General features: G+C 53.1%; 25 protein-coding genes across 25 annotated transcripts; 12 read left to right on the top strand and 13 right to left on the bottom strand.

Moving 5' to 3' along the window:
• Positions 1-448: 448 nt before the first annotated feature.
• On the top strand, positions 449-12640 carry PG985_016379 (polyketide synthase; the record flags this gene model as incomplete). The annotated part of the gene is made up of 5 exons (XM_066836145.1): positions 449-757; positions 868-2678; positions 2768-7907; positions 8239-9867; positions 9926-12640. The coding sequence occupies 5 exons, from the start codon at positions 449-451 to the stop codon at positions 12638-12640; spliced, it is 11604 nt and encodes a 3867-aa protein (XP_066675896.1).
• Positions 12641-13717: 1077 nt separating this feature from the next.
• On the top strand, positions 13718-14722 carry PG985_016378 (uncharacterized protein; the record flags this gene model as incomplete). Its single annotated transcript, XM_066836144.1, has 1 exon — positions 13718-14722. The coding sequence occupies one exon, from the start codon at positions 13718-13720 to the stop codon at positions 14720-14722; it is 1005 nt and encodes a 334-aa protein (XP_066675895.1).
• Positions 14723-15058: 336 nt separating this feature from the next.
• PG985_016377 (uncharacterized protein) lies at positions 15059-17171 on the bottom strand (the record flags this gene model as incomplete). Its single annotated transcript, XM_066836143.1, has 5 exons — positions 15059-15098; positions 15159-15308; positions 15395-16206; positions 16398-16672; positions 16757-17171. The coding sequence occupies 5 exons, from the start codon at positions 17169-17171 to the stop codon at positions 15059-15061; spliced, it is 1692 nt and encodes a 563-aa protein (XP_066675894.1).
• Positions 17172-18591: 1420 nt separating this feature from the next.
• PG985_016376 (uncharacterized protein) lies at positions 18592-20115 on the bottom strand (the record flags this gene model as incomplete). Its single annotated transcript, XM_066836142.1, has 1 exon — positions 18592-20115. One exon carries the CDS (start codon positions 20113-20115, stop codon positions 18592-18594), a length of 1524 nt encoding a protein of 507 aa, XP_066675893.1.
• Positions 20116-21481: 1366 nt separating this feature from the next.
• On the top strand, positions 21482-21985 carry PG985_016375 (uncharacterized protein; the record flags this gene model as incomplete). The annotated part of the gene is made up of 1 exon (XM_066836141.1): positions 21482-21985. The coding sequence occupies one exon, from the start codon at positions 21482-21484 to the stop codon at positions 21983-21985; it is 504 nt and encodes a 167-aa protein (XP_066675892.1).
• Positions 21986-29093: 7108 nt separating this feature from the next.
• Positions 29094-33040, bottom strand: PG985_016374 (uncharacterized protein; the record flags this gene model as incomplete). Its single annotated transcript, XM_066836140.1, has 3 exons — positions 29094-29150; positions 29633-32532; positions 32671-33040. The coding sequence occupies 3 exons, from the start codon at positions 33038-33040 to the stop codon at positions 29094-29096; spliced, it is 3327 nt and encodes a 1108-aa protein (XP_066675891.1).
• A 1090-nt stretch (positions 33041-34130) lies between these two features.
• PG985_016373 (uncharacterized protein) lies at positions 34131-35544 on the bottom strand (the record flags this gene model as incomplete). The annotated part of the gene is made up of 3 exons (XM_066836139.1): positions 34131-35062; positions 35108-35268; positions 35315-35544. The coding sequence occupies 3 exons, from the start codon at positions 35542-35544 to the stop codon at positions 34131-34133; spliced, it is 1323 nt and encodes a 440-aa protein (XP_066675890.1).
• A 477-nt stretch (positions 35545-36021) lies between these two features.
• Positions 36022-36681, bottom strand: PG985_016372 (SesA protein; the record flags this gene model as incomplete). The annotated part of the gene is made up of 1 exon (XM_066836138.1): positions 36022-36681. One exon carries the CDS (start codon positions 36679-36681, stop codon positions 36022-36024), a length of 660 nt encoding a protein of 219 aa, XP_066675889.1.
• A 506-nt stretch (positions 36682-37187) lies between these two features.
• PG985_016371 (uncharacterized protein) lies at positions 37188-38463 on the top strand (the record flags this gene model as incomplete). The annotated part of the gene is made up of 2 exons (XM_066836137.1): positions 37188-37308; positions 37370-38463. 2 exons carry the CDS (start codon positions 37188-37190, stop codon positions 38461-38463), a joined length of 1215 nt encoding a protein of 404 aa, XP_066675888.1.
• Positions 38464-39302: 839 nt separating this feature from the next.
• Positions 39303-42175, top strand: PG985_016370 (uncharacterized protein; the record flags this gene model as incomplete). The annotated part of the gene is made up of 3 exons (XM_066836136.1): positions 39303-39676; positions 39749-41651; positions 42152-42175. 3 exons carry the CDS (start codon positions 39303-39305, stop codon positions 42173-42175), a joined length of 2301 nt encoding a protein of 766 aa, XP_066675887.1.
• A 3284-nt stretch (positions 42176-45459) lies between these two features.
• PG985_016369 (acetyltransferase- CysE/LacA/LpxA/NodL family) lies at positions 45460-46247 on the top strand (the record flags this gene model as incomplete). The annotated part of the gene is made up of 3 exons (XM_066836135.1): positions 45460-45620; positions 45681-46037; positions 46091-46247. 3 exons carry the CDS (start codon positions 45460-45462, stop codon positions 46245-46247), a joined length of 675 nt encoding a protein of 224 aa, XP_066675886.1.
• Positions 46248-49365: 3118 nt separating this feature from the next.
• PG985_016368 (uncharacterized protein) lies at positions 49366-50047 on the top strand (the record flags this gene model as incomplete). The annotated part of the gene is made up of 3 exons (XM_066836134.1): positions 49366-49563; positions 49617-49685; positions 49724-50047. The coding sequence occupies 3 exons, from the start codon at positions 49366-49368 to the stop codon at positions 50045-50047; spliced, it is 591 nt and encodes a 196-aa protein (XP_066675885.1).
• A 334-nt stretch (positions 50048-50381) lies between these two features.
• PG985_016367 (uncharacterized protein) lies at positions 50382-52085 on the bottom strand (the record flags this gene model as incomplete). The annotated part of the gene is made up of 4 exons (XM_066836133.1): positions 50382-50849; positions 50919-51062; positions 51112-51471; positions 51519-52085. 4 exons carry the CDS (start codon positions 52083-52085, stop codon positions 50382-50384), a joined length of 1539 nt encoding a protein of 512 aa, XP_066675884.1.
• Positions 52086-52639: 554 nt separating this feature from the next.
• PG985_016366 (uncharacterized protein) lies at positions 52640-53211 on the top strand (the record flags this gene model as incomplete). The annotated part of the gene is made up of 2 exons (XM_066836132.1): positions 52640-52874; positions 52925-53211. 2 exons carry the CDS (start codon positions 52640-52642, stop codon positions 53209-53211), a joined length of 522 nt encoding a protein of 173 aa, XP_066675883.1.
• A 724-nt stretch (positions 53212-53935) lies between these two features.
• PG985_016365 (ribonuclease III domain-containing protein) lies at positions 53936-54852 on the bottom strand (the record flags this gene model as incomplete). Its single annotated transcript, XM_066836131.1, has 2 exons — positions 53936-54511; positions 54589-54852. 2 exons carry the CDS (start codon positions 54850-54852, stop codon positions 53936-53938), a joined length of 840 nt encoding a protein of 279 aa, XP_066675882.1.
• A 910-nt stretch (positions 54853-55762) lies between these two features.
• Positions 55763-56158, bottom strand: PG985_016364 (uncharacterized protein; the record flags this gene model as incomplete). Its single annotated transcript, XM_066836130.1, has 2 exons — positions 55763-55885; positions 55949-56158. The coding sequence occupies 2 exons, from the start codon at positions 56156-56158 to the stop codon at positions 55763-55765; spliced, it is 333 nt and encodes a 110-aa protein (XP_066675881.1).
• Positions 56159-57362: 1204 nt separating this feature from the next.
• On the bottom strand, positions 57363-58551 carry PG985_016363 (uncharacterized protein; the record flags this gene model as incomplete). Its single annotated transcript, XM_066836129.1, has 3 exons — positions 57363-57445; positions 57504-57761; positions 57825-58551. 3 exons carry the CDS (start codon positions 58549-58551, stop codon positions 57363-57365), a joined length of 1068 nt encoding a protein of 355 aa, XP_066675880.1.
• A 5143-nt stretch (positions 58552-63694) lies between these two features.
• Positions 63695-66616, bottom strand: PG985_016362 (uncharacterized protein; the record flags this gene model as incomplete). Its single annotated transcript, XM_066836128.1, has 9 exons — positions 63695-63964; positions 64035-64208; positions 64258-64311; positions 64369-65001; positions 65496-65544; positions 65597-65729; positions 65786-65856; positions 65910-66522; positions 66571-66616. 9 exons carry the CDS (start codon positions 66614-66616, stop codon positions 63695-63697), a joined length of 2043 nt encoding a protein of 680 aa, XP_066675879.1.
• A 3249-nt stretch (positions 66617-69865) lies between these two features.
• On the top strand, positions 69866-73012 carry PG985_016361 (uncharacterized protein; the record flags this gene model as incomplete). Its single annotated transcript, XM_066836127.1, has 3 exons — positions 69866-71154; positions 71220-72872; positions 72916-73012. 3 exons carry the CDS (start codon positions 69866-69868, stop codon positions 73010-73012), a joined length of 3039 nt encoding a protein of 1012 aa, XP_066675878.1.
• An 8086-nt stretch (positions 73013-81098) lies between these two features.
• Positions 81099-82888, top strand: PG985_016360 (uncharacterized protein; the record flags this gene model as incomplete). The annotated part of the gene is made up of 4 exons (XM_066836126.1): positions 81099-81376; positions 81426-82021; positions 82065-82224; positions 82273-82888. 4 exons carry the CDS (start codon positions 81099-81101, stop codon positions 82886-82888), a joined length of 1650 nt encoding a protein of 549 aa, XP_066675877.1.
• A 649-nt stretch (positions 82889-83537) lies between these two features.
• On the bottom strand, positions 83538-83829 carry PG985_016359 (uncharacterized protein; the record flags this gene model as incomplete). The annotated part of the gene is made up of 2 exons (XM_066836125.1): positions 83538-83621; positions 83674-83829. The coding sequence occupies 2 exons, from the start codon at positions 83827-83829 to the stop codon at positions 83538-83540; spliced, it is 240 nt and encodes a 79-aa protein (XP_066675876.1).
• A 1838-nt stretch (positions 83830-85667) lies between these two features.
• On the top strand, positions 85668-88732 carry PG985_016358 (cysteine proteinase; the record flags this gene model as incomplete). Its single annotated transcript, XM_066836124.1, has 4 exons — positions 85668-87870; positions 87935-88207; positions 88265-88638; positions 88715-88732. The coding sequence occupies 4 exons, from the start codon at positions 85668-85670 to the stop codon at positions 88730-88732; spliced, it is 2868 nt and encodes a 955-aa protein (XP_066675875.1).
• Positions 88733-88763: 31 nt separating this feature from the next.
• PG985_016357 (uncharacterized protein) lies at positions 88764-89482 on the bottom strand (the record flags this gene model as incomplete). The annotated part of the gene is made up of 2 exons (XM_066836123.1): positions 88764-89406; positions 89454-89482. The coding sequence occupies 2 exons, from the start codon at positions 89480-89482 to the stop codon at positions 88764-88766; spliced, it is 672 nt and encodes a 223-aa protein (XP_066675874.1).
• Positions 89483-93148: 3666 nt separating this feature from the next.
• On the bottom strand, positions 93149-94714 carry PG985_016356 (uncharacterized protein; the record flags this gene model as incomplete). The annotated part of the gene is made up of 2 exons (XM_066836122.1): positions 93149-94294; positions 94343-94714. 2 exons carry the CDS (start codon positions 94712-94714, stop codon positions 93149-93151), a joined length of 1518 nt encoding a protein of 505 aa, XP_066675873.1.
• A 20117-nt stretch (positions 94715-114831) lies between these two features.
• PG985_016355 (uncharacterized protein) lies at positions 114832-115310 on the top strand. Its single transcript, XM_066836121.1, has 2 exons — positions 114832-115041; positions 115098-115310. The coding sequence occupies exons 1-2, from the start codon at positions 114855-114857 to the stop codon at positions 115166-115168; spliced, it is 258 nt and encodes an 85-aa protein (XP_066675872.1). The 5' UTR covers positions 114832-114854; the 3' UTR covers positions 115169-115310.
• The last annotated feature ends 6586 nt before the right edge of the window (positions 115311-121896 follow it).

Genomic DNA, 121896 nt, shown 5'->3' with positions numbered 1-121896 from the left:
GGTTGTAGGATGGTTGTACACTTCTGGGGATCAGGATGACAGAAGCGTACCTGTATGGCCTCATGTACAGTCATATCTGCAATCTTGGGTGAAGATGGCGTCCAGGAAGAAGTATTATGTCTAGCAAACAGTGTTGCAAATACACCAGCCAGGGAGTAAACCAATAGTACTATTAACCAAACCACGATACTGGTGGTGAATTGGTTGCTTGGTTTGCCACACTGCCATCCATCCGACAGCTTCTCGATCGTATATATAGTATAGCATCGTCTGCACATGGCCTTGTACTCGAGAATCTGTTTGACAGGATAACCCTCTTCTCGACTCTTCAACCACGGACTTCATCTTTAAGAACCTCAGTGTCTTATCACCCGTTGTACTAACCGACAACGATTCAAAAGAAAACACTAGATTCTAATATCTTCCGAGCCAAAAAACATAAACAAAAATGGCCGCTACATTTGCCCGTGGCTTCCCCTTCCACCTCACCTCGGTGGGCACCACCCCGGCTGAAACGCCCGGTGAGACCCCCTTTGGCCAGACGCCGGGTGAAAGCCCCTTTGCCGGCTCCCCTCCCTCGTCGGCGACTTCTGTCTCGGCCGCCGACTCTGAGGAAGGGGCGCCCGCCGTCGCTGATCCCAGTGCCATCGTTGGTCTGGCGTTCCGCCTGCCGGGCGCCAAGACGATACCCGAGCTCTGGGACAACGTGGTGGCCAAGAAGGACCTGCAACGCAAGATGCCCGAGGACCGCTTCAACGTCGATGCGTTCTACCATCCCCAGGGCACCAACAAGGGCACCGCAAGTCTCTTCTCTTGTTTTTGTCACCTACCTCTGTCCTATAACCACACGTCTAACCTGAATTGCAGACCAATGCCCGCTACGGCTACTTCCTGGAAGACCAGACATTGAAGGAGTTCGACAACGAGTTCTTCCACATCTCCCGCAAGGAGGCCGAGGCCATGGACCCCCAGCAGCGGCTGCTGCTCGAGGTGGTCTACGAGGCGCTCGAGGACGCCGGGATCCCCCTGGAGAGCATCCGGGGCTCGCGGACGTCGGTGCACGTCGGCTCCTTCACCAACGACTACGGCGCCATGACGACCAAGGACCTCGAGATGTACCCCAAGTACAACGTGACGGGCGTCGGCAACGCCGTGCTCTCGAACCGCATCTCGTACTTCTTCGACCTGCACGGCCAGAGCGTGACGCTCGACACGGCCTGCTCCTCGTCCCTCGTCTGCTTCCACCTCGGCAGCCAGGGCCTGCAGCACGGCGAGGCCGACATCGCCATCGTCGCCGGTTCGGCCCTGCACTTCGACCCCAACGTCTACATCACCATGACCGACTTCAGCATGCTGTCGACCGACGGCCGCTGCCGCACCTTCGACGCCGCGGGGTCCGGCTACGTCCGCGGCGAGGGCGTCTGCGCCATGGTGCTCAAGCGCCGGAGCAGCGCCGAGGCCGCCGGCGACCGCATCCGGGCCCTGGTGCGCGGCACGGGCTCCAACCACGACGGTGCCAAGTCCGGGCTCACGCTGCCCAACGGCGCGGCCCAGGCCCAGCTGATCCGCCAGACCTACAAGGACGCCGGCCTGGCGCTGTCCCAGACCGACTACTTTGAGTGTCACGGCACCGGTACCAAGGCCGGCGACCCCATCGAGGCCAACGCCATCGGCAGCGTCTTTGCGCCCAGCCGCGACCGCCCTCTCTACGTCGGCTCTATCAAGTCTAACTTGGGCCACTTGGAAGGCGCGTCTGGCTTGGCGGGCATCACCAAGGCGCTCCTCTCGGTCGAGTCAGGCAAGATCCTGCCCAACATGCACTTTAACACGCCCAACCCGGCCATCGACTTCGAGGGCCTCAAGATCAAGGTGGCTACGGAGCTCATCGACTGGCCCGCCACGACCCAGGACGTCCGGAGAGCGTCGGTCAACTCGTTTGGTTACGGAGGCTCCAACGCCCACGTCATCCTCGAGAACTACAAGCCTACTGCTACGTCGATCCCCAAACAAATCACTTCGTCCAAGCTGGCGGTGGCGCCGCAGCCGCGTCCTTACCTGGTGCCCCTGACGGCCCACAACGACAAGGCGGCCAAGAAGCGCGTGGCCGACATCCTGCAGTACATCCAGTCAGGCCGCGAGAGTGACATCACCGCAGCCGACGTGGCCCACAGCTACAGCGTCCGGCGCACGATGCACCAGTCGCGCTCCTTCGCCATCGGCCGCGACCTCGAGAGCCTGGCCGAGTACCTCGAGAACCCCAAGCCCGTGTCCAAGTGGACGAGCCCGGTCGGCGAGGCCCCCCGCATCGGCTTCGTCTTCACGGGCCAGGGCGCGCAGTGGCACGCCATGGGCCGCCAGCTGCTGGAGGAGTCGGCCCTCTTCCGCCAGACCGTCGAGCGCTGCGACCGCGTCCTGGCCAAACTTCCCGACCGCCCCGAGTGGACCTGCAAGGGCGAGCTGCTCAAGTCGGCCGAGGACAGCCGGCTGGGCGAGAGTCTGCTGTCGCAGCCCCTGTGCGCGGCGCTGCAGCTCGCCCTCGTCGAGCTGCTCAGGGCCTGGGGCATCACCCCCGCCGCCGTGGTCGGCCACTCGTCGGGCGAGATCGCCGCGGCCTACGCGGCGGGCATCCTCAGCTTCGAGAACGCCATCATTTGCGCCTACTACCGCGGCCTCTACATGTCGCAGGGCTCCGGCTCCCCCTCCGCGGCGCCATGCTGGCCATCGGCATGAGCGAGGCCGAGGGCCAAGCCGTCATTGCCCCTTACAGCGGTCGCATCGCCCTGGCCGCCGTCAACAGCCCGACCAGCCTGACGCTGTCGGGCGACGAGGACGCCATCGTCGAGCTCCAGGCGAAGCTGGACGCGGACAAGGTCTTCAACCGCCGCCTCCGCGTCGAGCAGGCCTTCCACTCGCACCACATGGACCCCCTGGCCCCGGGCTTCAAGGACGCCCTGTCCAGGACGCCCGGCTTCCAGGCCGAGGCGGCCAAGGTTCAGATGGTCTCGAGCGTCACCGCGCGCGACTCGGGCGCCCGCGCCATGGACGCGGCTTACTGGGCCGCCAACATGTCCGGTCGCGTCCGCTTCTCCGATGCGCTGGCTGGGATCCTCCTCAACGAGGACGACGAGCAGAACATCGACATCCTCGTCGAGATCGGGGCCCACCCCGCCCTGAAGGGTCCCGCCCGCGACGTGGCCAAGAGCGTGGGCCTCGAGCTCCCCTACCTCGCCTCGCTGGACCGCAACGTCCCGGCCTTTGAGAGCCTGCTGTCGACGGCCGGACAACTGTTCACGCTGGGCTACAACGTGGATCTGGTCGCTGCCAACAGCGATCACTCGATCGACGCGTCGGGCCACTGCAGTATGACCACGGCCGGCACCCAGCTCCAAAACCTGCCCGCTTACCCCTGGGACCACGAGCGCCACTGGGCCGACACCCGGCCCATCCGCGACCACCGCCTGCGCAAGACCCGGCACACGCTGCTGGGCGTGCAGGTGCCCGGGTCGGCCAAGGCCCAGCCGCTCTGGCGAAGCTACCTGCGGCTCAGCGAGATCCCCTGGCTGGCGGACCACGTCGTCGACGACAAGGTGCTGTTCCCCGCCGCCGGGTTCGTGTCCATGGCGCTCGAGGCCGTGGCCGACATGGTGCCCGCCGACCAGACCGTCGGCGAGTTCCTGCTGCGCGACGTCGTCTTCAAGAACGCCCTCGTCCTGAACAGCGACGAGGCCGGCACCGAGGTCCTCTTGCAGCTGCAGCCCCTCGTCACCTCGGCCAAGAGCACGTCGGCCGAGTGGTACCGCTTCGCCGTCATGTCCTTTGGCGACCACGACCTCATGGTCGAGCACTGCCACGGCCAGATCCAGGCCAAGACGGCCCCCGCTCCCCGTGTGGCCGGCCCCACGACCGAGTCCTTCGCGCAGCTGCAGACCCGGACCAGCAAGCGCAAGAACGTCGACCTGTACTACTCGCACCTACGCCAGGTCGGCCTGAACTACGGCGAGCGCTTCCGGCTGCTGTCGGCGCCCGTCGAGAGCGGCGACGGCTTCGCCCTCGGGAAGTTGGAATTCGACCCGAGCCAGGTGGTGGCGTACCCGGGCGACGCGTGCATCCTGCACCCGACCCTGCTGGACGCAGCCTTCCACACCATCTTCGCCGCCATCGCCTCCATGTCGAGCCAGGGCCTGCGCGAGAGCTTCGTGCCCACCTTCATCCGCCACGCCGCCGTCTCGGGCCACCTGCTCCAACAAAAGGGCCAGAAGACGACCGAGGTGCGCCGCCTGTGGGCCGACTGCCGCACCGAGATGCCCGGTCTGCGCGTCGCCCACAACGACCTCCGCCTCTTCTCCGAGTCTGCTTCTACTTCGTCTTCTTCAAGCGGCGGCGAAGACCAGCTGATGGTCGACCTCAAGGGCCTCGAGATCACCGCCCTCGGCAACGACACCGCGACCCCCGAGTCCCAGCGGGCCGTCTTCTTCAACATCCGCTGGCAGCCCCTCTTCTCGCAGCTCGCCAGCCGGCTCCGCGACCCCGCGACGACCGCCGGCGGCGTGGCCGACGTCGTCGACATGTTCGCGCACGAGGTGCCCGACTCGGCCATTTTGTACGCGACCCCCGACGCGGGCTCCGTCCGGCCCGTTCTTGCGTCATTGGGCGGCGCCGCGGGGGCGCAGAGAAGGTTCAGGAGCTTTACGCCGTGGATGGCCGTCGACGATGCGGAGAAGAAGTACCTCGAGGCGACGTGGCCTGGCTTGATTGACTTTGCCGAGCCGCAAGAAGCTTCGTACGACCTCGTCGTGGTCAAGGACACTGCCCCTGTCAGCGATGTCACCAGCTTCCTCAAGCCCGACGGTTACCTCGTGGCCGAGAACGTCGAGATCGCGCAGCCCAACCTGAAGAAGGTCTTCAGCCTCCGCCACTTGGACTGCTACCAGCTGGCCGACGCTGCCACTAACACCATTGCCGCAGACGAGCCGTTGACTGTCATTGTTGCCCAGAACGCCTCCGAGAACACCCGTGCCATCGTTTCTAACATCACCAGCACCTACAATGGCCCCGTCGAGACCATTGAGTTCGGCCAAAGCCACGCCTGCCACACCGCCCAGGTCGTCGCGCTCGTCAACCTCGACCAGGACACCTTCTTCCACCAGGGCGCCGTGCAGGAGAAGCTCGCGCTCCAGGAGATGCAGAGTCTGGTCCAAGGCCCCGCCGAGAACGTGGTCTGGGTCACCAAGGACTCCACCGGCGACGCCGTCGCCCGTCCCGAGCAGGCCATCATCACCGGCCTCATGCGTACCATCCGCAGCGAGAACATGGACCTCCGCATCGCCACTTTTGACATTGACTCGCTGTCCGGGGCTACCGCAGATCACACCGCGTCCCGCGTCCTGCAGGTCCTCACCGACTGCCCCGGCGAGGACGAGCTGGCCGAGCGCGACGGCCTGCTGGTCGTCCCCCGCCTCCAGACCGACACGGAGCGCAACCTGAAGCTGCCCAACGCGGCCAACCGCGAGAACCGCCTCGAGCCCTTCCGGGGCCAGGGGCGCAACTTGGCCCTCAAGATCGGCAAGGTGGGCCTGCTCGACACCCTCGCCTTCGACGACGACGAGGATGTCGCCGACCCGGCCCTGGGCGACGACGAGGTCGAGATCGAGGTACGGGCCTCGGCGCTCAACTTCCGCGACATCGCCGCCTCCATCGGCATCATCGACGACTACCGCCTGGGCGACGAGGCCGCCGGCGTGGTCGTGAGCGTCGGTCCCAACGTCAATCCCGCCGAGTTTCAGCCGGGCGATCGCGTGATGCACACCCGGCCCGGCCAGGGCGCCCACCGCTCGCTCGTGCGGGCGCACAAGGCCTACTGCCAGAAGGTCGGGGACTCGATGGACTTTGTGACGGCCGCCTCCTTCTCCTGCGTGCTCATGACGGCCTACTACGGCCTCCTCGACACCGCGCGCCTGCAGCCGGGCGAGTACTGCCTCGTCCACGCCGCCGCCGGCGGGGTCGGGCAGATGGCCATCCAGCTGGCCCAGATGGTGGGCGCCAAGGTCATCGCCACCGTCGGCTCCCCCGAGAAGCGGCGATTCCTCACCGAGACCTTCGGCATCCCAGACTCCATGATCTTCTCTTCGCGCGACGACTCCTTCGTCGAGGGCGTCATGCGGGTCACCGGGGGGCGCGGCTGCGACGTCGCCCTCAACAGCCTGGCGGGCCCCCTGCTGCACGCGACCTGGCGGTGCATCGCCCCGCTGGGCCGGTTCCTCGAGATCGGCAAGCGCGACATCCACGAGAACACCAAGCTGGACATGGACCCCTTCCGCCGCAACGTCAGCTACGCCAGCGTCGACCTCATCACCCTCTACCGGCTGAGCCGCCCCGTCTTCAGCCGCGTCATGCGCGCCTCGTACGAGCTCGTGCGCGACGGCCGGGTCCAGCCGCCGGGTCCCATCCAGACCATGACGTACGGCCAGGCGCAGCGGGCTTTCCGCACCCTGCAGATCGGCAAGTTCTTCGGCAAGATCGTCCTCGTGCCCGTCGACGACGAGCTGGTCCCCGTCGCCCCCGCCATGTTCCGCGACGTGCCCCTTTTCCACGCCGAGAAGTCCTACCTCTCGGTCGGCGGTCTAGGAGGTATTGGGCGCTCGCTCTCCGAGTGGATGTTCCGCAAGGGCGCCCGGGAGATCGCCTTCCTGTCCCGCTCCGGCGACAAGTCGACCGACGCCAAGGAGACGATCCAGTGGCTGCGCGAGCGCGGCGTCAAGACGCACGTCTTCCAGGGCGACGTCTCCAACCGCGCCCACGTCGACGCCTGCATCGCGGCCCTGCGCCCCAACCTCGGCGGCGTCTTCCAGGCCGCCATGGTCCTCCGCGACCGGCCTTTTGGCCAGATGACGGCCCAGGACTGGACCCAGTGCGTGCACCCCAAGACCGTCGGCACCGCCAACCTGCACGCGGCCACCGAGAAGCTCGACTTGGACTTCTTCACTTGCTTCTCCTCGTCCTCCTCCGTCGTCGGCGCCGCGGGCCAGGCCAACTACGCGGCCGCCAACGCCTACCTCGACGCCCTCATGCGACACCGCCGCAACCGCGGGTTGGCTGGTACCACCATGAACGTCGGTGCCGTCGGCGATGTCGGTGCCGTCGCCGAAGACGGCGGTCTCGGCACCATCCTGCGCCGCATGGGCTACGACTTCATCAGCGAAGACGAGCTGCTGTTCCAGATCGAGGAGGCCGTCACCCACTCGAAGCGTCGTGCCTCTGTCGTCGGCAGGAGCGGCGTCGACGAGCACCAGGTCATCACGGGCATCAACACCCTCCGCAAGGACGTCTACTGGGCCTCCAAGCCGCTATTCCGCAACCTGTACGCCAACCTGGACCTGGCCTCCGACGCCAGCCATGGCAAGGGGACCAAGTCGCTGTCCGCGCTGCTCGCCGCCGCCGGCGACGTCGAAGAGAGGATCAACGTCCTGACGACGGCCTTCATCGACAAGGTCGCCGCCGTTCTCGGAACCCCGGCCGAGTCCATCCAGCCCTCGCAGCCCCTGACGGCCTACGGCCTCGACTCCATCGTCGCCGTCGAGTTCCGCAAGTGGTTCTCCACCTCGGCCTCGGTCGACGTCCCGCTCTTCGACATCCTGGGCGCCAAGTCCATCCGCGCCTTGACGACCAAGGTCAACGAGAAGCTGAGAACGGAGGCTTCGGCCGAGACCACCGACAAGGCTTCCTCGGGCAGCGGCGCCGCAGCCAAGACCGAGGGCCCCGCGTCCAACAAGACGGACAAGAAGAGCCGCGCGCCTGAGTACGCCATCGTACCTCGCAGCGGCGAAGAACCCGTGCCCCTGTCGAGCTACCAGACGCGCATGTGGTTCCTGCACAACATGCTCGAGGACAAGAGCGCCCTCAACTTCCGCGTCTCGTGCCACCTGACGGGCCAGCCCGACCTGCCGCTCCTGCAGGCCGCCCTCGACGAGTTCGTGGCCCGCAACCCCGTCCTGCGCACCCGGTAAGCGACTTTCGGTGTTTATTCGTTCTTAATCCAGTGTTTATTCCACGTTATCCCATTGTTTTATAAGGGAAAGAGTAACCGTTTACTCGAGCAATTCCCATTATTCCCTTTCAAGACATCTTGTTCACTCCAAAAAAGAGTAAATGCTAACGCCGAGAGTCGATAGGTACTACGAGGGCGACGAGTGCACCGAGCAGGCCCTCGTCCCGGCCTCCAAGACGCGCATCGCTTTCGAGGACCTCACCCGCGAGGCCGACCCCACCGCTGCTTTTGATTTATCCATCGAGCGCCTGCGCCAGGTCGAGATCGACATCGAGGAGGGCGAGTCGATGAACTTCTGCCTCTACCGGCTGGCCGACGCGGACTACCGCCTCGCCCTCAGCGCCCACCACATCGCCTTCGACAACGGCAGCACCAAGACCTTCATCGACCAGTACATGTCCCTCTACGACGCCCTCAAGAAGGGCCAGGACCTGTCCTCGGTCCCCGCCCCGCGCTTCTCCTACGCCGACTTCACGGTCTGGCACAACGCCCGCCTCCAGGACCCCGAGGTCCTCAAGGACATCGCCTGGTGGCAGGACAACCTGGCCGGCGCGCCCGAGGCCTCGGCCCTGCTGCCCTTCGCCCAGTCGCAGCGCGTCGAGGGCCGGTCCGCCGAGCGCCCCAGCGTGCACGCCTCGGTCGAGCCCAAGATCCTCAAGCGCCTCAAGCGGGTCTCCGCGATGGCGGGCGCGACCCCGTTCCACTTCCTCATCGCCGCCTTCCGGTCCTTCCTCTTCCGCTACACCGAGGAGGAGGACCTGACCTTCCTCATGATCGACGGCAACCGCCCGCACCCCGAAGTCACCGATACGATGGGCTTCTTCGTCAACATGATCCCGCTGCGCCTCCAGATCGCGGGGGGCCGCGGGGACGCTGCCTTCGAGACCGTCCTCGCCCAGTCGGCGCAGGCCGTCGTCGCGGCGCTCGAGCACAACACGGCCCCCTTCGACAGCATCGTCGGCGCCCTCAACCTGAAGCGCAGCAGCGCCCACTTCCCGCTCGGCCAGATCGCCGTCAACTACCAGATGTACGGCAAGCCGCCCGCCCGCTCGACCGCCGATTTCGTCATGTCCGACTTCGCCGTCCAGGACATCCCGACCCCGTGCGACCTGGCCCTCGAAGCCACCGAAGACCCCGAGCGCGGCCTCGAACTGAAGCTGCAGTACGACGCCGGCCTCTACGCCGCCGACGCCATGGCCCGCTTCCTTGAGAACTTCGCCGTCTTCCTGGGCGGCGCCGCCCGCGACCACCGCCAGCCCATGGATGAGATTGCTATGTGTGGGCCCCAGGAGCTGGCGTATCAGGAAGCCCACTGCTGGAACACCGAGGTGACTCCCGAACCCGAAGCCTGGGCCGGGAAATCAATTGTAAGCAAGATCCTGGATATCACCCACTCCCGGCCGCAAGCCACAGCCATTGAGACTAGCGACAGGGAGACCATCAGCTACGCCGACCTAACGCGACGCGCGGAGCGGGTCGCCATTGAGGTAGAACGGGCAGGAGGGAGGCCGGGCGGACTGGTCGGGGTCATGTTCCCGCCCGGCATCGACATGGTGGTGGCCATGTTGGGGGTGGCGTTTGCGGGTCGCGGGTATGTGCCGCTGGATCCGGACTTCGCCAGGGAGAGGTTGAGGCATATGGCGGCGGAGGCGGGGCTGCGGCTGATTCTGGTGCAGCCGGAGCTGGCCGAGCAGGCGAGGGGCCTGGCGGCGGCAGGGTGTAAAATTGTGGAGGTATCGGAGGAGAAGGACAAGCCGTCGCACGGGGTGTGGCTGCATCGGGAGACGGCGACCGACAACCCCTTTTATGTCATCTACACCTCAGTAAGTGTTCCCAGGCATCACCCCAATCGGTCGATGAACTACTAACAACATGATTCAGGGAAGCACTGGCAAGCCCAAGGGCATCGTCCTGAGCGAGTCCAACACCCGCGCCATGCTGATTTCGCACAACGAACACCATCGCTTCAGCCCTGATGATCGCATCCTCTTCCACAGCTCCATGGCCTTCGATCTTTCCGTCGCCCAGCTGTGGGGCGCCCTGACCTCGGGCGCCACGATGCTCCTCGCCAAGCGCAACGTCCGCAAGGAGCCTTCCGCCCTGGCCAGGTTCATGCGCGAGGCGCGGGTGACGGTGACCTACTTCCCGCCGACCCAGTTCGCGACGGTGCTCAGCGTCGGCCAGGACGACCTGAAGCAGTGCTCGACCTACAGAGACGCCATCTTCGCCGGCGAGTTCCTGCCGCCACGCGTGGTCCGGGCCATCTACGATCTCGGCATCCAGGGGCTGGTCATCAGCAACCAGTGGGGCCCCAGCGAGGCGACGGTGCAGACGTCCTGCCATAACCCAGCCTATCCCGCCGAGGACGCCACCAACGTGCCCATCGGCTACGGTCTGCCCAACTGTTCTCATTACATTGTTGACGCGCTGCTTCAGCCCGTTCCGGCCGGTGTGATTGGCGAGATCTGCCAGGGAGGACCTCAGGTAAGCAGAGGCTACATGGGAAGACCAGCCGAGACGGCTCGCGGCTTCGTGCAAGATGTCTTCGCGGGCCCCGATTATGTGGCCCAGGGCTGGACGACCATGTACAGAACGGGTGACCGCGGCCGATTCCTGCGCGACGGGCAGATGGAGTGCCACGGCCGCATCGCCGGCGACACCCAAGTCAAGCTCCGCGGGTTCCGCATGGACCTGGCCGAGGTCGAGAACGAATTCTACGCTGCCGCCAAGCGCCTTGGGTCCTCCGTTATCGTCGACGTGGTCGTCGTGCCCCGCGCCCTGAGCCCTGAGCTTTCGCCCGACAGCAAGATTGCGGCCACCGACTCCATGGACGAGCGCCAGCTGGTGGCCTTCCTCGTCACCAGCCGCGAGGTCGTCGACAACAAGGCCCGACAGGACCTGGTCAAGCAGCTGCACGTCGCGGCCTCGGAGCACCTCAACCCCTACATGCTGCCCAACGCGTACCACCTGGCGACGCAGCTGCCTTCTCTCAGCAGCGGCAAGCACGACCGCCTCGAGCTGCGCACGATGAAGCTGGACCCCGTGTTCCCCTTGCTGACCGGGCCCACCGAGCTGCCCGAGGAGGACCGAGTGGACCCCCAGGACGAACGCTTGCAGATCCTGGCCTCCGTCACGCAGGTCTTCCGCGACGTCCTGAAGCTCGACCCGAAAATGCACATTGAGCCCTCGCAGAGCTTCTTCGAGCTCGGCGGCCACAGCGTGCTGGCGTTGCGGGTCTTGGCCAAAGTCCGAACCACCTCGGGCCTGCGCATCCAGCCCAAGGACTTCTTCGCCGCGCCCACGCCCGCCGGGGTGGCCGCCATCGTGATCAAAGAGCGGGGCTTCGAGCCGTTGCAGTGGGAGAATGCCGGCGCGCAGGTCGACTGGCAAGCCGAGGCCAAGCTGCCCGAGACTTCCGAGTTCTACCCCTCGAAGCTGAAGACCAACAACAACGGCGCCAAGATTCTCTTGACGGGTGCCGATAGCACCGTCGGGCTCCACATGCTGGTCGAGATCCTCAACAAGGAACCCAGCGCCACCGTCATCGCCATGGGCACCGAGGAGCCATTGACCAAGGAGGCGCTGATTGCCGATATCGAGCAACACGGTCTAGGGGATGAAAAGACTCTTGCCGAGCGAGTTGAGTTCCTATCGGGCGCCCTTTCGATGCCCCAGTTGGGACTTTCGGCCGACGAGTTCACGGGTCTTCGCGATTCAGTCAAGTCTATCTTCCACTTCGGCAGCCGCGTCTCGCTGCTCAAGCCGCACAGCGAGCTGGAGCAAGTCAACCTGCGAGCCACCAAGGACATCATCCGACTCGCCGCCGGCGCCGGGCCCGACACGGCAATCCACTACCTCAGCACCTGGAGCGTGTCCCACCTGCAGGACTGGCGCACCACGCACCGCCTCGACCACCACAGCCAGCAAAAGGACGGTGCTGATACCATCAAGACGGAGAGGGCGCCTGACTTCTTCTACCCCGTCGGCTCGGACCTGGCCTACTTCAAGACGCGCTGGGCGGCCGAGATGATGATGGCGCAAGCCGCCAAGCGCGGGATCCAAACCCGGATCTACCGCGCCTCGGCCCTGTCCGCCGGCGACGCCGACGCGACCGAGGAGTCCAACTTCTTCGCGGGGCTGATGCGGGACATTGTCCAGACGGGCTCCGTGCCCGACCTCGGCGGCGACGACGGGCTGGACATGGACCTGGTGCCGCCGACGTACATTGCCCGCACCATCCACCAGATCGTCCGCAAGACCGAGACCAAGACCAATCAGAGCGGCGGCGTGTTCCACATCCGGAACCGCAGCCCGCTGTCGGTCCGCGGTCTGGTGGGGGCGCTGCACAAGATGGGCAAGGAGGCCCGGATCGTGCCGGCGAGGGAGTGGCACCGGCGGATCGAGAAGCAGGGGGCTTTGTACGCCGCGGTGGCGGCTGAGTATGTGGACATGGGACACAGGATCTTCTCGCTGGATGACAGCGAGACGAGGAGGTTGTTGGATGATGGGGATGATGAAGGCGCGGCACGTGAGGAGCTGTGCGAGCCGGTGGATGACCGTTTCATACAGAAGGTCATGAGCAGCCTGGGGATGTAGAGTTGTTTCATTTGTCACATGCATTTCATGGTTGGAGTTACTGGCGCTTCGGGGAAACCCAAAACCAAATACGAGAAAAGGAAAAAGGAAATAAGCAGGCGGAATACACGCGGAGGACATTTTTGGATATAAAGATTTATGAGGAAAGGGATATAGATTTCATTACAATAGATGCTTCGTTTCTCACGAAATTGAGACTCAAGACCTGGACCTCCAAACGCGTTGCTGTGTCTTGATGACAATGATCACGGAGCGCTGAAGACAAGAAGAGCATCAACCCGTTTCTCAGTGTCCATTGAGAGGACGCCTGGCCATTAGCGCTTAAGCGTCTGACAAGGTCGGTGGCTTCTGACTTTTGTGGCTGAAACCCCACTGTTGCTGCCTTAGGGGCTTGCTTACTCGCTAAAGCCGACAGACAGGACACCTTCAGCGACAGGAATCTGACCTCATCCAACAAGCAAAAACAAGAAACAACATCAAGAATCTTGACATCCCTCTTTGCACCATGATCTAAGAGCTGTTGCGACAAAACATCCCCCAGCTGGGGACACCAGTATTTGCACTGCTCCTTTCTGCAATGCCCTGGCTGCTACCCGATTCCCAACTTCTTTCTGCCTCGCTCATTGTCCATCCAACGGCCGCTTTGTCCGTGCCCGCCGTTCACCACTCTTTGAAACAATGGTTTTGTTTCTCTAGGCCACCAGACAGCATTCGCTATTCAATACCTTGCCAGCTGTGTTTGTCGGACTGTTTCTCTCGATTGTGCACTTTGGAGACAATAAAAGCCGCCGCATAATCACGCCCATTGAGTTTATTAGTGGTTTGGCCGACGTTGCAAAGAAACTGTCGTGTCAAAGATATCGGCCAACGAATTGCATAGGCATACACAGATCAGCTTGCATTGCAGCCAAAGCTCAATTCCCCACAGCAGCACAACTCGCTGCACTACCACGACCCTTGGATTCATATTCGACGACAAAAGAATCCAAACCCCGAAGTATAACGAGGCTGGTCTGAAAACCAATCGTTCGAGACGTTGGCGTTGAGTTATCACATCACATCACACTCCCTGCCACTATGCCCTCTCAACCCCCCGGCCATGAGCCCGTCGTCAAGGTCTCATCCCCCCTGCTCAAGGGCTACGTCTTCGTCCCCAAGGGCAACGTCTACATCACCGCCAACTGCCGCCGCCTGACCCAAGCGGCCAAGAGGACCGTGTATGCCGTCATCAACCACCGGCGGCAAAGCATCGGAATCCGCGTCCCCGCCGCCATCCACGCCCAAGTCGTGCAAGACGAGCGGGCCTCGCGCGCCGACCGGGCCAGCGCCGTAGAGAAGCGAGACGCGGCGCTCGAAAAACAGTTCCGCGAGGCTATTTTGAAACAGTTCCCCAAGACGCCCGCGGCCAGCGTCCCTCTCGTGGTCCAGCGCGCCATGCTCAAGGGCAGCCGCCGCGTAGGCCGCACCGGCAAGCTCGACATCGAGACCAAGGCCAGGCTGGCGGTGCGCGCCCACATCCGCCACACCCACACGGACTACGACGGCATGCTGAGGGCCAAGACGCACACCAAGAACCAGGCGCGCGACGTGGTGCTCGCCAAGATCGACGAGGTGGCCAAGAGCTGGGGCGGCAAGGTGGACGAGCATCGCCGCGGAGGACGTTATTCCAAGAAGCAGAGGAAGCAAGGGAGGGATGACAGGAAAAGAGGAAATGGTAATGACAAGGGGAAGGCGAAGAGCGACACCAAAAGCAGCGCCGCCGCCACCAAGCCGCGGGGGCAAAACATCGAGCAAGGAGAAAGCTCTTCTGGCCGGCGAAGATCCAGCCTGGTCAGGAACAGGTCGCCAATGCAAGTGAAGAAGCTACAAGTGCGACTAGCGAGGCGGGACAGCGGCGGAAGCAGCAATCCAGCCAAGACCCCGGCTCAGACGGGCACATCCTTGCGACCTTACACCATCGATTCTGACTCTGAAGAAGAGCTGGAGGACGACTACGAGAGCGATGAAAGCGATGGGTTCGAGTGGTGCGAGTCCGATGACGATGACGTGCACAGCGACTCGGAATGGACACCCGACGACTAAAGTACCGCAACAGGCAGGAGTGAAGGAAATATTACGAAATACTTGGGCGAAGGCTCTGTGTCAAACCATATGGTGGATTTGAAGTGCCGCAAGCGATGGACGGAATTTTGTTGATGCCAACAAAGTGGTGACGAGTACAACGTTGGACGGGAACAGAGATGGGAATAGACAAGCCCTATGAGGCTATGGATTGTAACGAGACGAGCAATTACTTGCTTGATGTACTGATATATGATACCCCGACCAGAATAGAGACTGAAGTACTGTGACCGCTTGCATTGTTCCCGTTGTGTGACGCCCCGCTGAACAACAACTCCCGATACGCCCACAAGTGTGTCAGCCGAACAGCACATCTAGTACCCGCTCGAAACGACTCCTGGGAAGAGATCAGCTGAATGGCACATTATGAGAGTGAATAAGGAACGGTGTTACTCACTTAGCCGGAACAACCACGAAGTTTCTTGTGTACTCTTCAATGCCCGCGAGGTCCTGCACGAGGTCCGCCTCGTGGGGCTTGACGAACTTGGTCCTGTGGACAATCTTCCACCCCACGTATAGGACGGGGCAAATGAACAGCATCATGTACCTAGAACAGTTCAAACAATCGTACGTCAGCAATTGAACACTCCTATCTAGATGGATAATGAATAAGAGAAAAAAGCAAAAACTCACGAGAACAAGAAGCTAGGCACATCCCACTTCCCCGGCAAAAACACCGTGTACCCGCCCATCCACGCCATGACGAACGTCGCCACGAGCGCATACCACGCCGCGTACGGCTGCCCGAACCCGCGGTACGGCAGCGACGCCCGCGGAATGCCTTGGGCGCGGAGGGCGCGGTGGAAGCAGAGGTACGTGACGCACATGACGCTGAAGTTGATGAGCTGCGACGCCGTCACCAGCGAGACGAACCAGCTGAGCACCGTCGCGGAGCCCTCCGACACCTGCAGGAACGAGAGCAGCGAGATGAGCAGGACGACGGCGACGCTGTAGATGGGCACGCCGTTGCCGAGGCAGACGGTCAGGAAGCGCGGGGCCTTGCCCTCGAGGGCCAGGCCGAAGAGCGACCGCGAGGCGCAGTAGACGTAGCTGTTGCCCGCCGAGAAGGCGGCCGTGAGGACCATGGCGTTGACGATGTGGGGCAGCACGGGGATCCCCAGCCGGCTCATGGCAATGACATAGGGCGAGGCAGCGGCGCCGGGCTTGTCCTTCTCGAAGGCGTCGGCCATGGTGGCGTCATTGTAGGGGACCAAGATGCCGACGCACAGGGAGCCGAGCATGAAGAAGGTCGTCAGTCGGTAAAAGACGGCATTGTAGGCGCGCGGCATGACGAAGCGCGGGTTCTCGGCCTCGCCCGCCGCCATGGAGACGTAGTCGGGTCCCGCGATGGTGAAGGAGGCCTGGATGAGGCACTGCAGGAACCCCATGAAGCGGCCGAGGTCGCCCGAGTGGTAGAATGTGTTGAACGAGCCCGGGTTTTTCCACTGCACGTCGATCAAGAGTCATTAGCAAGTGTGATTATGCAGGGAGAAGACATGACTCAATTGAGCCGCAGCACATAGGCGCAACTGAGGGTGTTGACCAACACCCAAACCCAGCATTCAACAAACGAACCACAAAGAAGGGGGCAAAAGCCAAAAATCGCGATCAAGTTCAAGTCACGATGTATACGTACATAACGGAACCCAAACCGGTCATGTTGGGGATTACCACCAAGCATCACAATGAAGGTGAAAATGATGAGGCCGATAATGAGCAAGACCTTGCCGAGCGCAGCCCAGAACTCACTCTCGCCGTACCATTTCACGGCCAGCAAATTGATCAGAGCGTACAGTGAGATCACAATCGAAATGATGGCGGCGGTCGGGACTGCTTCACTCCAAAAGTGGATGATGACATTGCATGCAGTGATCTCAAAGGGAACCAAGGCAGCTTCAAAGATGAAGAAATCTGTGTCAAGTAAAAGTCTCATATCAGTAACAATCGCTCACATACACATCACAATTCAGCACTAGGATCAATCATAAAACCTACTCCATCCAGCAGCGAAGCCGAAAGCCTCGTCGACCCAGCGGCCCGCAAAGCGAATAAACGGCGACGAGATGGGCAGGTACGTGACCATCTCCGCCATGCACAGGGTGACGGACAGGATTACGGAGCACCAGAGCGTGAAGGCCAGGAACAGGCTGGCCGGGCCGCCCTGGAGCAGGCCCTTGCCGATCTGGACGTAGAGCGCGGTGCCGATGGTGCCGCCAATTCCGATGAGCTGGATGTGGCGGGATTTTAGCTTGCGATGCGTCTGGTCTAACGCGCTGCCCACAGACACCGACGGGATCCGACCCGCCGGCGCCCCGAACTCGACGTTCTTTTCTGCGTCCGAGCCATTCGAGGCCGTCGCATACTGGGTCGACGGCGAGCTCTTGGCGTAGTCAACGCCGGACGAACTCATGGTGCAAGAAGAGGTGAGGCGCGCGGCCACCGGCTTTTGCTAGACCAGGCTGCGGCTAATTGGCTTTGGCGGTGGGAAGTATTAGCGGAAGGGCTTGGGCAAGCGCATGCAGTTGCGAAGTTCGTCTTTGGGAAGATCGGACAAAGGGAGATTTACTAGAGAGACAAGACGCCGCCGAGAACGAGAGCGAGAGAAAATTGGCTCGGTAACGGATAGGGTGGGTGAGAACATGTTTCCACTGCTGACGAAGACGCGGCCAAGGTTTTAAATAACTGCACAGTACAGTAGGGCTGCGTAACTGGGTCGGTCTGCAATCGGTGCATCCATGCTGTGCAAGGCGAGATCAGATAGAAAGTGCATCGGTCAGAGGTCCTTCCAATTGGCAGATAGCGCCTAGCATATGTCAATCCCGTAAGTGGTGCATCGCCAAGCTGATTCCTAACGAATAATAAGTATGGGGGCCGGGGGACCCTGGCTCGCCCGGCTGCGCGGGGCTCGGACGGACTGGACTGAACACTTGGGCCCAAGTCGTGAGACATGCATGGGTAAGCATCCTTCGACTTTCCCAATCGCCTACCGAGTCGAGGCAGCTGGGCGAGGCGAGGGTCCGGGCTGATAGCCTTTCTTCAGTCGCCTGGAACTGCGGCCAGCCGCGCATGGGTACTGGACGATAACTGGATGGCATCTTGTACAGCCGAGGTGGGTGCATTTCCAAAAGTGGGAAAATCGACAGAGTTGTCCATAGTGGCTTCTTGTCTTCTTAGTCCCCGAGGATCTGTGGCGTGACCATGGGGTTTCACAGCGCTAGGCGTTTACTGTCCTTATCAGCTAACCGGTCGGTGGTGGCGCACGGCAGCGGTTGAGGCTTTTTTCAGCGCTGCCGCTCTTTGGGTGCGAGTCTGCCTCGGGTGTGCTGGAAGCTGAGCCTGACCGAAGCATGACGTATGCGGTATTGATGTGCAGCCTGAATGAACTGGGAGGCAACTGAGGAGGGATAAAAATTATTCGCTTCAAGTATAGCGTGGAACATAACGTATATCATCGCTGCTCAAATTGCCATAAATGATCCGAGGCAAAAACACGCCAGATTGCCGGGCGTCGATTTGTCCAAGAAACGGGGAAAAGTTGCGTGGTCTAGAACCACCGGCAGGCAGCGTGATAAAAACGCCGGGCGCCAGTCCAATTGCGTGGGGGGAGGGCGAGAGAGAGCTTGTTTGAAAACACACTTGGCCGCATGCAGGAAGAAATGGCAACAAACAGCTGCTGCGCATTTCTCGGCATGCTTGGCTCGGAAGGTCCGATCATGATCATTGGATCGCCTCGACATTTTGACTACCCTTGAGCCGTCGCGCAGTCCTTTTACTGGTCCTTTGGTAAAGCCAAGAGCAATCAAGCTGCTGATGGTGCTGTGCGCAGGAGCTCAATCATCGCGAGCCCGACCAGATTCGTAGATTGTGTCTGTCCTTGTTTTGAGTACGTCATTGACGTTGCTGCTGACAACGTTCGCAAATTGGACAGAGCGGAAAAGAATGCCCAACTCTTGACTCGTGAACCAGCTGGCGCGGTCCATGTTGCCAGATCCCAGTACGACGTACTCATCATCAACAACGGTCAACTTCAGATGAGATTGCACAGGCTCTTCAGCAATCCCTTTCGCCTGAACGTCAGGGCGAAAGTATGCGATCCGGAGACGGCCCAGTCTGGGTCTGCCAGCCTCCAAGTCAATGTCGGGGTTCGTTGCCAGTGCATCATCGACCTGAGGTTGCGTCAGAGATGAGGTAGAACCTTTGAGGTTATGGTAGCGCCGAATGAGAGACTTGAGGCAGCGGCTTGTGGTGGTGCCGGCAGTGACGATTTGTTCCACCAACATCATGTTTTTGCCAGTGACAATGGTGACATGGACGCCTCGGCCCAACGCCTGCAAGATGCCATCCATTACGGAAGCCGAAGTCAAATTGGGCGTCTGGATATAGATGGAATGATGGGCCATGTCGAGCAGGCAGCTGACTGCGACATTCAATGGCGTCAATGGAGGCTTTGGATCGTCCATCCATGGGAACGGCCGAAAACATGGGTTCTGGTGATGGGACGAGGGCAGCAAGGCGGTTGGGATGGCGTCCATGGATAGAGGTGCAAAGCGACTGGCGGGGCTTTGTATCACATTCAGCCAGGACGGGACGATTTCAGGCGACAGCGGGCTGGTGTCGTTATCGGCCGGTAGGACGGGCAGATCGCTTTCCCAGACGCTCTGGTAGAATCGCATCAAGCCCGAGACGGCGCTCCCAGAGATGTCGACGCAGCCTTCGAGCCATGGTTCCCAGCTCACGTTACAGCTGGGGAGCCAAGCGCGCTGGCGGTCGACCACCACAAACTTGGGGTGCATGACGCTGAAGGGAAGGAAAAACAATGTCTTCACTTGGAGGTCGATAGCCCCGGCCTTGAGTGCCTCGGCCGCGGGCAGACCCAATTGAGAGGGCCAGGTATGCGGCGGGTAGACGTAGCCATCCTTGGAGTTTGGGTGGAAGAGCTTCTGGAACAAGGACCGCGAAGAGAAGCAAATGCGGATCCGGAGAGGCTCAATGGGAGCACCTGACTGGCTGATGAATCGTTCCCTCTCTTGTGCGAGTTGGGCAATGGTGTTGCACAAAGCCGTCAATGTGTCGGACTTTGCCCAGAAGCAGGTCACCAGAATGATTTCTCGACGGGCTTGGAGAATCGCAGGCAAGATGGACTGGGTGTAGATTGATGCACCGGTCCCGAGCTGAAAGGAATGTATGTGAGATGTGGTGACTAATGTGCCAGCTTCTGCGCCTTGGTCTGCTGCATCGTGTCGATGGTAGTAGTCGGGAAATTGTGTTTTCCTGGTGTCCCGAAACTTGGAGTCGCCATTGTGGTCGAGGTGGTATCTCCAAGGCGCGACAAAGGCTTCCAACGCAGCACTCATTTGGTGGCAGGTGCAGAAGGTAATGGCGGGGGCACAGCACAATAACAACTGAGTCTTGATGTCTTGAATATGCAATCCTAAAAGTAAAAGCAATTGTCGCAACAGATTTTGTATTCGCTCATGTCAGTTGGCAAGATATCTGGGGTGACTGGATGTCGGCATTGATGTTTCGATATGACGACGCGTGTTCCCATTTTGGCACTGCCCTGATGCTTGAATTGGCAAAGCGCTACTGTTGGCGGCGGCCCACTGTGCTACGGCGCCTAGCGATTGGAACCAACTAGAGCGAAAACGGGCCGTGTTGGGACGGCGCCCAGCATGTCGGGACTCACAGGCGGCCACCACCAATCATGACATAAAATTTGCTTTTTCTTTCAGGCAGGTATGTATGTACTTAGATATCCTGCTGTCGTATGCCGAGCACCAACTGACTGTTGCGATACTTCCTGTATATGGACGGATACTTGGGTCACTCGAGTAGGCTCGTACAAAGCACCATTCAAACTTGCACCCACCGAGGGGGCCAATTGGCAAGTGCTGAACCGATGGATGGAGTGAATCCCTGGGTTTACCTGATCGATCGCTACCGAGGCCAGGGCACTCCCGGAATCTGGGGTATATGGGTTAACTGAAGAAACAACAGATGCCGACCTGCGACAACTATATTGGTAAGCGACTTTCGGTGTTTATCCCTTCCTGTTTATAATGTTTATTCCACGTTAATCCAGTGTCTCACGAGGGATGGAATAACCACTTATTCCAAAAATCCCACTATAGTAAATGCTGACACCGAGAGTCGGTAGGAATTGTTGCACTGTGTTCTCGCACGTACATTGACAACTTCCAAATTCTCAATTGGTATTCCTCGGATTCATGCCAAGCCTCCCTGACAAAAGCAGAAGACTCAGAAACAGCAGATGACCCTCAGAAGACATAAACTCAAAAACTGTTCACCAGATTCTTCCATTTTAATGAGTTTGACGGAAACTTGTCTTCATATACCAATGCCGATTCCACCAGTGCCACGTTTTCAACGAACCTCCCAACAAGTTGACACATCACGTTTTCATCAAACAATAACAGCAGAGCACCAGCCACTGTTACTCTGCTTTCCATCGGGGAACCTCAAAGTGACCACTTTCACCGTAATCACTGTCGCTCAGCGCCCAGACGACTTCTCATCCGGCGTCACACCCAGCTTTACCCTAATCACAATTGGTCAATCAACACGCGAAACTCCAGTCAGGTCCATTACGAGCAACATATTGTTGTTGGAGCTTCCGCCCTTGCTTGGTGTCAAGTTCAGGTTTCCCTCGTTTAAACTCCCAAATCCCATTTGACTTGCATCGAAATAATATCCATCAACATGGACTGCCCTCCACCCTCCAAGGACGAATGGTCATTTGGCACTTGGTCTGGACCCTCTAATCCCAACAGCACGACACCTCCGACGACTGAGCCCGCGTCCTCGCCCGCCGATACAAACACAAAATCATCATCGAGTCCCTGCACCCCGAAGGTGGCAACAACCAACTCCCGCATCATGTGCAGCACAGCATGCTCAAATCAAAGAGCATCTGCAAGTACCATTGTCTACTCAACCTCGCGGTCTCCTGTCCTTCCTATTTGCAGGCGTTGTGGAATAATATCCACCCGTGTCAAGTTCGGGGAATGCAGCCCCTTCATTCCCCGTCCTGGTTCCTCTCTTGATCGTGCAAGGATGCTATCCTACAGGGTAACCGGTTGCGGCTCCAAAGGTGTCGACTTCTCCGAGCTTGCCCGGATTTACCTCGAGCCAGACCCTGATTGGGACGACGGTACCGGTGATGGAGACGAAAGTGACGATCACTTGTCCCCAACAGACATCTAAGCAGACCCGTCATCTTCATCAGCACAGGGGCAATCAAACCAATCGCAATGATCTTCTCGACTTCGTTTGTGACACCGACTGAACGTAGAACCTCCTTAAATTGGATACCTGTTCTCCAATGAGATTCACGCGTCTGTAATACGATATGTTTGGCGTGAACAAGCCTAGCAACGCATACCGAACATTCCTATGGTACCCAGTTCAGTACATATCCTTAAAACAATGACTTTCACTACAACATACAACATTCATGGGCATGTGGTGTAGTGGATGCACACTCGACTTGTACAATCGTGATTTGGTCAGGAGCGACAGTCGTGAGGCGTTGGTTCGATTCCCTCCGTGCCCCGTCATTTTGCTTTTCCCCTTGTTTTGCTCCCATCCAATGCCATATTTTTGCTCTTGTAAGCCAGTGCCACCTTCCCACAATATTTGATACCTGTGCACCCCACTTTCCACACAACAGAACCAAAGGGCACGTGGTGTAGTGGTTGCACACTTGACTGGGCAATCGTGATTTGGTCAGGAGCGTCAGTCGAGAGGCGTCGGTTCGATCCCCTCCGTGTCCAGTTCCTTTTTGCCAGTCCCCACTTTCTGCTACTGGATATTCGACATACTCAGGAGATAGCCCAGATCCCTAGGAAACTAATTACCTAAACAACACCACCCTTTTATATCAAGCGGGCAAAGGGCACGTGGTGTAGTGGTTTCATAACCAGTCGTGAATGGCAATACTGCTGCCGGCAGCGACTGGTAGGCGTCGGTTCGATTCCAACCGTCCCCATTCTTTTTAGGTTTTGCTCCCCCCTATTTATTTTGCCAAACAGTGGATGCATGTATGTGATAAGGTTTTGGTACCACATGGAACAACTAAAAGTATCCAAATAACCTGCCCAGCGTTCAACAATATCAAAAAGGGCATGTAGTGTAGTGGTTGCACACCCAGCTACGTATGATGGACTCACCCTTTTGAGACCTGTGCCATTAACGAAGCTGGGAGGCATTGGTTCGATTCCTCTCATGTCCATCTTTTTCTTTTTCTTTTTAGCGTTGGCGTCCTCCCAATCTTATATCTTACCAGCTGCTAGATCACGTAGACAGTGCTTATCCCACGGGAGATGAAGTACCCAATCAACCTGCTCAGCATCCAACATAAGAAAAGGGCATGTAGTGTAGTGGTTGCACGCCCAGCTACGTGAATGGCGCCCCTATCGCCGGCAGCGAGTTGGGAAGCATTGGTTCGATTCCTCTCGTGTCCAATTTTTTGCCCAACTATCTCCTTTCCACTCGATATCTTGCGCACACCTGAGGCACAAAGCGTCCAATACTCCCATGCTTCTACAGCATTGGGGGCACGTGGTGTAGTGGTCGCATACTCAATTGCGTGAGACGTAATCCCGCTACGAGCAGCGCAGCCTGAGAGGCATTGGTTCGATTCCTCTCGTGTCCAGTACTTTTTTTTTTTTTTTTTTTTTTTTTTTTTTTTTGGCTCTCTGGCAGTCTTTCAACTGTTGCGCTTCTACTGACTGTTCCCACAAAACTCGCATCTCGTGTCCCTAGGAAACCCATCAGGCAAACAGGCGACCCACCATCAACAGATAAAAGGCAAGTGGTGCATTGCAGCACGCTGGAGGCAATCTGGTGCGTCACGACCTGGAGAGATGTCGATTTGATTGCCGTCTCATCCCCCAGAGGCGTCCACGTAGACTGCTGCCCAAGTCAATCTTTCTGCTCCCACTTGGCTGTTCGAACCTTCCCCCCTATCTTCCCCAGGCAGAACCACAATCTTGAACCCCTCGCCCCAAAGTAACAATGTCACAGAAAGTACCGGAGCATTTATCATTCCGTAGTTCGACGAGAACGGCGGAAGTGACGTGTAGTGTAGCAGTATCACGCCAAAACTGGGGATGTCGACACACTGCGTCGAGACATAGTTTGAAGAAACGCTGGTTCGAAACGTAGCTACCTTTTGGCAAATCACTGGCATAAGAGATCGACCCAGTACTTAAACCAGATTAACTCAAGTATTCCCTAGCGAAGTAGCTGATTAGTTCAATGGTAAAATAAATTAATCATGGCCTGTGGATGCGCGTTCCCACTGGCCCTTCGCTTTTGGAAGTCTCACGTTCGAATCCAGCCATACCCAGTTCTTTTTTTTTTCTTTTTGATTAGGTCCATTACAAGTTTTACAGCTACAAACGCTTGCTTGATGATACGGAGTTCCCTCATATTCTCCTGAAAAGGCAAACCGCAGGTGCTGAAGTTAGCTGCACACCTGGCTGTGGACGGGCTGAAGACCGCCTTGCGAGACATAAGTTGCGATGGTTTGGTTTGACCCCAGCCATCTGACCCCCTCTGTCCCTGGCCTTTCTCCATTGAAAACCAATGGCGGGCCATGCGATCCATATCAGCCCTAACAACGCTCTTGCCTGTCATCAACACTAACACCAGCAGCAGCAAGAGCCATGTGGTGTAATGGTAGCACACCCGCCTTAAGTCCCTTGATACTGTTAAGGGTGGCTGGGAGGGGTTGGTTCGATTCCGACCATGGCAAATATTTTTATTCCCTCTCTCCTTTTATTGTTCAACCTACCTCTCGTAGCATTTTTCATTTTGCTCTTTCCTCTCGCCAATGGCGCAATGCTTTTACGCGGCATTGCTTTCCTGTCCGTTATCGCGTTTGGGTCATTAAGAAGCCAACATTAATTACGTTCGTGGGCCACAAACTATGAAGGTGTTCTACTACTGCCAGGCTGATCTTGTATGTTTCGGTATTGAGGGAATCAAAAGAATATCCAATATCAATGCTCGACACTTATCGATTCATCATACATCATAGACACAACGTCATGTTCATGCCGTCCGTCTCTCAAACCTGCTGCGGCTGTCAACCAAGGAGAGGCCGCGTATGTACTTGACCTCGCCAAACTACTGATGAATGTCTCCCATACTTCTTCTACAACCGTTGCTCTTCCAGTAAATTATCATTATCAACATCCGGCGTTCAACCTGATGGGTATTGAAATGTAGTCGAGAACACGCTGTCGCACCTCCCGGGTTTAGCCCCCCTTCCCGATTGGGCATCGCGCGGTCATATACCCCTGTCTCCACCTAAATACATATATAAGACTGCCTTCCCGCAAAGTCCCCTCGATGTATTCTTGACTTCTTTCTTCTCTTTCTTTGCCACAAGATTGACCACGACACTCATTATGCCTGTCCCCATGGCTACGAGTCCGACCTAACATTTTCAATCCCATCTGCGTTCCGGCTCAATCGAACTCTACTGTCAGCACTGCCTACTTTCCACACTACACACCAATCTTCATATAAGTCACGCTGAAAATAACATTCACTTCATCACTACTCTGAGTCTTTTCTAGAGATCAGCTACCAGCAAACCCTTCGCAGCCATGGAGGTTTCTTTCGTCTCCCAAGGGCTGCTCCCATTCTGATAACGATCGCCTACTCGAAGCCATGTTGGCATCGCTGCCGCGCTGTTGCCTTCATTTCGGATGTACGACGTTCCGGGATTGTCTCTTCCAATCATTCACACATGATGACGAGACCACGTCAACACTTAAGCCACATTGTCAGCTTTCATTCCAGATGAGGAAGGTCCCATTCCTGCCTCATCTCCAGAGGACCACCAAGCTGCCTTAGCCTCGGATGCAGGACGTTCCGCGACTCGCCTCTTCTGCTCATCTCCCCTTTTTCGGCGAGGCCACGTCAGCACTGCCTCCAACTATGCGGCCTCGGATGAGAGGGCGCTTTATTATCGTCTTATTTCCAGAAAAAGATCACTGTTGCCGCGTCATCGCGGCCACGCGGCTGCCTTGGCTTCGGATGCAGGACGTTCCGGGACTCGTCTCTTCCAATCATTTACGCATGATGGCGAGACCACGTCAACACTGCAGCTACATTGTCAGCTTTCATTCCAGACCAGGAAGGTCACATTCTCGTATCATCTCCAGAGGACCAACCAACTGCCTTGGCTTCGGATGAAGGGCGCTCCGTCTTGAGCTCGACCAATCAGTCATCAGATGTCGGTGGGCTGTATGTGGTACCGCAGCTGGCCTGCGGTCAATTCGGTTATATTAATTTCCCCACGTGTATTCACTGGGAGGGATTGGCCGAAACTGAGAGTGGCACATATGACTGACGTCTCTAGTATGTGCTTTGCCAGCTCATTGGTCGCCATGCTGCACTCCCAGTCACCGAAGTCAACGCCCGGATGCGCCAGGTGTGGCACAAATTACACGAAGTCTTAGCAGGCCACAAGTTCAGGGTCGCAACGGAAGATGGTCAGTAAGAATTGGGGAAGACTCCTAAAAATGTGATGCGCCGATTGTTCTGTGTATAAATATCTACTGTTCGATCCAAATCCCCCGTTCCCCAGAATATCTCAAAAACATCAAACTTCGAGTCTGAGATCTCTTCTACACATCACTTGGAAAGCCACAATCACACCATACTCTTTCATAGGCGACCATGTCACATCTTCCAACCCCCAGCGTGCCACTCCCTAAGCCCAGTGAAACTCCCCACGGAGAAAAGCTGAGCGGCGATGGTGCGCACATTGCTAGCAGTCGCAGGGCGAATCTCGTGCCAACCTCCACCATGGGATTTCCAATGAAGGCGAAAGAATCGTCTAGCAGCGGAAAAGGAGCCCACTCCCAAGACCCGATCTCGCTTATTGAAGATGACGAATTTCGAAATCCTACGCCGATTCCGCCCTGGAGAAGCGGCAATAACTACCAGGCAGAAGTGTCTGCCAGTTCCAGACAAAACCCGACTCTAAGTCTTCCGCCTGCCCTTTTCGCTTCGGGTCAGCCTGTCGCCAGGCCCCAAGGTCCCGAGAGCGTTTCTTTCATTAGCACGCCCCCAGCCAAGCTAGGTCACCCGATTGTCTCCGAAGTACGGCCACCAGGGGCAGAATCGAGATCCCTTTCTGCTGTCAAGACCCCTACCGCCGTGAATTCCTCATTCTACGGGATTCGGAGGGAAGACTTTGGAGATTTACCTTGGATGAAGGCGGCTGCACAGCGCCGTAAGGCGCGGGAAGCGTCGGTACAGAGCATTCCTTGTCTATCTCAAAACAAGGACAGCCAGCCCCTGGAGGGTCTTAGCATTGCTACCAGTGGCGCTCAGTTGATAAACAGAGGGACGCCGAGCTCTTCTAAAGTCCCTGATGGAAGCACGATTGGTCCTGCCTCGAAGACCCAACCAGATTCTGACAGCAACACCGACTCGCGAGGCTCGGTGACTGTCGGCACGAGACGCAAAGCTCGGGAGGAGCTACCCGAATCGGACGGCAACCTCCCTGATCCTCTTTGCGGCGCAAGTGAAGATCACGCGAGTTCTCGAGACCAGACAGTGACGGCAGAAGAACAGCCTGCTCGCAAGCGTCAGAGGAGAACCGACCAGCCTCGACGAGCAAGTTCACCATTGAGCCAGCCCCCTCACCGCAACAACCCAGGTGGACGATCAGTCGAGAAGTTGCCGGTATCCAACCGCGAATCTTCGAATATCGTCTCTAATCTCAGAACTGCATCTTTTGAGGAAATACCACTCTTCGATGGTATCCTGAAACGCGTAATAGTGAACGGACAGCAAACATATCAGCTCCAGTTCGCTGCGGACAAGACCCAGGGCACAGCGTATTGTCCCCAACATATTTCCAATCCTGAGGCTCCAGTTAGGCAGCATGGCCGGACCAAAAAGCCGCAAAAGCCACACCACTCATCTGACAAGACCAATGAAGGTATGTATCAGTCCCATGAAATATTTCCTCAGCAATATCGACTGACTTCGAGAAGCTGAGTCCGTTGTTATTGGTGAGGTTGATCATCTTATAGCGCGTTGGGGCTTGGGCCGTCGCGCCATGTTCCTCCTCGAGTGGACAGACGGGACTCGTGATTGGATCCCCCGAAAGGACATCGACGAAAATATGGTTCGCGACTTTGAGGCAAGCTACAATGGCATCCATAAGGGCGTGAAGGTTCTGGACACCCGTGTGAAAGGGGCGACGAAGCAATATAAGCTGCACTGGGAGGGCCGTCCTGCCAAGGAAGACGGCTGGGTATGCGAGAAGTTGATCAGTGAGCAGCTACTACAGGAGGAGATGCAGCTTGGAATGGCGAAGGTTTTATAACCTGGATTTTGATTGTTGGGTACACGGTGTCTGGACTCTTTCCCTATATATATAAACACGTGTAGCTATATTTCTACTGCCTCATTCCTGGTGCAGCAATTCCCCCGCCTTTTTAACCTGTTACTCGCTTTGTATGCTCTCGACAAGGGGTAAGACTCAGTGTAGTGTGCTCGTCAGTGGCAGTTTCGTTCAAGCACCCCTAGCGCTTTTGCTATCCATCAAACATCGCCCGAACCAATAACATAGCTTGCATTCTTAGTTACTATTTGGCCTATTATTGCTTTCATGGTATGTTATGTCGATCCAGTGAACGTATGCAATCTATCCCCCTAACACACAACCAACTGCCTCCGTCTATAAATACAGGGGGTAGCAAGGGTCTCTGCTTGTTGGCTTCATGCCAAAGTACCTATTGTGGCTATGCACTGCTATCCGTGGAAGATAGCCGAGATTTGCGAACGAGTAGCTGCTACCCCATTCCCAGTCTCAAGAGTTGTGATCCAAGAACTGTAATCCAGGAACTGCAATCCAGGAATTGGGATCCAGGAACTGGAATCCATGAATCACGACCCAGATAAATCTTACCTAGTACTCCGGGAGGCTTCCTAATTATGAAAGTCTGGGTACTGTGGGGCGCCTGCAACATGCGTGAATAATGTTGCAGAAGTACCAATCATCGCCAAGCAGGACTTCTGTAGGGCCTTGCTAAGGATAGCGGGGTAGAGGTCGGGATACTGCAAGATTTGGCCGGTATGCACATTTATGCTGAATGCATATGCGCTTGACGTAGACAATAGACGCATGGCTATCTGGGATCGGGCGCGCGGCAAGTTCATGCTCGTCAAAAGGATCCGGAATCTGAAGAGAGCGAACCGGCTGTGCAGCAAAGTACTGAACGTTAATGACGACGATGGGTCGATTGACCGAAGGTCACACTCAACTGTGGAAATCGCCTTATGCTGCCACTGGCGTGGAATTGGCGGTATCACTGGGAATTCCATGTAGTGCACACTGTTGCAAGATAAGACTTTGAGTTAGCCAAAGACCATGATAGTGCAAACAAAGATGGGCCCGGGTTTGACAGGGACGGCCGTCGGCGTACATGTCAGCGGTTGAATAGCACACATAGGCTCAATACATTAGCGACAACTAAGCCGCACCTGAATATTAACAATAAGCGACTACTTTATAAGACACTATACGTCTGATCTGAGAAAGCGAAGCATAAACCAACTAGTCAACAGAAAAAACAAGCCCCACCAAAGCGATATTCGGTATAGAGAGGAAGTAGATGCCTCAGTAGCCTGAGGAACCACCCCTTGATTCGGATTGAGCACAACACTGGTTTCTTCACATTCATGTAAAACCGCCCCATGTTGACGAAGGAGCCTGACGATATTATCCCTGCCATTCGCTATCGCAGCCTGCAGCGCATTGCCGTACTCGCCGCCTTGCGCGTGGACGTCGGCGCCCTTCTCGAGCAGCAGCCGGACGACCTCTTGCCTTCCGTCCAATGAAGCGGCCTGCAGCGCATTGCCGTACTCGCCGCCTTGCGCGTGGACGTCGGCGCCCTTCTTGAGGAGCAGCCGAACGACCTCTTGGCTTCCTCTAAGTGAAGCGGCCTGCAGCGCATTGCCGTACTTGCCGCCTTGCGCGTGGACGTCGGCGCCCTTCTCGAGCAGCAGCCGAACGACCTCTTCCTCTCCTTCATATGAAGCGGCCTGCAGCGCATTGCCGTACTTGCCGCCTTGCGCGTGGACGTCGGCGCCCTTCTCGAGCAGCAGCCGGACGACCTCTTGGCTTCCGTCCAATGAAGCGGCCTGCAGCGCATTGCCGTACTCGCCGCCTTGCGCGTGGACGTCGGCGCCCTTCTTGAGGAGCAGCCGAACGACCTCTTGGCTTCCTCTAAGTGAAGCGGCCTGCAGCGCATTGCCGTACTCGCCGCCTTGCGCGTGGACGTCGGCGCCCTTCTCGAGCAGCAGCCGAACGACCTCTTCCTCTCCTTCATATGAAGCGGCCTGCAGCGCATTGCCGTACTTGCCGCCTTGCGCGTGGACGTCGGCGCCCTTCTCGAGCAGCAGCCGAACGACCTCTTGGCTTCCTTGATATGAAGCGGCCTGCAGCGCATTGCCGTACTTGCCGCCTTGCGCGTGGACGTCGGCGCCCTTCTCGAGCAGCAGCCGGACGACCTCTTGCCTTCCGTCCAATGAAGCGGCCTGCAGCGCATTGCCGTACTCGCCGCCTTGCGCGTGGACGTCGGCGCCCTTCTCGAGCAGCATCCGAACGACCTCTTGGCTTCCTCTCCATGAAGCGGCCTGCAGCGCATTGCCGAACTCGCCGCCTTGCGCGTTGACGTCGGCGCCCTTCTCGAGCAGCAGCCGGACGACCTCTTCCTCTCCTTCATATGAAGCGGCCTGCAGCGCATTGCCGAACTCGCCGCCTTGCGCGTGGACGTCGGCGCCCTTCTCGAGCAGCAGCCGAACGACCTCTTGGCTTCCTCTCCATGAAGCGGCCTGCAGCGCATTGCCGAACTCGCCGCCTTGCGCGTTGACGTCGGCGCCCTTCTTGAGGAGCAGCCGAACGACCTCTTGGCTTCCTTGATATGAAGCGGCCTGCAGCGCATTGCCGTACTTGCCGCCTTGCGCGTGGACGTCGGCGCCCTTCTTGAGGAGCAGCCGAACGACCTCTTGGCTTCCTCTAACTGAAGCGGCCTGCAGCGCATTGCCGTACTTGCCGCCTTGCGTGTTTACGTTGCACCTTTCTGCGATAGCCCCCAGGAGGTTCGGAAGCCCATTAGATGCTAAAGTGTAAACGAGCCCTACATCTACTCCCTTTTCTAGCTTGAACTCATTCGAATCAGTAGCGATAACAAACTGTTTCCACCTTTGGAACCAGCCATCTAACTCTCGTAGCCACTGCTGGATACCGGTTGCCGGCGAAATGTCTGAGGAATAGGGGGAACTTTCCCTGTCCTCTGGCTCCTTATTCTCTCCGGCCATTACGTCCTGAGACAGAGCCCTTTCTGCATGGTTAAGAATGTGGCTCGCCGCGTAGCCAAGAAATGGGTCTTCGCTTGTTAAGCTTTTTATATGCTGCGTATCCATCGATACTGTGGCCACATGCTGGATGCTAGACCAGCAGCGGGCCCAAAGTCGCCCGTGACTGGCCGTAAGCGGCTCGGGTCCTAGCGTCGGATCCAATGCCTGTAGTCTCTTCTGTCGAAACAGAAAGTCGTTAACCGACAGATGGATGAACTGGACGGACTCGGCCATGCCTTTCCGTACCTCAATCAGGCCCCTCGACGAGGTCGTGATCCGTCGCTGGATCACATCGATAGCGGGACGAGTCATCCCTACCGTCACCGCGGCAGCGAAAAGCTCTAGGGGCTTAAGCAGTCGTTGGCTGAGGAGTACCCATTGAAGCATGCGGACCGTCTCGCCCATATCGACAACGTCCTTGCCCAGAATCGTGTCGAATATCTCCTCCAGGCGGCTCGGCACGCCTTCGAGTGTCTTCCGCATCGCTTCGACACGTCCTTCGTCGTACGCCCTGTTGAGAAGGGACACGACAATAACGACCCATAAGAAAACCCCTTCGGCCCGCCTCTTGATCTCGGTCTCTATCTCGGCCTCTCGCACCTGCAGCTTCTCCCCGATATATTTGGCAATGTCGTTTTGGTGATCGAGGCTTTCCTCTACCGTCAATTCGAGTGCTCTCTTCATTCGGATGCTTGGGTAATGGCGGCTCGAGAGACAGATCTGTAGCGGACCGCTGTCCCGAGAGGCATCGACGCTCAGCGACTCTAGAAACTCGACCACATCGCGGACCTCGGACTCGTCACACTCGTCGAGCGCGTCGACGAGAAGAAGGAGGGGCTGCGACCGCGGCTGCTGGACGACCGAGCGTATGAACCCTTGGAGCTCGGATGGACGCCACTGCCAGTCCCTTTCCCGGCTTGTCCTCTGCTTCGCGCGGAACGAAGGGACGAAGCGTTCGTACAGCCCATCGTCGTCTTGGAGCAGCTGGTATACGATCGACCGTAGCATGCCGAGGGGCGTCTTCTCGAGCGTCTCGCCTCGGGCGTTAAAGAAGAAGGCCACGATAAGGTGGTCGCGGAAGAACTCTTTCTGGTAGCGGAGGTAGGCGTGCTTCATCAGCGTCGACTTGCCCGCGCCCGGCTTGCCCTTGATCCAGAGCACTCCATTGTGGGTTGGCAAAGAGGCAGGGTCTCTCCAATCGCGGAACTCGGTGGTGTCGAACAGCCAGTCACACGTGTCTCGATAGGCGGGCGCGATATCGTGTCGCCGGGCATCGATCTCACGAAATGCGAGGGAGCGGAGGCAGGCTGTGCTGTTAGCAATGTAGGAAGCCCGGCATCTCCATAGAAAGTAGCCTAACGCGAGCAGGCATGTGGACAAGGCCATTCTTACCCTCTTTTCCGTCCGGAAGCTTGTTCTGCGGGTCTGGAAATGGGTCTGCCCGTGTTAGTGATCGACAGCTAGGGCTGCGTGTGGGAATCTGAACGACCTACACCCATAGATGGTGCTGTGATTGAATTGCCAGCCGTTGCGGTCATTGTTGTTCTGCTCCCCACTGCCCGTTACCGTGTTTTGGGGCCCGGGACCATGGTTGTTGGTGGTGTTCGGAGACATGGGCAGAGGCTTTGGTGACGCGACGTGGGCGCGTCGCCGGATCGGTGTTAGGGCGATGGTTGGAGGCGATGGTTGGAGGCGATGGTTGGAAGCCAGATGGTGTCGCGATGCGGGTGGTATGGTCAATGCCAACAGCCAGAAGACGGGGACGGGGACACGAGAAGTGATCATGGAAAACATATGGATCAGCAGGCTGGCCATGGGGGTAAGCACAGCCTCTTCATCCCGCCCGTGGTGGCCAGCCTGCATGGCAGATAACTACATGCATGCATGCGCACTTCTCAATTGTGTTTTACTGTTTAGCCAGATTTAGGATCATTAAAACGGCCACTTCCCCCGTACTCCAGTACATACAGAGCCTGACATGCACCTATCCCGTCGCTAGCAGCACATGCGAATACATCCGCATTGAAGCCTTTGCTGCTGAAGTCCTTACTTGCACATACCGAGTTTACCGCATTGACCTCGACACGTTTGATGCAATACTTGATTAACATAATCAATCGGGTGGCGGCCAGTACGTTATAGGTCTTCATCTTTCAAAGTCGAAGATAGGTGTCAGTAAATTAGGTTTAAATCTCGATTCACTGTCCGCGATTGGCACGTCAGAAATTTGATTTTGGCCTATTGGACTTCTAACGCAGTGCACCTTAGTGCCTGTCCCATAACACTATTGGAACAATGCATTTCTGGCGCTAGTGTGTAGCTGTTAGTCTCCAGCTTGCGACAAGATCGCCTGCGCGAGCTACACCAGATCATATGACCTACCCCAACCTCTGCATCAATCGCCTACTTGGCATGGATTCTTCCACACTTTTCCCGTGGAGCTTTTCATTAGTCTGACTCAAGTGGACTTTTTAGGGTTCAATGAGTTTTCATATTTGGACATGATAGAAGCGCAAGTAACAAAATCACGAACATCTCCCGGCGTTCGGCGGTGACATGGCGCGTCTATGGCTCACAAAGAATCACCGCTAAGCTGGCCAAGCGAGGTTCAAGCAGAAACCGCCGTGTAGCCAGTATATAGATTCGGCTGCTCGTCCAGATCCAATGAAAGTCTATTTGTTCCGCAACGATAACCTTCCGGCCGAGTTAGCGTAGCGGCACGGGCCGTCCCACGACGACCGAGCTGCAAAGGATGATTTCGCTAGCCGGTCGAGCCTCAATTCTTTCATAGGCCAAGTCGTCCAGTTTCGGTGGGGCGAGGTGATGGTCTGGTACAAGGCGACAGTAGCGCTTCGCGATTGTTAGATGGTGACACGTCCTCAGAACTCAGCCCATTAGGCCAGTGAGAAGATATTTAATCAATGCGGTTTGGCCCAGCTCTGTGGCGCCCGAATTACCGTCGTCGAAATATTGCCAAACCCGGGGTGTGCCTTGCGTCAAGCAGTTGCCGCCTCTCGTACGGTGATGTCTGGTTGCCATGAACTCGCGTCTGACTGAACCTTCTTTGCCAATGGTACCATAGCCCAGTCGTCAGGAGGGTCATCGGTACTGCAAAGGCCCAGTACACCCAGAACCTGTTCGAAACCTTCCAGCCCGTTTCCGCATCGACGTTGAAGAACGACATGCTGAAAATTGTAGATATAAACGTCGGCGGAAGAAAGATAAGCGTCAGTGTAGCGATCGTCTTCATCGCAGCGCTGTCCTCCTGTGTAGCCTTGCCAATATCAACGGAAGTCCCCGAATCGTACTGAACAACCATGTGAAAAGCGAGTTGTATTTCGTTCAGAAGCCTCTTCTCGTTCGAATTGGATCGACAGCGCAGGCCTTCGAGCATTTGTCGGAAGAAGAGCAGGCGGTTGTGTACCTTTTGCCAAGTACGATCGTTATGTACCCTTGTCTTGAAAGCTTCATGATGCACCAAAATCGCATGCATTGTTCCGAGAGCTACATCGGTCGTCTCCGTGACATGGACGGCGTGCCGCGCAAGATCGTGAAGGCGCCGATAGTCTGGTTCTGGCTTCCCTTCTGGCTTCCCCTCCTTTTCTTTCAATCTAACATGGTCGCGCACGGCCCATACGGCTGTATCCTGGAAGCGCACGATCTCGCTCGCTAGCGTCACGTAAACCCAAAATGGGTCAGCCGTTTCGTCTGTTTGTAGGCTCGTGAACAGCTCGGTCATCTGCTTTTCATAAGGCGGCTGCACATCAAACACCAGGATCGCCATCTGTTTCGATGCTGCTTTCCAGTGAGCGAAAACGTTGGATTTCAGCCACTTATACTGTGTTTGTTCGTCTAGCAGCTTCGTTTCGAAATACGCCCACGTGGCTGCATCCCATTAGCTCCTTCTTGCCCCTCCGAATATCTGCTTACCGAGATCTGCAATACTTGTGGCATCCTGTATCGTTTCGCAGCCGAAATAACCATTCGAGTTCTTGCAACTGTCCGTCCACCATAGTTCAGGCATGCCAAAAGCTTCCTTGAATGTGTGCAGGCACCGTGGACAGCAGCGAATGCTGCTGGCACTTGCGAAGCTGCTCCGGTCAGCAGATAAAATTGCGTGTGAAAGTATAAACTGACATGATACAGACCGACGCCTCTGCGCAGAACCAGCGCCAGTTGTGGGAACCATCTGTGTGGAACTGTTCTGATGAAACGCGCCGGCGCTGCAAAACGTTAACACGACCGACGTGGTCAGCCGGCACCTCTGAAGGTTGCTTTCTACATTGTAGAATACAAATAACTGACTTCTTCAGACAACTTTGGGTGGCCATGCCTTTTGATGTTTTAGAATAGAAGGCGTCGCTCATGAGGAAGGCAGAAGAAGACAATACGCGCACTGCCAAACCTGAGGCGGGGTACAGAGGTAGGTTGCATGAAGCGAGCGGCCCGTCTTGTTGTGTGCCTTGCGCGGCATACGCGTTTCACAGCCTGGCTATTGGTGATACTTGCAATGGGGCTCAAGCAAACACAGCTGTTGTACCTTGGCCATGTCCCTACCAAGAACGAGACCCCGCTGCAGCTACGCTAAAAGCGATCCCGCGGCACCAGTCATAGCAATCCCAAGCGAGTACGCCACGGACGCAATTTCGACAATGGGTAGATGCTTTGCAAGTCGATTCTGTGTACCTATACAATGCGCGCTGCCGGCAGACGAACTTGACTAATCTCCACAAGTAGCAACCGTCCTTCGTACAATGGCTCTGGTAGCTTGTTCTCGCCTAAGTCCAGACTAGACTGGCCGCACCCACCATAACTACATACAGCCCTGAGTCTCGCGTCACCGTTCAGTGCCCTCGTCGATCGTGGCTAAAGGGATCAACGCCGTGGAACGTGCTGCCGTTAAACTGATTGCCTGTGTTGTTGTTGTTGTACTGTTGTCCGTCGCCTGTGACGACATTCTGGGGACCCGAGCCGTAGTTGTAGATACCTGAAGCTGAGCCGTCATCCTGCAGTGATGGTGGGATTGCCGACACCTGTGCCATAACTCCGGCCAACGTGCGGAGATGTCCTTCGGCTGCCACTTTCATCCCCTCATCCACCGTCAACAAGACCTTCACATCTCGAAGTATGCCTTCCATCAAAACTTCCACGCGTCCCCCTTTGCCTAGCCCACGCACGGCATCGCGGTAGTGTTCCATTCTCTGCGCGGCTGCAGACGGCACAACCTTCCCATAAATACTCTCCAAACTACCAGCTTTTGCCTTGCACTGCTCCATGCTATCCTTCACCTCCGCCCAGGTACTTTCATCCTTTCTCTGCTCTATTTGTGTTCTAGCACAAGCGAGTGCATCACAAACAGGCGGTAGGTGCTTGAGGACTTCGGCGAAAGCTGCGGGAAGTTCTTCAGGATCACCAGGATTACTGTAGTCATTCCCGAGGTTCTCGAGGGCCGATTTCACATCCCTGACCGAATTACGGACATGGGTAGCTTCTGGGCCCAGCATTTCGAGACGGCTAGCAAGTCAAGGCGAGTGGATGTGACAAGGGTGGCTGTTGGACTGTAGCAGTTAGCTTTGTTAGTTTGTCCACATAATTCGTTGGATTCACATATAGGGAACGATATCCACTCACGGAATCGTAAGGGAAACGGCGATTGTATGTGGGACTAGATAGGAAAGAAGTTATGAAAATTCCCACGTTCTACCTTCAATTGCCTTGCTACAAATAAAGCAGGCAAGGAGCACGCTGCGTCGAGTGTAAGCTGACACCGCTACACTGACTGATCATCTTGCCGCCATACGGGTAAGAGCCAATCACCACGAGACATGTGTTATTGACTTGCTAGGATGACTGGTTTCACCAGTCGCCGAACATAGCTTGTCAGCTATTGCCATTATGTCGAGTGTGCAGTCGTCAGGATATCCTCAAATCACGCCCGCTCCATAACCCAGGCCCTATAACGCCTGTGCATAAACTCAATCATCGCGAGAAAATAGGCTTATCAACGGTCATGTCTTCAAATCTCTCGATCACCAACTCTGGCTCTGGTGCTCAAAACGTCGCTGCGGGCACCGGTGCCCAGTACAACAACAACAGCCGCGGCACGCAATTCAATAACAGCAGCATCCATGGTAATAAGGATCTCAAAATCCTCAGACGAATTTTTGATTATGAGTGGCTTATCCAAAACAGACCTTCTCCAAGGACTACAGGCCGACAAGACCGAGACGCTTATGCCGAGCCACGGCCAACCATCCCGTCGCGAAGGCTTCGAAATAGCCATTGTCTGCGCCTTGCCACTCGAGTACGATGCCGTATCCCTACTGTTTGATCAATTCTGGGATGAGGAAGAGGAGCAATACGGCCGTGCGCCCGGGGATAGAAACACGTACACGACTGGTCGTATCAGGAAGTACGATGTAGTGCTAGCATTGCTCCCCAACATGGGTACAGCGGCGGCGGCTGGGGCCGCGGCCAGTATGCGTTCGAGCTTTCCTGGCCTGAAGCTCACCTTCCTGGTGGGGGTCTGTGGTGGTGTGCCGGGCGCGGGCACTAACGACGCGCTGCTCGGCGATGTGGTGATCAGCAAGACCCTTCAGCATGGCTTGGGTAAGCAATACCCGAATGCATTTGTCGCGAAGGACACCATCAACGACAGCCTTGGCCGGCCAAGCAAGGACATCCGCAGTCTGATTGCTAGCTTCGAGACGGAAATGGGAAGACGTCGTGTACAGAAGAAGGCTGGAGAATATCTAAAAGTGCTACAAGGTGCCGCAGTGCGTCAGCGCCGGCGATGCGATTACCAGTATCCTGGTGTGGCCGAAGACAAACTATTCGCGGCAGCCTACCGACATAACCATCGCGCACCGCAGACGTGCGGCCTCTGTAACGAGGGGTTGGACAACTTCTGCGAGCAAGCTGCTGTGGCTTCCTGCGGCGAACTTCATTGCGACGAGAACCAGTTGGTGCCTAGGGAGCGCCTTGAGGCGAAGCGGAACCTTGCACTGGACGATATGCAGTGTCCTGAAATCTTTGTCGGCCGCATGGCATCCAGTGATACGGTGATGAAATCTGGAGAACACCGCGATCGCATTGCTGCCCAGTATGATGTAATTGCCTTCGAGATGGAAGGTGCTGGCGCTTGGGATGAAGTGCCATGTATCATTATCAAAGGAATTTGTGACTACGCTGACAGCCACAAGAACAAGGCATGGCAGCCGTTTGCCGCGGCGACGGCAGCGGCAGTGATGAAGGCGGTTCTGGGGCGATATGCCCATACTGACTAGCCCTAGCGTCGACTGGCATTTCCACCCTTCCTGTCAAGCTTCTTTTGATGTCAGGGTGGAATAGTAGACGGGCGATTCGTATTTTCTTTATTCAATTGTGGCCTGTCACATTTCTTATCAAACAATTCGCGATACCCTTCCCTGTGTTGGTCGAGTGTGCAAGTGAAGCCTAAGCATTGCTGCAGAAGCATCGGTCCTGCATTCGCATGCTTACTGCGGAGGAATTATTTACCCCGCAACCTACAACCCCGTCGACTTATTGCAGTCTTCCGCACTCTAGACAGGCACAATAGCTATGTAATGTTTTCGGCTCGCCAGGCCAGCCAATAGATAGCACACATGTACACCGGCCGTAACTCGACAAACGCGTCAAATCTTTGATATCTTAAGTGCAAGTACCTCAGATCGAAGCACAGTTGGTTATGGTTGACCTGTGGAATCAACTAGCTGCAATGAAGACCAAGAGATGCTCCGCGTTCTTGGAAGTAAAACAGCAAAAGCGAACTGCCTTGCGACCATAGGCTACAGACCGATAATTCTTCACAGAGTCGCCGACGTGAAACAAAAGCTGGACGAACCGATTAAAGATATTTAATGACATCGCTTTAATAAGGTTGTAGCAGCACAATGAGAGGCGGGATAGGTCGTGTATTCAGCGAAGCGGTATTGGTATGAGATCGGTTCAGACTAGGACCCCCAATAACTTGTGAGAGAGGCCTTGTAAGCGAAGAAGTGGCCAATGTGAGAACAAGGCATTAACACTGCATACGTTGCGTACAGCCCGCTGAGGTATGTCAATGGCCGCCACCAATTCCATACCAGGCCAGTAAGCTTCTACCATGCAGGCTGGCCACCACGGGCGGGATGAAGAGGCTGTGCTTACCCCCATGGCCAGCCTGCTGATCCATATGTTTTCCATGATCACTTCTCGTGTCCCCGTCCCCGTCTTCTGGCTGTTGGCATTGACCATACCACCCGCATCGCGACACCATCTGGCTTCCAACCATCGCCTCCAACCATCGCCTCCAACCATCGCCCTAACACCGATCCGGCGACGCGCCCACGTCGCGTCACCAAAGCCTCTGCCCATGTCTCCGAACACCACCAACAACCATGGTCCCGGGCCCCAAAACACGGTAACGGGCAGTGGGGAGCAGAACAACAATGACCGCAACGGCTGGCAATTCAATCACAGCACCATCTATGGGTGTAGGTCGTTCAGATTCCCACACGCAGCCCTAGCTGTCGATCACTAACACGGGCAGACCCATTTCCAGACCCGCAGAACAAGCTTCCGGACGGAAAAGAGGGTAAGAATGGCCTTGTCCACATGCCTGCTCGCGTTAGGCTACTTTCTATGGAGATGCCGGGCTTCCTACATTGCTAACAGCACAGCCTGCCTCCGCTCCCTCGCATTTCGTGAGATCGATGCCCGGCGACACGATATCGCGCCCGCCTATCGAGACACGTGTGACTGGCTGTTCGACACCACCGAGTTCCGCGATTGGAGAGACCCTGCCTCTTTGCCAACCCACAATGGAGTGCTCTGGATCAAGGGCAAGCCGGGCGCGGGCAAGTCGACGCTGATGAAGCACGCCTACCTCCGCTACCAGAAAGAGTTCTTCCGCGACCACCTTATCGTGGCCTTCTTCTTTAACGCCCGAGGCGAGACGCTCGAGAAGACGCCCCTCGGCATGCTACGGTCGATCGTATACCAGCTGCTCCAAGACGACGATGGGCTGTACGAACGCTTCGTCCCTTCGTTCCGCGCGAAGCAGAGGACAAGCCGGGAAAGGGACTGGCAGTGGCGTCCATCCGAGCTCCAAGGGTTCATACGCTCGGTCGTCCAGCAGCCGCGGTCGCAGCCCCTCCTTCTTCTCGTCGACGCGCTCGACGAGTGTGACGAGTCCGAGGTCCGCGATGTGGTCGAGTTTCTAGAGTCGCTGAGCGTCGATGCCTCTCGGGACAGCGGTCCGCTACAGATCTGTCTCTCGAGCCGCCATTACCCAAGCATCCGAATGAAGAGAGCACTCGAATTGACGGTAGAGGAAAGCCTCGATCACCAAAACGACATTGCCAAATATATCGGGGAGAAGCTGCAGGTGCGAGAGGCCGAGATAGAGACCGAGATCAAGAGGCGGGCCGAAGGGGTTTTCTTATGGGTCGTTATTGTCGTGTCCCTTCTCAACAGGGCGTACGACGAAGGACGTGTCGAAGCGATGCGGAAGACACTCGAAGGCGTGCCGAGCCGCCTGGAGGAGATATTCGACACGATTCTGGGCAAGGACGTTGTCGATATGGGCGAGACGGTCCGCATGCTTCAATGGGTACTCCTCAGCCAACGACTGCTTAAGCCCCTAGAGCTTTTCGCTGCCGCGGTGACGGTAGGGATGACTCGTCCCGCTATCGATGTGATCCAGCGACGGATCACGACCTCGTCGAGGGGCCTGATTGAGGTACGGAAAGGCATGGCCGAGTCCGTCCAGTTCATCCATCTGTCGGTTAACGACTTTCTGTTTCGACAGAAGAGACTACAGGCATTGGATCCGACGCTAGGACCCGAGCCGCTTACGGCCAGTCACGGGCGACTTTGGGCCCGCTGCTGGTCTAGCATCCAGCATGTGGCCACAGTATCGATGGATACGCAGCATATAAAAAGCTTAACAAGCGAAGACCCATTTCTTGGCTACGCGGCGAGCCACATTCTTAACCATGCAGAAAGGGCTCTGTCTCAGGACGTAATGGCCGGAGAGAATAAGGAGCCAGAGGACAGGGAAAGTTCCCCCTATTCCTCAGACATTTCGCCGGCAACCGGTATCCAGCAGTGGCTACGAGAGTTAGATGGCTGGTTCCAAAGGTGGAAACAGTTTGTTATCGCTACTGATTCGAATGAGTTCAAGCTAGAAAAGGGAGTAGATGTAGGGCTCGTTTACACTTTAGCATCTAATGGGCTTCCGAACCTCCTGGGGGCTATCGCAGAAAGGTGCAACGTAAACACGCAAGGCGGCAAGTACGGCAATGCGCTGCAGGCCGCTTCAGTTAGAGGAAGCCAAGAGGTCGTTCGGCTGCTGCTCGAGAAGGGCGCCGACGTCCACGCGCAAGGCGGCAAGTACGGCAATGCGCTGCAGGCCGCTTCATTACGAGGAAGCCAAGAGGTCGTTCGGCTGCTGCTCGAGAAGGGCGCCGACGTCAACGTGGAAGGCGGCGAGTACGGCAACGCGCTACAGGCTGCGATAGCGGAGGGCAGGGATGATATCGTAAGGCTCCTTCGCCAGAATGGAGCGGTTCTACTCGTAGGTGAAGAAACGAGTCCGGGCCGAGGGACAGCGCCTCAGGCTACGGAGGCATCCACCTCTCTACGTCGAACATCTCGTTGGTGGGCTTGTTTTTTCTGTTAACTAGTTGGTTGGTGCTGCGCTTTCTCAGGTCAAACGAATAGCGTCTTCCTTGTTGACCGTCTATCCTTAGTCTATAACTATGGATTGGTTGCTGACTTTTATTTACATATCAATCGCCGGCACGTGCAGCTATGGATGTCCATGCTGAACTCGGGCCTATATTGATTTCAATGACCATGGTCTGACTGAAGGGCTGCCATTCGATGCTGTGTCTTATCAGAACTCTGATTCCTGCTTGATGACGTCCCCAGTATCGCGGTTTGTCTGCTTGACCAGGACAACGGATCTAGCAAGCTGTTCTGCCCATCGCGTGAGGCCAGCCCCATGGTGTGGGTCCCGAGGAAGATAAACCTGTGTGTGGAGCGAAGTATATTTCGGAGGTTTGTGTCCGGCCGCTGTTTCGCAGTCTCCAATGCGTGCCCAATAATGAGCACTATCCTGCTGTATTGAAGTAAACACGTACGTCTTCACAAACCAGACCGCCAAGGCTATGGCATACGAATACGATCGGCCGTTCGTCCTGTTCGCATAGCTACGTCTGTTCTACGTAGTGTTATATTGCGGCCTGCCTACTGTGTCATCATCGTCCCGGTACGCTGCGAGAGACGACAGCAGATTGCCTGCATGATTTGCGATCCGACTCTGCGAAACCATGCCTTTCCAGTCGGCCACGCTGGCATCGTATCCGAAGGTGAGGACTCGTGCGGTCGGGAGCCTGGACGGGAGGAGGGTCTGGGGCCATGGCTCGGATTCGTTGTGGGCGGTCCAGGTCTTCTCGCGGTCCCCCGTCAGGCCGTGGACGAAGACAACACTGGGATGAATAGTAATCAATCCACTGCCTGCGGGAATAGAAGGGCTTCTTACTCAACGGTACAATCCGACGGGCAGTGCAGTAGCTTGATGCCGGATGGGAACGCTCTGCTGGGCGTGGAGCTTCTCGCGCTTGCGCTCGCGACCGAGGGTCCAGGTGGGCCATCTGGGGCCCCGCCTTTGTCGCCTTTACGTCGTGAAAAGAGTTGCTGTATCTTGCCCTGGAAAGCATAGTGTGGTGGATCGAGGGATGTTCATGCTAATCACTCGCCGCAGTAGAGCAGTGGAGGGAGGACAATGGATCGGCAATCTCGTAACTTACCAAGTGTTAAGTCCCTCTGAATATTATATTGTCTGACAGACAGCCTGATGGCAGTTCCAGCGGCAGGCCTGCACGTGACCACTTGTCGCAACGAGCCTTGCACCACCCGGGCTACGATCTCTAGCCATCCACTGATGAGAATGCCACACCATAAGACAGCGCTACGGCTTTGATATGATGGTGTATTATGTGTGATTTTTTATATCCGAATTACTACCTGTCCAGTCCATTTGTGCATGCGTTAGCTGCATTTGCGAGTGAGTTTTGACACCCCGTGCAGCGGACACAGCGTGCTGCAACAAGGTAGCCTAGCGCCCCGAAACGAGATCGCGATGCAACAAAAAGTCACCTTAGCGCTGCGGCTGTCAGCTCCATCTACATTCGGACCCCCATGGGCCTCCACTAACGCGTCTACGGCGCGTTTCCTACAGTGCCTGTCATCTTTCGCACAACGGACAGTACAGCAGACGTTTAGCGCGTTGGTACCTCTCGGAGTGACACGATCGACCGCTACGGATCACCATGCCGGCTGCTAGATCACTGTCCTCCAATCGCGCCGTGATCCTACGACGCGTCAATAGAGCGAGTAGTGGAGCAGCCAGGGAAGCATACAGGGTTGTCTGGCTATAGACCGATCAACAAACCGCTTATAGAGGTAAGCTGCACTCGGCGGAGTCCATGCCGCCATTCTAAGTGCCTTAGCGATCGGTCGCATAAGCCTAGCTATTACGTACCTCGCCCCATTAGCTAGGAACCGGTCGGCGCGTGGACAAGCACGGGTCATATAACAGAACACTACCCGCCCTCCCGCTAGCAGTGGTCTTACCAGATTCACTCCCCCATCCGTCCTATTCGATAGCTGCGCCTTACCCATTAGGCACCCACTCTCCTGTCTCCAGGCCTAAAGTGAACTCCAAGCACCACCATGCGTCTTCTACAGCGCCAATCCGATGGCAGCTTTTACCTAACTAGGGATTTTATCGACACCATCCCGCCGTACACCACCCTCTCGCATACGTAGGGTAACGATATATGCCTCTTGTGCCCAGATTTAGACTCCTTTAACGTGGATTATACTAGCGCCTCGAGACTAATAGCTTCCTAACCCACGTCACGAGTCACCTTACTAAGCTGTAATACCCGTATACCAGATTTAAGAAGCTCCATGCCACAAGACTTGTGTCGGCAAGTCCTCGTGGTCCTCCTCGAGGGCGCATGGCGGCACGCATCAATTGCATTGCAGGAGATCGGGAAGCCTAGCAGACCATGCATCCAGATCACTGCCAATCAATAGGATCTTGCATGTCGGCCAAACCATCGTCGTGCTACAAGGTCAAGAGTGAAGTCAATGCGCGCTGAGATAGCTTCTCCTGCTCTCGTAGCGATAGGTTCTTGTACCGACCAGGCACGTTGCAGGGTTGGCGGTCATACGGCGGGGTCGCGAACTTTCTCCCGCTAATGATAATGCGTTCTAGGGGACTTAACCCCCTAATCCGCGCTAATATGCCGTAGCTATTCTTCAGTCTCTGTATCCATATAGTAGGGCCAGCAGGTTTACGGACAAGTACGGGAGCTAAGCTAGGAAACAGGACGCGAGAATCTTCAAGCCCTTAACGGTTAAGCGGCGGCATCCCCAGCAAATCCCACATCGCGAGGACTAGTTAATAGCGTCAGGTATCACTATGTATCGGTCACTTTTCAACGACTACACCTTGAGGTACGAAGGCAAGCGTATCGACATAGCTTAATTAACATGAGATCCGAAACTGAACGTAGAGCATGCGGTTAGGCTACAGGAACGGGTAGGTACATATCAGAAGGGCAGCATTGAAGATTCGGGTACAGTAAGCGCATGCTGTTCTCTAAGCACTTATCAATACTTGGGAGTACTACCAGGTGGCCAGGGCTAGAAGTTCTTAACGGACACTGCTACTCTTTCACACTCTCACAGCACCGCTTCTAACCATCGCGTGGACATCGGGAAGGTGCAATTACGGTATGAAAAAGCGGGTTGAAGCTTGGGTGTGGAAATATACAAGCAGTGGTATCGGTCATGCGAGTCACTGGGAGTTTAGGCCTGTTAAGATTGAGTACTGAGCTCCCGATCTCTAGGTATTGCTACGTCAAGTATTTTCCTAGTAGATCGCAGCCGGCCTCATACCCCTGAGATATGAGTAATCAATGGAAATCACCAATCTCTTGGTGTAGATCCTGTTAGTGCCGACCACCATTTGATCTTTCCAGCGGAAGTAATGAGTTCATTATGCATTCTTTGGCAGTCATGACATGTCTGTAACTATTTGTGGTTCACATCATTCTTCCTTGATAAGGGTGGGATTCCAAAGACGTGTAGCTTTAGCAAGAACATTTATATTTTGCTTGATATCAGGTCTAGTAGTTGCTAATGTGCCTGAAAAGCAACACATTTCAAACATAGCCACCAGCAACGACCCAAGAGATCCAGCTATGTTCAGCCAAGCGCCAAAGAGTCGCCGTGCAGAGATAGAGTTTGAGGCTGGGAACGACGCACACCGCGCGGCTAGACATCGATGTGCAAGCGCTTGCCATGACTTCAACAAGTTGGACGAGGATTCCATACCCTCGTTGAGAGTTCGAGCATGGCTCAGGTGGGGCGCAAGGCAAGTCAAACTCCGCCATTGAGTCGTGCTAATCTGTGAATGTTCTAGCATTGTTGACCTATCTGGCTTGATGCGGAACATGACGCCCGATGCGGCAGTGACCAGCGAAATAGCATTTCAGGATCCTTCCATCAAGCCTAGCGCACCGCTGGTCAAGCCGCCGATCTACATAGATTACGGCCTCCGCGTCTACATAGCCGCAACTGCATTCATCAACAGGAACTGCACAATTCTGGACACTCCCGTCGCTGATGTGCGCATTGGGGAGCATTGCAACATAGGGCCGAATGTCGGCATATATGGCGTCGGCCATCCTTTGACTGTTGAACAGAACCTCAAACGTAAAAGCTTGGGAAGCTCAGTAGTCATTGGAGACTGTGTATGGATTGGCGGCGGTTGTATCATGTAAGCAGAACGAAAACATTATTTAAAGTGGATTTGGTCTAATGAAGAAATAGGCCAGGGGTGACTGTCGGCAACCATGCGGTTATTGGCGCAGGCTCGGTGGTTACCCACGATGTCCCTGCTTACACCTTAGCGTATGGCAACCCAGCTGCTGTGGTTAGATCCTTGGGTAAATTCGAGGTGACAGATGAAGCCGAGGCTGTTATGTAACAAACGGCGTGAACTGGGAGGAGTGGAACCTTGAAATGCGAGTGCGTGTATTTCTACTTTAAAAGATATATGCAACACGAGGAAAGAATTGCGGCCGTCAATGCCCGTAATGTTCAGCCTCCGATGTCCACCAAGGTCAAGAGTGAATCTAGGCCTCCATCTCATATACACTAGCATATCTCAAATGCACTAGCCACAGACTCGACGCTAAGCCAAGGCCCACAAAGCCCCGAAACAACACCCGACTACCACAACGTGCTTCAAGTAATTAATTGCAGGCCACGCTTGAGCTCCGCGCCACCAACCTCGACGTCCTTCCCAGGGCTGTTAAGCTGGGCTGTGTTCTCATGATGGAGGGCCTTAACTCTATCGTGCTCGTTTGGTAGCCTCTTTTCGCTGATCATCATGGTCATGACAAATTTGGGAAGGGAGAAGGGTTGAGTTGGGAACCGGTCCTTCTCACGTGCACACAGACAACCACGCTAAAAATAACCAGAGCACCGGGGCAACACAAGGTACTCTGTTCCTTTTTAGTATCGAGAGAGAAGGAAATACGAGGAAGATTTCAGATTAAAAAGGCAGAAACCGTGTGATGCTTGATATGGTAGTCGTTTGGCTCACTTTACTCGATGATTCCCATTCGCGAGATTAAGGCCGAATAGAGCAGCCGTTACCGACCATAGCAAAGGAATAGACTCGGTGGGTGCTCCATAAGTCAATGAAATTTGCATCGCAGGACCCCACGCACAACACGGGGCATGGGTCTTCACTTTTCTCAAAAAGGACATGGCTAGGAGCCGTTGTGTGCGTGTTTGCCTATCAAAAAAGGTTTGCTTGCCGGCGCGATCCGCGGAGATAGCACCGCCTTGGTGAACCAGGCACTCAGCAGATGCTCGGCCGGGAGATCGTCATTGCGGAGCAGATGGACCACATCTGGTCTGGACGAGCGGCCACATGTCATCAAACCTCTCCCCATCTACCAATCGCGCACCCCTAGACCGCCACAATTCGCATCGAGAATCCAGCCATGTCACGGTACCGGACTTATCTATGACCAGTGCGGATATCTTAGAGCAGAGAACCATTCAAACCCTGGGTGAACAGCTGGTGCTTCTTGTGCTCGCGTTTGGACTCCTTTGACGAGTTCGCGGAAGTGCATTGCACTTGCGTCTCGAGACTTGTATTGCAAGACCATAACTTCCTAATCAACATCGAGAGCCACCTTGAACGACTTGACATATAATCGGTGTCAATAGCGTTGCTCTTCCCGATAATGGCAACATAGTCCAGGGTACCGGTGGCAACTAAGGCAGAAAGTGGGACACAATGCATTCTTGCATGGACTGTTAGCATGAGACTAGGTAGTTTGTCTTGTTTGCTTTAGGGGTTTCAGTCTTAGGTTGTTAGTTGTGGCACTAACCATCTGTGTAAATAGTGGCGGTGATCATAGGAATGTAGTTCGTTCTTGCTCAACTCTTTCAATTCCAATTTCATACCTAAAGTCAGTTCTCTCCATCCCGGTAGTAACAGACACTTGGTATCGTCACTGTACCACTTCAAGTACTCATCTAAGGTTACCTAGCTTCGACGTTACACCGAACTAATTCGTGTGGCTTATCGCTTATCTAGATCTTATCGGTTAGACCCGACTTATGGATTGCATTCTCGCTTGTTGGTCTTAGGCAGCAAGACGCTATGACCATGCCCAGCCCCCATCTAGCCAGCTCGAGAACCCCCTCAGATTCTCTTTCTCTTCCTCTTTCCAATTCTCTTTGACGCTCCACTCCTTCTTTCCGTTCCCCATTCAATCCTCCTTCCCCGGACTTGGTTTTTAGTTGATCCACATGAGACCCTTAGTCGACATCTATCATTATCATCGTCGCTAGCGCCTGCAGCCGCCCACGTTTTTGTCATTTGTCGACTGAACCACCCATTCCCGCCCCGCAACGTCGCATGCCTAACCCGTCGGTTGTTCTTGAGGCTCAATTTGGCCTGTTATTTCCGACTGAGGCCGCCGTCGACCCTGACTTCTACCCTTGGCGTACGCCCCAAGGAAGGACCAGGGCCTCAGTGTTTGGAGTACGCGTTGCATTCAGTTTTCAAGGACGCCGCACGACGGAACCGCTGGCTCTGTTCGAAGCTTAGTGTGGCCTGTTATTTCCGACTGAGGCCGCCGTCGACCCTGACTTCTACCCTTGGTGTACGCCCCAAGAAAGAATCAGGGCCTCAGTGTTTGGAGTACACGCTACACTTGGTTCTCGGAGTGGGCTCGGTGGCCAGACCGTGACGGCAACGGACTCCCGAGTCAAGGCTGCTCCGGTACAAAGCCTGGGCGGGTGGGATCTCTCTTGTCTAACCTTGAGGGGGGAAGAGTTTTTATCCATGCTATGCTCTTCCTTGTCCTTTCCGGCTCCTCTGCTAACGTTCTACCCCGTGCAGGTTTCTTTCGAAGGTTCGGCCGATTCCATGGCGTCACCACCGTCTTTGGAGCCATCGCCTCTTCTGAAGGCCGAGGCAAGCGGCAACCCGCCCACCCTAGCCGACTCTTTTGACGAAGCAATTCACAATCAAGAAACCTTCCTCGTGGAAAAAGCTGCCGTGAAAGTATCATGGGCTGTTTCTACATCCAGTCCGATTTCCACCTCTCCATTCATTTCCACATCCCCGTCTACGTCTACTTCTACCCACAATACCACGTCCTCGCAGGATGCTACTCTGCACCTTCGATATGAGCCAGTTACGTCCGAAGCCTACTTAGCTCTTCGCTTTCCCAGAATTGTTCTCGAGGAGAAAAACAAAAACCGATCACACGCCTTTTTCGTTTTCTTTGCGCCTGAGGATATAATTAGCCTCATGTTTTGTGACAGTGGCACCTCGTGCCACCTGGACGTCCGAATGCGCCAACCGCCTGGTCTTGTTGGCCCTGACTGCCCATGGACGGGCAGGGATGGGTCTGAAGTTGACTTGGAGCAAATCCGGACCCTGGGCCTCGAGGTCGCTGCATGCACTATCTCGGTGCTAGCCAAGGATGTCTAAAAAGCGCAGCTTGAACTTTTTTGCATAGCGGTTTCAAAAGGGTTAAGATCCGCCAAGCGTTACTACAACATACAAAGCCTATATGGCGGCAAGGGCGGCCGTCGGTGTGGACCTTCCCATGCATCATGCCCACCTGAGTACTCGCAAGTACTGGACGCAGGTGCAGATGGCAGCCAAGGGGGCAAGGCGTGGGCGACGGCTCTCGACGGTCCACCGGTATACCGCGCGCCAGCCGCGGCCGGCAGCAGCCAAAACACGGAAGAGGCAGCCGGCAAGCCATGTGAGTTCGCTATTCGCGTCTTATTATTGCTCTTGTACTCACTCCTGCTGCAGTCAGTCGTCCGCCCAAGCGGTTTCGGCTCAGCGACACCACAGCTGCAGTGGGGGCAGCAGCTTCTTGTCGTAAGTGCGGCGATGTAGCACAATTTGTGACTCAAAAGTTGGATGATATCATGTCGCAATTATCGCATCTGACCGAGACCGTGCAACGTCTGACCGAGCGCATGGACGCCGTAGAGTCGCGCATCGCAGCAGAGGCGCAGACGGCGGGTTGGAAGGGTGAATTCGTTGAGAAGGACGATCTCGTTGAAACCGTCGCGGCCCAAGTGGATTCGGAAATGGATGGCGTTAGTAACCACTTGGAGGAGAAGCTCAAGGAGCACCTCGTAGAATACCTCGATAATGAGCTCGAGGAGAAGGAGGCGGAAATCCTGGAAGCCGTGGTAGACAAGATATGTTCCGCTAGAGTACGTTTAGATATGTAGTACACAATACACTACACGCTCAGGTTGCTACTTCTTAAGAAGGCAGTGTTGTTGCTGGATATCTCCCAGGCAGCTGGATCGAAGGCAGGCTGATGTTCGTAATGACAGAACCGGACGAGGCTGGGAAATACGTTTCCTAGCTAGCCCGTGCGGCGCAGCACATGGCCCGCCCCACCATATGCTCTGGCACCATTTCTACGCTGCAATCCCACGTCGATCTTGCAAATATTGGCTTAAACCAAGTACCAAGCGCGTCATCTTTCTAATATAACAATGCTATCAAGGATATGAGAGACTTGCTCATCGCGGAGTACATTTTACAAAAGCCAAGTAGTCATCTCGCCACCACACTCTTTCCTCCGTCCTCCGACAACCTCGCCCTAATCCTCACCTTGAGACACGCCCGATCCAGTGTCGAACCCTGTTCACAATCGTCGCCTTTGCTGCCGATGCTCACTGCTGCGCTTGGGGCAAAGATAAACGCTTCGCCCGTCTTCAGACCGACAATCTCTCCGAACAACTCCTCACGGTTCGAAAGCGCCTGGTCAAGAGATGGTCTGTCGCGACAGCGAGTCGTTACTTGGTTTTGAACCGGAAGTGCCACATGCGCTTGAAGGGCGCGCAACCACGCTGGCGAAGTGAATCGATGAATGATAGTGACCGAGCACAGATCCAGCAGAGCCGACGAGACTGTCGGCTCTTGAGTCGCTACAACGATACGCGCCCCAACGTGCCTCTGCAGTCGTACTGTCGAGAGTAATGTGCTAGTCAGCGCTTGCGACTCGGCGGAAGAAGTCATATACTACATGATATTAGCGTTTGCTATCTTCCATAGTTCTTCACTGTTGGTCAAACGGCATCTCGAACTGACCTTGTGTGCCTCGTCTAGCGCAATAACACGGCCGCAAGGTGAGTCTTGTTCGAGGAAGATCGCCAAGCAGGTGTTGAAGAGCGAGCATGCTGCTTCTGGAGTAACACAGGGACAGGAGAGATCAACTATGGTCAATAGTCCGGGCTGTTCTTCGATCAGTCCTAAACGCGTGTTTGACGTGGCGGTAGCTTACCTCGTGCTTCCAGTCCGTCCCGCATGTTTGGTTGCTGCTCTTTTCTCTCTCTTTCTTCAATCTCTGCGAAGGCATGAAGCTCTCAAGCACTGTGAGTCTTTGTTGGAGAGGTCCCAGCTGGGCAGGTGTCAATTCGGATGATAAAAGCTTGGCTTTGAATAACTCGTAGTTGAATCGTTCGCCGGTCTGCTGCTGGAGCATGCGCATCTCTCTCAGTACCCTATAGGCTACGTGAATGTAAAGGGGAACTGTGCCGTCCTCCGGGTTGACTGCCATGAGATCAAGCATGCGCTTGGTGTTTAGATTGCGACTGTCTATCTGCAGCGCTTCTACGTGGACACCCAGATGCTGGTACGTTCTCTGCTCGAGTGTCAGTGGCCGTCTGTTCGATATTCTGGCTCACGAACCGTAATGGTGGCCCAGTTAGTAGGCGAGCATAACACACGGACTCGAATACCGGACATCGATGCTAAGTAAGCAGCCTCGCACGGACTGCCAGCATCATCGGACACGAACGTATCATAATGGAAGACAAGCGCCGTGAGCGGACGAGGCAGAGTGGCCGCATCCGATGCTACGAGACAGTTCTCCAGCAGACATGACAAGGTATGGCTCTTTCCCGAGCCCTGTGAACCGCAGATGAAAGTGCTGGAAGGAACGGTCGTGTTGTAAAACAATCGGAAGTCTGATGTTGCTTTGGAAGCTCGGGTAAGTCGTATCGAGTCCTCGGACTCTAGGATTTCCGCAAGTAAGCCGTACTGTGAAACCGTCAAGTGAGATGATAGGCCTTGAAGTTGTCGTAACGCTGCTAGCGTGAACAACGGGGAGTTAACAAAGTGGTCAAGCCCTGGTGTCTGTGTTCCGCTGATGGTCCGAAGGAGGTTGAAGTGATGTAACTTCACTTGAGGATCGTTGAGCAATGCAAGTGGCTCGCGGCTCAGCGAATCCCCATAGGCGTCTGCAGAAGGGGCCATCGTGTGCTTGGGCGTAATGTTGCTTGACCCGTACAATTATCACAGTGTAAGTATGGCAAATGTCGCTTCATGAGAAATAGGGCGCTTCTTATATCTGTTGTACAAATCGGATCTCCATATCCTTGTATGATGTTACCATGATCTCTTCACTTTGCGGCGTATCTCAGGTTTCCGACTCTTATCGCAAGATAACTTCAGATGCAATGATAACCATGATATAATAATCTTTGACTGAACACTGATTGATACGATCTGGCATGATAGAAGATAAGCTAAACCTTGCGGCGAGAAGTGACTTAGATACGATGTATGCTCTAACTCTAGATCAGATACGCACACCATATCGTGAACCTTATCATTTATCTTAGTAACAAGAGCTATCTCAAGACTATTCAAGAGACGGCCTGAAGGGAGCACAGAACGTGAAGCCCGACAAAGTTGGTCAAATTGAAATAATGGACATAAGAAGACGGGGCTCGCTTGGCTAGTTCCAAATAAAACCACCTGTAGCAATTCTCCACTCAACAAACGGTCTCAAGCACTACATAGCAAACATGGCAACCAATCCGCCTAGCACGCCTGAGCATATCACTGCCCTTCAGACTGCTCTTAGATATAACTTCAATGGCATGCGACATCTCGTGGAGGCTCTTCGAGCCCCAGGCTCTGGCTTCAATACACCCCAAAGTCAGAACGGCGTGGAAGGATATAGGAGACTGGCTCAACTCGGAGAGAGCCTGATCCAGACAATTATTATTGATGAGTGCTACCACCAGGGCATGAATCGGGGTACGAGGCTTTGATTTCCGCTTTGTTTCAGTCACCTAACGTGCATATAGGATCAATCAACGAACAGCTTCAAAGGCTGCCCTCCACTTTGCTGGAACGCGCTCAGCAGATCAGTCTTGAGATGTGTATCAGCATGAATCCAAGCCAGCAAGGGATACCGCCTTCGCCGAAAATGATTATCCAATCCATGCAGGCAATCATGGCAGCCGTTTACCTTGATTCCCAGCGCAACATCGGCCAATTCGTAGAGACGTTGCGGCATGTCGGTCTGCTCGGGGTCCAGGCGGCGTACGCATCAAGCTCGGCCGTTGGTAGCGTCGAGGCTATGCAAACGTAAGGGCGATGTCTTGTTGTCTTCGTTCACGGGTCGTATATTAGATCAATCGGATTGCAATTAAGGGCTTGCCGTAGACTAATCAATGAAATACTCGAATCATGCCATGCCTCCCTAATTGTAGTAGTTCATAAACACAATTACCTCGTCGGACTCCTTCGATGAGGTCATCCCGAAGGATACGCGCAAAGAGGTGCAGCTCGAATCCATTTCACAGGGACGTCCCGAGCTGGTGGACGAGATCCAAAACCTAGAAAGAATCGGGTCCCTAAGTGCAGCGGGTGTGGGGCAAGCGGCACTGCCCCATGTCTTGACGGATGCAGTGCCTGTAGATCCACTGGCGCTGGGGGTCGTAGCGCATGTAGCTGAGAATGCGTTCAAAAACGCAGTTCCGAACCGATGAAGACTTAAGAGATGGTGAAGGACTCGACCTGGTCCAGATTCGGGGTTTTCTTAAAAGGCTCCCAGGCATAGGATATCGCGACATTCTCTTGTTTATCGAATATTTTAGTCGGTATAGAGCAGCTGTTTGCCTTTTGATCAGAGGTACTGAGGTGGCTAAGGGAAATGCGAAATTCCACGGCTATGGAGTCGGTCATATCTGCTGGACGGGCTCAGCCTATGAACGATCACCTCAATAGGACATGATATTGTCTCTTTACATAATGTCGTACAAGTGACTTAGGTATCCAAGCCACATTCGTACCGTGGGCTTAGGTCATCTCATTCAGAGCTCCTCATCTTCGGGCGGGCTCTGCACGGCATGGTCCTCTCGAGTCGCCTGGTCAACCTTGTCCCGTAAATCGTTTACTTCCCCCTTTCTCTCCTGTCTCTCCAAAGAACTGAGTACCGAGTCGCTCCCGTGGAACACCCTATCGTATCCTATGAGTTTCATGACCTGGACAAGCGCACGGTCGCCGCCGTCCAAATACGCCGCCGCTGCAAGGGCCTCGACGGTCTGCGCTTGCGCCCAAGCCCCCGGCAGTCCCTGAGACTGCTGGTTCGTGTGAATACACTCGGAAAGCTTCAGCTTCTGAGCCACAGACGCCAGAGAGCGGTTGCAGAGGTAATCTTTATTCGTAAGGTCCCAGCTGCGGTTTGAGTCCGTCGCCTGTGCCGGTGGGTACCGCAGCCACTGCCGCGCCATGTAGGCCCGCATGAGGGCGTCGCCGTAGATGGCGAGGCGGCTGCTCACGTGCGTCACGCACCGGTGCCCGCGGCCAAGGAAGTAGACCTCGCCGCCATCCGGGGTCAGGGCCTCGGCGAGGAGAGGCTTGTACTTGAAGGTGTAACCCAAGATCCCCTACAGTTCAGTCCTCACGGGCCTAGACTTAGCAGTAGTAGCAGCTTGTCGTTCCCCCATTCGGCGCGGACGCTTACCTCACATCTCGCAATTTTGGTCCCAAACGATACGGAGAAACGTGCCTCATCACCGTCGGGTTGCCCGTATCGCAAAAACAATGCCGTGGCTGAGCGAGGCGTGTATGAGGACCGCGAGACTTGGGGGGTTGTTGAGGAGCCACCAGACTCTACGGCTGTCGGTGCATGTGGCTTTGTTGATTCTATGGATGTTGACACGAGCCGGCAGAGTCCAGCTGTCACATTCCTGAACAACCTCGCTTTGGGCGACACGGTCTTCTCCATAATATCTCGGCTGGTGAACGGTTGAAAGCGGGTTATTGAACGCGCCCCGAGTGTTCCTAGTCGTTGTTATCCACAAGGCATAACAGGGGATGTGGATGATGGATTGCAACGTGAATTGCAGGAAGTTACAGATTGGCAGCCCTGGAAGTAGTGTACGGGGCGGGGCACGGGAAACCCACCTGTGCCCCACCCACCCAAGCCCGGCAGAATTCCGCTTCAGCTATGAGCGGCCAGGTTCGTCTAAATTGCTGATGCGTAACAATACAACGGGGATATATCCTCTACGCCTGCGCCTATCCGCACACCGGCGCCTTGCCACCGGAGAGCGGTCTGGTTCTTCGGTGGCATCAGGACCTGGCAGTCGAAACCAACGCCAAAATCCGACGCGGCAAAAGGCGGACGGTGTGGCAGCTAACTTCGGGTTACTAGGTCGGCTAGTCGGTCCAGCCGATTACGGAACAGGAGCGCCAACAGCAGTGCCCAGAGGATTAGACTAGTGTGGCATACGATGTACGAGCTTCCGTATTACAATCATGGTGCTTGCGCTCGACGGGCAGAAAATTCACGGCGAGGCGGAGCAGATGTATCGGCAGACACTGGAGGTAGAGAAGGTGCTGGGCCGAGAGCATCCCGAGACCTTGAAAGCGTCGCCGAAATCTTCAGTCGTCCATTGATACTCGCGTAAATGAATTGCCAACGACTGATACATGATGCATCACACAGATTGCGTCAACATCATCGCGTCCTGATAGCCAAACTAATTTTCAGAATTCCGATCCTGTCAACCAATCGCGCACCTCTGGACCACCACAATTCGGATCGAGGTTCCGGCCATGCCGCATTATCAAACTCCTATGTGCCCGGTGCTGGTATTTTAGAGAAGAGAATCGCTCAGATCTTGGGTGAACGGCTAGCGCTCCTTGTGCTCGCGTTTGGAATTCTTCTTCGACGATTTCGCGGAAGTGGATCGTCCAGATTCCTGCGGAATGCCGGATAGGACTTGCTGATATTTCCAGCGTACACCTGGTACACTCTGCATGCCAAGTTTGCTTCAGTTATTGCCCAGCGTACAGGTTGAGGGCTGCTTAAGACTTACATCACCGGTGCGTAGCGCTTCGTACTCGAGCATCTCTGGACTATCCAACATTTGAGCGGCATAACGACGTTGTTCTTGAGATACGAATGACTCGCTGCCAGGTCCTTTAGCTTCTTCTGGACCACCGTAGGGGTCCTTTCCCCGTGCTTGTTCATCCCGCATTTCAGCGGTGAAGTTGTCTTCAGCGGGGTTCTTGGAGTTGTCACTCATGGTTCTGGCTGCTGATGATACAGCGAGGAAGGTGAGAATGGATGAAGAAAGTGGAAAGGAGGGTAGCCTGAATCTCTGAAAGCTAGATGGGTATAAATAGGTGTATCATGAGCGAGTCGTTGTGGTTTGCGTTTCAATGGGGGCTACCAGAATGTGTGTGCCCATAGCAGGAGAGTCCTGGAGTGTGCACGAAGTGACCCTTGCAGCCTTGAAGGTAAGACTTTCACTTCCGCGACTTGGACGCCAGGTGTCGGGTGTTGATAATTCAACAGGGGTATTTAAAGGAAGCAGGCTATGAGGGATAGGAAGCGTAACTCAGCCAAAATAGATCCAGTTGCTTCGCAAAAGCTCTGGGCGATGCTTGGTTCTACGATATATTGACTACATACCAGACATGTGACATCATAAGCACGTAAAGGGCTATCAGTTGGTTCGTAACCAGCAATCAGGAGACTGCTACTTCCGGAAGACAGACTGTGCGAGTAGCTCTAATATCGATAAACGGTACGTTCCGTGGTGCAGCGCCCTTTGACCGGAGTAATGTAGAGTCATGGTGGTCGATTCAGGAATAGGGGTGGACTTGTACACAAAGTAGGGGCCATCCCTTTGCGAGAAACCTGACGACAGGGCGCATATCCATCAAGATATCGCCAAGATCAACCAGCGGGGTTCTGTCCTACACATCGAGACTTAGATGACAAATCACAAGACAGTAGCTTCCTCAAGCGGCACGCAAAGCCATCTTGGAAACTTTGACAGATGAATCGCTCGTCGGTATCGCCAAAGCTTCTGCCACATGCAAACCATGAACCACAGCAACATCTTGTCTTTTATTGCAGGGTCAAGGCCTATTGGGGCCCACCAAATCTGCCACGCAAAAATCCTCGATGATGCGTGTTGCTATGGTGAATGGACAGCATACGGGGCTTCTATCACTTCATGATATTGATGGCAGCACTGCATCGAGGATCGTAGCTAATGGAATTCTAGCATGGAAAAAAGAAAGTGACCAGCAGAGTAGTGATGAACAATCGGGATATAGTTTGTTATGCGTGCAAGATGGCTAGGCCGGACTGCTGAAGTGAACATAGGAGTCTCCCGAGGCACATGATGATGAAATTCGCCTTTACCAGGTTTTCGTCTCATAATCATCCACCAGATTCAGGGGCAAATTGTTATTTGTAAGCCACCACGCAGAACGTGATTACGTCGAGGCTGAAGGGTTCGCAATGGATGTGTCGCCGGACCCTTCCGCATTCTCGTAGAAGTCGAGACATTCCGTAAGAACTGGTTTCAAATCAGCTAGGACTCCCAAATCGCTGGGTTAGTTGCAGATAATACATACTTTCAATGATTTGTTCTTCCCGTACACCGTACTCATAGTCCACGAGGCCGTGCCTTTTAATCCCATCACAGAGACGTACAATCTCCTTGCCCATCTCCTTGAGCCTCTCTTCGCTCACGAGTGTTTGGTCCCTCTGTAGCGCCATCCCTGAGCCAACCATGTCTTTTTGCTTCTGTAGTAGAGCTAGCCAAGCATGGTTAAAATTTTGCCAAAGCTGGAGACGGGCCTGATATAGTTCGGGCATATCGGCAGTCAGACCTGGAGAGCATATCGATCGTCAGCAGGAGTGCTGTGTGGCACAGGACCGTCCTTGAAACGTACCCAATTCGACAACGTTCGAGAGCAACCAGCCGGAAACAGTCAATAGCGATTCGTTGGCCGAATCGAGGACTCCGTAGTAGATGTTGGTGAAGATTTCCTTGATGTCTGTCTGATACTGCTCGTAAGCCTCGGTTAGGTTTATCGGCTCCGAGGCCGTGTTTGGCGCCTCGCTTGCTTGTGGCATCCTGCTCGTTGATGCAACGCTATGCTGGTCATCAAGCTCTGTACTCTCGGCCCCTGGGCTTGACTGATCGATTTCCGACATGTCCGATGGAATAGCTAGAGCCGGGAGGGTAGGCGCCGTACCTGCCTCGGCTGGTGCACCTTGGAACTGAGATGCGGCCACAACTGCCGGTCTGTATGGCGTTGGCTGCCATAGCGGAGAAAGCGGGTTCGTGTCATAGGTGGTGCTCGGCACGCTCGCATGCAGGATGCCGTACTCCAGAGAGGGATTGAAAGATGTTTGCCGATACCCCGACGGCCATGACATTGGGTTGTGTGGTAAGGGGAGCGAGAACGTCGCAGCCGGGCCCTGGCGGTAACCACTGTATCCAGCCGTATAGCCCATGCCTTGCACCGTTGGTAGGAACGTGTTCAATGGCGCAGGCTGACGTTGATTTGCGATGGTAGCGTACGACCAGCGCTCCGCATTGGGATCTTGAGCCAGATCGCTCGAAGGGGCTTTGACGGGCGGCCCAGTCGGCCTCCTTCGCGCGTCCCCATCCATGCCACAGGTGCGTTCCGCTAGGCAACAAACGAGGGCACTAGTGAGGCCGCAGAAGACGACACGGCGATAGGCCAAAGCTGCCAGACAACAGTTCGTTGGAACCTTCTGGTCGAGGAAAGGGCGAACCTGCGGAGAACGAGCAAGAAGACGATGGCTGCTTGTTGCAAGGCAGTAGGCGCGACAGGTTACGGGACTACCTGGTATAGAACATTCCCAGTTGGACAACTTAGCCAAGCGGACGACGGGCATTGCAGCTCATATAGACGGGGCAGATGTCAAAGACCAGGCTCCTTGGACTGGCTTGCATCAACCGATATGTTCTCGTGTGGTTGCAGCGACGGCCTTGTCGAAGTTGCAACGTTCCGAGGACGAACGCTGGGAGCCGTCCATACAACAACTACATAGGTGCAAACAAGGCAATCGTTTCGGCCAGAAGTACGACGCCACCGCCAGTTGCCTGCATCATCCAAGCGCCGCCGAGGCAGTCTGCTCCCATCTCATGGTGCTCACCGGCGGCCCAAGCGAGTACCGCGTTGTGACGTACCAACCCGCAGGGAAAAGAGGCGCTAGCCTGGCGCGTTCTTGCCCAAAGTGATGTGTTGCGCCGGCTGACCTCGCACGGTGCATTGCATGGTGTACCGGAACAAGAACACAAGTCAAGGCAAGGACGGATTGCTCGGCCGTTGTGTGGTAGGATCTTGCTCGTGGCGGCTCTCTCTTTGCTGTGTACCTGCTGCGTACCCCTCGACCCCGGTTGGACACGCGAGCGCCGCGACGCGACGCGCTCGGCCAAGGATGGCTTAGTGTAACTACGGGCTATCTAGCGAATCGAGAAGGCTGTCGATCCTCCACACCAGACCCCTGCTAGATCGAAACTTGATCCTCCAAATGGTGCTAGACGAACATCTCACTGTGCCGTTCTTTGCCCCTCAAGAAGCCTCCATGTGCGTAGGAATTGGCTTTCTTCTGGAACATACACTATGTAAGAGTCTCCTTGTTGGTGTTTCCTCATCAGATCGGCTTCGTTCTTTGTGAGATGTGAGCCTTTGCACATTAGCGAGCGCTCGTGACTGGGCCACTGATCTACCTACAGATCGCCTCTGCACGATTCTTCGGTATAGATATATGGACGGAAGTAGAGCTCTTCTCGTTTCCATGGGGAAGTATTCGGTTGGAAAGCCCTTCGGCTACAAGCCGCACTTGAATAGTTTCCAAGGATCCATCGTGAGACAACTGCTCTCTGTACGCCACAGGGTCGGCAGCCCATGCAGCTGGGTCGAATCCTTGTTGCTGGGTATTGGAGTTCATGTTGATAGAGATAGGCAGGCTGGCGCTGAATGAACGTGGAAACCAGCGAAGCGAGGTGGGCGAGACAGTACCACTAAATAGATGCAGCATCGCGGTCCAGCTGACTCACGATGTATCCCAAGGAGATGCGGATTCAGAATAGCCGCGGCAGGGTTGGTGTCCCGAGTGAAATCCTCGGTATCTACGTTGCAATGCATCCAATGGGACTGCATCGCTATTCCCATCACTTGGAAGGTCCGGGCCTCACCAACGGCCCAGAGCACAGCGCAATCTTCGTCCTGCTTTTTGCATGCATGGTCTATTGTGTATCATGTCCTCACTAGACTTTCCAACCACCACATTTTGCACCCGCACAAAAGTGCCTATGGACTACTACTGATCCAGGTGGTCGGCATGGCAGCTACTGCAGTACAGCAACTTGGCTCGCTCTCAACTGTAGGTACCTCTGGATATTTTCATCGCCACACTTACTGTGTTGGAGTAGTTCTTGTATCAATGACAGCTTCTCCTGCTCTAGTGCCTCCTTGGTAACCCTCAAACTCTCCTTGTTAGTACGCAATCCAGCCTCTTTATCTAGCAAATCCTTTTTTTGTTGCTTAATTCGTTTACGACACTTAGCGGCAGCTTGACGGTTCTTCTCCTTGCTCTTTTCCCTGGCAAAATCGGCATGATGGCCAGGTGAAGTCTCTGAACTAGCTGGGGTCTCTGGCTGCAGGCCATGATCGATAGTAGCCATGCTTCCCAGATAAGCCTCTGTTGGGGGTTGGTTGGGTAGTTGTGCCAGCTGGCCATATTGGCTGGGCTGGGCGGCATAGTCCCAAACAATGCCTTGATGTCCCGTATAGCCGTAGCCGCCAGCAGTCACTTGTGCGAGTGCAGGTTGATTGGGGATGGCAAATGTGCCAGGCTGTCGGATTTGTGTCAGAAGATGGCATTACAAGCACAGGGTTCAAACCTTACTTCCAGTGTCCCAGGGACCCCAAGCCCGGCTTCGTACTCATAGTAGTAATTGTGCCCAATAAATGGAGGGTCGAAAACCTCATAGACGTGTGGTGGCCCGTCGCATAGGCTGCCGGGGATAACGTTATCTCCAGACATCGGAACTGCGGGGCGATTGGCAATGGCTGTCTAGGGTGCAGGCCCATGCTGCCAATGTGGGGGAGGGCCCCTATTTGAGCTTCTCGGGACCGCGATCGGGGTCCGACTGTGCACATCGCATCCTTTCCCATCGGTGGTACTCGCGTAAGGGCAAACACAACATGGCGCTGCACTATGCAGCCTCCATGCGCTTTGATCCAGTTCGGGTTGGGCAAAGCCATGTTTGCTTCCGATTGTTTGCTGCGTGGCGCCAGTAGGCGAAGGCGTATGCACAAACATTCCTGGCCGCTTTAATGAATGCGTTCATTGCATAGTTACGGTTTTATTTCGGACAAGGAGGCGTTGCACTACGCGCAGAGGGCTTGCATGTGTATGCACAGGCGCCATAACTCGGTGGCAACTCCATAATGTTGTTGGTGTTGCAATCAATTGCTGCCAGCCTCGAGCAAGCCGACTGGTGTGGTTAATCTCGTATGGAAATTCATGTCTATATGGTATGCTAGGCGTTCGAGTACTCTAACCAGCTGAGCCTCAAGAACATCTAGACAGCGGGGCGTACGTCAGCGCCCTGGGCCATCAGTCACAGCTGCGTATCAGCTCGTTCCTTGCATTTCGACAAGGTTTTCGACGCGCTAACATATCCAATCTCCTGCCATATCATCCCTGATCCTGTTCCAGGCTCTCTTTGCAGTCTGCTATTACGCAGTCAGTTTAGCCCTTGTCGGTATGATCTGGTTTACGTGCGACATAGCCTATCATTGAGAAGCCACCTGTCTGTTACTGTACCAGCACACTTTTGGGTTCTCTTGTATCGTGCACATTTCTTTAGACGCGTAAACTCCCAGTGGTCGCAAGAGTATTCAGTCTAAAAGAGGTTAGGCAGGCTCACCAGTAGACAAGTGCTCGTATCGTACCTGTCTCATATTGCACATACTGCCGGGCGAAACTGAAGCTAAGCGAACGATAGGATGCTAATATGAATGGGAAAGTTGGCGGAGTTCTGCCCGGGGCGGTTCTTGTGCGCGAACATTGAGCACAATGCTCACGTCTTATATAGAACCTCTGCCCTCATGCATTTGGACAAGGTCATAGCTTGTCCCTCGCCGCGGCAGCCATCGCAGTGGAACTGGCCTCCCTATTGGACTGCAGTTTACTTCCATCAGAAGGTATGGGTCGGACGATCCCCAGCCCTGGACCTTGGATACGTGCCGTCCGACGGCTAGGTGAAGGTACCTCCACAAATCGAGATGGGAAATGGATCTGACATGACAGGCTACTATGTAGGACCGGCTTTGAAGCTTATCGCAGTTCGTGCCAGCGCTTTCATATAGTGATGGACGCTATCTACAAGGAAGCCGGATAAACAACGATGCGAGGTGCTACAGCCCTTCTCCTGGATGGACAGGCCCTAACTTGTACCAGTGACAGCCCTATCTGCGTCTTGTTGGCATGACTTGCCTGCACAAGCAGCAGATCGAGATGCATGTATCAAATTGCTGGGATCGGTGCTTGCTATGGGCTTCCGCAAGAGAAGCGCAAGGATTAGCAGCGGTGCAATCGAGCAGAGAAAATTCAAAGTCTCGTGTACACGTACATGCAGTGACTCAATAATCCGAATGAGGAGGTTTGCCACTACCCACGATATATCTCGCTAGTGGAAACACATGCCCGAAATTGCAACAAAGCACCAAAACAACTCGGCGCTTAGTCCTAGCAACCCCTCCGAATGTTTCACTGCTCTACGCGTGAGACCCATTTCCTTGGCTATAGAGGAACAACACAGGCTTGACAGGAGGATGGTGTGTCAGATTGCACATCCGAAAGTGATGAGTACAGGGTATTTTCCCCATCATGATGCGGTCCAGGCTCAGGTGGTGCAAAGTGACAACAGAGTCGTGAATGGATGAGAAAAGACCAATGAGTTCCCAAAAGCTACCTTGTCATCTACTTTCTGTGTTCGTTGTGAAAGCAAACATCCCGTCCTAATAGTTGTCGTGCTATGTTACACCCTCCTCACCCATTCCTAGTGAGGCAACCGTGCGACCAAACTTGCTTGTCCCAGGCGCCACCATCTGCGATGTGTCGACCTCGATCATCCTATCGGAGCAAGGATCAGCAAATTCCATTCATGATGATCACCTCCCGTTCGCACCGGCTATCGCGAATGCATCTCTCACCCAGGCAATTATACGATGTTGTCCAGACATCGAACTGCGGGGCGATTGCAGGCCAATCATGCAAATGTGGGGAAGTCCCCTACATGGGCTCCTCGGGCCGCGATCGGGCTGTCGACCTCGGAAATCGCACCCTTGTCGATCGGTGGGATTCGCTTAGGAGCAAAAACAACATGGCCCTGTACAACTGCGTCATATGCAGCCTCCATGTGGCTTGATCCAGATCGGGCTGGGCAAAGCCATGTTTGCACCGATTGTTTGCTACGATGGCACCAGCAGGCTGCCTGGGGCGTATGTCCGTCCTCTCACGCCTGATTGCTTCAACGAAGGCGCCAAGTGCGCAGGCATGGCGTTGTCTCGGACAAAGAAATGCACTAGGCCCACAGATGCTTGCGTGTACGCACAGGCAGAACAAGCGCAGCGAAGCTGTATGAGACTTGGGATGTGGATTGTATTACAGATTATCATTAGTCCGAGAAGACCAAGGAACAGACAGAATACAAACAAAGGAGAAAAATAAACATCGTACTAGCACAGGAACAGTCTCCCTGGAACATGTCGCCTTACAAACCATGATGTAGACTGGTGTGGCCTTCCGTTAGCTGTGGTAATGCTAGCTGCGGCAGTGCTAGCTGCGGAGCCGAGTGGGCCTGTGCGACAGCTACGGCCCGAAGGCCTCTCCCCCGGCCCCTGATTCCCTTGTTGAGATGTTTGTAAACGTCGGCAAACTCGATGCAGAGCTTGCGTTCTTCATCGGTCAGGGCGTTGATGTCGTTTGCCAACTTCTCCGTCAACTCCATAATGTACTGGGCGTGGAACTTGTTTTGGTGAGCCTAGAGTGGACCAGAGAGTTTTGGCATTAGCAGGATTATGTGTCTTGTGGACGGGGAGAGGAGAGCATACTTTAAGGCCTCCGCTGTGCTTAAACGTTGTGCTGCAATTGCCGATTCTGCAGGTGAAACGCTTGGTGCGATCGTGGACCTTCTTGTGCGATTGAAGCCCTCCGCCCTGGGCAAATCTCTTGTCACAAACTACGCAGACGTGTGGTCTTTCGCCAGTGTGTTGACATCCGTGGGTCTGTAGATTCAGTTTAGTCGTGAACCCAAAGGACGTGCAGAACGCGTACCTTCAGGTTACCCTTTTGGGTGAAAGACTTGCCACACCCGGGGTGCTCGCAGGACTGGTTTCCTTCCGGTTAGAGAAGACTTCACTCAACAACTGAGTCGGGAAGACACACATAAGGCTTTTTGCCGGTATGGGTAAACATGTGGCGTTCAAGGTTTAAGACTTTCTGACCGCAGGCAGGGCACCACTTCTTCTTTGGTTTCGCAATCCCTGAGCTCGTCGATTCTGATAGATGAAGTGATGGTGACTTATCATTCGCCGGGCCACTGCCAGTCTTTCCCTGAATAACAATCATCATTTTGTCGACAGAAGTTGATGTGACCGTCGAGGTTAGCCGCGCATTTGCTTCCAAATGTGCTGTGTTTGGTGATTCATCCAGGGGACTGGCTTGAACACTCTCCCTAGGGTGATTGGTTTCGGACATAGGAAGGTAAGAACTGGAAGACTGCGGCGGGTAGGCCTGTAATCCAGAGGTGTCGAGAAATTGGTAGTATAGGGGTTCAAGTAATTGATATGGAGGCGACACATTGCCCCACGACATGCCGATGGGAGTGAAAACGGTGAATTGGTTTGCATCTGAGGCCTGGTATGCAGGCATTATCCCATAATCGGCCTTAATCGGATGCCATTGCTCGTTCTGCATCGTCATCTTGGGCGTGTTTCGCTTTCGAAAGACATACGCTTTGGTAAGTAGAGGTTGGATTATCGACAAGACAACGCACAGCCGTGGTGAAGAGCTTCCGGTCTGGGGCGGTTCTTGTGCGTGAACAATGAACGCGATAGTCACATCTTATAACAGACTTCCACTTCATGCACTTTGACAAGGTCGTCGGCTCAATCTTTACCGCGCCAGCCCTCGTGGTGGAAATTAAACTGCGGCTCACTCCTATAACAAGGTATAGGTTGGATACTCCTTGGCCCTGAGGTTGGAACACCCCGCCCGGTGGCTAGCTGAAGGTACCTGCAGACATCGAGATTGGACCATGGGGCTGGCATGACGGGCTACAAGGTATGACCAAGTTTCAAGCATGTCAGCCATAGTCGTGCAAAACCGTTGCATGTACAGCGAGGAGCGCATGAGTTTGACACCCGCCGTAATGCAAGCAGAAATTGCAGTTCGTAGAACGATGGGATGAAGATGAATAGAACGTTACACCCCTTTGTTTGTTACCTTACACTTTGGGATAGAATATGACATGTTATATTACGCTAGTATATCTACGAAGAATGACCATTGACCTCGCTAAATGTTGCTTGGCCGTGCACCCTCAAAATAAGAGAAACAGTACTAGTTCCAAGTTAGATAAATTCAAATATTCCAACCGATTTGTTTTCCTTACCTCTGATGCACACCGAACTCTTCGGCAATCGCTTTTTGAGTAACGTTAGGGTTTTTCTGATGGTATCGGCACATTTGTGTCTTCACTTTGTTGGATAAGCGTTTAGGGGCCCTGCGATGTTCCACTCTTGCGTCTTCGTATCATTAGCAACTTCTTACGGAAAATAAGAGCCACGACAGTTCAACTCACTGTTTATGGCATCAGTTGAGATGTCACCTTGCGATGGTCTCTTTTTCTTCTTCAAAATGCGGCCAATGGTCCTAAATCAGAGTCAGATGTATTCAAATTACTGTGATTGGTGTGTTATCCTTACTTCTTTCCGATCTTCCCATGGCCACTTTTCGGGTCGTTTATGGCGAATTGGCGAATCTGGATCTTCTCATTGTACTCACTAGGCTGCCGTTTTCTTCCAACATGGGTGAGCTGTCCAGTGTCCTGACGGTCCTGACGGGTAGACACAGGCACTGGCAAACTCTGAGTATCAGATGAGATGCCACCTCCATACAAAGCGCCACCGGCATTCTCGAAGCGTGCGGTAAGGCAGGGGGCTACTCGTGGCATCCTAGCGTGGGTCGTGCCGCCGGATACTTCGCTGGGCAATCCGTCGACAGTAGCCATGACCTGCCCATCCGTATTCAATTCGCCATCAACGGTAGTTTCTGCCGGCGGCGTCATCCCAATTCGCTCGACGGGTCTCTGCAACTCGTTCTCCGCGTAATGTGACTTGCCAGTAGGCATGGAGCAAAAGCTGATAGCAGATGGGGCGGCATACATCAGTAAAAGGGACGATCCAAAATAAGGATGTTCATGAGCCGCGCCAGCTGATGATGGGTCAGGATAAGCGTGCTCGTAATTAGCAACGAAGGGAATATCAACATCCACTGATGGCACCAAATCAGTGTTGTCATCAGAGTTTGGTTGGTTCCCTGGGGCTCATCAGTAAAGCTTTCCTCCGAGTCGAGTCATTTTCTCACTTGCCGTCAAAATACTCCTGTGGATAGGGTTGTCCGTGAATACCATTGGGAAAATCCAATCTCGGATCAGTGCCCGTGCCGCCCAATGGCTCTTGTGGCTGAGACGCCCACGGACCCGCACCACTTCCCGAAAGTGATGCAGCATCTGCCGCGGCTGTCTCAACAGTAAGCCCTGATCTTCGGCGGCGTTTGGGTGTATTGTCCGGTGGCCCGTTTGGCGTCTCCGCATGTATTCGTTCGTGACGAGTTAATAAATCCCGTCGTGAAAAGGCAGATCCGCAGTGGCAAACAAACGGCTTTTCTTTAGTGTCTGTTGGTCGATCAGCAAGCTAAAGACTCTTTCAGCGTATCATTGGGCATCCCATCAGGGATTGTCCGAACAAGTTTGACGTCTCGTGTCATGCTATGACTCTTGGATTTTGGGTTCAAGTAGACAAGCGGGGATTCCGGGATAACTGACGAGTCCTCATATGTCTTATCTTGTGCTCAGAACGCTTGAAGCCTCGGTCACAATATGGACATGTGTGTCCGGGTTGCTGTGTTGAAGTCCTCTGAACCTCCATATTGAAGGACAAAGGAGGGGGTGGGAGAAGGAGAGCATGGGGTCAAATCGTATCCTGCAAATAGTGGCAAGTAAGAGAGGAAACGGTGAACAAACAAAGCAGTGCGTAGGTGGGTGACCCAGGTGCAGGTATACAAGTCTCATGATTAAATTGGGGGGGCATCGGGGAGCAAACCTTGTACTTTGCGGCAGCACTTCCACAATTTTATGGATGTGATAGAGAAACCGAGATGAGCACCCATCCGAGGTAATAGACACTTCGTCTGAATGAGCAGTCCCAACATGTACCAGTTACAGTCCTCTCTGCATGTTGGCATGGTTTGCCTGCACAAGCCGCAGCGACGGAATGCACATGTATCACGTTACTGGTAGTGGGATCTGTGATGGGCTTCGGCTAGAAAACCCCGACCAATGACTAGGAAGAACTGGAAGCACCAACACCTCCCTGGCGCTCGCTCCTAGCACACCGATTCCAAGTGTGGGGCCCCTTCCTTTGATACATGAACAGCACAGGCACGACAGGTCTGGGTTTTGCAGTGCTTGCACTCACCCATTCCTGGTAATGCCATCCATTCGTCCTGCAAGGAACCTAGATTGTTCCAGGCTCCTCCACCTGCGGTGGCTTGATCTTGACCATGTTACAGTAGCAAGGATCAGAGTTTTATTCATGGTCATTTACTATACACACAAGCCACGACCAATGCATCTGTTGCCTCCACGAACTTCTCACCTGAACAACCGATGCCCACTGTGTTGCTAGGCGTATTGGCCAGCTCGGACAGTTCGTCTGATCATGTGTTCCCATGGAGCGGGCTTGTGAGGTCGACAATCGGCTGGGGACTGTTAGTGAGGTAGGACCGCACGAGTCAGTTCACTGACTGCATAATTCATCGCCTCTGGGGAGCTGTCAGCGTTGTATCGAAGCACCGCCACGGTCATCATTCCAGCCTCCTACCTCAACTCGCCTGTGGTAATATTGGGGGGGCACACGCGGTGTGTCCGCTCATAGTGAGCGCACCATCGCTGCACACGAAAGCGGAAGTGGCCGCACGAGTACTCGACCTGAGCAAGATCAGTCTCAGCCTACCTCGAGGTCGTGTTGCAAGCCAGGGCTGGGGCCGGGGTTACCTGAGTGTAGTCGCACATGATGAACAGGGGAATGGCAGGCTGCCGGTACACGGGAAAGGAGAGTCAGACAACTATATGCTGCATTGGGTGGGCGGTGAGATGGAATTGCAGGCATCTCTATATATACAACACGCCATCTGGGCGCTTTGCTAGTCTCCGGAGGAGGAAAGCATGTCCAGCTCTCCTGGAAGTGGCCGGACAAGGTACTTTCCGGGAATGGCTCGCCAAGGAAAGGAGGTTGAGAATCGGCGCTAGTGGGTGCGATCCACACGGGACAGGGAGTGGACTGCACCCACAACCCGGCCGCTACGTGACCCGGTACCCATCAGATTCAAGGCGGCACTGTGTGGACCTGAGGAGGAACTCGATTGTGGTCGCTTCTACTCGAACTAGCTAAGGTGATATGCCGGGAGCAGTGAAGTGGTTGCTACTACTCGACATGCAACTGGCCAATCGGCAAAAAGGGGTCGGGCTATCTATCGGGGCTTGCAGGAGTAATCTTGGTGAGACAAATGCCGCAAAGGTATGACAGGGGCCTGAGATGACCACCACTTCGGCCAGGTCATTGTCGCTGCCGCCGTGTGATACAATCGCCGATCTCAGTCATATCCTCGTCAGCATGCATTGCCTGGCGAATGGCATCGTCGCCTGCCGAAGACAAGGCAGGTTTGGAAGCTCGTGATGGGTCTGAAACGTTGGCTACGTCGGGGTCAACGCTCATGTTGATATCGATCTCTTGTTCAAATCGAGAAGGAACCGAGAATCGGTGGGATTCTTCGTCGTAGAGGAGCCATTTATCATGTCGCGCAATAGAAACACCTAGCCAAAGAATTCTTTCCTTCCGCTCATCCGTCATCGGGGCGACTTCCAAGTGCCTTTCATCGTCGTCGATCTTGTCGATGGAGAACCAGTCCGACGGAAAGTACTTGTCGGCCCACAGTAGACCCCGGAGGGCGAAGTCTTCCGGGAGTGGCCGTGGCAACTGCTTGACTGGCCGCGGGAACTCGCTACTCTGGATCCTTTCATAACTCTTGCAAGATAGGAGAAGAGAGTTCAGAAGCATGGAGACCGTTTTCCAAGGGAAGGTAGCCTCGAGCAGACTCATAGCCGAGGGATAGGGAATCAGGTAGCGATGGAATACGAGTATGGTATGAAGGTAGGGCAAAATGTTAGGATCGGCAAATCTGGCAAAAACCTTGCGGTACGTCCCTTCGGCAAGATCACGAGCCTGTTTTAGGGCTTTTGCATTCTGGTTGTCATTCGGGTCGGGAATGGGTCTTGTCCTGTAGCCCTCCTCCGTCTCCTTCTTGCCTGGGTTTATGGGCCGAATTGTCTGATACATGAAGCTATTCTCTTTGCCCCAACCCAACAAGGCGCAGCAGTTGGTAATTCCAATGTAGTAACTGTTTACTGTCAACCATTGCATATCACTCGAATTGCACAAATCACTTACCCGCTTTCCATCCATTTCCGAGTTGTTCTGCTGATGTGCTTATCGAGGTTGCCGAGACAACTTCTTTTTATTCTTTTGTATCGAAGGCACCTTCCTAATACAGTAATTTCTACCCCTATCACAGGCGCTTTCCAGCCTCACCAGCGACGGTGATGCCGCCGTTTCGCAACAGAGCTGCTCGGTCGTCACCATGGCCGACAACTCCAAAAAGAACTACGCGGTCGCGAACACCAGACCCTTTAATAGACGAAGGCCCGACCATTGTCGTCCGTGCGGACTGTGGCAACGTGCCCACACCTAACCCCACAGAACCGCCCAGAAAGAACACGATCGAAGACAGACCCGCCCAACAGAAGGACAAAGCATGCCATCTGCTCCAAGAAGCCCTCCGGCTCGTACAAGAGGCCAAGGAGTCCTACTCCGGCTTTGATTACACCGCGGCAACCCAGAACTTGGAAGCACTAGCCACAGACAAGACGCCGACCCAGGACCCACAAAACCCCAACAGAACACCCGACTGCTGCAACGCGCTCCAGGAACTTGCCAGCCTCCGAAAGGAGGTACAAGAACTAAAGGATCTGCTGACCCTGACCCCCAAGCCAATCGACTCCACCCCAAAAGGGAATACATACAGCGAAGCCCTCGAAAAGGGTCGAGCTACAACAGTGAAGGACCAAGTCACAACCAAATCCCAGAACGCCTCTCCCCCCGAACCACAGAAGGCAAATGACCGAAAGGAGCACACCCTCGTTCTTATCAAAGACAAAGACCAAGCACTTCCTCGCTTCGACCCCGTGCTGATTCGGGACCGGATCAACGCCAGACTCCAGTGTAATGCAATCAAGGGCGTACACACCTCCCCGAAAGGGAACGTCGTACTGACCTCGCTCTCTCTCACGGCCTCGCAACTGCTGCAAGAGCAACAGAGATGGCAAGATGTCTTCCAGGGCTGGCCCATCACGGCAGCCGAAAAGCCAGAAACCTGGCCGAAGCTGGTGGCCCACTTCGTCCCGACATCGCTAAGTCCGACCTCCTTCGCCGAGGAGGTGAAACAGTTCAACGACATTGAAATTCAGGGGAACGTCCGGTGGCTGTCCAAACCGGAAGGCAAAGCCCACTCGTCCATGGTATTTGCCACCCAGGAGGTGGACAGAGCCAACTGTCTAAAGCACGGAATCTGGATCCAAGGCCAACACCTCCAGGTTGTCCGCTTCAAGTCATTCACGCCAAAGACACAATGCCGCAGATGCTTAAAGCTGGGCCACGACCCTGTGATCTGTAGGAGACGGTACGTGTGCGGCTACTGCGCTGGGAAACATCCGACCAAGGAGCACAGCTGCAAGGACTGCAACAGCAAGGTCCCTTGCACTCACGCGCCTGCAAAATGCGCCAACTGCAACCAGACTGGCCACACGGCCTTTGACAAAGAGAAGTGCGAAGTGTACAAAGCGCTATGCTAGAGGCGATATCGCTGGTCCAACACAACCTAAATCGAGGGCGTCATAGCTTGCAGTCCCTATTCCAGATCGCCCTCGAGCATCAATCACACATCCTCTGCCTCCAGGAGCCCTATCTCTTCCAAGACAAGGGTCCTCAGGGGAGCGGCTTGTACAGCTGCATCTCCCACCCGTCGTTCCGACCGCTCGTACCACAAGAGTCCACAGATCTCTCCAGCATACAGACTCGCCCCAGGGTCGTGACTTACATCCGAAAGTCCTTTCCCTTTGAAGTGAACCCCAGGTTCGACCTCGTTTCCGATCCCTACATGCAGGTCCTGGAGGTCATCACGCCCATAGAGAACTTCTACATCGTGAACATCTACAACCAGACAGATGAGAAGGGATCCTTTACCGTGCAGAGATTTCTCGACCTCAACCCACCAATCACGCCTGCACTAATCGTAGGGGATCTCAACCTCCACCACCCGTGGTGGAACCCTTTGGCTCGGAGCTCACCTCTCTCTGAGCGTCTTACAGGCTACCTCCACGCGGCCCAGGCCACGCTACTCATCGATCATGCTACTATAGAGTCGCAGGGTGGGACATTTCATCGGCCCAACTCCAGGAAAACGTCGGTGATAGACCTCGCCTTCTCCATCGGCTTCCGGAGCCTCCATTGGCAGGACTGGTCGTACCTCCCAGGGACAGGATCCGACCATGAGGCCGTCAGCCTCCGAGCGTTCCTCCCAGCATACCAGGCAGCAAGACCGCTTCCGCCCCAGTTCTGCACCAAAAAGGCCGACTGGGAAAGGTTCAGGAGACAACTCAGGGAGGTTGCTGTCTCTCTTGAGTCCACCATAGACGCTGCAGCCGATCGAGGCGACTTCGAGAGCGTCGCTTTATCGCTTCAACGGGCCATCGAAGTAGCCACAAACGAATCGATCCCAGTGAAGCGACCATGCGACAGGTCCAAAGCCTGGTGGTGCCCAGACCTGACCGTCCAGCGGATGCGTTATCATCGAGCCTTCCGACGATACAAAAGAACCCCAAGCCGGGAGACGGAAACAGCCTGCAAGGAGGCGAGGAACAGCTACTTCCAGGCCATCGACCGCGCCAAAACAGACCACTGGTTTACGTTTCTGGCGGAGGCCAATGGCAAGGAGATATTCACTGCGTATAGTTACACCAAACCAAGAACAGACCCATTCATACCCACCCTACGTTATGAGGTGAGCGGGAAAGAAGAGATCGTCAACTCGTTTTCGGGAAAATGCGAAGCCCTGGTCTCCACCCTGTTCAAGGGAATACAGCAGTCGGAGCACCCTCCATCGTCACCAACACTACCTCCACTTCCTCCTCCATCACCCATCGGCCCCAGAAGTCGGGCTCGATCTAACAGCAAAGCCGATTGGCAATGGCCTACCCTAGCAGCGATCGAGATTGGAAAGGCTATTCCGCAGAAGGACACGGCCCCAGGAGAGGATCGCATCAACTGGCGGATCATCCGCGAAGCGTACGCGGCCATCCCGCACGTGTTCTATAAAGCCTACAAAGCCTTGTTCCACAGCGGCTACCACCCTGCAGCGTGGAAGACCGCGATCGGGGTCGTCTTGCCGAAGCGCAACAAGCCCGACTATTCCAGACCAAAGGCCTACCGGCCCATCTCGCTCCTTCCCTGTCTAAGCAAGCTCCTCGAAAAGCTCTTTGCGAATCGGCTAGCGTACTTGGCAAACGTCGAGCCGGGCCTGCTAGAGAGCTCGCAGATCGGCGGCAGGAAACAGCGATCAGCCATCGACGCTGCCCTACTCTTACAACACTATATCGAGCGGCACCGCCGGGAGAAGAAGATCACCACCGTGATCTTCCTCGACATACTGGGAGCATTCGACTTGGTCCAACCGGAAAAGCTGGTCCAGGCCCTCCGGAAGCTCCATCTGCCCGACGAGCTGATCCGCTGGGCCACTCACTTTCTCTGCGGGCGCAAAATCAAACTGCTGTTCAACGGCCAGCTTTCCGAATCCTACGCAGTTTCGGGGCTGCCACAGGGTTCCCCTGTTTCCCCGATCCTCTTCTTGTTGTATGTGCGCTTGGTCACCGCACAGAATGGCACGCTGCAGCTGTCGTACATGGACGACTTCGCCCTCACAGCAAGCTCGACGTCGGTACAGAAGAACTGCCGGGTGCTTCATGACGCCCTGAGACAACTGTTCGATAAGGCCGACAAAGCGGGCGCGACCTTCGAAGTGGAAAAAACAGAGCTCATCCACTTCCACCGTGGTAGAAAACCTCCGCTGGACACCATAACGGTCCAGGGCGCCGAGGTGATGCCCAAACCCGTGGTCCGCTGGCTCGGAATCTGGTTCGATTCTGGACTGTCGTTTCGGACTCACGTAGAAAAGCGACTGACCCTAGCCAACGGAGCTCTCCAAGGCATCCAGCGCATCGCCCGTCAGCGAAAAGGCCTCACGCTAAACGCCTTACGCCAGCTGTACGTGGCCTGTGTGAGCTCCGTGGCCGACTACGGGTCCTTGCTCTGGTTCGGGCGGAGAGGCTGCCAATCCCTGTGGGAACAGTACCAAAGGGTCCAGAACCGAGCACTGGCTACGATCACGGGAGCGTTCCCCAAATCACCGACCAAGGCGCTGGAGATTGAGGCCGCACTACTTCCGCCGGAATGCAGGCATACGAAGCTCGCATACCAATATGCACTTCACTTTACCAAGCTACCCCACAACCACCCCGTCAAGCAAGCCTTTACCAACAGACCACGAAACCAACCCGCTCTGGGGAACAACTGCAGCTACGGTCTTTCTCAACCCCCAACGTCCTACCTCACACAACTTCAGTCCCTCATTGTCTTGCTGAAAAGTCTCTCGAAGTCACAAAACATAGAGAAGACTGACCAATCTTGGTTCACGCCATGGTACAGCCCTCCCCTGCGCCCGGTTATACTCAGTGTAGGGAAAGAGGAGGCAGCGAAGAGACATCGTGAACTCCTCCGAACGATCCCGCAGCACACAGCGATCATCTATACAGATGGCTCTTTCGACGCCCGAGGGAATCGAACGAGATCCGCAGCGGGCCTCTGTTCCTTTGCTCCGCACACGAGAGCAACCAAATGCTACTCCTGGAATCTGGGCCCAGGCCTCCGGATTGCGGACGCAGAGCTCACATGCATATACAAAGCCCTGCGAATTGCCCGATCGTGGAACGCTCCCTGCTACATTTTTACCGACAGCCAGGCCGCGCTCCGTCAGACGCAAGGAACCAGCTATCTGGCAAGGCAAGTGAACAACATTGCAGAATCTCTCCAGCATCCTGTCCAACTCCACTGGTGTCCGGCGCACTGTGGGATCCGGGGCAACGAGATAGCCGACAAGCTAGCGAAGAAAGGGCTTCAGAAGCCCCTTCCACGACACGATCGGCAAGACCAGCTCGTATCCCTCAGCTGGCTCAAGAGCCAGATCCACCAAAAGGTGAAAGAAAGATGGAAGCAGCTGTGGGACCTCGAAGAACAGAATGAAGACCACGGCCGGCGCGCTCACGGCCTGGGGAAGCAATACCGATTGCTAACCAGAAAACCGCCGAAGTTTGCGATAAAGCCCTTTGACTACTCTGGAGTCCCTCGGAGTGTCACTTCTGCGTACATCCAACTACGCACAGGTATCGGACATATAGCAACCTACCTAAACCTCATAGGGAAAACCGACTCGGACGTCTGTAGGTATTGCGGCAGAACGAGGCAGACCACAACACATCTCCTACTCTACTGTCGGCACTTCAGCAGACAGCGACAGCAACTACGGAGGCAGCTCATGGGACTCCCTCTCACAACTACCATCCTTTTCACTACCATGCGTGGACGGGGAGCTCTGCTCTCGTTTCTACGGGAAACAAAGCTTCCCTTTTGCTAACTACAACGAACAGGCTGTGCATGGACAGCAAGTTGAGCGATGGAATTTCCGGATTTTACTCTCCTGGGTATGAAGGAGTAAGCCCTCTTCAGGGCTAGGTTTGTCATAGTGTCTGTCATAGCTAGGTAGCTGCATACGGACAATAAACTTGATTCAAAAAAAAAGAGGTTGCCGAGAAAGTCTGTCACTGCCGTCTGGTACTTGTCGGCAAGCTTTCCGCTGAACAAAATACCGTGAGCCTTGATAAAAGCGATGTCAATGGGCAGAAGTCGTGAGCTTTGACTATCAGAACCTAGCATGGGATCGAATAGAGTTATAATGGACTCCCAAGCCGATGTAAAGTTTTCCGGGGCTGTCAATGCTTTCGAATAGTAAAACAGCTGCTGGAGCACGTTCGGACGTGCCAGGATGGCGAGGTGATGGTATAACCGACCAGTCTTTGGGATGACATCCAGGGCTTTCGAGTACCAACGTCGTGACACGGAAGTCCAGACCTCTCGGTCTTGTAAATTATTATCTTCAATCGCCATCCTGTACCGACTCAGGTCACCCAGGCATTCCATCCACGTCCCTTCAAAAGCCGGGACGGTCTCATAGAGGAGTGCCATCATCGAGTATGCGATGTAAATAAACGTCAACATATGCTCCACGGAGGCAGGTAAACGATGCCTCAGCAACTCAAGGAAGGCATGGATCCCATGCTTCCACATCCTCCCTGGCATATAATATTTGGCCCCGAGTCTTCTCAACGATGAGCTGGCTGTCGGGTGCTGAGAGGCCAAAAAGAAATCATGGTGCTCGTGAAGTAAGGTGCGGTGCAAAACGATAAGAGCCTGCCACTGCTCGTTGTTCAGCTTGGCATCCGTTTGCGTTTTTTGCGCCGTGTCAACCTCGATGCACTTGGATTCCACCATGACCAAGCCAGCATAGATCCCCTTCACTTCAGCGACCAGCTGAAGGTGGTCGATGGGTCTGGTCTTGAGTTGGGGGACGTATTTCTCGTCCTCGTCAGACACCTCTAGGTCGCCTTGCCCAGTTGCAAGCTGCGATTGAACTGTAGGTTGTGGTTCTGAATTCTTTTTACCACGTTTGCGTGGTAGGCTGGAACCTGGCTCATTTGGGTTCCATAGCCTCCCAACCTGCGTCGTCTTACTGAAGTGGGCGTTATTGCTAGGGCTCACGGCTCTTGAACGGGAGTCACCAGGAGGAAGGTGTCTTGGCCTGTTAACAGTATGTCAGTTGATGTCGGGATCGAAGTAGCCAGTGGGAGTCGCACATATTCGTGGACAGGTTTTGCGCGGATTCCCCTTGATCGGACATGTTGGATTTGGTGAAATTGGGAAGTACGGTAGGAGATTCGAGGGTTGATCACTGTGGTAATGCAACGCTATCTGTGGTCGGGGTGGTGGGAGATGGTAGAAATTTGAAGACTTGGATGCGGCTCTTACAGGCGATGTGGTTCGCCTCCTCCAGAACGACCAGGCAACGTAGGCAGCCATGAGGCAAATGTACCACTGCGGCTGAGGCTTAGCCCATCTTCAAGCGTTGGGGGGAGGGGGGGCGGGCGAGCATCAGGGAGCCCCTAGTACCACAAAGAGGTACATGGACAGCTCACACTGGCAATGCAAGGCTGTGATCGTAACAAATGATTATGGTCGGGTGCTGCTGACTGAAATATCCTAGACCGCTGAAAAGTGAAGAAAGTTCACAGGGTGAAGGGGAAAGGATTGACAGAAGTGCTTGGATTTGCAGAAGATCGCCAAGCTTGTGGGATCTTAGTAGTTACACACTGAATAAGCAGACCTAGTATCTTACATGTTGGGAAACATGGCTGGCCGTGATCGCCTTGTGGAAAGCCGCCCCAACCGAGTCACCTTGGACACAGCCTCTCCAGAATTGTTCCAGGAGCGGGTCCCCGTCATTACCCTCCAACTTGTTCCACGTGCCACAACTCTGCAGGAATGCAGAGACTTCAGGGACCAATGAACTGAAAGCGCGAAGATGCTTTGCGATTACCCATTGCGCATTTGGAATTTCCTCGCCGTGGAGTAGAGAATGGAAACAGTTGAGGCAGTCAACGCCCGAGTGGTGTATCTCTCCACAACTGTTTTCAGTGCCTTGAAGATGGAAGAACCAATGCATTACAAGCAGGGAGATGGCAAGCCGACCAACATCAAATGACCCGTGACGGATGTCGAAATGGGGCTGGATGAGTTGCCGCCCCTCGGGCGACCTTACATAGCCAATAAGCTCGACGGATGGGTCAAAACAGGATCGCCAGCAGAGAAAGAACCCGACACTTGTGATGTGATCTTCAAGCATCGGAACTTGGAGCGTAGTCTCCATCTTGTAGATGCGAAACTCAGCGCACTTGGTGCGGGACAGATCCACCAGAAAGGCGGCCGGGAGGTCCTAGACCAGGTAAGTCAAAGATCAGAAAGTCGTTGGGGGGTTCTCACGATTGGTGGCAGATTGATAGGTAGTCCTGCAATCAGCTCAGTCCTTTGTTCGAGGACTTCTTCTGTCAGACGCTCATCCTCGAAAGCTTTGCAGCTGGACAGTAACTGAAGCGTCTTGGCCGTTCCAAGATCTTGCAAACGAGAAAATTCGGAGGCACCGACGAACGAGCCCAGAAGAATAAGACCTCTGGCAGGCGTGTAATCACGCTGAAGGCATGTATGGTACTGCCATGTATCCTCCCGGCCTCCAGCCAGCTCGAAAAAACGACGGACCAAGGCGAACAAACAGGTGAAGCTTAGATCGGTCTCTGTCTTCGTCGCGGATCTTTAACTCCCCGCTAAAAAGGGTTTGGCAATGTTCAGTGATGTGTCGAGCCGTCAGGCGACGTAAAATATGTGATTCGTCTTTCAGAGGCAGGCAGGCCTGGACCACGAGCTGAGCAAACAGTTTTTGTGTCCCTTCTGACGAGTCCTATAAAGAGTCAGTTTGTGGACGAACAAGAAATCCATGGCGGTGTATTTACCTTGATATCACGGACCAAGATGCCGCCTTCAACCTGCACCCAAACGGACCGATACTCATGGTGGTTTCGGTAGACTGGTCCCATCTGATTGCCATAAACCTCGGTGCCGCCGATTGCATTCTGTCGAAATTTGAGCAATGCTTGCCTCTGGGCCTCGCCTTTGCCTCGGACGTTTTCGGCGTTCTTGGACGGAATGGCCACCAGTGCATGATCAGGGTTCCACACTACCTGTACTGATCCTCGCTTGATAACCTCTGATACTTCCAATTTCATTGCCAATAGGCAGAAATTGGGGTCGGTCGTAGGTCCCCCCATGAAGTGTATTCCATTGCGTGAGCCATTGGCCCTCATTAGTGTCGCCACATACTTTGTAGGGTAGAAGCAGAGTACCCAGACTGGGTCGACTGCCTCCAGCGATGAGCGTTCCTGCATGGGCTGGCTTGATGGCAGCTCCATGGCTCGAGTGCAATCAGGGCGAAAGTAAGCGAGAGGGCGACACAAGCCGGGCGAGAGCAAGGGGCCGTCATATACTGTTTCGCTTGATCCATACTCATGAACAGTGAGGGGTCATTTGGCTTTCATCAAGGGGTACATGGACAGCCAGCCACTGATGCAGAGCTGACTCGATGCCTTGGTTGTGACCTCCTTTGACTCAGAGCATGGTGTGCTGCTTCATAGGAAAGGTGAGTTGGTGACCACCTCAGTAGCCTTTGCTCGGGGTGATGGCAAGAGTACAGGGCTCCCGTTATTCCCAACCGCCACCGCATACCGCTTGTTCCCCCAACCACCGCTCGACGATCTCCCTCTGTGCCGGGGTTCCTTCCTGCACCTTTTCAGTCTCTACGTCAGTTGGATTTTGTGTCACAAGTCAGGCTGATCCTGCCTTCTTTGGGTTTCTCTCAGTGGCAGATCGTGGAAGAAACGAGTTTCCGTTTATCTCGATAAGATTGACATGGAATCAATTTTTATATTGACTGTTGCAACCTCAGCGGCTTGGAACTAATCAATGGATCATTGCCGCGAAAGCATAGGCTGCAGGCAAAGGAGTGTTAGAAAAGGGCAAACAAGAGCCAGGCAATAGGAGGTACATTGCAATCTGCACCCAATGTGATATGTACGTAGGCACAATCACCCCCCAAGCTCCCGGGCTGTCTAAGGCCCCCGAACTGGTCGAGTCGGCCGTCTCGTTCAACCCACTGAAAAGCGAGACGTTGTAGCAACTTTCTTTGCTTGGAGGGCCTGGACGACATGCTGAAATGGGTCCACGTCACCCTCGTATTGATAGTCCCAACCATGTTTCTCTGCGAATGACCTTGCTTCTGCCGCGTGCGATTGTCCTCCCCTTCGGCGCTTTTCAAGTAACAAGATGTACTTCCCGGCGAACAGCCTCGGCACGCTCCAGTTCTCGATCTGTTTCAACGTACCGTGGTCGTGGAAAGGGAAGATTCCGCCATCTACTACAGGTGCCCATGTTGACTGCGGAGACACACACATGTTCCAGTCGCCAGTATCTAAGATATGGAGCAGTTGATATGTGCCACCAAGTGTGGCACAGGAGACCGAGAAAAATTGGTCGGTAGTCGCTTTATACTAAGGATATTGCAATCAGTCCTGCATGCTTCGTCCAAAGACCTGTGCTTATGCCTCACTTACTGGTTCTGATGGCCGACCCAAAGCCCTATGGAGTAAGCGAGTCTTACCGACTCCTTTCGCGCCAAACAGGCCCACCCGCAGTTTTTCCAGGCTTATCGGGGTAAGGGTTGGGGTACGCTGTCTGGGTGCAGATGAATCAAGATGTACAAAGTCGGTGGGCGGTCGCCCAAGAAAGGGCATGGATAATAGAAAGTTCTGGGCTGTTAGCAACAGCCTAGTGCGAATCGGAGAAGTACGTACTATTAGGAACGCATAATGAAATTCCAATGCCAGACTGGCAGCGCCGGCCAGGTGAAACAGGGCTATGCCCGAACGTGCTTTTCCTCGGGACCACAATGCCGTCCAGATAGAATGAGTGAACACTGCACCCGCTTGCCATCTCGGGTCGAGAAAAAATGACAACAGCAATAGAAGGAGCTCAGAACCAACACACAAATAGCATAAATAACGCAAAGAATAGCCTGACTCGGGGACCATCTTCTGGAACTGGCTGGGGATCAGATCGATGTAGCCTCTGGGAATGGACTGGTCGCTGAAAGGTGTCTGTAACACGAATGATGACTATAACTGTCAGCCCAGTACAGCAAAGGAAAATCTGTACATACATCGAGCACGATGCAACAGGATCCCCAAGTCCATAGCCGTACCGTCCATGCCATGTTGTCGTGCGCCCACACGAAGAATAGGACGGTGGGACCCAAGTAGACGAAGGGAACAAAGGCGATCACATATCGTTTTGTATGGTACACCCACCATGCGGCGTACACCGCCGCATATAGGCAGATCGCCAAGAGTAAGGCAAACGCAAAGTATGGACTGTGTACATCCATTTTTGGAAAGGCACAGGTAGTATTGGGGTCAACAAGCCAGACACGAGAGCGAGGCAGGAATGAGGCAGGAGTGAGGAAATGAAGGACTTTACCATTGCATGAGCCGTACAGGAAGCCCCGGGGGCTTATATCGGTTGGGACAGGTCCTCAGGACTAGCATCTTTCCGGTTCTAATCTCCACACGATCCTAGACGGAACCATATAGCCATTGTCGAGCTCAGGTAAATTAATACAGAGAGAATGATGTTCATTGCCATCGGCATGGCATGACCGGTAAGCGGTAATATGATGAACTTCAGTGGATACCGGTGTACATGTTACGGATGTTTGCCGGCATCCCACCCCTGTAACGGTGGTGATAGATGTGACCCAGGTTTAGCCAAGGGCGGTTGCATTAGCGTGGTTGAAACTGACTTTCAACATGGGCTGCGTTAGCGTGGCGAAGCTGATCGTCGTGTATGAAAGTGAATCTTGAGTGAATATCAGTTCACAGTACTCTGTAATCCGTTCTCTGCTTCGAGGTATTCGAGGAACAGAATCGACTGTTCTACACTCAAAAACGCTTCATGGCTGTATCACATATCTTGATCACCGACAAGCAAGTGCGTACTGTCGAGCTCGAGACGCCGGAGGCTTTTGTATACTTTGTTCTATCGACACGACATCATTGGGTAGCCGTGAGGATCCATGTTAGCCCTTTGGGGCTACCACAGCTACCGGATGAGGAGATTAAGCTGTGCAAATCATGGGGTTATTCGTGCTGCAGCAAGGCTCCGAAAGCCGCAGAAGTTATCCGCAGATTTTACAATGCCCAGTGTGAGCCTGGGAAATGGCTTGATGGCGGGTAAGTCTTCGTGGCCACGCAATGGAAGTAAAGCTGACAGCCTCGGCAGCTATATTCGTGAAGACCATACCGTGAAGCCCAACGTGTCATGTCAAGAAAGCAAGTCCTCTTTACCTGCGGAATACGGCGAGTCAGCAAATGTAGATGCAGCAGCGAGCGAGCAAGGGGCTACCGACAGTACTTCAATCGCAAGACAGCGTGCGGACCACGGGGCAGTCCAAGCAGAGAGTCAGTCCCGTCATGACAGGGTCGTGGATGACCTCCGGGATGAGAGTCCTGCGTCCTTTGCGGTCCAGAAGTTCAAAACCGGCCGGTCCCAGTTTAGCCAGTGCAAGAACTACGCAGGCCCTGAGCTGGCTATCCCAAGCCGGTTGGCAGGGGGTGTCAGAAGCGTGGAAGAGGCAATTCGTGCAATCGCTGAAATGAGGAATAAGCAGCGAGACTGGGCCAAGATTGAGGACTGGATCTGGGAACATCTGCTTCGATGCCTCCGGGTCCTGCAGTACCACGAACAGGGGAACGGCAACCTACTGTCAGCTGTCGGACACCGCCCGGAGAAGTCAGCTTATTGGATCAACAGCTTGGTAGAGGCTGTAGCCAAGCGGATTGGTCCTTGGGGACTTCTTGTGAATTGTGCATACAGTGGTGAGTTTCCCTTTTCAGACCAATACCGATCTAATTCAGGTAGTGGTCAACTTTCGATGGAGCGCAGCTGGCCACTTCAAGGACGACGGCCACGAGATCACGAAAACGGTTTGCGAGGGCATACTCAGCGATGACATCCACGTCCCAGAGAACTTGTACCTCTTTAATCCCGCCACGAGCCTCTACTGCCTGCTGGGAAGAGAGTAAGTCGCGACCCTCCCAAAAGAATACAGAATCTCATTCCTTGCTAGTTACAAAGAATTGTGTCGCGAATTGGGTCTGGAGAGTCTCTCAGCCTGCGATCCGAACGCTGGCATTGGTCCACTCAACTTGATCCCATTAGGGCAACTCAGCAGGCCTAACGTTCGCCTCCCTTTGGTCTGGAAGGATGAAGAGAGATGTTGGGTCATCGTTAGGCAAGAAGATACACACACGAACATGGCCTCCAGCTCCAAAAAACGCAAAAGGAACGGGAACAAAGCTAGTACAACGACGCGAGCGCCTACTTCCGCGTCATTGCCCGCGCCCGGCAGGCCCCTTTTGCCTCCACTTATCCCGCAAAGAGAGAACATGGAGGGCATTCCCAGAGACGTACTATTCCCTGCTTGCACCTCACCATCAATTCAATGGGACGCTGGACGAGTGGACTTGGAGGACATCCAGTCAGATGTGGATTGCCGTGGTAATGTTGAAGATATTATGCCAACAGGGCTTTATGGCACGGGTGTTGCCGAAGAAGACACTGCACAGGTCACGAATGATCACTCGACAGGATGGGACAACACCACAAGTTTCCTCGACGTGTTGATCACTCAAGACCTCGACGACGAGCTTTTCATTGATACATGGGACTTCTTGAACAGCTAGGATGGCTTCTCTATACATAGAATCGTAATGAATAAGATCCTTTCCTCCACTATATGCAAAGCATGCCCTGGCTGTATGATGTACAACTGAGATTTCCAGTCCATGTAATGAAGAGGCTCGCTGCGTTTATTGAAAGCAACCTTTACAGCGGGGTCAGACGACTTGATTATAGGTAAAATCAAGCACAGCTGTTTCTCATCCAGAGTGAGGCCTCCCGACTCAAGCAAGAGAGTATTGGGACGCATGACTTGGAGGTTAGGGTGCGCAGCCTTGACGGTGGATCTCTGCTTTAGTCAGTCAGAGAATTAGTTTAGGGACAGAGCCTTACTGCTTCATGAATGGCTTCCTTGAAAGCTTGGTCAAAGACAGAATTGAATGGCTGCGGCCACTTGATTGCAGATACTCTAACGTTCTTGGGCTTTGCGCCTTGACTGTGTTTTATGGGACGAGGTTGTGCTATTTCGTCGTTGATTTCCACAGAGCTAAGTGTGGATACATGGTCGCTGAGCTCGGGGGATATGGAAATCGTCTGAATTGCTGCTTCCATGGTGGAAGATCCTCTCGAGTGGCAGAAGAATGAGGGGATTCATCGAAAGGCGATCTTTTGTCGGCTATGGGGTCTATAAATAAATGAATGGAACATGTGAGCCTAAGGCTGTGTCGAGTCATGGAGGTGTTCGGGCAACGGCGAGTTGGCCGTGCGGAGAAACGTCGGCCCATTCGTGGTACCCCACTGCACGTAGGATGGTTCATAGACTCCATCTTGTACCATCATCACCCATAACCAGGTCTATCGGGATAGTATCATCATGATTCCTCTGCTTCTCCTCCTTCTTCTGCTCCTCCTTCTGCTCCTCTTTCTGCTCCTTCTGCTCCTCCTTCTTCTGCTCCTCTTTTTTCTGCTCCTCCTTCTGACCGTCGCTTCCGTTGTTGTCTGACATGGTGATTCTAGTTTCGACGGCAAACGTATAGATGAGCGGCGATAATGATATAGGCTAGTAACCTGGGTTAGTAATGCTTGATAGTGGAGAAAATTGTGTGGGTGTAAGTATACACTCACTGGTGACTTATCTGTGACGGTGGATAGCGATACTGAAGAGACGCTGACTGTGTATTGACAGGAGCTACGTGATCTTCTGGAAACGATGCTGATTTGGAAACTATTCAGTGGAATTGAGTAGACGAATGAACTAGATGACTCGGGGCATCCTAGGAGCAGAAATAAAGGGATAGTTATACCGTTCGAGTCTCATCTAGTTCGATTCGAGATAACGTAGTCCTCACCCTCAAACTGCAACCACCAATGATTTGCGAAAGGGCGGCATGCACTCATCCATGACCATCTCCGGCCTAGTAAGACCAATAATAGGACGATCCATCACATTGGCCTCTTACAGTCAGGGGTGCTGAGCGAGCCGCTGCATACTGGCACGGATGTAAGGAATGATATCACGTCGTTGGCAGGTCATCCATAAGGGTAATACCAAAGAATACGGAGGCCTGATGCAGGATCCAAGGTCAACAATCTGCAAGTCAACGAAATCGGTGAACAACCAAAGTAAACAATGTATTGATCCTCGAAAACGGCCATCCCAAATGATATACAGTCTGCCCGGTATATTTCAAGAACGATGTTCACAACAGCCCTCGCTGTGGATATTCAAAATAGTCAACACCATCGCCCTCAGCCATTTTACAGGTGCACTATTGAAGTGTGCTGATTATCGTCCAGGGTCCCCTGACGTGCAGCTTTCAGGATGCCGTGGAGCCATGCTATATTATTAATACAGCCCCATGCCAACCAAGAGCTATGACTTTGGCTTTATAGCTGGTGGTGATAATCACAATGCAAGTATATGTTACCCCGGTAGTCGATTCAACATCACCACGCCTTAACGGCAGCCCCAAGGGTGGTGTCTGGATCCCTGTTCTCGGATCGACCCCGTGTAAATTAAAGGACAGTCCCACGATCGTATTCGTAGCCAGAGGTGACAACCTCGACATTAGAGCGTCATCATGCAAGCCATGGCAATGGGGGTCGCACCTCAGCGAATCTCTTCCCAACCTGAATCAAGGTCAAGGTCGGCAATAGTGCGGGAACATATCCCGGTGGCCCAATGGCTTACATAGGGTACCTCGGACCTCATCTCATTTTACGAGTTTTCACTCTGTCTATTGGTATGGCAACGACTTTAGATTGCGAAGGTGTCTCTTCCAATTATTCCTTGAACCACTCTGTATCAGTTAGTAAAATCAGCTTTCAAGTTAAAGAGGCATATTACGTCTCAGTACATATGAGGTAGACTTTACTATCGTTGAGAACTACAAGACGATCTGTCCGCACGCCATCGGGGTTGACAACCCTAAGGGTGGCATCCAACTTGTCGCTTGCGAGGTCGACAATTTTGGTAACCCACCGGTGTGGCTTGCGTCCGCTGACCGGTGAACCTGGCTAATAGGTTACCGAAACGGCAAGGTGGGTACATTGTGCCCTTCGTTACCCCGCGAAATGGTGCAGCTAGAGGTACTTTATTAATGTTCCCCTTGAAAGTACTTGTTGGGCCAATTTTGGCGTATGTTAGATTGAAATTGCTGTTTGTTCACCCACCAAGTACTTTTGCAACACTACGCAAGCAAGGACCTCAGCAATTTGTGGTTTCTAGGAAAGGTGGGTGTGTCCCTTTTAATACCGAGCGACTTCCCCGTCTGATATCCATACTTCTTACCTATCTCCACTTTATTCGAATCAACTTGTCAAACTAACTCCCCATCGTCCAAAATGACTGCAAACCTAGAGACTGACCTGGACACGATCCTCTCTATCCTTCCAACCGAAGATGCTGAGAAAGTTCGGAATTGCTACGCAACGGGACAGAAGCTCAGCTCAAAGAAAAAGAAGCAACACTATGGGCAAACATATTCTACTTTGGTAGAAGAAAAAAACAAGCGTAACTTGGTGCATACCTGTTATGTGCTTGTATTCGACATAGAGGGTTACAAATGCGGGAAGGAGTTCAATGCCCAGGAACACCACAAACGCCTTGCGAGTGTTGTTACCGTCACCCGACGTTGGGGCTCAGACATCGTCCAGCATTATGGATTTTCCGCCCAAAACAGATCATACTGGGACCGACTCAGGCAAATCGCAATTGCTCACGATTGGCAGGAGGCAGTGGTGTTATTTAACGCATCGATCTACCGCAAGTCACGCGAACACAAATGGTCGAAAGAAGTGGAGAATTGCGTCAATCCGATTACGGATTGGGTCTTGAGATCTGCCATTCAACACAGTGGGCCAGTCGAAGACCCTTCCTCTTTACCACATGACTGTGGTAAGGACTTCTACGGGCTTATTGTTCGAACTAAGTTTGCGAAGTCATCGCAAGCTACTCCAGATTACTACGATGGGCCAACACCGACATCGCTGCCGAAAACGCACACTCCCATCAAGTCCAACGAACCGATCTCGCCGACGCCAACCCAGCACGATAACTCTAATTCCTCGACTACCATCGCCCAAGAACAGACAACAACGACCCCACCGCGATCCTCATCATGCCTACCAGAGACACCATTGTCACAATCATTGCCAGTATCCCCCGCTATTGACAATGGTGACATGGCTATGGGAGATGATGGAAGGGGCGATACCAACTCTACGGCAAACGGACCAACTGTGCCATCCCCGGCTCTATCAGCTGCATATAATGTGATTCATTCACTTGCGCCATCGATATCGTCGCATCTTTCGCCAACGTCGCCTTCATCTTCATCCTCAGATGTGACCGCTTCACAGTCATCGCCATCGTCACTGTCAATTGCCAGAACTTCCTCTGAAGCCGACACTACCACCACCATCTGCGGTTCGCCGCTGCCCCCCTCTCCAGAACTGAGCTCGACGTCATCGCAACGTGGGCCATTAAAGTCAGCCCCAGCTTCCCAGAAGGACGACTACATCGACGTGTCCATAGACTGGGATGAAAGGAGTGACCCCCCCAACGCCAACAACCCCACGATCACGATATCGTCCCTACTTTCACCATCTTCGCCGCTGCCGACATCCTCGAAACAACAATCATACTACCCCCCGGATGTCGCTCTAGAATCAGTATCGCCGTCGACAGCCCGGCCAGTACAAGGATCAACGCTACTATCCCTGGCATTACCAGAAAAGGCCACCAGTAGTCTTCTTGAAGAGACTGAGGACTTTTCGAGTCAGGATGGCAACGTACACACTATCAATCAAGCCGCAATCCCATACCCGCACTCAGCAGCGCCGCCTTTGCCAACCGCTTCATTGTTACATTCCCAGACCGACACACTCAGCATCGACTCTTGCCCGTCTTCGCCGCTTTTTGTGGCCCCATCAACACCGAAGTCCGCCTGGCTGAGGGACGTACCATCTTCTATACATCGGCTCGACGAAAAGGGATGGCTCAACGACACCATAGTCAACGGATACATGCACCTCATCACCGGAAATCATGATGTCTGTTTCCTCAGCAGTCATTTCCTTGAGCGGTTTAATCCAAATATGAGGTGGCGGTTCGAGAATGGAAAGTGTCCCTTGGAATCGGAGTTCGTTCTGATGCCCATCAATGAAAATTATCACTGGTATCTCCTTGTCATGTACAAGCGATACTTCCCCGCTACCGACCATCATGAGCGGGTTGTCTGCTTTCTCGATTCTTTAGGTGCATCGATGCACATCAGCTCTTTTAAAAATTGGACAAAGTACCTTGAAGCTCGTGGAGACAGATGGACGGTGCAGAAGAAAGAAGTCCAAGTTCCCCAACAGAAAAATCTTTTTGACTGTGGAGTCTTTGTTCTCGGGTTCGTTGAGACGATTCTCCAAAACGTTCAGGGGTTCATTGAATCAATCGATGGTGGAAAGGAGCTCGTCTGGGAGTTTGACGGTCAGACACTACGTGACCACATTAGAGACAACCTTACCCTAGCGGCGGACGCTGAAGAGCTTTTCGGTAAGTGGCTATTGTCCCTATGTATGCAATCAAAGTCTACTAACAAATATATAAGGCGAAATAGCTAAACTCCAAGCTCGAGGCTCACCCTTGACCGATAAGCTGGAGACTTTGAAATACAAACAGTTCCTTGGTGGGCTTGAATTGCCGCTTCTGCGACAGAAAGTCAAGGCGCCGCACGATGAAGTCGTTATTGGTATTGAGCCATCAACAAGCCCATCAGACGCCAGGGTGGTCACAAGTGACAGCTGCAAGCCACATATCATTGCCGCCAAAAATGTCTTGGTGGAACGGCCCAACTCTGAGCCGCCGAGGAAACGGAGGCGACAGATCGTAGGTATGTCATACCCCTGGCCTATATTCCAGCCCTGAGACTGATATAATGAGAGACTAGACCAACACGATAACCTCGGCAGCTTTTCTTCGGTTCAAACACCCACTATTCCGCATTCCGAGCAAGCTGCCGTACTCATGGCTTCAGAGGGCCACGTCCGAGTATCTGAAGTTGAACGTGACTCTTACATTCTCAATGACGCGCAGGCTAAATGGGCTGTGAAGCGCCACGGCCTAGAAATCTTCAATATAATCAATCTCGAGACAGCTCTGGATTGTGATGGTAGGTATGGATCGTTTATTACGTTTACCATTTCCGAGGAAGAAGCCAATTCTTTAGCCATATGCCGTGGCGAGGGGCCCGACGAACCAACCGAAGTACGAGGGAACTGTACTCAGATCACCCAAGATGGCATGCAAATCGCACTGAAGGAGGTAACATTCTGCTCTTTGGTGATTCCTTCCCATTATTATCCACCATTTATCTCGCTCTGGATTACCTTGGACATAGGAAGGCATATTGCGATGAAGTATGGTGTACCGCCATGTGGTGTAATTAGCTAAGAAGTGGCGCCGCTCAAAATTTCCAAAGTTTCCAAAGCTTCCAAGTAATCCCGTGGCGTGGTAGCGATGACATGACCTTTAGGACCACGACCATGGAACTGTTTACCATCTTGACGAACACGTGCATTGCCATTCTCGGCTGTGAACACCCAACCAGTTTGCCGGAGCGTGGTAAAGCCTTGTAGAGGAGATGAGTTTATCACCACTGTTGTATTGCTAAAGACAATCTCCGTCATATCCGTGTGCGGGTCATCGAGGACCTCAAGCGCGACGACATTGCGTAGCCCGTTCCTATCAATGAAATTGGCCAATGCAGGGAGGAACTTGAGGTCGACACTTGCCAAATCAGGTAGGCAACCGACTTGATACTCGTATGGGTGAAAACCAGTGTTGGTCAGAATAAACACGTGCCCGTGTATGTTGGTCGGATCCGAGTCGATCGCGGTGGGTACAGTCCATCGTCCACCTCCGGGAGGCTTCTTTCCGACCAGGACAGTGTGATCTTTGATGGCAAAGTGGCCATGAGCCAGATGTATGCCGAAGACTTTGTCAGCCTGGTATTTGACGAAGAGTTCAGCGAGACCATTCATATGTTCCTCAATATTGGGTTGATCTCCATCAGAGGGGAGCCCGTTGTAGCTGTGTATGTTAGCTACGGATAAATGCAAATGAGAGTTGTTCCATACATTTGCCTACTGAGAATCATGTCCGCCATTGTTGGATTCTGATGAAGGCCAGGAATTAAAGGTTGGGAATCCATAGTCGACACCTTTCTGATCGTACTGAAGGAACGGCCAGGAAAGACAAGTGCGGCGACAGCGTTGGAGTAAGTTGTTCTGATGAGCAATGAAATATAAGCCGGGAGCCGACTTCTGCTTGCCTTGCAATGGCGAGTATGATCTTTGGTACCCCGTGCAGGAAGATATTAATAGTACACAGCCCCGCATTACCAGGCGTTAATGGGCATTTGTCCACAAGAACAATAGCGGCTAGGGTGGGGACGGACCCTGGATTGGAGCTGATAGTGGCACGGCTCCCTAAAAATCAGGACCTCTCGCTAAATAATGGAACACAAGTGAAATGCCAGTTAGACCAATCAGTCTTGTAATGACCACAGCGGTGCACAAGAGTTATAAAGTACACATGACGGCTTCCTTATTTGTGATGCTGCAACGTAATATTAACTCTACATGCTGTCTTATACGTCAACGTGGTATTTAGAGGGTGGGCACCCCGCAGATAGTGAAAGTACGTCCTAATTACAAATTAAAGGGTGTGCACGGACCGATTAGCCAAATTGCTGTGTAGTATCGCGCACTCTACCCCAACCCCATGACGCCTGGGGCATAGTAGGAGGATGCGTGGCAGTGTTGATTCCCTTCATCGGACTTGCACCTGGGGTCCTCAGGAGGTTTGCACCTGTTGCATGTGACATACAGACAGTTCATTTTATGGGCGATCGGCTGTAGGTGATCCGCTAGCAGAGCGGGGTTGAAATTTATTACCCACCGAATGCGCTCGCAGGGGTAGAATCCGGCCTATTCTTTTTGGCACCACTTGCCCACTAGGTCTGGCATGTAGAGTCATATGATATCAAACTCGCTTCATGATTTGACCCATTCACAAGATAGGCCGATTTGTTAAGAATTAATGGTGCGTATATGAGTCTCAGGTCGCTTATCATCTCAACGCTGCGTGCATCCGTCTGAAGTTGGTGCATTATTGCTTGACACGTAAAACTCGTGAGTGCAATATGTCCGACCACAGCACGTCTTACTTGGAAAATTGGCTCGATACTACAGAGGACCCTGGCAAACTCCAACTTGATTTAGTCAGGAAGCGACAACCCATCCCATTTTGGCCTCAATCGTTTGAAGCGCCTGCACCGTGGATTTGGTCGGCGTTGAGAAGGAATGATTAAGACTGAATATGGCGCTTTAATAGAAAGAGTATGGCATTCCATGCAGTAGTAGTTGATAGATAATGGTAGTCGACGGCTCAGAAAGCACCGTGGTCCTTGAGTCATGGGTGGCTCACTGAACTAATGTCGTCGACCGTGAAACAGAAGAATGGTAGATGCGTGGCGTATTTCTTATCGGCCTGCCGCGACCATTTTCATGCGAACAGCCTTCAGCACCTCCTCAGCGGTCTTATATTCATGGTCCCAGCATCCCTTGATGACATTTCCGCCGGTGAGGTGTGACACTGAAGGAAAATGCCCATTCATAAACCATGCATCCACTTGAGCCTCATAAGCCTGTTTTTCCTCCACAGAATTCCATAGAGGTGGACGATCTCGGAACGGCCAAAATCCTGTTTGAATGGTGTAGAAGATCGACCCTAAGCTGAAAATGTCGGTTGCTGGTGTTGATTCCCATTTCATTCGGGGGTCAAAAAAGGGTGTGTCCGGCAAGTGACCGCCATCCAAACCAAGCCCCTCACACATCGATCCACCAAAATCGCACAACCAAACGCTTACAGAAAAAGCATCGACTTGGTCAACTAGAATGTTCTCTGGCCGAAGATCTGAATGTATCACGCCTTTCTTGTGCGTATGTACAATCGCGTCGGTTACTTGCTCGCAGATTTCAGAACGTTGCGAACGACTCAATTCTGCGTTGTGAGTATCGATATATGTCTGCAGATTCCCAAGCCTTGCCTCCGAAAGATATATTCCATCGGAACTGAATCCTATAAATCTGCTCAATATTTTTTAGTCCACTGGCCATTGAAGTACAGTATCGTACCTACGGAACGATTCTGGGGTGTTTGCCAAGCATCTGTAGGATTTGACGTTCGGTTTGGATAGCTTCTGCGTTCGTTTTCTCCAAGCTCGCGCGATTCGGATTTCCCTCCCAAACCTTCATGGGTTTTTTGAGTATTACATTCTGAGTATGGCGATAGAAGTCTGAAGTTGTACCGCGGTATGGTAATGCTTGCATTCTCTTAAGTAAAATTACAATGGTTGAAGACTTTAGCATGCTTTTGAAAGAGGAAAAGAGGAAAAGATTGAGGGCAGTCAGGTTTTGAACGTGCCAGCCAACCACATCAAAAACGTGTCTAGATTTTACTTCGAGGGCTTAGGACACTTGAGACAATCTGCATTTCCCTTCATACCACGTATAATTTCTATCCAAGCCATGAGCATAGTTATAATGCTTCCAATCGTCCCTCTGCGTAAAATTTGTTAAATCCCGCGGATTGCTAAAATATCCTCTTGATATCCTTGATATGGAGGTTGTAGACTAACCGTGCCACTAGTGATTTGGGCAGTTATATGCCCCGCAAGTTTCTTTGACCCTACTAGAACCCATTATGCCCCTGGTGGCTTTGTGGCCCGGTTTGCCGTTGTCAGGGCAGGCTTCGAACTTGACAAATTGCTCCTCAGTCTTGCCGCAGGAATAAATCTTGTTGCTGTAGTAGTTGGTGCACATAGTGTAGGGAGTTCGGTGAGTATCATTAAGCATATGTATTTAATGCGATACTACATGCGACACAATGGGTATTAAAGGATAGCAAACGACAGACAGCTTTTAAATATCCGTCGTGCACTGCTAGAGACCAAACTGGGCTCGCGTCGCGTGCAACTTCCCCTTGATCGCGAACAACACCACGGTGATCATGAATAAGTACAACTTCCGGTTGAATTCACGTGAAGATGGGTGCATGAATTATGGCCTCATGCAAACAGTAATTAGAGCCGATCAGGCTCCGGCACGGTGTGTATTATTGCATTGATGGACGGAGGATGGACCACCTGCTAAAATGATGGTATAGGCCACAGTTGGAGTTGACACATATGTTCACACGTGTATTTGGAAGAGGGTGTGGTGATGTAAAAGATACTGGGCGAGTGATTTAGTGATTGGACTGGGGACAAGATGCGACCGGTGAAGCCCAAAGTTCGGAACAGGAAGGCGCATCACCGCTACCTTGCACCCTCGCAGCTCGCACCTTGAAATTACCAATTAGTTATACTAATAAATCGTCGTCGCTAGCGTTGACATCTTCACATATTCAAGGCGTATATACAGATCTGACTGAAGGCGATGCTTCTGTTAATAGGATGACCGACCGCGGTTTTCGCATGCTTGACTGCGTTTCTCCGATTCAGTTCACACTGCGCCACGGATGAGCGGAATGTCGCTGAGCCGCACGCCTCTGGACGGACAACTGCACGGATATCATCCTTAGGGAATTTCAAGCGTTCACACTGGGAGGGGAATTTTGCACAATATCTATAACGGCAAACGGTTAGTTTTCTGTTCTATGTGGTTGTACTCGTTTCTCCGTGCAGTGGCCTAGTCAACGTGGTTTTCTTATCGACAGAGTTTGTGGCCTTCATCAGCTGTGGCTCGCGAAATCTTTCATCAAAACCCAACTAGGGAGCTGGCCTTGCAACACGCCTTCCTCTTGTCGGTTTACGTTTAGTGGTCGGAGCATCCATCGCTAACTCGTCCGCAGATGATTCGGAATCCTGCGAGGTTGAAAGTGCCTCTGGCGGGCTGAATTGTCTAATGTTTTCACTAGTAGTTTCATTGTTTTCCACTAGGTCTTGGTCCGTAGTTGGAGGCCCTGTAACTTGGGTTGAGACAGAGCTTGTGTGCAGCCGACTATTCGCCAGCTTTATAGCCTTGTCCCTTTGGTGTTTCGCCCAATCCAGGCCATTGCGGTAAGCTGTGAACCCCTGTCGACAGCTTCCCATATTCCCAGTCAAAGCCCACGAGTCTAAATGGGTCATCACATACTCGGGGCGACCACCAGGGTGCGTCGGATGTTTGACATGGCTGGTGAACATCTTGAGTGTGCCAGAGTGATATGTTGATGTGATCACACGAGAGTTTCCGTCGTTTTGCGACTCAGAGCTTCCGTATGAAAGAACGCCCTGTATTCCTCTCGCACCAAGAGCACCATCGTAATTCGCCTGCCGTGCTGCAACAGCCGCTGAGCCATCAGGACCCTTCACTGCAAGAATATTGTTCGGCATGATTGGAAGATCATGCTGAGTCGAAGGGACAATAAACCCATCGAGATCGGCACGTATTCTCCGGTCGAGCTGCTCTGGGCGAGCGCCATAGTAACGATCTGGATTTCCTGGCACGAGTGAGCCATCTGTCAACTGATCGAGGTTGTTGAAAGGTATTTGTCCAGAAACACATTTGCGGTCTACGATGTTCCCTTCAATTATAGGGACCACATTGGCGACGATCTGCCACTCCTTTGTTGCGTGCGCGTCCTCTTTCTCGAATTTCTTGAAGTCGTCGTTCGTGAAGCGTGAAGGAGACAATGATGGCCGAGGTTGGGCAAGAACCGCTCTAATCTCCTCAAGATTGTCGGGAGGTGGAGGGGTGCCGCCATCTGGGTACTCATATCTGTGGGGAAAAACACTGTGGTCGATGAGATGTTGTTGGAAAGCACGGTCATAGGGTCCGGTACTCTTGGTGCTCGTCGTGTTGGAGCTACGCTTCGTTGGTGAATGCGAACCGCGCTTGCGTCGCCCAAGGCTGGATTGGCTCATGTTGCGGAACTATGCTGTGTTAGACACGGCATTTGAATCGGTGAAGTAATGACATACCCCTCTGAGATCTGACAAATCCGGGCCTCCCTCCCTTGAAAAGCGTTTGATTCGGCGCAGACGCGCGGGCGTCGACGCCTCGAGGTATGCTGAAGCGGACTGAAACGACCGGCTTGCGGCAGCAGTCCTTGTATTGGGACGATCGTCCGCAGGTGTTCCCGGGTGTTCGACTGCGTTTCTCCGATCGAGTTCGCCCAGCGCGCCACGGATTAGGGGGGTTTTGCTGAGGTTGTCCCAGAACCGAGGTGGAGGTCGGCTTAGGTGGAGGTGCTTCGGCTTCTTTCGAGGGCGTCGGTCGACGTCGGTCGGTAGCGATTCAGGAGTAGGAGCTTGTCTGCGCTTGCGCGAGCCTAAAGAAAATGGTTTATTCATATGGATATACTGCGAGTTGGCGGCTGGCTATGTTGAGGGCAGGTTCTTTTATTGCGCATGAATTCGAACTGGCTTGTCGCTACGCGCCGGCACTACGCGGGGGACGGTTGGCCCAAGCGCCCGCAGCCCTATTGTTCCAGGGCGCTTCACGTCAGAAGTCCATTCATTCACAGCCAATAGCAGAGGCGCTTAGGCCCTGCAGTGAAACGAGTTCAGTGTGAAATATTGGATGCGGCTCTGCGAACCAGCCGCACACACGTCCTGACGCTTCCGTTTCAATTGTTCCTTACCTAGCTCCGTTGCGTACACATGGCGCACTTAGTAGCGGCGCAGCCGATCTCAGCCTGGTGGAGTGGCCCAATTTAAACCTCCGCCATCTCATGCTCCCCAGGCTCGGTCCAGCCCGTGTGACCGGCGATTGAAGGCCCCGTGGTTATCTCGGGCTATTCCCAATGGCTTCACGGTGTTATTCTATTCCATAAATAACTGGTGTTCTCACATCATAAAGGGACCGCAACCCGAAAGGGGCGATGAACGATACTGATAGTGTCCCTCATGAGCTGATTGGTTCTTTACCGGCCACATTTTGATAGCATTGTAGGTCCCGGCAGCTTGGTTCGCAGGGAACCTTGGCGTAAATAAAAGCGCAAACCTCGCGCGTTTGCCTTTTGATCTATTCTCCCCCGTTCTCTCCTGGTGCACTTTTCTCTTCATGTTTTCAGATCTGATGTGCTTTTTCTACCAAACTCTTTGGGCCTGTGGCCACTGGAAATGGGGCCGTTTCTCTACACAATGTGCGAAGGAACACCGCATTGGAGAAACGTGCGGCTTGAAACTCATCTGGAAAACGGAACCCCAACGTGACGCATGCAATGTGTGCGCACTGGTTGCCAAGAAACACCTTCGAGTTGAAAAGATGGTCTGTAATATCGAGCGGTGGAAATGCGAAGGTCACCGGACTGCGACGATTGAGAAGACGAAACAGGAACTCTACAGAATTCAACAAGCAATTGGGCGGCTACTCTCGCAGTACCAAACACAAATGAGTGGAACTGATTCACGGTTGAGCCAACCCGCAGCTACAGGGAACATGTGCCGGCTGCCGCCGATGCCATGTCTGGGCCTACCGGAAACGGCTCCCCCCACGAAGGAGCAAGGTTGCAGTGCCATAGCTTGTCCTTCGAAACCGTCTTCCCGACATGGTTCTCAAGTTGAGCGCGGCACTGCGCTGTAGCTTGTGCCGACAAAGCTTTTTTACATGAGCTCGATGTACAAGGTGCGTGCCTAGACCGTCCATAGAGTTGCCGAGACCCCAGCCGATGAAGATTACAAACTAGTGAATAAGAAAACCATGTTAACCAGGAATTCCATGTCAGAACTACAGTAACAGAGGACAAAACACATTTTACTTCGACTGTAGTAATCACGGATGGAGACAGTGGCTGTAAATGTTCAGAGGCAGGAGCTTGAAGTAGCACTCTGCCACCTGCATCCATGACTTACACGTAGCGCCGGACGGAGAAATGTGTACAGCTACATAGAGCTAAAAACTAGCCGTTTCCCACCATAGACATTGTGCATGGCTCCCATTCTTGTGTGAATATTTGGGATTATCTTAAACGCTACCACGTTGTCCACCCAGACGCGCGGGGCCCTACTATTGCGTTCTCTGCAGTATCATCTGTGGCTGCCATTGCCGGCCGTGAACGACCTAGCTGCAGGGGGTGTCCAATTTTCGAGCACAATGTTCATAACACATCCTGGGGCTCATCTCGCTGGGTAGGATACAGAAAGGGTTCGCCTCTTGTTAGTTCTCTCAACACTTGCCCTTAGCCGGATCGACTGGTTAATAGTCACACGATCTCGGACGTCGAGAAGGTAGTAGTTGGCACCGCCAAATAACTTTCGACTCTGTCGCGCTGGAGCCCTCCATATAGAGAGGGGAGACCGAGCCAACCTCCCTGGGCCAGTGCGCCGCTAAAAAACGATTAGGAATGTACCCCGCGTCTTAGAAGTACATGTAGCCCACCCTTTTGATATTTACTATTGCGCTGGGGCACACCAAAGGATTTGCGCCAGGGCTGATACTACAGGGCTCCTAGTACTACCATGCCGTGGATCGCTGGAACTCTTCTTTTCAGTGGTTATGCCACGCAACACACGAACCTACGCATCTTCTTGCTTTATGTATAATCAGACCACAAACAATGCTTCACAAACTGCCGGATAAAGCGTTACTAATGATCCTGAAGTTCGCAAATAACGATGAAATGGAGGACTTAGCCTTGTCCCCTTGGCTATCAAAAGCTCGCAGTGATTGCGACGCCCCTCGCATTCTGGAGGATTGTCGCATATCCATCAGAATGGGCTTTCTTACGATCGATTCAATTCTCGAAGTACCCAATACACAGATATTTCAAATCAATCTGCTGGCTATTCGAGGGATTGGACACATATCTAGCTGTATCGTCTGAAGCGTTCAAGGTTCTTTTCACCAGATAGCAGAATTGGGAAGCCTCGTCTTACCGGTGCGAAGTTTTGGCTACAGGGCATGTCAGCATGCTAATGTGCAGGACAGTAGCAAGCCGACTTGTAGAAGAATCTACCCAACACACCCATCCGACATATGCAAGCTCTCCAAGATTGAGACAGTTGTGCCCGCGAGTGATATTCCACGTCCTGGGCGTCACACCAGATCTCCGGTCGGGTATAGGATCTCGGCTCTGGTGAACAATCTCGCGGCCTACCACGACCTGCATTGACAAGCCAGCACTGCGGTTTACCGGGCATGCTCTTCTATGTAAAAATCCCTTCAGCCCTCTTCTTCTGAGAATAAGTTTCCTCATCGTCGACGTCGGCAACGTGAGGGCTCGACCTAGTCTCGTAGTTCGAGGTTCTTATTCAACATCGGTCGATGACGAGATGATGAATGGGCCTAGTCGCCTCTGCCAACTTTAGAGGCCTTGCTTCTCAGGCGAGAACAAATCAGGAAAAACAATAAATCCTGACCACCACCCTCGGAGCCGGACTTTACTTCGACCAACAGTTCACCTTTCCCATCCATCAATCATCCTAATTAATCATCTTAATTTCATTAGCACAAATTCCTTTGAGGGGGTTCCACGTCCTTACCGAGTTGATCCGCTGCCTGCAACGTACACAGGAGCTTTCATGTCTCGAGGCTTAGAGTCGGTTTCCATAAATCATGATGTCACGGAAGACGATCCTCTTGCTGGAAAGCGCCAGATCAAGCTGATGCAGAACGAGGTCCTCACGCTGGTCGGCCGCCTGAATGACGCGTACCAAGAGAGGGATGAGCTTCGTCATTGCGTTAGAGCGATAGAAGGCTTTCCAGACAAACCGGCCTTGCTGCTTAGCCTTCAGCGTGAGAATCTCGTACTGAAGAAGCAACTACTCTCTGCCCAGCCAGCTAGAGAGCATGCTAGTTGCAGCGAAGTCGGCCGTCTTGGTCCCATTGACGTCGACCCTAGGGCTGAGCTCGAACTGATCAAGGATTCTGTTGCTGACGCGTGCGCGTCGCTTGAGGGGAATGAGCGCATACTGGATCCGTCAATAGATCACAGTGCAAGTTTGGTGCTTTCACAGTGGGCCAGCAAGGTTTTCGGGCAGGATTTGGATTTCAAATCCTTCATCGCATCTTGTAAGAAGTCCGGCATGAAGATGATTGACGTCCTCAGGTCCCTCGTGGCCACATCACTTTGGGCTCTTGTGTGGCAGTATCCCTTTGAAGAGATAGCAACCGCAGAGTCCCCGATGCACGACTCCTACAAGAAGCAACTGCTGGCAAGGTGTAAGTCATATCACCTGAGATGGGCTTCTCATGCTGATTGGCCAACGCAGATGGGTCTGATGTTCGCCAGCTTGACACCCTTGTCTACAGGTCCTGGGTGTCGGAGCCCTCCTTCAAAGATTTCGTCAACAGCCGCTCTAAGACGTTATCGGGTTACATGTGCCACGCATTGGCCCCACTGCTGGACTCCGAATCGAGGCAGACTGATGTAAGTGAAGAGGTAATGTCTGATTGGATACCAGCAGCTCGTTTCGAAGATGCCGTGCACCGCACGATCGAACTGGCGGCAAAGCTGTACCTTACCAATAAGGGCTGCTTTTGGGCTTTCCCTCAGCACGGGAGCCAATTTGACTCGTGTACGATGACCCCAACTGACGTCACAACCTACGAGGAGGGTAATCGGACAGGGCAAGCTCCCACGGTTCAGTTGTGTCTTTTTCCTGCTTTGTATATGAGCAAGATTTCGGAAAGCTCGGCCAGTTCAGATGGGGGGGCCAAAGGCTCAACCAGGAGCGCTTCTGAGGACTTGAGTGGCTATCAACTTGTTGCCAAAGGTCTCGTGCAGATCAAGCAGGGAGATAGAGCTGTATTTCTTGATAATGTAGATACATCGTCAGTCAGCGCAAGAGTTTAATTGTTTGCTGTGGCTGGCTGTTTTGCGGGAAATGAGCATTTCAAGAACTCTATCCATGATTTGTGCTATTCATGATCTAAGAGCATAATCCTCATTCTCGAAATGTCCTCCGCAAATGTACTACCCACTCCCTCTCGTACTTCCTGGATTGTGAGTGGCCTTCCTAAGGGCCTTAAGATTTGTCCTGTGTTTCCGCTTGTTCGACACCAACTCCGCCAACGGACGTCGGAGTGTAAGCAATGAAGCCCGCTCAAAGTCGATCAACATGACTCCTATCGTCCCGGGATTGAACAACACGTTCGCCGATCGCACGTCCCGGTGAATCACACCCTCCTGGTGTAATGCCTGTAGGGCTCGAATAGTAGGTGGAAGGAACTTCTGTCTTTTGTCTTCATTCACCACCTGCGGAATACTGATTCCACCCCCAAGAGAGAAGCGTTATATGCACAACAGAGACTCGATGGTTATAGTAACAGACCTTGTTCATTGGGGGGAGGTCAATGGCGCCCAGAAACACTGGCACGTACGCACCTTGGAGCGGCCTGAGTCGCCGATAGACGGCGGCCTCGTGCCCGAGGTCCTCGACAAAAGCCTGCACGGTGCCCCTGCTGACAAAGGTGTAGCCGTAGGCAAGGAGTGTCACTTTGAAGAGTACACTGCGCGCATCACCATCGTCTAGGGGTATGATCCCATCGTCAAGAGACTGCTCGAGCTGTTCCCAGAGGAGGCGAATCCACTCGTCATGACTGGCGGGATGATACCCACGGTTACCTGCGTCACCCTTGCCGTGAAGCGACACGTTCGGGTATGTCGAATCCAGGAGCCTCCCTAGGACTAGCTCCAAAAGGCATCTTTGTGAACAGTATGGCTGCTCCTGCACGCCGCTTCTATCTGGATGAGTCCGATGCGCCAGGCATTGACTGCGCCGAACCCCGTCTTGTCCCACGGGGTGGGAGTATCGGGTGGTATTGGTGCTATTTCATCATTGTTGGATGGATCCGGTACGTCCTTCCTTGGCTGTCCCCTACGCACCCCGTCATTCCATCGACTGCGTCTCTGTTGGCATAGGACATACGGTGAGCGACGCGGTGAGCGATCGACCTTTTCGTAGGTCAGAACATAGCAAGACGTGTTTTCCGACGATGCCGATCGTTCACTTTCTGGAACAGACCGTAGTGTAGTTTCGAAATCCTCAGCCCACGTCTCGAGGCCATCCATGGCTCTCTGTCGCTCGTCCTGCCCATGCTGCTGACGTTTCCCAGGCGCCCCGAGCGCCATTAGTGTAAATAATAAGCATTGGCCGACAGCCGAGCAGACGGTGGGTGAGCCGATACCTCTGGGCCAGGTTCCACCAAATGGTAGTTCAGGGGTTGGGGTTTGCCCCAATCGACTTTGAGAAACACAATCGTCTCGCTCGTGGTAAGCTGGCCGTACTCCAGACCACTTTCCATCATGAAGTGATATGTTTGCGTGATGGCGGATGCTACGAGCCTCTCTGCATGGCACTGAAAGCGCGCATAGGGTTCTGCAGAGTTCGGTATGAGCTTCCGGTTTACCACTTCCTTGTATATGTTCATCGCCCGAAGCCCTACACGCCAATGTGCAGCGGTCAGCTTATGGGGCGGCTTGTACTTGCAACCATAGACCGTAGTACGCGGTGCCAATACGGAGCTGCTGGCGTGGTAAACACAGATATGATCTGGCCGTAGCTGGTGTAGATATTGTCGGTGGTTTGGCGTCCGAGGCGGTGACGCTGGAGTATCCCTGACCACAACCTCCTCAGCAACATCACTAATAGCGTGAGGATGGTTCTTGATGATGATACCATCTCCAAGCTGATAGGCGCTAGCGACAGCTTCCACTCTTTTCAGCTGTTCTAGAATGGCCCTGGCCGGATCCTCCACGGTATTATGTAGAAAATATTCGAGGGTCTTCTCGTCCGCGATCAGCCGCTGCGAGATTCTGTTGCCGAGGCCGACTAGGAAGTTTCGGTTCTCAAAAACAAGACTCCCGGTGGGGAATCATAGAGGATGCCGAAGGCAGTTCTTTGCTGCTCGAGGAAGTGGAACCATGGCTTCAGGTTCTTCGGACACCATTTGTCACGAGGGTTGGTTATTGGACCCTTCGATGTCAGCTGTGGATCTGGTTCGATGGCGAATCTAGAGAATACGGAGGCATTGCAAGCAGCGATGTATTCGTCTAGTGTTGTTGGTCGTGTCTGTTCCTCGGAAATATCGGCTCGTTGTTGTTCTTTCTCGGCGCGTCGTCGCTCCTCTCGCCCTTTCTCTGCGTCTTCGGCGCGTTGCTACTCTCTCGGCGCGTTGTCGTTCCTCCTATCGTTCTCTTTCGGCCTCTTCGACGAGTTTCAGGGCAACTTGGAGTTGTCTTTCCAACTCGTTTACATCTTCGTATCCAGTCATGATGCACAAATTGATGTCGTGATGAACAATGGAGCATTAACTTCCACTTGTGCTGATGTTTCGAGGTGCAGCCTAATTGAAGTGGGGCCACTGAGCGTTGCGAGGGGTGACCATAATGGCAGACTATGCAGGAAATGAAGACTAATAGCGCAGTATACTTTTCATTACTGTACCGTTGGCAACTCGTAAAGTACCATATAAGAATAATAATAAGATTATGAGTTCATGCTACATCTTTAACTATACGTATCGCTCTCGTCTAGATTCACCCGTCCTGAAACACCTGGTGTCGGCTGTGACCCACTTCTGCTCTGCATATTTTCTGGCCCGTAAATCAGCGGGGTCGGATATTGCTTGCCCTACGGCCGGCGCAATTAGCTGGTGCCACCTTCAAATGCATCATGACCTACAATTTGACTGCGCTGTGGTGGCCAGCTTGGATTATCGGAAGAGGAATACTCAACCCACCGGGAGTTCATATACATGGCCATGTACATTTCAGCTCCACAGAGTTCATGGAATTCGTCCAGTTTTCTGATTATCGTCAGTCGCCGCCTACGGAGCTTTGCCTTCTCCTGTTTGTGTTCTCTTTGCGCGCGCGTCCTCGTCGCCTTAGCGACTCGACTAGATGACTGAGTGTTCGGGCTCATGTTACTATGAATTGAATGTTGATAATTGCAGCAATGTCTTCTTAACAACCGTGTAATATGCAAGTGGAAAGGTGCTGATGAACTGCTTTCATAGACTTGGGGAGAGCTATATATGTGACTCTGTGCGGCAGCAGTTCTGACGGACATTGTCGCTATGCAGGATTGCTGCTATCACGTTCTGGGTTGCGGTTTCTGGAAATAAGACCTTTCTAAATCTAGAAAACGGTATATCGTTCCTGGTTCTAAACAATCTACCCTACTTTGATCCAGCCATGTCTGCTGCTTCCATACAATCCCCGTGACCGTCTCTCATTTCATGTAACTCTAAATTCGAGCGGGCAACTGTGGTAAATGAATTCGATGCCGGCTTGGAGCGTGAGCCGCGTATTCTCAGACAGTAACGTAGCATAACTTACCACATGACCGATCTTGGCCTTGAGTTGCTGGAGCTCAGCCTTCGCCAATCGCAATTTTTCCTCCGATTCTGCTAGTCTTACTTGAGTGTCGAGGAGATCGGAGGAGGTGATCTCAGAAGCCACCTTCCATGCCGCACAGCAGACATTGGACTGGCTCAAGAGATATTTGGTGGTATTGTGAAACTCAATCTCATTACTGAGCATCATTGAGAGGACGGCATCACTGTTCGACTCCATGGTGTCTGGACTTGCCAAGTTAGGTTCGAATAATTTACAAGATTTCATGAAGCTATATATCTAAGCTATGCCTCCCTGGCGGCTGAGGCTGTACATGATTGGGTGATCAAAGAAGTAACCGTCTGCACTGCAGTGATGGTTGTGTACAGGGTACTAAGCGCTGAAGCGGTCGGAAGCGTTGACCCTGTGGAAGTGGCTTTCGGACCCTCGGGAGATTTGGTCATTGTTCCTGGTGGTACTCGACTTGATGATTCGGTGGTCACGGTGCTGAGCGTTGTCATAGACGCGCCGGGCTGGTTCCAAGAGGTGGAGTGAGGGTCTATAGTGTTAGTTGCATGGATCTGTGTGTCCAAGAAGGTTGTGGTAAGTGATTGGTGAGTCGAGACTACGGTTTCTACGAAGGTACTGGATCCGGAGATGGATGTGACTAGCGATGTAAGGAGCGATGACGCCTCTTGGATGCAGCCGATCTTTCCTTCCTGGTCAGATGTGATCAACTCAGGGCTGTTGGTGCCGTTGGTGATCACTGCCTTCGTGCAGGTGGGAGCGGGTTGCCCAGCGCACTTCCTGTATCTCGATTAGTGATACCCTACCACAAAGTGCGGCTTTGGAAATGTCACCAAAATAGGTACGCATCCCCATTCGGTGCTTCGGTAGGCACGTCGAATGCCGCCACCTGTGTGCCCATGCAGGGAAGCCGGCCGAACGAGAAAACGACAGGGAGAAAGTTGTCATCGGTAAAGACGAGTCTGGCCTCACACGGCTTGCCGAGAACGTTCTTGATTCTGGGATCTGATTAGCTCCAGACCATGCCGTTCTACATGACACCTACGAGACTTGCACCGGTGAACTCGCCACCAGTTGCATAGGCGGTTGTTCCAAGCATGCCCTTGGCGTGCTAATATTGGTGAAGCTCATGGCTGAAAGCGGCAAGAAGGTCTTCATGATGGTAAGCGCGCGTGTCGAAGGAAGGCCTCAGTGGCCAGACACCAGCGTTCCAAGCTGTATATATCTAGTAGCTCTCAAATCCTGGAATCTATTTTGGGAAAACGAGTGGTCATTTTCCAGAATGACACAACTAGTTTTCAGTAAGCTGGAAATACACCTTCGAAGAGCCATAAGAAGCGCGCAAAAGAAAGGCACCGAAAATACACTGGAAGCCCCAGCCACCAAATTCAAATTCACAGAGCAGATCATGTTTTCAGACTCAGAGTACAACATGACATTTGGAGAGGATGTTCTCAATACGCAGGAGATGTTAGCGGGTCCCACTTCGTCAGAACTGGTGGTCCCGGCTCCTGAGTGCAACAATTGCAAGATGTAAGTCTACTTTTCCGATGGGTATGCCTCCTTACTCAACGCCTCTAGCCTATTCCGACACATCATGCAGAAACTCGAGCATCTAGAGGCCGAGTTGGGGAAAAACAACCACCTTGAGCAGCGGTTCGACCGTGTCGATCAGGAGCTGTCTCGGAACAATAGATTGGAACGGATCGAGCGGGATCTAGTGAGAGTCGGGGACTCGACAGTTGCTCTAGCGAATGATCTACGGAGTTTTTCCGTGGACGTTCATTCACGGCTGAAAGATGGCGCCCACCAAGCACGTTAACAGGATTGGGGCCCCTAGCGTACCTCGTAAATGTAAGACAGCAAACAATTAGATCGATCCCTAGTGGATTGTTCGTCTAGCGCAATGCAGACTTGCAGTAATTGTTCATCACGTGGTGTGGTGTGGGTTACATCGTTCATCGCGGCGACGCCCTCCAAGCAAACATGTGCATATACCGTGCTAGCTACACTCCGCAGGGTTTGTCAAGGGCGTGTGCATAGTACTTGGGGGTTCTTCAAACCTGGTTTCCAACAACGAGATCCTAGTCTACGGAACCCGGTATGTGACCCGCTTGGGTCAGTCATATAACGGGGGTCTTTTGCTCGTAGAGGTGGAGCATTCTGCCAACATGACGTCCAGACACGAAAAGGCTCTTCCCTTTACCCCAGGCATGCCGGCAGCTGAGCAAGCAGCCGATGCGACGGACTCGGACAAAACTTACAGTCCCGATACATACATTTCTTTACTAGAAGAGGAAAATGAGCAGCTTAGGCTCCGGAACCAAGAGCTTGTTCGTCAGCTGAGATACGTGCAGTATAGGCTCGCCGATGAAACAGAGACCAGGAAGGACGCCAGTGAGAAGGCCGGGCAGTACAAAGCCGGCCTGGAAAAACGTGATGCGCTGGTGGGTGACATCGCAAACGCTATCATACGCGAATTCGAACGGTATAAAGATGTCATTTCGGCTAGGCCAGAAGAGCAGATTCGTGTATATTACAGAAGTAGTTTTGACCACGACTCGCCCGTGTGAGCATGGGGTAACGAGTGTATAGTGAGGAATTGAAGAGACCACATAAGCGCGCGCTTCTCCATACCAACATCTACCCTATAAGTATCATGGTCAAGACCAAATGATTGACAGGTCTGCGCATCCAAGCTATTGTACACCCTTTGACAAGCACAAGGCCACAGTGAGATTGTTATCATGTCCATTATTTGCCAGGTCATCCGCGATGAAGACGTACCCGTCCATGGCATGACTGTCGTTCTTCATTGCGCCGACGCTGCGCTCCGTCCTTTTGAGGCATCGACAGACATAGAGGGGAACATCTTTCAGTGGCACCCAGCGGGAAGCACGCCGGTGAATGGTACTGGTGTCGTGGAACCCATCAACGACACACGATGGCGTATGATCTTCGCCACGCACCCGTACATGGGGGCCGAGACAACATTCCGAGAAATACCTGTCGAGTTCTACATCTCATCCAGGGGGCATTATCGCATTATCCTCCTGCTCTCAGACGATAGTTACGGCGTTATTCAAGAGAGGAAGCCTATTGAAGCCCCCGAGGCTTTTGTTGATGGACTGCTCTCTCTCTCTCCACGTCATGGCGAGGATGCACTGGACGCACACGCCACTAAGCAAGATGATGACTCTGAGTCTTGGAAGAAGGAGCCGTCACCCTACAGTCTCTACGAGGAAGTCCGCACTCAAGGCAGTCATCGAGCCCAACGCCGACATAAGGCCGCCGCTACAGAAGGACCACGGCGATCACAGAGAATCAAGATCATGGCGGAGAAGGAGGGGCAAGCTTGAAATACTCGATGTACACAATTTGTAATATTATATGGTCTAATTTAATCCCACACTAACTATTGTAACTTGGTTCAATGAACGTCCTGCGAGTACTCCGGGTTTCTCTGCTTAACGGAGAGATTGATCGTGTCGTATAGTCGGGTATGTGATCTGGGTAAGTCAGCGAAGGTCTCGACGGCGAAGTTACTGCAGAGACAGCTGAAGAAGATATATGCGTATTGAAACTAGTTCTCGAAGCCTGGCTTATAGATGCATCACTGATCGACGAGTCTTGATTGCGATTTTGTTTTGCAGACATTCCAGCGGCCATAATCAGCGAGTTTCCCTCGATGTTCACCTGCGAGTTGGACCTTGTCTCATCGCCTAGAGGCCATCTCTGGAGGAGAGGACCCAAATAGGACCTAGGGCTGCTCGTTCGTACAAGCGGCCCTTCCCTCAGCTGGGGGTTGAAGTATGAACGCGTATCTTCTTCAATTCCAGAGTCATGCGGCCCATGGTGGCCAGTGCTTCTCGTTCGTATATTTGGCCCCGCTTCTGGTTGCGGGCCGAAGTACGAACGTGCGTACTCGGTTTCAGTGTCTATCGGCCCATCGCTTCCTGAAAGAGAAATGGACTCCATTGGTGGCCGTGAATCGCAGCGGCCGCTGCTAATCGCTTGGTGATTCTGACCAGCACGGAGTATTGGTCGCCTGACCGTCAAGCCTGTTGTGGTCGGTGACCTAGCTGAACTGGTGTAGTTGGGTAATTCGCCCAAAAACGCGCAGAGGATATCTCGCTGTACGAAAAGAGTCGTGAGATGGTCCGTATTGCTGGACTCTAGGAGCTGGGGAATGAATAAGTGGTTAACCATATGTTTTGAAGATTCCATGAAGGGGCGGCCACATCGCCTGCTCATCTGTTCCTCATTCTGATCTGAACTCTCGATCCTTTGGTCTTCTGGCTGGCTCTGCAAGGAGACAAGTCTAAAGATCTCAGAATTGATCTTTTTCGACGTGAATCCCAGCATACGAGATCTTCGTAGCAGCTTTAGTAGATAGTAGTCTTTCGACCCTGCGAGACTAGTACTGCTTCCTTTCTCTCGGCGAGGCGGATGGTCAGAGAGCCAGGGGAAGTATCGCATTGCGGAGATAAAGACCTCTTGATAGGACCAGCTAAAATCTGGATTTAACGGAACCTCGCGAAAGTGTTCCTCCTTGAACTCGATATAGCACTTGTTGGGACAACGCCAGATTTGGTGCATCGCCTCGTAAAGCGACTGTCCCTTTTTAAGCCTTGTTAGTATCGTCGATTTAAGTATTTCTGAGCCAATGCTGAAGTACTTCATGTTTTCGTGAAATGTTTTGATGCTAGGAATTATTACATCAAGGTCAAGAATGGCGGACTCGATCCTCTTACGACGGTCTATATCGTGAATCAGAGGATATAGAACGCGTGAACGCATTAACTTTCTGATAAGTTCCCGGTCTTTTCGGCTTGCAGAAGGAGCGAGCAGTTGAACGTGTTCAACTGTTTGTGTGTCCGTGGCCAACCCGATGTCTTCTTCTTCCAGCGTTATCTTCTCCCAAACTTTGAAGGTCCGTTTTAAGTACCGTTCCATCGCCTCTCTGCCGCGCGAAGCTAAATGCTTCTCTATGTTTCCAAGCTCCAACCCACCTCTGAGGCCGGGGAAGCGCTTGGTCAAACGATCTAGTTGTACGACAAGCTCCGGGATGTCCAGCAGGCGTTTTAACGCCTTCTGCTTATGTAGCGACAGCCTGCCGGTCCACTCGCTCTCCGATCCCGTATCGCCTTGAATCTGGTATTGGCGTATCTTCCAATAGATGTATCCATCCGGACGACATGTCTCGAAGTGGTATCGTTCAGCATGCGGCCGGAGAAGGAGAAGGGGATCGGTGCCCTCGGGAATACAATATAACCTCGCCGTCCACCAAGTCTCTGGTCCAGACGTTCTCATAGCCGCCTCGAGACGCTGCCTTCCATGAATGCATTCAATCTTTCGAGATGATCGGATCTGTCGGAAAGGCGGGCGAGTCCGTGCTAGGTCTTCCAACGGGATAGCAGAAGAAGCCAGAACTTCATCTAGTTCACTCGGCCACAACTTGACATCGATATGATTGACATCTATCTCTGGTTCACAGTGACGTTGGAAAACCGACTGTAGTTTGTTAATCGCATTTTCGTCCTTATCACGGCATAGATCGACCGAGAGATTTGCGATCTGGATCTGGCCTATGCCTATCAGAAACTCGTGCATTTTTGCATGGGTAACACGCCTCTATCCGTAGCTCGACAAGCACTACTTATGAGAGCTCCTCTTACGGAAAGATTTGGGATGCGGAAACCAGAAATCGAGCGACGGATAGCTAGATCGCGAAACATGACAATAAATCTGTTATAACTAGCCAGATGGTCAGGTCTACGGTTGACACGTTCAAAACAACTAACAAGAACGGTTTAAAATGAAAGGCCCTCTAAAGATCGGTCTTATCCTCATGAGCATTGTGATGGTGGTGAACTACGTGTAAGAAACAGCAACGAAAGAAATTGGACTGCTCCTAATATAAGTAGTTCGAAGAAGCATCCGAAACGTACTTCACGACCACATGAACGACGCAGAAGAAACATGAGGTAGAGATAATTGTGTTGATGGACTAAGTCTAAGGACTATTTTGATTCCTCTGGAGGAAGGCTCATTGATGTCGGGGTCTTTGGGCTTGGTGGATATGTAGCCTGCACGAATTTGAGCAGGTATCTTTGAATAAAACGTTTTAAATACACTTACCAAGTGTTTGGAGCCTTCGGCTTGCATCTTTGATAGTTCAGCTAACTGAGCCTGCGAATGCTTGTACATCTGGAACCAATAACTGGCTGCCACCCGATACTTCTCGGAGTCAGCTCCTAGAGTAGTCTCGACTGAATGAGAAGGGAGAGGAAACGGTGGCAGGTTGTTGTTTCTATGCCATGGGGGAACTCCAAAAGAAGATCTCGTGGGAGAATGCCCGCTGGTGCAAAGGGGGAAAGTCTCGTCACGTGGAGCAGCGTGCTGTGACATTGTGTCTATTGGGATTTCCAGTGAGTGCAGAAATGTATAGCAACAGGAACGAGGCAATGTTGATAAGACATGAGGGCTCTTTAAGTACTTGTGGAAGAGTGGGTCTTGAGATACTCTTCATGTCAAACGTGGAATCAGGCTGGTGTTCTTAGCGAGTCGATGCTCTCGACCAGGTCTTCCTGTCGTTTGTTGTACTGCAGCTCTTGGCCGAACTCGCCGATAGAAGCGAGCTGGGAAGTTCTGAGTACCATTGCCGACCGGGCTGATCGAGATCATGATAGTAATGCTGTAATTATCTAGTATTATACCGCATGTACTGCACTCGACCAACAGCTCTGTTTCTGCTATATAGAAATAGAAAACGAGAAAGTGAGACTTCAGCAATTGATATATATAGCTTTCTCCTCTTCATGTAAGGATAGGATAGTGGATATTGTATTATTTTATCATAAAGGGACTATCATTATGGATTCGTATATCCTATATGCAATCTTCTTTGCGTCCCTAGCAATTTCCCTGATTACTTACGCGAAGTACCACAAGCATCTCTATGCATTGGCGTTGAGATACGGATACTACTTGAAACTGCCATGGATATCTCTTACGGTGGCTGAGGTATTTGCTATTACCACCTTGATGCTGGAAAACGCCATTCTGACTTTATTCCTACCCCGATTGACTGACGAGAGTCAGGCAATTGTATCGATCAAGCTTTCCTTGGTCCATTTGCTCCCGGTATTCTTGGGAGCAAGTACTCCCTTCTTCCACTATGTACTTCCTGACACTCTTCGCAAGATTCATACTTGGCTAGGAATCAGTGCAGTCGCACAGACACTTTTCCACGGAGTTTCGTTTGCGTCGGTGGCAAATAGAGAGCAAATCATATCGGGCAGCCTCGCAGTATTCTGTTTCTTTGCAAGCTTAGTCACTGGGATGAAGTTATGGCCTAGTATACGATACATGTCCAAAAAGTTACATGGGTTTCTGGCCGTGGCTGCTATGGGGTTTATGCTATGGCACACATGGGAGGTTTCGAGATCTTTTTCCTCAACGGCCTGGATCGCAGTCTTTCTTTGTGGCTTCTCCTTGTTCTTGTCGCAAGCCATAAAGATACGCCCCTTTCGTCGTTCAGCTTCCATTACCAGTGTGGAGGTGCGAGAACATATGGTTTACATGACCGTGGCCATAGGGAAAAAAGAAGACGCCGGACCTAGCTATATTTTCCTGAAGTCTCGAGATCTGCCACTACGACAGCGTTATAGGTCTGAACCACTACTTATCTCATGGTGGGAGAAAAGTCGGCTGGAAACGAACGAATTCGGACTACTCCTGCCGAAATGGATGTTTCACTCGGAGCAACTCACTTTCCAGGCCCAGAGGACAAGACGAGAGCCGATACGGGCATTCATCCGAGGGCCGTACCGGGACATCCATAACTTAAGCTGCTATGAAACTGTGCTTCTCACGGCGCAAGGGATTGGCATTGCTGGCGTGTTGCCCTTGATACTGTCCCTGTAGAGAGGAAGCACAGCGATACGAGAAACAAGCGTACTGGATCGCTTACCATGTTAAACAACGATAAACTCCGGAAGCTGGATTTATACTGGCGACTAGACTCTGAGCATCAATACGATTCGGCGGTGGGCTTGCTCGATCGTCTAAGCGGGGCCCAAAGCGAATCTTCTCGCTTGCAGGTATGGATAGCTTATAATACCCACCGCAATATCAACATTCCATCAAGAACCGGCTGGTCCAGACTCGAAGAACAGTCATACCTGGAGGAGACATCATCCGCTATCAAACGACAGTCTCAGTCTACCCCAGGGAAGAGCATCGTGATTGGTATGTGATCGCAGACCTTCTTGCAGTGGCTACTGATGAAATACAGCCTGTGGTGATCCTAAGTTCTGCGATACAATGAGGCAGATCACGCGTTCCCATATATCGACCTACAACATCATCCATTTCCGTGAGGTTATCGGTACAATGTAACGGAAGTGAGCTGGTGAACTGGATTCGTGCAGTGTAGGATAGCCGTAAGACCTGGCTTGCATTCGAGGCAGTGTTGGAGATACCAATAGGTGCCGTACGCCATACTAATGTCCATATTAATACATATGTTACAGTAGTAAAATATCGCGGATATGGAGGAAACAATTTTGTGGCATGCCAATAGGGTCAACTCTACGACCTGTAACAATGAGAGGTTAGAACGTGAAGCATGTGTGGGCAAACTATCTTGCATCAGGGAGCTGCGATGGAATTGGTAGCGAACTAAGTCACTGAGTAAAGCGGGGTAGATTAGCTTTGGTGGGGCGCTCGTCCACCAGAGAGACGCTAACTAAACCAGTCTTTCCCTACCCCATTGGTAGGGCTGGTAGTGCATTGTGAGTCTTCTTCAACATCAGGCATGGTCGTCGCTAGGTGCGTCTTGCGTGTGATTGCTCGGAATTGCCTCACGATTTGCCTGGTATACCGACCTCTCAAGCTATGTGGCAGACGGACATGTACGATGTCGTGATCAACCTTTACCAGTCCCAACTTGTAAGTCTATCGCAGATGATACCAGAGAGCTTCTTTTATAGCTATAACCTGGTACGGTGTGCATTTAGGGGGGGGGGGTGAAGAAATAAGCAGTTGGTTCTTTGTCTTACGAAAGATCGAAAACGGCGTTTTCGATCTTTACCACCCCATTGTGCCCTTTGCGGCTTCCACCTCGGGCAATGCTTCGTTGGCCTATATCTAAATAAATAAATTGCATGAGCTTGCATAATGTGGCTTCTTCATTCGGTCGCCATGATTGATTACTGACGAAGTGGGTGGAAATGATTATTTTTAGGGTGTTTGCTCACTGATGACGATACGGGCTAGTCCCAATTGTACGTCCCATTTGTACCCACCCCATCCATGAATGCGATTGAGCTCTTCCTCATTTCCTGTTAGTAGCGTTCTTACCAACATTCTTTCCTGATTTCCGTTCTTGCTAGCAGTTCCTTTCTGCCAGCAGTTCATTTCTGCCACCAGTTCATTTCTGCCACCAGTTCATTTCTGCCACCAGTTCATTTCTGCCACCAGTTCTTTTCTGCCAACCGCCCTGTTCTGCCAGCAGTTCCTTTCTGCCACCAGTTCCTTTCTGCCACCAGTTCTTTTCTGCCACCAGTTCTTTTCTGCCAGCAGTTCTGTTCTGCTACCAGTTCTTTTCTGCCAGCAGTTCCTTTCTGCCACCAGTTCTTTTCTGCCAACCGCCCTTTTCTGCCAGCAGTTCTTTTCTGCCAGCAGTTCCTTTCTGCCACCAGTTCTTTTCTGCTACCAGTTCTTTTCTGCCACCAGTTCCTTTCTGCCAGCAGTTCATTTCTGCCAGCAGTTCCTTTCTGCCACCAGTTCTTTTCTGCTACCAGTTCTTTTCTGCCACCAGTTCCTTTCTGCTACCAGTTCCTTTCTGCCAGCAGCTCCTTTCTGCCAGCCGTTCTGTTCTGCTCTGTTCTGCTACGGATGCTACATAGGGATAGATGCTACTGGTAGGCAGGGATTGAATGCTACCGGTAGTAGGGAGACCGGAGGCACTACTTATAAGAGCTTCTCTTACAGGTGAATCCGGGATTCGGAAACGGGAAATCGAGTGTCTGATATATAGATCGCGAGATATCGCGTTAAATATATTATAAATAACTGTACCTACGGTAAAGAAGATACAATGATAATAATTAACAAAAGGCTTAAATTGGAAGGCCCTCTAAAGTTCGGTCTTATCCTTATGATCGTTGTGATCGTGGTGAAATACGTGTAAGGAAACAGTAAGGAACGAAACTGGACTGCGCTAACATTAGTAAGTCGAAGAAGTACCCAAAACGCACTCCACGATCGTGTCTCCAACTCTTTTGCAAGGTCATCCTTCTTTTCGTACTTCGATTTCAGCGCACGCTTTCGGTTGTAGAGTGCCAATAAATCTGCGCTCCCAGGCATGTCTTGACCACCGCGCTCGGACATTCTTGGGTTGTATTTGAAGAATTGGAGATCCGTTACCATGAAGTATCGTGGGGTGATTGGACAGTAGAGTTATGCACAAAAATGTAAGCGTGGGGAGCAAGACAAACTATCTATGTGGATTCTTGAACGTAAAGTGACTGGAATTAATCCAGCAGAAATACGCGCTGGATCTAGCAGGTTTTATAACACACATAATGCTCGATGTGCACGCAATGCAGTATCCCAGAGCATTATTCGTGCTGCCTTGTTGCCACAGACCAACCGTGCCTGGAGGTTAAACCTATCTGTGCCAACTTCGGCGCGTCGAGGATGGCATAGATTATCTTATAGAGCCGCATTAGGCGTCTTTCTTCAATGCACAACCCTTCTTAGTCTGAAGACGTGGGTTACATCAGATGGCATTGATCTTGATATCCTACTTACCACATATAGAGTATGTACAAGACGAGAGGAGGGGCACGAGAGGGAATGGGTGAAGCGGGGCAGTCTTAGCTGCTGTGACTGGCAATCCCAGAACTTCAATGCTTGGCCGCAGTCCCGCCAGCTAAAGCAGCAAGGCTACGACTTCTCTGTCACCCACTTCCTCCTGAAACGGAAGTGTCCCCATTGTGCTCAACATCTACTTGTCTCAATATATGGCTTTATGTGTCCTAAGAAACTACTATAGCGGCACGATGGTGTGTCTTGCGGGCTTTGTTCTTGGGCCAATCTTGTAGCTGCCTCTTTCTCTTTGGGCATGTTTGGTTGTCCGACGAATAAGTAAACCAGGCCAAGATGGGCTGAAGGGTGCCAGTGCCTTTGATTCGCTCTAAGGACACATCATGTGGTTCGTATGTGCGCGTTAATTCACTTGTCGTGATTGGTTTGGTAGGGACAACTTTTTTGTTTGCTCACCGGGGGGCGAAACTACTGTACTAAAGACCTAGATTCACTCACCTCAGGTCGCAGCGGCCGCATCACTTTCCTAGCTATTTACCGTTCTGCCTGCAACCAATTCTGCTTGCAACCAGTGTCCATGCCCCGCCCTTACCGTTCCTTCGGTTCACTTCTGCTAGCCGTTTCTTTTCGCAGACCATTTCTGTTGACGGACATCTTTAGCGACCCTTGCTGGGCTCAATCCTCATATGATCACCGATTCAAGAAGCAAGCGCGGTGATCGGCAAGCGAGCGCTTGCGTGCTTTATTAGGTACACCCCTTGCGCAAAGTGGAGACATGGATTATTTCTTTCCCACCCCTCGACTTTGGAGTCTCTTTCTCGATTGCCTCAGATATTTTGGCAGCACGAACATCCCTGAGTTCTCCCCCATCCCTTCTGCGTGCTTCTCTTCTTTGCCTACGAAACATCAATAACGGCGTTATTCATCTTCTGTCGTACTCTTCCACACATTCTTTGACCATTCCTTTCCACCAGTTGCGCTGTCGTCAAGGCCCTGAAACATACCCCAGCCCATCTGGCTATAAACCTTGTAGCTCCTGTCGCTATGCACGCCACTCTTCCTTCTAAGCTGCATCTACTATCGTGGTTTTACTACTCTCCTATGTTCCACACTTAATCATGCACAATTGGAACCTTCGGTACACAAGTTGTCCCGCTGGCACGCGGTGGTATGTGTGTTCCAACAACAAATTCTCCGGTTGCTGTCCTATCGACCCCTGTGATCAGGAAACTTATCCAACGACTGCATTGACGACGACATTGGAAATTTCCTCACCCTCGGACATTCTTTCTTCGACGACGACCTCTTCGAGCCATCGTGTTTCCCCCACGTCGGATCCTGACAGATCCATGAGTCCGGACCCAGTTAAGACGACGGGTTTGCCTGTGCTTACAGCCGTCGGCCTCGCGGTCGGAGCTTTGGTCATCGGCAAAGTACTGGGCATCCTCATGTGGGTTCTAATTAGGAAGTATCTCCGGGTTCGTCGGGTACAGAAGCCGGACCTTGCGCCTGGTGGGGCCCATACAAGAGTGCAAGGTAGGTCACTTGCTAATCCCGAAGACACTGTATCCCCACTAAAGCTTTCATGGTAGAGCCTGGCACCTCCATCCCGGAGCTAGAATCCCTTCCATATTCCCCAGCCTCCGCAAAGCACGGCCTGTGAAATGCCAAACGAATTCCCCGCATCCCCACCTCAGTTACTATCCCCAGATTTCAGGACGGAGGCTTGCATCACGGACTGGACAAAGCTTTGATCCCGATTTACTTCGGGATTACGAATGCGTTCAGAACGTCGCCATTTACCCAGCCCTGAGATGTCAGCGGCGATGACTCAGAGAGCAGTTTCCCTTTGTAAATGATCAGTAGTCGAGAGCTTGGCTATGGTGTATTAGTGAGCGCCAACCATTGCAGCATATGGCATACCACTAGGTCGAGCAGGTGCTCAGACTTTTTTCTGATGGCTCTGACCGTGGCCCCACATTGCGCAGGCACTTGTATATCCCGATGCGTACAATCACTTGGGCGAACAACCACAACAATGTCGCGTGTAACTACAACTGGGACGAGGATGTAACGACCTTGAACTTGCCATGATGGTGGAGTAGACCCCATTCTGGACAATGGCAATGTGTTGGACAATAGGCGGCCGAGCATCATGATGCAACTTATACGGTTCATAGCCCATTAAATATATTTCGACGTCGTTACCAAGCTTGGAGCGCGAGAAGACAGGCTCGGTTGGGTGCCCATCCCACGTACTCAGCTCATGAGCCTTAAATTAACGTGCAGGGTAGAGGCATCAGGAGTGGCCATGCTACGGTGCCATTGGCAGAAATGGTGGGAGGAAACAATGCTACTGCTAGGTGGGGTGACATGTTCCTGGTTACCAGAAGCTAGTTTCTACTATCAGGTTACCACAAGTCCGCTACTTACACCCAGGTGGTCGTCAGTCCCCAACGACGCGTTCTGCAACAGACTCGTGGCCATACGTATGTCATGGTGAAAAAAGCCCGTATGCGGAGCGATCATGGCTCCAACAAACATTTTCTGTGCCACGAGGTGCTGCGAATGGTGCAGCCTAAACGCGATTTGTCTCAAAAGGCGACTCGCATTGAACCTGCTCGTTGCGCACCGAAATGCTGAAATCGCGCAAAGGTCAGCGGTGGGCCAGCGTGACGTGCAAATAAGGTTATTTTATCAAGACGATGGGTTAGCACAGTAGATCTTCAGGGTTTTACATAACATAGTTTCATCTTTGACTCACATCGGCAAGGAGTATTATATGTATTAATATGCTAAGTGTTTCTATGTTTTCGTCATTACGATCGTCAAGTCCACTTAGTTGCTGATGCAGACGGGGCCCATGTTACTCAAGCAAAGACGTGCATGATACGAGTGGAACTAAGGGAGCGTGTTGTATGGAATTGAAAATACACGATATGCCTGCATTGGCGACTTGGCGCAAATGCCGCCCCTCATCCCGTTACCAGATTGCCCTCCAGCAATCGTGCTGCTTCTAGGCTCAACTCCTGTATCTCCCCGAACCTCTGGTATAAACGTTCCAGGAACGCTACGAACTTCTCGCCTTTAAGCCTCCCAATCTTGCTCTGACAACGCGTAGGTATGAGAGCAAATGTCCAATTCCCAAATACACTGTCAAGCTTGCACCATACCCGGCCCGCGACAAGTTGCTGCTTGAACGTCGCGTATTTAGATTGGTATTCTTTTGTCGACTTGCTCACTGTTTCCTCGCCATGGATGTCTGGGTAAGCTAAAGCCATCATGCGTTTGAGTGATAGCGAACTCAACACCTTCGATTCTATTTTGCGACCCGGATGCTCGTGTAGTATCTGAGTTTTGATGTTGTTTCTCAGGGAAACAAGCTGTTTGAGGAAATATCTGCGCAGTACGCCCTGTTTCAATGATTCCACCTCCAATGACTTGATCGCCAGGAGCAGCTCAGGGATACTTTGAGGCCGGAATGCGGGCTGGAGTGCAGGTGCAGAAGCTGCGCCCGTATGTTGCGCAGACTGCAGAGCCCGTGCCAGGTCATCCAAGCGCTCCCGTTGAAGTGAGTCGGCTATTAATACATATAATACTCCTTGCCGATGTGAGTCAAAGATGAAACTATGTTATGTAAAACCCTGAAGATCTACTGTGCTAACCCATCGTCTTGATAAAGATAACCTTATTTGCACGTCACGCTGGCCCACCGCTGACCTTTGCGCGATTTCAGCATTTCGGTGCGCAACGAGCAGGTTCAATGCGAGTCGCCTTTTTGAGACAAATCGGTGTGTGTGACAAGAGGCAATGTTGGACGTCCATCATCATCTGAAGACTTTGCAGCATCGCAATCCCCTGCTGAGTTGGTGTGGCCGCTGCTAAAAGTTCGATGAATCGGATCAAAGATGCTTTCATTGCAACCAGCTCCTGCTCTAGAGACAGACGAGTTGCTTCGGAGCGCTGATCTGTTCTCATGAGGCCCTCCATTTTGACAGGACACAAACAAGTTGTCGAAACCACATGCAGGTTGGCTGCTGTGAAATTCCCACGTATTTCTAGGTTGGAAGCTGCCATGTCTTCCACTGCCCATTGCGCCTGATTGGGTACCGTCCTGCTGGGTCGTCACAAGAATCTGGCCAAGCCACTTACTATATTGCAGCCATGATCCCTTGACTGCTGTTGGTTTACGAGGTTGAAAGGCAAACAAGCTGAGAAGGGAGGGGGTCGAAGAGCCGTACAAGTGTACATTCGCACGTTCTGACGGGGGATTGAGCATCTCCCCCGTCTGCATATGTGCCGTGAGGCAGTTTTAGGCTTCCATCATCTCAAGTCTTTGCGATATGATAAGCCCCTGCTGAGTTGGTGCTGCAGCTAATAGCCTGATAAGTCGGCTTAAAGATGCTTTTACTACAAAACCTCTGTATAACGAGGCGTTCCATTTTTGGCAGACTGGAGAACCGATTGACCGTTGTGCAATCCCCCGTATTTCGAGGCCGGATGTCGCCATGTCTCCCACTGCCCATTGTAATTTGATTGGGTACCTGGGCCGTCACTGCAATCCACCTGCGGTATTCCTAACATTGATCACTTGACAATACGGTAAACCGATTCAAGCAGAGGTTTGCTAACCAACAAGGAAGACAATCTGCCTGGCCAATGTGAGGCCGTGGCAGTACTGCGTTGCAGGAGTGTAGGTGGGAACAAGGAGCGATGCTTCTCTACAAGAGTCGATTCGGACGCTCTGATTGGAGATCGAGCATCTTGGTAAGATCTTGCTCATGCTGGATCTAGCGATGCACCCTTGCATCTTGGTTCACTCTCGGTTCGCTGCAGACGCAATAGAACCTCGCCTTCGTGGTAAAATTGATGTATCTAATTCTGATACCGTTTCGACGCAACATTACCATTCATCAATGCATACATTTACTTGCTTTTCACTTTTGACCTGTGCGATCATCTCCGATGACATAACCCGATGACACTTGGGCGGACGTTGTCGCGTCGAGCTACTGATTTAATTGAAGGGGTCAAGCTTCACGTAGGGGTAGTAGGGCCCTATCACGTGTACCAGTTCACCATCAGATGGGTAACTTCTAGCGGACCAGAGTTGGCGCTTTTGGGTGGGGTCGGTTTCAGTGATGCACTTAGGTACTTTGCCCGTCACTGGGGGTAACGCTCAACGCTACTAATGCGTGCGCCTCCTGCTGTATGATTTCCTTGCTGCACTCTTCAATGTCTTGATTGGGTACCGTCCTAATGGTTCTCACACCACTACTGCAAACAGTTCTTACCGCCGCCACGATTCGGGCCCGAGAATACTCGCTACATGCTCTCAACTGGTGCGCCAATAGTGTTCATGGCCAGACGAAAATGTAAGACAATCATGAACAGTACTTGATGGAAACGCACTGTCCTGAATGTAGATCGCTGGTGAGGAAGTTTCTACAAACTTGAGAATCAAGCGAGAATGATGTAGATAGACGGTGCATGGCGTACATGGTGAACTGGCCGAAGCGTCCGAGACGCCGGAGAAGGAGCACGAGTTCGGGGCATTCGGCCCAAGATGTAGAGGCTGGCACATGCAGCAATGAAGAGGATAGGTAGTCTGTTGGTGGATACTAGCTGACGAGTATGGTACTGATTGCTACTTGGCACTGACAGTCCTTTACCGGTAGCCACCCTACCATGACCAAGTAGTCCATGACCGCTACCTAATCTAGTTGTCGACCCAGGTCGTTATCTACTAGCGCATCAGGGGCCACAGTAGCCCGCACTCAGGCTGCATTGGCTGTCTACCAGTTTTCACGCGACCAAATCTAGTCACGAGTTTTCCTACCACCTGCCCGAGCCGTCTTATTTAAGCCAAATGGAGGAAGCCTCTAGTTTCCATTTCTTCATCAAAACGATATGTACCGTACTGGATGCTCTGCATTGCTAGACGTGTGCCACAATGGCCTCTGTACATTTTAAGCTCCCCACCTATACTGAAAGTCAGAGACCACGGCCGATTGTTGTTGATTGTGGTATTCGGGACGGTCATCGTCCACCAACCCCTTATCCTCAATTGCCTGAGCCGCTCAGGTTGTACATCAACCGCCTCGCCAGCTAAACTATACCACAATACGAGAACGGCATCATCGAGGCAACCACTGTATTGTTACACGGTCGTATACCCGCCATGAGTTCAGGCATACCAGCGACCCTAACTACACTGCATATACTCGTCACGACTTCAGACGAACAGTCGAGCGTGAACGCTACGCCACCACGAGTCGAGCCGCACGATACGAGACCAGAAATGTGGAGAAACATGTGATGAGAAATCGCATCATAGAGCGAGAGGTATTTCACGCAGAGGATGAGCTGGCTTCAAGGATCCGAAAGATGAAGCTCGGAAACCGGAAGTAAGAAATAGCTCCATAGACATGTGAAATATAAGCTTGGTGCATCTCCTTGATTTTCCAAAGTCTCGTGGTCTGCGTCGTCATCATCATGGCAATCTCTTATGAAGAAATGGTTCTTGAATCCAATGCGGTGCCGTTAGTTTTCAATATAGCTGCTGCAACTTGCACCTGGCTTTTACTCTCTGGGTTCTCCATCTTCCCTGCTACATTCACAGCTCTCCATCAGACCATTGTCTATTCGCAATATCATGTTCCTACTGAGCCACTCGATACTTCCTTTCGTTGCTCTGTGCACGACAACAGGTGTCATTGGACTTCTGTGGCTCTGGTATAAGTGGAAGCATAACTACATATGGCTGTTGAGCCATGTTTTCATGTACGAGTAGTCCCAAACTCAGTTTCATGACTGACCTACGGAGTAGGCCCTCTATGTTCAATTCTGCAAATGGGTTGATCACAGTTCTCATCAACGTGTACACTGCCCAGGGGGGCGTCTGGTCCACCACAGCGAAGGCCGCTTTGGCTTTGACAAGTGTATTCACGTTTTTAACGATACTTCTTTCAGTATCATATAAGCTTTGGATAGAGGTTCTAAGAATAGGGCAGCGGCGATAAGCATTTGGTGGTGGGGTTTTATATGGGCCCCAATATCTTGTTCTAGTTTTCGAATTCTAGAAAGGGGCCATACCATGTAAACAAACAAAATTCAGATTGGCGGCAAAAGAACCAAACTGTTCATGTATGCCCTCTATGCCTTCTTCATTGTGGTTGAATCTCCGCCGCGGGGCTCCTGGACTTGATGGCCCCTTCCTGGAAGAGATGTCTGGCCCATTTTCAACGTTTGGATCAAGGGCCTGACAAAGAGGTCGACATGATTACTATCATCAGAGGGCCTCAGACGCGCAAACTACCAGGCCACGTACACATGTTTCACTCTGACTCCTCCGTCATCCTAGACTGTAGCCTTCACCTCCAAGCCTCTATGCCGGTGATCAAAGCTGGCTGGACCCCTCCCAACGTCATTCGACATCCAGTCCAACGTGCACAGTCTTTGACTGGTCCCGAAATTGCACGCCGATTTTATTCGCGAGCTCTCTTATCACTGAACAATGCTTGCATCTTCGTGGAAGCAGAGTACAGCGGCATTGCTGAGATTTTGGCCGAATTAGCAAGTTGGGTCTATCCCGATCCTCCAGTATCGCCAAAAACCGGTCATTCTCATATTGACGGAGAGGGAGGGAAGCATGAGAATTTCTTCTAAAGACTTGGAGTGGACATTTACGACTGAGGTTCTAGCAAGGTGCAACGTTACTACGAGAACACAGCTTCAAAACAGCAGAAAATGCATGGCGCGATTGCTTTTCTGGGCTAATGGTACAGGAAAAGCCAACCGAAGGGCAGACAGCGGTTGACTTCTCAACGGGAGTTTATGTAAATGCCGGCTTCCATAGAGCTTTTACGCGGTCGCAAGTCAGGACTCTGCTACAGGTAACTTGTATTCATTTTGCAGAAGCCACCACAGATACTTTAAGTTTGGTTCGCGCATCACGAGCAACACAGCCTGTACCCGAACTCCTTTCAACACACATCGCCGAATTAGTTAAGAGAAGCTCCAAGATCCTGCCTTAGCAGAATCGACATACCACTTCATCGCATCCGTGCTTGTGTCCGACGCATTTCGAAGCAAAATTATGGGTGTTCGTTACTAACTAGGTAGACATGGCATAGCTAACTTTCAGATAGGGTTGCCACCTGAGCCGATATTCACAGAAATCTATCGCTCGTTGATTGAGAACATCGAGGATCAGTCGAGAGCTCCTAGACTCACCGCCATACTGCAAGATCACTTTGTTAGGCTGGCCAGCCAGATTGTTGCCAGCCAAGGCTATACTCAGGAAACATATGGAGATCATCAGGTCCATCCCTCCATCATTGCAAGGAATTGGAGCCTCCAAAATCTGCTTGGCATGTCTAGCTTGCATGA

Source organism: Apiospora marii (genome assembly GCF_038362585.1).
Source record: "Apiospora marii strain CBS 49790 chromosome Unknown utg000015l_segment0_segment0, whole genome shotgun sequence".
Taxonomy (NCBI): Eukaryota; Fungi; Ascomycota; class Sordariomycetes; order Amphisphaeriales; family Apiosporaceae; genus Apiospora; species Apiospora marii.
This window is presented reverse-complemented; position numbering and strand designations above follow the sequence as displayed.

Excerpts from the sequence above, each read along its gene's own strand:
- PG985_016355 (XM_066836121.1), top strand. The coding sequence starts at position 114,855 with ATGAGTCCGGACCCAGTTAAGACGACGGGTTTGCCTGTGCTTACAGCC. Across the intron at positions 115,042-115,097 it reads GGCCCATACAAGAGTGCAAG|AGCCTGGCACCTCCATCCCG; the intron begins GTAGGTCACTTG and ends CTTTCATGGTAG.